Here is a 144,179-nt window from a genome sequence, read left to right on the forward strand (position 1 = left end):
CATACACACACGTGAGTAGATAAGCAAAGCCTACTTCGATCAAATAGCGCCTACGTGCTTTCTACCATGGTAATCAACTTCCGATCTAATGGACGGAGTAAAAACCCTTTGCTAGTGTTAAATCTTGCTTCTCATTATTCATGCAACAATTAATTCATTATTAAGCCCCTCTTTTGTTTTCTTTCTACTTGTTAAAATAACTATTACACAATATTTCATGGGATTCTGGATCTCTATCAATTTAGGTGAAATTATTTTATCCTTATTAATCCGTTTAAGAAACGTGGTTAAAGCTTGTTCTATTAGTGTATTTAATATACTAATATAACATTTATGCAGAGTTATTGTACCAGTTAAAGTGTTACATAATGACGGAGTAGGTATGGTGCGAGGGGGTAAACCAATATGAATGTTGAATTTAGCTCCAGTTCACCTTCCTCTTAGTGAATCGTCTGGAATCTGACGCTGTGACAGACTTCACTGCTGAAATCTGGAGTCATTTCGTCTGAATTCAAACAAATCTCTGATGTCAAACCGATGTAAAGAGTTCATTTTGAGCTCTTCGTCGACGACTCTTTTGGATCTCTTAAGACAAACATGCCGGCAGATTCGAGTCTGCGACAGTGTCGAATCCAGAGTCTGCACTAAGAGGAGACTCAATGGAGCTAAACTCAACATTCACTTTAACACGTATTATTGTTATTATTAGTAAAATTCTTCAACTAAAGAAACGAGCAACAGTAGTGAAAGGAAAACAAAATAGGAAATTCATTTCTTCGGGATAGTTAAAATCTACAGTTGCAACATTTAAAAAAGTGCCACTCCAACACTGCCTGCTATATTATACGTCCTAATTAACTCACATCTGCCTATAGCATATTGAGGCTATCATGAATGAAGACAGTTAACACGATACCGAGTTATCTTATACATGCACCAGTAGGGTGATATGGGTTAAGTTTATACAATTTGCATTCGGTTGGAATGTCTTTCTATTTTAAACAATATGTTTGATCACATCCCTCTAGCAAATGCGTGTACTGGCGACCATCTTGATATTAGCCCCAGTCAAACACACTTTTAAGACCTTATTTTTAATTGCAGAACTAAGGGGGGAAACTCGTTTCAAATATATGATTAATATCTTTCCAAACGATTTTTTCAATGTTTTCTTTGATTATTCAGAACAAATTGCAACACATTTTGTAATTCACGGCTTAGGAACTCAAAAAGTGTACACTGTACAAGAATTTTGTTCCGCTGTTCTTATACAGGACAACTCTCAAGATAATCGGTCTACAGAGTATTAAATACATTTTCTGAAGAAAAGGAAAAGACAAACAAATGTATTATTCCATGAAGAGCACAAGGCCTTTAAAGCATAATTTAGGGCAATATTATCATGTCAGTCCCAAAAATATTTGTGTGTTCGGCCATTTCAAAATAATTTCTTAGTTAATACTTTAAAGTATGTAATTCCTCGTGGAGAAGTCAAAAAAGTTGCTATTCATTTTTTACATTCCAATGTATTATATTGAAGATCATTTACTTTAAAGATTAATTTAAAAATTATTTTAACCAAACATCTATTCAACAACTTCAATGTATTACAACCGACTCTATCGAAAGAAGAATCATACAGACATAAATTTTAATTTAGTTGATATCTAAGTCTAATTTAATAATAATAATTACTATATAAAAATATATACGCAGATAGTAATTTGTATGCTTATATACTAGTGCACACTAGTGTATAAATTATTAAAAAGTTTTTCCAATGCTAATGTCTAAAAGTAAAGCAAAATAAGTGTTTTAATAATCACCCCGTAAAATTGCAACAATAACCTGGCTGTTCCATCGCCGGCTCCAGCAACAAAGAAAGCAGGCTAGAGCGACTTAATAATGTTATGAAGGTGTCCCATGTGCTCTTTTAATTAAATCCTCCAGTTCCTTTGGATTTATTTGCCTTCGGAGCAAAATTGAAGATTTATCAACAATGCAAAATCCAAGAGAACAATATTCCGAGTAAAAGATTTATGGGCGTTGAAATGTGAAACGTCTAGAATCTTCTTAATGGTCTTCTCTTAATTACTTCATCCCTGAAACTCAACTCCCGCCATTTCAGCAAAGCTGGCCCTTTCTCGCTGACAAAACAGTGCTCACTTTCACCTAAAGGCCTTGCTTTCAATGTCAAACATCTCTTTAATGAATATTTGACTTCCTAGATAGTAAGCTTCCAGAGGGTAATAAGTACCTTTTGAACAAATCATAGATCCAATAATAACCAATTCAATAATGTAACAGCTGTTGAATACAACGTTTTGATCTACTTGTATATATTTGTCTAATACTGTATTTACTAGAATAAATGATTTATTATTATTTATTTTCCTCTTGTTATTAATTTCATATTTCCAACTCACGGTACAGTTCGAATTGTATTTATAACTGTCAACCTGAACTACTCTTCAGCATGAAAAATGTTTACTTTTATACAGTTGTATAGTTTGATTTGCTTCTGTAATTTTGAAGAACGTCAGCATTAAAAGACGGTAATTTTACAATTACATTATTTTGCCTACGGTTATTTTGTAATATTTTTATAGGAATTTGCATGCGGTGACAGCAAAATTTATGAAATGACAACACAGCATCTATAAAATACATAGACTCTTAAGTATTTTAAAGCTATACAAAGATGCAAATCAAACTGAATATTTAAGAATACTGGTCCAAATTGAGTTGGAAAGAGGAGTGTTTAGTTCCTTTAGGGAATCTATATAATGTTTTGCCCACCCTTCTGTTAAGCAAATAAAGTATATAACAAAACAGAAAGTTTATTATTGTTTTGTTTCCATAGTTCTTAGGATCTCATTTATTCTGTAACTTTATAAGAAGGAATAGTTAGTCTATATCGACACGGACTGTCATGTAAATACAGTTGAACGTAGAAAAGCGTTTTCACTGAAGATATATTATCTTTATATAATATAAGTAAATATGTATTGTTTTTACGTAATTTTGTACATCATATTAAACAATGTCACACATAAGTTTCAAGTAAATCAGATCCAAGATACCACTACTTTTTCTGTTACTCAAGAACCGCACATTCAAGAACCCTTCGCTAATCTCAGTTGATTTGTAACACATAATACACACGGACACACACACACATACACAAAATGCGTAATTCATTAGTCTCAAGTACGGTATTGTTTTATTTGAAGATCTATTTGCTCGTACGTTACTGTAATTGTTATAATGTATTTTGCTATTTATTATAACTTTATGACATAGCATTACGGGCATTGATATTGTTATGTGTTATAAAAAAAAACGCTACGTTTCGAGAATTTATATCTACTCTCTTCTTCAGGTGAAACAAATAATGTTTACATATTAGGGTTTTACAGTTAGTTTTCTATGTTCCGTAACCTATAACAAGGACCAATTTCAGAAATCGTACTATGCTTTCAAATTACACGTCGTAAATAATCAATTTTAATAAAAATATTATAAAATGTTATTGTACCTTCCTCTTGGTGAATTTTCTTAAGAGGAAGGTGAATTGAAGCTAAACTGAACATTCACATTGTATCAACCCTTCCCATAGTAGCTACGTAATGTATATAAAACTCGGTCGCTCCACCGTGCCTACTAACATCGCAGTGCACCTGATGAGACAATGAGAACACCAATTCACCTGGATTACTCTGTATTTTTATATTTTGTAATTTAGGTGTCTCTGATGTCAAGAAGATGTAATCTGTATATTCGAGCTTTTAGTCGTCGACTTTTTTTACTTTTTACATCTCTTCAGACGAACATGACTCCAGATTCCAGGAGTCAAGTCTGTAACAGCGTCAGATCCCAGACGCTTCACTAAGAGGAAGGTGAACTGGAGCTAAACTCAACATTCACATTATAGTTCAAAATTTCCCTTCCTATTGGAGTCATATTTTTGTTTATTAGTTTTTATATGACATTTTTTTATTATTTTTAATTTTCGTTGTTGAAAGAACACAATAATATTTCATAGCCTTCTCACAAGTATGTAAAAAGTAAATTTCATAATCTCAGGATTGTTTGTTACTATTTTTTTTTTTTCTATAACGTATAGCTGGAATAACTTGCTACTGCTTTGACCCAAGAACAATCAGGTATTGCCTATGTCGTTCAAAGAATAAAGTATAGAGAGATATAGAATATAGAATAAAGATAAAGTATAGAGAGATAGAGAATATAGAATAAAGAACTAGTAAAATATGTAACATTGACCTAGCTATTCCACTGCCTTGTAGTAACAAAGAAAGTTACTACCTAGTATAGAGTCTTCATATTACGGATGCATCCTGGACTCGTGTACGAGCTAATACTGTTTACATAACAATTCATAATATGATGGTTGAGATATTACCTTAGATTATATTCATCCCTCGATCCGTAAAGTATCTGAAACACACATTGATTCAATTAGATATCAAATTATAATTGTTCCAATAAGTTATAATTGGAATTAATACGTTTCCAAGTAAAAGTGTGTTGTAATAGAAAAAGAAATTAAAGGTTAATTCGTTTATTGAATATCTACTATGTAAAAATGTTGTTATTTTCGTATTTTTAATAAACATTTTTCGTGTCATGTTGGGAAACACCTGTTGGAAAAACTTCTGCAATGTGGACAGTCACTTTTTTCATAAGAATAAAATTCGACAAAAAGGCTTCTCTTCTATATATATAAATCAGCCCCGATAGCAATATATGTCGGAATTGCTTAATAAATATACACAACACACTATCGTCAATAACTTTATCACATTGACATTAAATTACACTGTCACATGATAAAATGCATATTAGTGTACTCAATTTGTTTACAAATCTGTATACGTATTATACAAATTTGTCGCTGCGATCATGGTTTTCCTTAAGAGCAGTATTAATTTTTACTTCTAAAAATCTTTTATTTTCTCATTAATCCCCCAAATTGAAAACTTCTTTATTATACCGAGAGAGATCAAGGTGCCAAGTTCAAATTTATCGCACGTATGGACGGTCTGATGAATACACAACAACATGATTTTGAGAATAACATACGACTTCCTTCGTAATTATTACAAGGTAGATGTATGCCACGTGGCGTAACAGGCTTCCCCGAGGTGGCATGCAAAACGTCAAATCTATAGTTTATTTCATTCTCAAGACTTCCTGCGAACAGATATATAATCAGACATCATAAAAAAGGTTGACACGAAAATTACGCATCTTAGAATTCATTCTTGTAGAAGTGATGATTCATGCAAATTTTAAAGTCCACATATGCAATCTTGCCAGGTAATACATTCGTATTTTTATTTATTAGTGTTTGAATAACAAAAGTCTCCACACAAAGCCACTATAACATTATTTTCGTGTTGGGATAGTTAGACTACATGTGTTGATAGTTTTATTTACCCATGGTTATCCTAAGGCCAATGTAAATATATTCGCTAGCGCTCAGCCAAATCCCTTGTGACATATACCAGCATCTCACTCGATATAACCCTTTTCTTGTGGATAAATTGTAATAAAATATCATATTTTTGTAATTATTTATTAATCAATCATCACTTTATCATTTCTACCGTTGTTATCTGGTAGTCATCTTATTGTCTAACACTTGCTTTCTTGAAGCTAGGATGTATTTGTTTTTTCTTATATTACGAGTATATATACGTTACATTAATACATATTTATACTGTAAATTTCATGTTTTCATTACGATATTTTTCCATACAAAGATTTTACAGTACCTAACCAGTTAATTAGTACATATTCATGCTGTTGATCGCGTCTCGGTCTCCACACACAGGCTACGCCCATGTGAAGATTATTTCCTGTTTTTATATATGTTTTATGATCTGTCTTTCTGTGAGGAAATAAATATCAATTCATTCATTCACCTAAACCAGTTTTTCTTATACGTAAATGAAGCTTCATGCACAATTTAATTTTCAAGATATCATCCCGGTCAGACAGAAATAAAATTTTCCTGCCCCGTCAGTGATAGGATAGGCTTCGCTTACGCTCAGCCAATAACGATTTATCATCTTCATGGATGCATGAATAAATAATAAAAATATATCTACTTTAAAATGTGACTAAATAGAAATATTTTACGTATTACTTCATCCCTTATCATTTTCTAATTTTCTATCGTGTTGCTTTTGTTGATGTATCAGCTTTGCTAAAGAAACTAATTAATTGTTTTGAGATTCTGCACTGAAGTTTAAATTTTTTAATGAAACCTGGATGCAATTATTCTTTTGCTTCGATATTTTGTACTGCTGTATCTTAAATTCTTATTATACACAAAAATGTATTAATTTTATTCTAAAATACTTAATTTCTTGGGTTTGTAACAATGTTTTGTTGCTAAGTGTATTTTAGTATTAGTATTCATGTATATGTTATTTTTATTTCGTTGTAAACACTGCAGTGGACAGTCAAATTTTAAGTTTATTTAAACTGTAAGAGACTTTTTTCAATTTGTAGCTAATTTGGTATTGTATACAAAGCTATGTAAAATAATGGAAGGAATAAAATGCATATTCTATTCAATTATAAATATGATACCAATCAGTAGGCACAGATATAAATTAAGCTAAATATTAGGGGCTGGTGTCGTTTCCGTTGAAATAAACCAGTAAGGTCCCGGCGGAGGGAGTAAAAACTATTCGACGTGTGGGTCAGAACATGGGTGAGATAAAAATGCCAGAGATATCGGCGAGTGTGGGTGACTGGGGCAGAGTAATGCGTTATCCCAGTGCCGTCCCGCGCGGCCCATCTGGCTGAAAAACAACAGCGATCACGATCTGGACGGCGCGGCGCGGCGGGCGACAAATTAGTCGATTAGTAGTTAAAACTAACCACTTTATATCTTTCGATGATTGCTACTATCGATATTACTGAATATTTTAACCATTGCGTACACAGTTTCTATTGATTGCAAACGCGGCAGACACGGAATACTGAACACGTACTGCTAAATGTTGCATAGGTTCCAACCATGGGCGTATTTAGGGATGGGCTAAGAGGGCTCGAGCCCCCCCCCCCCCAAAAAACAAATTCAAAAGGCAAACATTAAAATTGCATTTATTAGTTTGTTTTAGGCTATAACACAAATATATGGTCTCGAGCTTAAAGCTCAACAATTTCCCGGGGAAGATTCCCGAGGTCCTATTTTTGGTGAGTATTGCATACATCCTAAACCACCTAGTGTGTTAACCCCCCCCCCCCCCGAAATATAATTGTGTATATGCTACTGTTACCTACAACTGAAATAAACGTTAAATTCTGCTTACACCTTCCCAGATTTAATTTTATATTTATATTGGAATGAATTAATAGTACAATATTCTTCGTCATTTTATAACTCCGAAGTTCATTCCCTTCCTTCTCAATATATTTATTTGATTCTCTTAATCCGCTCTGCAAGACGAACTGCCGTCAGAAAGGCTTTTTTGCAGTAGTCAAAATCTCGAGTACTTTTATTTAGTTCTCCAATTTTCTTACACACAATTATTGTTCACACTATTTACATAATTTAAATATTTTGGAAGATCTTGAATTTTTTTGCCAAATATGGTTTTCTTTTCAGATCGAATCAATCTATAATAAATAGCCAAATTGTGTCTATACCTTGCATTATACGGATATCCATTCTTAACATTATCCAAGTTTTGTAATGTTATATGTACAGCACACATATAGAACACTTGTATCTCGACATAAACATGGCACAGTTGAAGGATTTCTGAAACTAGGGTCGGAAGTGGAAATTAAAGAGTAAACTGAGTGATCTCTTCATCTCCATGATCGATTGAAGTTCTCTTGATCTAGAATTGTATTTTACGTAGGAACCTTATAAGTGGAGGTTTCAATGTACCATGCAAAAATTCTTTTCCATTATTTTATCTGTGGTAAGTATTTTATATATATTGACTATTATAATTTGACTACTAGCTGTTTCCCACGGCTTCGCATGCTTTTCGTAATTTTTGCCCGAGTATCATCACTTCTGGTTCAAGTGAATTATATTTACAACGTAAATATAGAGTTTTAACTGTTGCCACGATCAAGAAAATCTGTCTAAAGTGTATATTTATAGCCATTGTTAAACGTACATGTACTTTATTATAAAGTGGTCTAACACTCAAGCTTTAAGTTCAACTAGGAATTTATTTTTACGACAAATATGCATAAAAAGTTAGCGCCTCCAAACATTGTTTTTTTTTAATCTAATATACGTATCTGTCTCGTCATTACAGTTTATAATGTACAGGCGCTTAAAAACTGTTATATGTTGCAGCGCCGCTTGGTCGTGAGTTACATGAGTGGGAATAGCATATAAACCTACTATGTGGAAAAATACATATACATACACACTTTCATAATGATTGGTCAAATAGTTTCTGAGTTTATAAAGGACATACAGACAAAAATTTATTTTTATATATACAGAGTTGTCTAAAATAGATCTATAGAAATTAAAAGCTTATTTTTTCATGTTGTATTAACCAACTTGATTTCTTCCAGAGTGTGGCCAATATATGATTAAAATTATGTAATATACATCTATCGACTGACCGTTAAATAAAATGCTTTAAGCTACCCAATGAATTACATTATAAATATCTACTCGTCACATGCTTTTTGCGATGTAATCATAAAATATCATTAGGTTAGCACATGCATCAGACCATTAATATTTCTTGGATCGTCTGTTGAAATTAATTCCTCTCTGGAGTTCAACCTTAACGCAATAACTGAGATTGAGTTCAAATTGAAAATTATTTGAACAACGTGTAACTTTATCCACGCCGATGTAATCCAACTTCATTAAATTTAACTTCGTTACTTTTTCATCACATCAAACTTAATTAAATCTTCGTGCGATCCATTTGACTCGCAGCATCTTCGGGTTATTGCCTCATCATCAGTGAAACCGTTTCCCGTAACTTTGTACTTCACCATCCGTGACCTCCTAGTCCATTCATAGTTACACAGTATATAAAAGTTATGTTTTAACAGTTCTTTTATCGTAAAATTAAACTTACTGAATAAACACTCAGTGTCAAAGTAGCACTTGACATTCTGCACTAACCCATTCATTATTATGCATTTTTAGATAGTACATCGTTACAGGAATGTGTAAAATAAATACGGCATCAAAAAGATAATAGGATTTCAGACATTTTTCATCGTTACACGTAACAAATATGTACAATGCTAAGTTTCGAGGGTTGAAATCTACCGTCTTCTTCAGGTAGAAAAATTGTCACATTTTAAAGTTTCTTTATGTTTTAGGGTGTTTTACACCTGATGAAGAGGGTAGATTTTAACCCTCTTAACACAGTGTTATAGTTTTAATAACGATGGCAATTGTCTGAAATCCTATTATTCTTTCAGACCCTCCATCGTCAATAACAACCTTTAAACAAAAAATACGTATTGCTTGGCTTAACACAAAAACCAGTATTCAAAAAAAAATATTGCACCTTTCGCAAACTGCAGAATCTGTATTTTATTTTACTTGGATTCTTTTTACCATTAGTTCAATATTTAACATAATATTTTCGTACGAAATGGTTCAAGGTGGTAGGTTAGCCCAAGTGTAGAGCAACAGGCTACGATAAGGATAGAATGAAGGATATGTTATGGTGGGAAATAATGCACCACCATCAAACGATATTTCCTATTTAGAAATGATTTTCATTTAAAGTCCGTAAATATAAAGTTGTTGCCTATCGAACTGTTTATATTAGAGCGCCAGCATCAATATTATATGTTACTGTGTATAAGTTTGTGTAAAAATGTTGTCTTAGTTTGAATAAAAGTAAGGAACAATTAGAATCTTTCAGTCATGTAAACTAAAGCATACCTATAGTACAAAGTTGAAGAATCTAGGTAAAATGGCGATTGCGTATGTAACAGGTCTCTTATGTTAGTCACAGATTCAGGAATTTCAGCTTTATTTTGCAGTAATATAGTGTTACTTTTTAGAACGCTTACCATTATAAAAACAACAACGAGCTTGAAAAAAATTGAGAGGATAACAGGATTTTGAACATTTGCCTTCGTTATATGTTACAAAAGGTATAACACCTTTGGTGTTATAGGTTATATCGTTATATTTCACAAAAGAATCACGGTGTAAAATTTTCTAAATCCTGTTATCCTTTCAAACCTTCCATCGTCAATAACAAACTTTAAACAAAGAAATTTGAGATTATATTCACGTGAAACTTAATTTTATGCATGCCTATATAATTTCTTTCTTTCAATAAAACTGTATTAATTTTTAATTAACTCCAAATATAGCTTCAATTCTTCTCGGTCAATTTTTCTACAGCAGCCTCGACCTAGAAAAATACCAAACAGATGCTTAGATACATTATATATAATAGAATGTTTAATGATGTTTATTTAATTGGGATACTTTAAAATCTAATGTAATCTAACGTTAAGGAGAAAATACCGATTTATATTAACTTACTCATACTCACTAACAAGGAAAATATGATATCGCCAAAAATAAACGACACATACAGGCCATGTAATTAGTATGTGTGGCGCGAAACAATTATTTTTATCGAGAACTGAAATAACTGAACTGAATATAATGTGAGCCAGGAAGTCCACCCCTAACAAGATACAAACTCTTTTATCTTATTATTACAGCTGTTATTCGATTTTCTGATAAGAGCCTTATCAGTTAGGGCCTACTATAGTTATATTATAATATAACTCATACTTTTAATCCAAACTCTAGATCTTCTCCCACCTGTAGTATAAATATTACATCTATTAGGTATTATTTAAATGAATATATTATCATATTCTTGAACCAATATTTTTAAAGATACACGCGTTGTGGAAATAATATCAGGTCCGATGTATTAATATAAAAAATACAGAACAGTAGAAGATAACTAAGTGCTGATGGCCAAACCTAGTTTATTATATTAGGTCTACTCAAAGGTAACATTACAAGTATTATTATTATTAATCTATCGGCCAAAGTAACACCGAACCTCGTCCTATTATGATTTTTAAACTAATGGCCAAAATGTATTAATATCATACTTACAGAGAGGAACTCTGTTTTGGCCTTTGCAAGATCGCAGGAAAATAATCGCACCTATACAGATCATAACGTTATCCTTTTACTCTCCCTTGCTCCCAAAAAGTAAACAGGACACCCTAAGTCCATTCTCACACCTCTCCCCTCCCTTGACATAGCAGTTGGGACCACGATAATCAGGATATTCATCTTCGTTTACTTGCTTCTTCCTTGCATATTATATTCTGAATCGTTTACCTTTTTCTATCTACTTGAATTATTTTACTCGTGAATTTTGATACCTATAAACCTATATGAGGAGCTTGGTACTCGTACTTACAAATTTAACAACAGCAGACCGTCATCCACATGGGCTCTGACCGAGATCCCATTCTCGATTGGGAAATACAGCTAATTTGTTAATCAAACTGTGCACATCATCATAATACGATTCTTCTTTACTGGCAATCGATTGGCCTTACTTTATATTTCGTTATTCATCCAATTATTTTTCCGTTGTTTCAATCCAATCCATCTCCTTCCAGACGCTCCATTAAGAGATAGTGAACTGGAGCTAAACTGAACATTCACATTGAAACAACCACTCCCACCTTGCCTACGTTACGTGTAGAATCCAAACATGTTCATGTTAAAACCTCAAACTTGATGACCTCCTTTAAATCGGCCAACTATTATTACCACTTAATAAAGTGTGTTCTCTAAATCTCTTTCTGACACAACATTCTCTTACTCTGGACGTTGTTTCTATCCTTATATCAACTCCTTCATACATTTGCTAAGAATGTGATGTGTTACTAACAAAGCATTATGCTCGTGTCACAAGCACACAGAGAATATAAGATCAAGTTGAAAGTATGAAGGTTTCATCCGAAATTTCAACTTCTCCTTCATTGAGAATTACGTAAGTATTCACACACAACTCAGCATGTTGGCAGCTATGAACATTTAAACTTTTAGTTAAATTCTCGATGTCTGATTATTGTATTTATAAAGATATTGCGTATGACCTGTAGAGAGAAATATGATTGCAAAGGCAACACTTGAAATCGTGATGGATATATATAATAGATGTCTTATCGATTTATTATTTTTAATGATTTACAAGCTTTATCATGTTTACATTGCTACGTTTATCTTAATTTTCAATTGCCCGCAGTTGACAGGAATTGCTGCACAATAGGTTAAGGTAGGACTACTTCTCACCTCATGTCGCGTAACAAGGTTTGCTGAGGTTGCATGTAACAGTTCCATCCGTAAAAATTACATATCTCTTTTTATTAGGCTGCACGTGTTACTATGTCACACGTTACATGCCATATGACTGTTATGAGCCTGTTTACAAATGAATATATTCCTCTAACATGCACGAAATGAAGCTCCTTATAAAATTTCAAGTATATACGTTCATGCTCAAGGTATCAAACGGACACAGTCCAAGAGTTTCCACGTCTTGAGTAATATGCTTTGCTAAAGCTCAGCCAATTAGAAATTATACGTCCATATTAAGAATTATAGCACATATATCCTTTCAATGATGATAAAGATGTAAATTATTTCAAAAATGGCTTTAATAAACTACCTACTTTTACTAATTGGACCACTTCCAATTAAACTTAAACGAACTAAAACCATATTAATTTAAAACATTTGCACTTAGACTATAAAATAAACATATGTAAATATGGTAAATTACTAACTTTATACATTTCCATATATTGCACTTATACCAGAACCATTAGTTCACCACAGCCCCCACCAGTTTCAATGTGCGAGCAATATTAAAACACCAGTTTTTTTTGTAATTACTGCTTCAAATTAATGCGGTCGCACTAAAGTAACTAACTTCTAGACAGTTAATTAGAATCCGTTCGGCAATAATAAACATTTGTTTTAATTAGTGAACATCGTGATTACCGAATGCAAATAATTTGCCGCTCTATTGCGCACGGAGCTAATGAACAAATGTTTACCTCTCGATTGTTATTTGTGCACTCGTACACTTTTGGTTTTAACATAAACATTAACGTGGAATATTGTTTGTATTGATGATTTATTTAACCATCAAAATATGTTGGGTTTAACTGTAGTTGACCTTCCTCTTAGTGGACCGCCACGGACAACTCTGGAATCTGAAGTCATGTTCGTCTGAAGATATCCAAATAAAGTAGGCGATGAAGAAGCTCAAGACGAACTCTCTACATCGTTTCGACATCAGCAACACCTAGTGTAATCTAGGTGAAGAAGTATTCTCATTGCCTCACCGGGTCCACGAGTCCACTGTGATGTTTTAGACACGATCTCTAAGCACGGTGAGGCAACCGAGTTTTCTACACATACTCTGAGTCAAGTCTGAATCCAAACATTGTACTATGAGGAAGATGAACTGGGGCTAAACTCAACATTCACATAGAATCAACCCTTCCCACCATAGCCCAAAGTATTTTAAACAAATTAAAATACTTCAAACTTCTAACAAAACTTTTTTTTTCTTTCGAGATGGGGGAAAAACCTTAAATAGGCACCACCTAGCCCGTAGTAGGTGGTAGTGTGAGATTCTTACTCACTAAAAAAACCTCCATTCTCCGCTTCACTCTGGGATCACCTTTTTGGTATTGCTTCAAAATGAAGGGACGTAATCTGTTAAGAAAACCCCTCTATATTTGTTGACTGCTACCCAACTTCGAGGCCGTAGAGAGCTAAGCGTGTTGTAAAGCTGTAAAGTATCCAGATAATAAACCCCGAAAGTGCAATTTTGAACCCAATAAACCGATTCAACGGAGAATCAAAAGACCCAATAAAACGTAACAAACGTCTTTACCGAACTCACTGTACGGACAGCATTGCTACGATCTTCGATATTTTTATACAAAGTCAAACGGTTCTTCTTTGGATCAAGAGGTATCTATGTACCAAGTTCAAGTCTATAGAACCTTCGGGTTCTTTCTTCTTTCTTTTATTTTTTCAAGGACATAGCCATTACAAGGTGCTTAAGAAGACCATCTTCTCGGCACACGCCAGCACTTGGAGTACATCTTGTTATCTGGGAGCATTGTCATCTTGGGTTCAATGTGAGGTCTGTGTTCAGCAGTCCTGATTCTTAGGGAAATCAACATTATTGCTTACTCATAGACTTCCAGACTTCAATATATGATTCAGATGGTGGATTAAATAATCTCCAGAGATGTAAAGTAGTTTTGATGTTATCAGTGTCAACCCTTCCACCCCTATTCTTTCTAATCGAGTGTGTTCTTCCCTTTATTTGGATATATAGAGAAAGTGACATTTAAACTATTTTATACGTCACTATAGAGTATAGCTACTTTCAAAATACGTGCCAGAGATATTATGTGTTTTTGGTAGGGTTTGTATTCATAGAGAAATTTAGCAGCTTACAATTTATTATAGGACTTAAAAATCTCGGATTCTTCACATAAATCAAATGGCCAGCGACAGTATTTTATATGTTCAGAGTCAAACTCATTGTCACCAGTTTGAAACTCACGATAACCCAAGTGGACATAGAACACAAGATAGCTGAATGGAGAATCATAACTATGTAATAATACGGTTACTAAAGCTTGTCTAATACTCATTGTTTTGTACAAGATTATTTTTTATGTATTTGATGAGATTGTGAAATTCTGTGGTTGCATTACATAATTTGTGCCTATGATAATGTGAATTCTTGTGCCGACGGGAAGTCTTCTTGGGTGCAGACCCTTTAATATTAAATTTTAGTCGAGAATTTTGTAAAGAAGGAAATGAAGTCAAAATTCTACACTATTTGTACAATTAATTCCTCATCATTACAGTTCCTCATAATGAGAAACCATTATTTTTACAAAGTAATTATATACTTTCTTAACGAGTAAGACTGAGCCAATTATTCTTAGTTCCTCTTCTAAAAAGTGGTAACTACCACGCGTTTCAGTGCATTGCTTACATCTCTCCTGTAAGAGCGTCCAAACTTGTGTTTGTACACAAATATCCGTTTCGTTATAGACTCATAGACGAAGTTATAACGAAGTATCTTGCTTATATAACGATGGATATTTGAATTAACTTAAACATGGATTGATGAGGGCTTTTATTTATTTTTAAATCCAGAAACTTTGAGTAGCTGATTTTTGTTATATTCTATCTTTGATATTTTCAAGTTGTATATATTATATGTTAAATTCACTTTCAGCCTTGAGAATATCTCTGTAGGATTATCCAGGAATACTTTTGTGGGAAACCTAACGCATGCCTGTTAGCAAAAAATAGTGTAATTTAATTACTTTACATAACAACCAATGACTAATTTCAAACTAAAAATAATGTCAGCTCCTAAATTTCTAAATTGATGTATAAATAAATAAAAATATGATACAAATTCAATAAAGAACACGATTGTGGTATCTGATTACTTTTTATGAGTTTAACCATTTAAATTTACGACTGTTGTTTACACATATTTTAATAATGCAGTTTTGAGCAGCATATCTAAAAAACTTGGCTTTGGAAGGGTGAAAGTATTTTACGTCTACCAAACATTTCCAAAAAATAGAATGCCCTAATACCCTTTATAGTTTAGAAAAGATTTGATCTTGAAGCTGGGTATAGATCGAAGACTAGAAGTGCGGGGAATGAAATATTCACTTAAGCAGACTGTGATATTTTGTAATCTGATCGAACAAAGGTATTCGTGAGCTGAAAGAATTCAACTGTAACTGGATCTTAGTTAAAATTTAGGATGGAAGTTAAATATATATCAAAATTAATATTTCTTCAGATAAAGAAAAATGCTCCGCAATATGAAACGCAAGTATTTAACATATTTAATTTAAATTAAAATATTTGAAATTTCAAATATATATTTAATTACATGTAACATATTATGTGTGATTATTAATTTTTAAAAATATTTAAATTGCGCGAATGTTTCGATATTTAATATCTCAGCACGATTCCTTCTGCCCCTACACCGGCTGCAAGTAAAGTTATTGCTCTGCATTAGAAAATAAAATAAAAAAATCCAGGAGTGTTAAAAGTCTCGCAATTCAGCCTACACACAATGTTGGAGCGCGCTACGCCAAGTGTCGGGTGAAGGCTTCGCCGAGGTTGGATGAGTTTCTAGTGTATAGCTTATTTAAACTTCGTGTATCACTATGTCACACATAAAAATGACACACGAGAGTGCTTTCTTTGTTTGCAAATTTATTCTACGTAGATCTCGTTGCAATCACAGATACTTATAAGACCAATTTTAAAATTGTTATGCCTCGTATGCTTCGTGGAAATCACCAGGTTTTCAAAACCAAAACAAAAACAACAGGAAACCAAGAATTTAATATATAAAATTGACTGCGGATGTAAAAAGACTAATATCGGACGAACATATGGACCTAAACGAGGCCAAAAAAAACTATTTACAACTAAAAAAAAAAAATTGAAAAATCAAAATTAGCTGATCATGCTACAAAGGAAAATCACCATATAAATCGAGTGTAGTTTTTTAAGAATCTTCATGGACTAAACGAAACAAAACTGAAGGTGCAAGAATGACGGTTTTGAAAGATAAATGTATTTCCCAACCTTACGTAAATGTCAGTGACCAGGTGAAAGAAGAAATCCATTCAAAATTTATTAATTGCAAACCATATTTTTCTACATAATACTTTTCTAATTTATTAGTTTTTGGTTTTTTACAATTAGTTTAACCTAATTCTAACTACTTTATCATATTTTTTTCTATTTTATACATATGTTTTTCTGTAGCAATAACAATGGCTCAATAACTGAGAGATCACGGGTTCAAATCCTGGGGAGGTCCAATCATGATAGGAATAATAGCCAGTGACCAAAAAAAGCTAGCATAGCCAAGAGCTGAGGCTTAAAAGAGAATAAAAAAAACAAAACTTAAGATGTCTTAACCGTCAAAAGCGCTTTTTAAATAAATCAAAATTATGAAAGAATAAAAAATGGCTTTTATATCAATTTAAAAATGTTCGCTTACGCTTAGGGAAGTCCCATAGCAGACAGACAGGCAGGTATTAAATGTTTCAGCGCCCCGAATGACGTCAGCAAAACTGACGTCATTGATTACTGTTTGTAAACTACTATAATGTGGTACGATAATAAAAGTTATTGTAATATGCCAGTTTTGTTACTCGAGGAAGACAACAAACACAAGCGTAGCGTAGGCAGGATGTACAAGCGCACTGTGACAAAGTGGTGTACGGCGAGTTCACAGAGGCCGCTAGTCCGGATCAATACTCTATTCTGACCTTCCATAACAGTGTCTTGCTAACAATGGACGTCATACTCACTGCTATCATGTATTATATGACATTTACAGTTACAGTTACTCTCGTGGTGCAATATACAATGTGTTGCGGAACATGCTAATCTATAGCTCATTCCAATCTCTAGATGTGCTTCGGACAGATGTCCACAATAAAATCATAAAGACATTTTATATCAACTCATGCAGGCAAAAGAGAAACTGTATCAGCCTACTTAATCATATAGCCTTCAATGAAGCTCAAAATTCCATGGTTGAAATGTACTAAATAACTCGTTTAGTTATTAATATTTAGTCACGTCTATTTAGTTATTAGTACTGGGAGTGCCGATGGCCGAGCGGTTTAAGACGTTGGACTTGGGTCTGAGTTAGAAATAGCGCAGGTTCGAATCCTGTCTGTGACCGTTGCACTTTTTATCAGTACCATCAACCTTGTACTGTATTGACTCTCCCCCTTATTCTGTTTGATAAGATCCTCGCACAGGCCAGTGGCCCATGAGGACGGGCAGAGTAAGGCTTAAGAGGAGACCGGCTTCTCCTTTACAAAAAAATAGAAGAAGATTCGTGCAAAATTTGTCTGCATTTACATTCGATAAGTAAGGCTTCAAAGTCAAAGTGAAAATCTTTTATTCTCATTTGACTATATACATAGGCCCATTAACAAAGGCCCATTTAATATTATCTATAAAAAAGGTTGGAATTAGAATTTGATTATAAAGAAGCTGCTTACAGTGTAAACGATATTGAATATCAGATATGATAATTTTATATTAGATATTTTTTACAGCATCACTATTTTACAGATTGGACAGTTCGGCATAATACTCTCAGACACTGTAACATTCTGAACGGACTAAAAATGCTCTAAGCCTCCTTAGAAACAAAAACACATCCACACCGACCTAAGCTGTGAAGGAAGGGCATCAAACAATTTAATTGCAGAGTAATAAACATATCTTTCAAAAAATGTAGTGTTGTGCTTTGGTACGACAAAAGAACTGGAGTTTCGAAGATTGTATCTGTTAGTATAAGTAGGTTGAAATATGTTCGTATGTTTCATGTAAAGAGTTAGGGTGTTACGAATGTAGGTACTAAAAAGTGTCAAAATATTATAATTCGAAAAAAACACTCTAAAGGAATCAGATTTTTTCATTCAAAAACTCAGCCTAATTGATATTATGCAAGCAAAATTTAATGCGATAAATTTTTAAATACTCAAGTTCACAAGTGGGAATGGGTAAAATATTGAAAATTTACAAAGGTTTCAGACAAACATACGAAATTATGTAAGGCATGTGTGATTGATTACACTATGCGAGTATACTCAGATTTTTTTTAAATCAATTAAGACTTTCGGCATATCACTTTTTTACAACTTTACGTTTATTGTATAAAGATATTACATATATAACGTCATTATTTCCAAAAATTCTGCCTTTACTATCGTCATAAGTATGATTGCAGTAGGTAGATTTCTACGAACTCGGTCCAAAATAATGTTAATTTGTTTATTTCGTAGTAAGACCAACAATACCTTCTCAGGAAAGATTCCTCGAGGAAGCAGAAGTGTCGACCAATTAGCCGAGTAAGTAAACAGGCTAATGGCAGGAGGGACAGGGACAACTGACGGAGAGGGCTGTCACGTGGCCAATTAAAATAACAGAAGTGACAGCGCTGTGGTAGGAAGCTGGGGCGATAACTCAGCGCTAGCCATTTGTTTACTGGCTCTATTTTTGGGGGCTTCCGGAGATATCCTCCGCAATGAAGACTACAGAATGCCCAGGGAGGGATTTATTTTTTAGTCTTAATTTTCGTGGAATTCACTGAGCAAGTCAGTCAAACCATACTTGAATGTTCATCATAAGCTAAATAATTTTGTACACTACAGTACCTTTATCTATTTGTCAGAAAGTTAATAATTTAACTGCACCGTTATTTTTAACATTTATTAACGAATAGGTGCAGCACATTTGAGCCTATGCGATTTGCTTAGCTTAGACCGAGACGAGGAAAGGTTTGAAATAAATAAATAATAGTACGATAAACCTACCTTATTAAACTCCTTTTTCGTGTAATTGTACATCCTTCAATGAAAGGAAGACATAAACTTGTGCTGAAGAGATCACTTCAATTGCTCTTTCGATTTGATTATAGAATTAGTGATACATCAGATCTGATTCAACTCTTCACATTTCTAGTCACCAGAGGAAAATTAGTGTAAAAATATGTCCATAAAAGAAGAAAACTGGCATCAACCTAATTTATATTGACATAAAAACAATAAGTTTCCAATCGTCCAGTTGCAACGAATCAGAAAACTTGTCCATGTTTTTCAAGGAGAAATTCCTAAAGCATTAGCGCTATCGTCAGTTGATTTGTTGATATATATATCAAACTTGTTGATTTGTTGATTTTGTTGAGATTGTTGATTTTGTTGATTTTGTTGATTTGTTGATATATCAAACTGACTCTCATGATCAGACAATGCTAAGTATTCTACAGGGTATACGTTACGATCTTGTTTAATGTCAATAAAAATATTATCAATGCAGGAACCACAAGACTGACTTGGGTGTGTTACCCCTTACACGTACTTTTGTTTACATCCCAGTAGTCACGTTGCTTGATTCGAGAGAACAATAAATTATGCATTTTACGGTTTTATTTGAACTACATAGTATAGGTCTGAAAATGTAGTAGGTAAGTCTAAATTATACATAAATTGAGTACATAAACGGCTTACTAGAGATGGAAGAAACTTTGAAAACACAGCAACTATTTACTAAAGATATTCCAACAACAGTAAAAAATATTCTTTATATCTGTTTTTAATCGGAATTTAATGCAACATTAAGTTTAAACCAATTTCTTTACTTGTCTTGATGAATATTTTATGAAGCAGATTGTGCTACAGAGATACTGAAACGTTATTTATGTTTATATATTTTATATATGTTTTCTAGTTGCTGCCACGTATATGCAATATGCCATAAGAAAATATCGATTCGGTAAACCTAAATGACTTAATTAAATTAAGTATAACATTGTTTTTCTGTCATTTAAGTTTGGTAAATAAATGGATTTAATCCAAAATTTTTACAACTTGAAAATGAAACCATCAAAATGTATGTACAATTTTAAATCGTGTTTATCAAACTCCTTGTAATATTTCAACAGTCTTATATAGGATTTCATCAAGATCCTAGACTTTGTGCCTTACAAAACATAATCATGAAACATTATTCCATGATGACCCAATACTCCGTCCTGTCATGATCAAGAGAGCTTGCTATTTCGACACGTTATTTTGACTCACTACACGGTCCTAAGCTCCATAAATAGGAGCATCATCTGTCATCGTTAACTTGACGATGATAGGTGGTATAAGCATACGACCCATATACGATGCTCTGAAGCCAATTACGATAGTTGGATGTAATACTCATCGCATCGTCCATCTCGTTCTTTTGCACCCAAAATGCACCCCTTAAGTGATTCCACAAGCCATTATTAAACACCTTTAACAGAACGGCTAGGTTTATACAGTAGTAACTAAGGGTAATGATTGGTTATAAAGAGAAAATTCCACATTCGTATTTCACATTTCAAGCAAATGAGCCAGTCTCAAATACACGATGTTTTCTACAGGGGCATCACCCTTATCCGAACAGAATAGATTGTTTTTATGTTTCATAAATTACATGGATCATGTTGCTTGTTTCATGATTCAAATAGTCTACGTTCTGTATAGGAAGTTTAGATCAGAAGATATTACAAAAGTTTAAATCAATTAATGCCAAAAGCAATTGAATTAAACAATACCAACACCTTTACAACATTTACCAGAAGAAACATTTACAGCTCTCAATAGCCTTCCAGGTGACATATTTTACTGTGAATAAGAAATAAAATATCCTCCTTGAGGAGAACTGTAAAATTACAGAGAAATCCAACCTGAAGCTACTGAGTTACCCTCAAAAAAGCAGCACCTCATAGATAAGATTGGCAGACCAACCATTAAGTCAACTTCAGTTGAGGTTAGGCCACTCTGGGGTACCAATATTAAAAAAGAACTGATTTAGGATATCCAAAAGGATTAAAAAAAAATAAAGCAAACCTCAAAGAACAAAATTCGTACACACATCACGACATTAAGGTCTAGGACCAGGACATAGGGCCGGAGCTGCCTTTATCCCCCCCCTCTCCAGAACATCGCCTTCCTGTGTTATGACGGTCCGCGAGGCCGCAGGAAGTGCCGACATTGATTTTCATGTTAGTGTCCCACTTTCACCTGTGCTGGTGTGCGTGTGGTTGTCCTCTTGACTTCTCGTACTCGGGACTGGCATACTGTACAGTGGGTTTATTTTTTCCTGCCTGAACAGTTTTCGGGTATGATATTTTATTTTTGAATTGGCAGCCATACTTGTAAGTTTTAAGTATTTTTTCATCTATTGAATTTCTTACACCTGACGAAGAGGGTAAATTCAATCCTCGAAACGTTGTACTATGGCAAGTGTCCGAAATCCTATTAATCTTTCAGTCCTTCCATCACCAATAATAAAACATTAAAAACAAAGGACCTAGAAGATTGTCACGGTATCTACTCTAGTGACAAGTATAATTCCCACACGTAAAGTACTCATTGATGTTCATATGTACACTCCCAGATGCGTACAGGGTATTTTATTCTTTTCGCAATTACTTATAGTACTACATTCAAGGTGAATGTTTAGATGAGAATGGAAATTGAGGTTCTGAAAGCAAAAGCAAGGGATGTCAGCTTATAGTAACCTGTATGCCAACGTAGTCAGTCTGAATTCATCAACAATAGTGTCCGAGATAAGCTAAAACTGGAGTGCTTATTCCATTAACCTGAAAGAGCTAGAACTGTGATGTTGTAAAAATTAAAAAAAAAATTAAAAAATTAAAAAAAAAAGACAGAAATATGTTCGTCTATTTGTCATTCAAAAGAAGACACAATTTGATGGAAATAATTTGTCTAAAAATAATAAAGTATCATACTCATAATATTCTTAATTGTAACTGAAAACAGTCTTAATATCATTACCGACTGGAATAAATTTAAATAAAATTTGATAGAATTCATTTATACTTAGATTTCTAGACAATAGAATGTGTCATAATCATACCTTCTTTATTGTAACACAAACACTCGTAAGATCATTACTGATCGTTATTCGGTTCAGTTTCAGCAGTTTTCCCACTCACTTCCCACACTCAATTTGGATCTATCATAATTAGTTGGATTCCTGTCTTTCCCAGAAGTGTGGACGTTATACATCCCCTGAAAAGCACTCCGGGACTTGCAGTTACTAGACGAAATTAATATCTACACAGATTTATGCATTAAAGCTATTATGAAATTCCGTCCTATGCGAATATTACAAATCGCCAAAAATTGTCTTAGTCTTGACAGAAATGTCACATACTGAGTAGGTTAATCATGAAAAATATTTTGCGATAAACCAGAGCTTACAAGCCATAGGTTTAGAGTGTTAAAATTATGTGACAGTTACATATATTATCGCTTAATGTTTACTTAAGCTCTTCAAAAAAGGTAGTACATGTAGTCAAGAGTAATATAAAAAAACACACGTAAAAATAAGTTCTTGAACAATGAGTCAAATGTTACATTGGATTCTTCAAATTGATATTTGGTTAATTCATAAATGCTTCGTAACGATTTCCCGCTTAACTATGTTACCAGTCATAATTATCAAAACACTCTTGCCATCGACACACTCCTACTTATCTACTGATAATATCAAAAGATGTAATTTATTATTAGCAACGTCAATTTAGAAAGTTACAGATGCATATCGATTTTTCTATAGTTCGAAAAGGAGAAAATGTCTTTATATTATAAAGAATTACAGTACTAAACTAACATAATAATAGTTTTTTAATATTTTTTTGTCAGTCTCAGAATAGTTCAATAAAATAATATTTAGTTCACACTGAATATTCTTTATAAATAATACCTTTGATCATCATGCTCAAAGATTAGAGTTCCAGCTATGAATGGAACGTGCGCTATTTCTTGCTGTGTGTATGTGATTTGGAGAAAATATAATTATTGACTCACTATATTATTTTCCGACGAATGGCTCCATGTTAAATTATTATTTCACTGAAGCTGTTTTCTGTGATACAGGCTTTAATACTGAGAAATATAGATTTGACATGAACATTGTCTGACCGATAGGAATATTTAAAATAGTACTGTACGAGCCTGATTTTTTAATAAAAGCCAAACATTCCTTTATTAGATTAAAAAATCACCATCAAAATCAGTTACAAAATCAGGGGGAGTATCCTGAGAATTATTATGAAAGTCCCTTGTGGTAATTTATAGACTCAGCATCTCCTTTCTCGGTCCCATGGGAAGATGCCCCTATCGTGATTCACTAGCGAAGATTCTTTAAGAAGGCGCAATCGATTTTATGTATGAACAATATATTTTATAAAATACCTCCTTCCTGAAGGAAGAATAGATATAAAATATTTTGATGCTCCATATGAAACTATAGGCATTAAAAATTATATTTCGTCAAGATAAAAATATTTAAAATATGTACTTTTTAAGTACGTATAATTAAATAATTCCTAAAATAAAAAATTAACTAAAAATATGTCAGTCCGTGAAGCTCTAACCTATTTATTAACTGTAAAAATGTTAGTTTCATCTTAAACCGTTTCTATTTGGGTCTGATTATATAATTTCCTAAATTTCTCACTTCAAAAACTCATTATTCTGTATTCATGGATGTAAGCTTAAAGGGCAGAAATGTAACATGATAAAATCTACTGTATAGCCTTAATGAGGTGGAACCGGTCTGATTTGCTCTAAAGCCCACACTATCCAGGAGAAAGCTGCATATCTATTTTATATAACGTAATAAGGCCTCTTGACATTGTAGCTTCTAAATGGCAGCACCTTACGTATCTTTTGGCCACCGGACAAAAACCTCTGTACCCTTTTTATCCCAATGGCCACCAGATATCAGGCCCAAAAAATGTTTTGGAGAAATTATATTTGCCAATAATTGAAGAAACCCATTCTGGCATGTTGCAACAGGCCCTGACGTATAGCCTCTACCAGGAAGAATACTACGCGCAGCTAGTCTATGGCGAGATTTTTCGAATAAATCGAAATAACTGAATATCGAAGGACCCGACAGAACCTATGAAAACGACGAATGATCTTGCACAGCCAGACGTAAATCCATTCAACATTTTGACCCCAAAATCCAGAGGGTTCCTCCCTGAACCAAGAAGAAACTTCGCACCTGATTTCCAAGACTCTTGGACCTTTCTATCGAGAATCATCGCACATACATGCAGACTGACTTACATTTGATCTTTTGCCCTAAAATCTATAGTGTTCTATCTTGGACCTATGGGAAGATATATATACCAAGTTTCATGTGTCTAGGATCTCTCTTTGAAGTGTTATTGCACAAATGGCCGGTCGGGCGACTCGATGTACAGTAAACTATTACTATATGGGCGTTAGTAACGTTGAAGTTAATGGGTGTCTGTAGGACATAAATAATACCATTACTTGCCATTTCTGTATTACACTTTTTCTATGCCACTGCACCAAACGCAGAAGCTCGAGTCATCCGCTAATGATTTACAAAATATTTCCCAGCGTAGGCCTACCTAAGAAGGTTAATACCATGGAGAGGGACTCACGTATCCACGAAAACTCATATTTTTTCATAGAGATTTCATCCGGATCTTACTGAGAAAGGGAGAAGTGTTAAGAAATTGTCATCAATTTACAAAAACATGTAAAAGCTTAGAAAATGTATTTTAAAGCCTTAAACATTATTCAGACTCAACGCTAAAACATAACATACCATTTTCAATTACGAAATCAGCCTTCATTATAATTGTGAATCCCAAAATGCTTCATACATGTTTACATAGACCGATGATCATTTAAGGTTTCTCAAATCGATAATGGAAGAACAGATTATCCTAGAACAAAGAATTAAACTGTGTTTCGTTACAAAACAGCTATAGGTAATTAACAATTATTTAATAAACTCTTGTTATTATTCAAGAAAGTTGCACTGATACAATTTTTAAGTTTTATATTTAACAGCTGATTTTAATTTTAAAAGTTTTTCCATAGAAATAATATATATATATAGTCTGATAATAGTCTGTTTATAGTGGTAAAAACTAATTATAAAAATAAAAAGGCAATATACATTTTTATAACTTTACACTGCATTTAATAATGTTTGGAATAATTTATAAAAATGTTAATGTTATTTTTTATATTTAAACGTTCCTATTTTTTTTTAATTGTGGTTAAAACAAAATTAATATTACATTTATAACTTCCAAGGACATACGAAATGATGTACATTGTGTATTACGTTCACATTTCAATGTTTTAAAAACAGGAAACTTTCAAAATGTTTGTGCGTAAGAAGATTTTGTCGGAAAACAGTTGAAAAGTTACATACCAAAATACCTCGATTTTATTGCGAATGTAAAATTGAAAACGTCGATTCGGTTACACGCAACAATACATATACAAGTAAAGTAAATTAAACTAAATGTCACTCTAATCTTTTGGTAATTTTGTATTTATAGTTTGATAATTACTTCTCTAGTCTCTAATTAATATACGCCTTTATTACGAGTAGGGTAGGATGATTAGTCATCTAAGTTACGAACACAAACTAATGAGATCGTGTTTCTTTAAAGTACTAAAATACGTTTCTTTGAAATTTAACATTATAAAACGGGGCGAGACAAGAACAGAAAGGCCCCGCCCGACGTTGAATCTCCAGGGATTAGCAGATAAATACACAGCTGTCTGCTTCGAGAGAAACCAACGAAAGTGGTATAAAAATATACGATCTGCCTCTCAATAGGCCATAATTAATTGGAGACTTTGGTTTAAAAATGCCCCTAAGTCCCTTAATCACTGAGATACGTTTAGAGATACTAATGCGTCCCCATCGATTAAACAGTTCTATTACCGGACCTTCACTATCCTCGATTTAGTGATATTATCTTTCCCTTAAACACTTTAATAAACCTGGACGTGGGCATTCATTAATGTATCACTAACACTGTATTGGATACTTTGAGATATGCTACCTACGTAAAATGTAAACATTCACAGTACAAATGTTAAGAAAAGATTTCATTTATTAGAAATGTCCAATAATCATTATGTATCGAAAAGGAAAAAGCATTTTTCTGTACATTTTCCATCGTTCAGTGATACAAAAAATCAGTAACACTACATTTCGACATCTGCAATCTGATCTCTTCTTCAGGTAAATAACTAACCTAACACATTATTATAAACGCGTGTCACAACGCTCTGGTATGATTTGTTTATTTTAACCTAGCCACATTTTCTGTATTTTATCAATGCATTTTCTAACATAAATGATTGAAAATGGCTATTTAACAAACTCAAAACCTTAGTATGTTACAGTACTTACATAACTGAAATTTTAAAACAAAAAAGCTGCTTGAGGGATTTTGACTCAAATATGATCATACGAATGAAGATCTACTATACATATAGTAGATTCACGTAAACATGAAGTGAGCACTAATTGAATAATTCTATTTGGGTTTTAATTGACATTTTGTGGATGGCAAGACAATCCAGTGTATTTACTAAATGCGTTTGCAGCAAGGAACTTTTGAGGTCTCATAATTAATTTCAAAAATTTCTAAATAATAATATGTTTATACACATATATATATATATATATATATATATATATATATATATATATATATATATATTATTTATAATTTAGAGCAGTTTCAAAAGAAAACTACAATTTTTTATGTACAATATTTCGTTGTAATTAACAATTTTCTCAAGTACGGTACACTTTTAAAATATACACAGAATAAAATAAACAAACAAAAGAAGAAACGCATGATAATAAACACTCTAAATGTAAATACAATTTTGACATGTAAACAAGTTTTGATTAGTTGTAAATTTAACAATAACAACATATTTATATACAATATGTATGTATGTGTGTATATATATATATATATATATATAATATATAATTTTGAATTTAGGTACATTTGTATATAAGAATCTTATTATTCAAGTGGAAAACAATAATTTAGAGAATGTTAAGTCCACATGGTTGTTTCGATTTTAATATCAGTTTGTGTGCTAATTCATTATTCCTTAAAGTTTAATGATTTTGAGAGCTGTTTTCACAAGGTATAATTTATGCTTATAGCTTTGAGTTTATAACAATCCTCAAAGTTTTTGTTATGGTGAATATCGTGTAAGGCTACTGGTCTTTGTGATTGAAGAAAAACGGTGACCGGTCATTCTTACCAGTAAAGAATTTGAGGTTTGCCCAATGTAGTCCTTGGGACAAAACCTACAGGTTAGCTGGTAAATTGAATTGTTGGAGGTACAGTCCAATTTACAAGCTATTGGATAAGTTTTGTTAGTAACGCTACTTTGGAATTGATCGGTCTTATCCATAATTTTGCAAATACCACAACGTGGTTTATTACATGGTTCACAGCCAAAAGATAAATTTTCATAATTTTTTCCAACACATATATATAATATATTTCAGTGATATTTCATCATTTTATTTCCAGTGATATATAGATTGAATACACGTCTTATGCGTTTGGGGGTACCACCATAGTAAAGTGAATATATTTTATTTATGTTACGAGAATCCATTCCTTAAATAAAAAAAATTATGGTTGCCTGTAAAGTCGGTTTTACGGACGAAGATTTTACGTGACAACGTCTTTTTCTCGGTAGAATATTTATTGATATGAATATTATTAAATTGCACAATAGGAACAAGGAATTGAATGAAAATAAGAATTGCACAAATTTTAACTATAGAAATATATTTTGTTTACTAAAACATTGTACATAATTTGAAATTAATTAAAATTTTTTATTGTAAATGGGTAAAGTTGAATAAAACATTTACTAAAATTGGAATTTGAAATTCTTGCTAAACACAGTTAAAGTCTAACTCCGCGCGTGGTGATTGGTCGGTTTAGTTCGTTTGTTTGGTCGCACTGTTATGACAGGTTAGAGGTTATAATTTGTTATTTTAAATGTTTGACTAGCAATACGCGCTGTTTCTTCTCAATCGACTGAATTACGATTGATTGCAGAGTGATTTAAACTAATAATTTACTTAACACTATCAACATTTGTCAATAGTATGACATAACCTATAAACTCAGTTTCTCAACTTTTGTGTCAATCTAACAATTAATCAATCAATCATAGTTTACGATAATGAAATATCAGTGAACAATTATTTACCTTTATTGTTGTAGTTGTTGTAAATGACGAATCTAAGCACTCCACATTTTCACGAATAAACATAGTTATCTGCTTTATCCCGTGCGGCAGACCCACTGGACGGGCATCGTAACGTTACCGGGCGTTACACTTTTTCATGAGTGACTCCGAGCCGCAACCTAATTTAAGACGTTGTCACGTCAAAAACAAGATAACAACATTTCACCATACTATTACGGTTTGGAATGAAAGGGAGAATTTTTTTTACTAGATAAATTTATCCTTAAATTTAAGCGCAGTTGGCATGTTAGCAGAATAATACTCGTAGGCCAGTCACAATACTAAATAAACTGAGGTAATGCTAAAAGATTTTTTATTCGTAATTGTCTGTACAGGATACTTTTTAAACTTCTTTAAACGCGGCTTTAATAAACTTCATCAATTACTTCCTTCCCCGTTATTAGAAATAAGAATATCAAAGTGCACGGTTATAAAATTGGAAACTTTGTTTAGAGTTCTCAACTTGGGTTGTTCGTGTGACGCGATCTTGTTCCGAGGTGCGATAAAACACGCAGAAGAGGGAGACCATTAACCAAATGCGTGACAGCTCCTAACAACTTGCACTGATTTTCTCCATTATCTGGATGGAGATTCTGTTAACCACGTCCGTTTATTACGTGTTGGATTTCATGTTTACCAACTGTAGCGGATTAAAACATTACTAGGTTCGTACAACAATAGTACTACTGTTGTTGTACCCGAGTTTAGCTCCATTTTAACTTCCTCTTAGTGCACGTCCAGATTCTGACGCAGTTACAGACTTGACTCCTGGAATCTGGAGTCATGTTCGTTTGAAAATATCCAAATAAAGTTGATTACGAAGAAAGTCAAAATGAACTCTTTACGTCTTTTCGACACCAGAGACGCCTAGAATACAAAATATAGTGTAATATAGGTGAAGTAATGTTCTCACTGTCTCATCAGGTGCACAATTGAGTGCACTACAATGTTAATGACACGATCCCAAAGCACGGTGGAGCAATCCTGTATTCTACACAAACGTAGCTAAGGTGGGAACGGTTGATTCAATGCGAATGTTGAGTTCAGCTTAAGTTCACCTTACTCTCAGTACAACGTCTGAAATCTGATTCTGTCGCAGACTTAACTCCTGAAATCTGGAGTCATGTTTGTCTGAAAGGTATCCAAAAATAGTTAGTGACGACGACAAACTCTTTGCTGTTTTTCGACATCAGACTCGCCTAGACCACAAAATGTATTGTAATCTAGGTGAAGAGGTATTTCATTATATCATCAGGTGCACAATTGGGTGCAGTAAGGTGCTTTAGTCACTATCCCTATCATCAGGTGCACAATTGGGAGCACTACAATGTTAACTTAAACGACCCCAAAGCACAGTGGAGCAACCGAGTTTTTTCAAAACTATATAAAGATTTCATTTAGAGCCTCTTTGACACCGACATTTTTGGATCTCTTCAGACGAACATGACCCCAGATTCCAGAAGACAAATTGCACTAAGAGGAAGTGAACTGGAGCTAAACTCAACATTCACATTGAATCAACTCTTCCCACCATAGCTGCGTTGTGTGAAGAGTTTATTGTGACTACCAGGGGCACTGTACATGCATTACTGGTAAGTGCGTTATCGTGCATTTCTGTCCAAAACACGGGCTTCGGTTGTCTGACTGCTTGTTGTTATGACTAGGGACGGGAAAGCTTGGAAGCACCTTTCTTGAAACAAAATGTGCCTTCTTTACCTGAATTACCTTATACCTAAAGCAGTTGGGCTCAAACGTTCTTATACTTGGTACTTGGAAAGAAGCCACACGCAATAAAACCTAATGGTTCCCTGAAATAGTTTCAATGTCATTGCAATCTAGTTTCAACATTCCGAACAATTAAGATTGTGAAGATTCAGAAAACATATGCTAATATGTAGTAACGAAACATATTCACGAATTGTATAAGAAATAAGTAAAAAATATTTGTGTAACAAAAGCCTACCAGAGTTGAAGATGTTATCATGACTACCTAAAACTTCGTATTGATCTCTAGAATGAACACCTTTGAGACTAACATATTGTGTAACAAAAGACTACCAGAGTTGAAGATGTTATCATGACTACCTCAAACTTCGTATTGATCTCTACAATGAACACCTTTGAGACTAACCATATTGTGTAACAAAAGCCTACCAGAGTTGAAGATGTTATCATGACTACCTAAAACTTCGCATTGATCTCTACAATGAACACCTTTGAGACTAACCATATTGTGTAACAAAAGACTACCAGAGTTGAAGATGTTATCATGACTACCTAAAACTTCGCATTGATCTCTATAATGAACACCTTTGAGACTAACCATATTGTGTAACAAAAGCCTACCAAGGTTGAAGATGTTATCATGACTACCTAAAACTTCGCATTGATCTCTGCAATGAACACCTTTGAGACTAACAATATTGTGTAACAAAAGACTACCAGAGTTGAAGATGTTATCATGACTACCTAAAACTTCGCATTGATCTCTACAATGAACACTTTTGAGACTAACCATATTGTGTAACAAAAGCCTACCAGAGTTGAAGATGTTATCATGACTACCTAAAACTTCGCATTGATCTCTACAATGAACACCTTTGAGACTAACCATATTGTGTAACAAAAGACTACCAGAGTTGAAGATGTTATCATGACTACCTAAAACTTCGCATTGATCTCTACAATGAACACCTTTGAGACTAACCATATTGTGTAACAAAAGACTACCAGAGTTGAAGGTGTTATCATGACTACCTAAAACTTCGCATTGATCTCTACAATGAACACCTTTGAGACTAACCATATTGTGTAACAAAAGACTACCAGAGTTGAAGATGTTATCATGACTACCTAAAACTTCGCATTGATCTCTACAATGAACACCTTTGAGACTAACCATATTGTGTAACAAAAGACTACCAGAGTTGAAGATGTTATCATGACTACCTAAAACTTCGCATTGATCTCTACAATGAACACCTTTGAGACTAACCATATTGTGTAACAAAAGCCTACCAGAGTTGAAGATGTTATCATGACTACCTAAAACTTCGCATTGATCTCTACAATGAACACCTTTGAGACTAACCATATTGTGTAACAAAAGACTACCAGAGTTGAAGATGTTATCATGACTACCTAAAACTTCGTATTTATCTCTATAATGAACACCTTTTAGACTAACCATATTGTGTAACAAAAGACTACCAGAGTTGAAGATGTTATCATGACTACATAAAACTTCGTATTTATCTCTATAATGAACACCTTTGAGACTAACCATATTGTGTAACAAAAGACTACCAGAGTTGAAGATGTTATCATGACTACCATAAAACTTCGTATTTATCTCTATAATGAACACCTTTGAGACTAACCATATTGTGTAACAAAAGCCTACCAGAGTTGAAGATGTTATCATGACTACCTAAAACTTCGCATTGATCTCTATAATGAACACATTTGAGACTAACCATATTGTGTAACAAAAGCCTACCAGGGTTGAAGATGTTATCATGACTACCTAAAACTTCGCATTGATCTCTATAATGAACACCTTTAAGACTAACATATTGTGTAACAAAAGCCTACCAGAGTTGAAGATGCTATCATAACTACCTAAAACTTCGTATTGATCTCTATAATGAACACCTTTGAGACTAACCATATTGTGTAACAAAAGCCTACCAGAGTTGAAGATGTTATCATGACTACCTAAAACTTCGCATTGATCTCTATAATGAACACCTTTGAGACTAACCATATTGTGTAACAAAAGATACCAGAGTTGAAGATGTTATCATGACTACCTAAAACTTCGCATTGATCTCTATAATGAACACCTTTGAGACTAACCATATTGTGTAACAAAAGCCTACCAGAGTTGAAGATGTTATCATGACTACCTAAAACTTCGTATTGATCTCTATAATGAACACCTTTGAGACTAACCATATTGTGTAACAAAAGCCTACCAGAGTTGAAGATGTTATCATGACTACCTAAAACTTCGTATTGATCTCTATAATGAACACCTTTGAGACTAACCATATTGTGTAACAAAAGCCTACCAGAGTTGAAGATGTTATCATGACTACCTAAAACTTCGTATTTATCTCTATAATGAACACCTTTGAGACTAACCATATTGTGTAACAAAAGACTACCAGAGTTGAAGATGTTATCATGACTACCTAAAACTTCGCATTGATCTCTATAATGAACACCTTTGAGACTAACCATATTGTGTAACAAAAGCCTACCAGAGTTGAAGATGTTATCATGACTACCTAAAACTTCGTATTTGATCTCTATAATGAACACCTTTGAGACTAACCATATTGTGTAACAAAAGCCTACCAGAGTTGAAGATGTTATCATGACTACCTAAAACTTCGTATTTATCTCTATAATGAACACCTTTGAGACTAACCATATTGTGTAACAAAAGCCTACCAGAGTTGAAGATGTTATCATGACTACCTAAAACTTCGTATTGATCTCTATAATGAACACCTTTGAGACTAACCATATTGTGTAACAAAAGCCTACCAGAGTTGAAGATGTTATCATGACTACCTAAAACTTCGCATTGATCTCTATAATGAACACCTTTGAGACTAACCATATTGTGTAACAAAAGCCTACCAGAGTTGAAGATGTTATCATGACTACCTAAAACTTCGTATTGATCTCTATAATGAACACCTTTGAGACTAACCATATTGTGTAACAAAAGCCTACCAGAGTTGAAGATGTTATCATGACTACCTAAAACTTCGTATTGATCTCTATAATGAACACCTTTGAGACTAACATATTGTGTAACAAAAGCCTACCAGAGTTGAAGATGTTATCATGACTACCTAAAAACTTAGTATTGATCTCTTAGTGAACACCTTTGAGACTAAACATATTGTGTAACAAAAAAGCCTACCAGAGTTGTAGATGATATCATGACTTACCTAAAACTTAGTATTTGATCTCTTAGTGAACACCTTTGAGACTAACATATTGTGTAACAAAAGATACCAGAGTTGAAGATGTTATCATGACTACCTAAAACTTCGCATTGATCTCTGGCAATGAACACCTTGTGAGGACTAACCATATTGTGTAACAAAAAGCCTACCAGAGTTGAAGATGTTATCATGACTCACCTAAAACTTCGTATTTATCCCTATAATGAACACCTTTGAGACTAACCATATTGTGTAACAAAAGACTACCAGAGTTGAAGATGTTATCATGACTACCTAAAAACTTCGCATTGATCTCTACAATGAACACCTTTGAGACTAACCATATTGTGTAACAAAAGACTACCAGAGTTGAAGAAGATGTTATCATGACTACCTAAAACTTTCGCATTGATCTCTATAATGAACACCTTTGAGACTAACCATATTGTGTAATCAAAAGCCTACCAGAGTTGAAGATGTTATCATGACTACCTAAAACTTCGCATTGATCTCTACAATGAACACCTTTGAGACTAACCATATTGTGTAACAAAAGACTACCAGAGTTGAAGATGTTATCATGACTAACCTAAAAACTTCGCATTGATATCTGCAATGAACACCTTTGAGGACCTAACCATATTGTGTAACAAAAAGCACTACCAGAGTTGAAGATGTTATCATGACTACCTAAAACTTCGCATTGATCTCTATAATGAACAAACCTTTGAGACTAACCATATTGTGTAACAAAAGATACCAGAGTTGAAGATGTTATCATGACTACCTAAAACTTCGCATTGGATCTCTATAAATTGAACACCTTTGAGACTAACCATATTGTGTAACAAAAGACTACCAGAGTTGAAGATGTTATCATGACTACCTAAAACTTCGCATTGATCTCTATAATGAACACCTTTGAGACTAACCATATTGTGTAACAAAAGCCTACCAGAGTTGAAGATGTTATCATGACTACCTAAAACTTCGCATTGATCTCTATAATGAACACCTTTGAGACTAACCATATTGTGTAACAAAAGCCCTACCAGAGTTGAAGATGTTATCATGACTACCTAAAACTTCGCATTGATCTCTACAATGAACACCTTTGAGACTAACCATATTGTGTAACAAAATGACTACCAGAGTTGAAGATGTTATCATGACTACCTAAAACTTCGCATTGATCTCTATGATAATGAACACCTTTGAGACTAACCATATTGGTGTAACAAAAGCCTACCAAGGTTGAAGATGTTATCATGACTACCCTAAAACTTCGCATTGATCTCTGCAATGAAACACCTTTGAGACTAACCATATTGTGTAACAAAAGACACCAGAGTTGAAGATGTTATCATGACTACCTACAAAACTTCGCATTGATCTCTACAATGAAGACTTTTGAGACTAACCATATTGTGTAACAAAAGCCTACCAGAGTTGAAGATGTTATCATGACTACCTAAAACTTCGCATTGATCTCTACAATGAACACCTTTGAGACTAACCATAATTGTGTAACAAATAACCTACCAGAGTTGAAGATGTTATCATGACTACCTAAAACTTCGCAATTGATCTCTACAATGAACACCTTTGAGGACTAACCATATTGTGTAACAAAAGACTACCAGAGTTGGAAAAAAAAGATGTTATCATGACTACCTAAAACTTCGCATTGATCTCTACAATGAACACCCTTTGAGACTAACCATATTGTGTAACAAAAGAGACTACCAGAGTTGAAGATGTTATCATGACTACCTAAAACTTCGCATTGATCTCTACAATGAACACCTTTGAGACTAACCATATTGTGTAACCAAAAGACTACCAGAGTTTGAAGATGTTATCATGACTACCTAAAACTTACGCATTGATCTCTACAATGAACACCTTTGAGACTAACCATATTGTGTAACAAAAGCTCTACCAGAGTTGAAGATGTTATCATGACTACCTAAAACTTCGCATTGTGATCTCTACAATGAACAGCACCTTTGAGACTAACCATATTGTGTAACAAAAGACTACCAGAGTTGAAGATGTTATCATGACTACCTAAAACTTCGTATTTATCTCTATAATGAACACCTTTTATGACTAACCATATTGTGTAACAAAAAGACTACCAGAGTTGAAGATGTTATCATGACTACATAAAACTTCGTATTTTATCTCTATAATGAACACCTTTGAGACTAACCATATTGTGTAACAAAAGCCTACCAGAGTTGAAGATGTTATCATGACTACCTAAAACTTTCGCATTGATCTCTATAATGATAACAACTTTTGAGACTAACCCATATTGTGTAACAAAAGCCTACCAGAGTTGAAGATGCTATCATAACTACCTAAAACTTCGTATTGATCTCTATAATGAAACACCTTTGAGACTAACCATATTGTGTAACAAAAGCCTACCAGAGTTGAAGATGTTATCATGACTACCTAAAACTTCGCATTGAATCTCTATAATGAACACCTTTAGAGACTAACCATATTGTGTAACAAAAGATACCAGATTGAAGATGGTTATCATGACTACCTAAAACTTCGCATTGATCTCTATAATGAACACCTTTGAGACTAACCATATTGTGTAACAAAAAAAGCCTACCAGAGTTGAAGATGTTATCATGACCTACCTAAAATCTTCGTATTGATCTCTATAATGAACACCTTTGAGACTAACCATATTGTGTAACAAAAGCCTACCAGAGTTGAAGATGTTATCATGACTACCTAAAACTTCGTATTGATCTCTATAATGAACACCTTTGAGACTAAAACCATATTGTGTAACAAAAGACTACCAGAGTTGAAGATGTTATCATGAACTACATAAAACTTCGTATTTATCTCTATACAATGAACATCCTTTGAGACTAACCATATTGTGTAACAAAAGACGAACCAGAGTTGAAGATGTTTATCATGACTACCTAAAACTTCGCATTGATCTCTCAATGAACACTTTTGAGACTAACCATATTGTGTATCAAAAGCCTACCAGAGTTGAAGATGTTATCATGACTACCTAAAACTTCGCATTGATCTCTATAATGAAACACTCCTTTGGAGACTAACCTATTGTGTAACAAAAGACTACCAGAGTTGAAGATGTTATCACATGACTACCTAAAACTTCGCATTGATCTCTATAATGAACACCTTTGAGACTAACCATATTGTGTAACAAAAGCCTACCAAGAGTTGAAAAGATGTTATCATGACTACCTAAAAACTTCGCATTGATCTCTATAATGAACACCTTTTGAGGACTAACCATATTGTGTAACAAAAGCCTACCAGAGTTGAAGATGTTATCATGACTACCTAAAAACTTCGCATTGATCTCTACAATGAAAACACCTTTGAGACTAACCATATTGTGTAACAAAAGACTTACCAGAGTTGAAGATGTTATCATGACTACCTAAAACTTCGCATTGATCTCTATAATGAACACCTTTGAGACTAACCATATTGTGTAACAAAAGCCTACCAGAGTTGAAGATGTTATCATGACTACCTTAAAACTTCGCAATTGATCTCTGCAATGAACACCTTTGAGACTAACCATATTGTGTAACAAAAGACACCAGAGTTGAAGATGTTATCATGACTACCTAAAACTTCGTATTGATCTCTATAATGAACACCTTTGAGACTAACCATATTGTTTTCTGTAACAAAAGCCTACCAGAGTTTGAAGATGTTTATCATGACTACCTAAAACTTCGCATTGATCTCTATTATGAACACCTTTGAGACTAACCATATTGGTGTAACAAAAGCCTACCAGAGTTGAAGATGTTATCATGACTAACCTAAAACTTCGCATTTGATCTCTGCAATGAACACCTTTGAGACTAACCATATTGTGTAACAAAAGCCTACCAGTGTTGAAGATGTTTATCATGACTAACCTAAAACTTCGCATTGATCTCTCTAATAAGAACACCTTTGAGACTAACCATATTGTGTAACAAAAGATACCAGAGTTGAAGATGTTATCATGACTACCTAAAACTTCGCATTGATCTCTATAATGAACATCACCTTTGAGACTAACCATATTGTGTAACAAAAGACTACCAGAGTTGAAGATGTTATCATGACTACCTAAAACTTCGCATTGATCTCTATAATGAACACCATTTGAGACTAACCATATTGTGTAACAAAAAGCCTACCAGAGTTGAAGATGTTATCATGACTAACCTAAAACTTCGCATTGATCTCTTATAATGAACACCTTTGAGACTAACCATATTGTGTAACAAAAGCCTACCAGAGTTTGAAGATGTTTATCATGACTACCTAAAACTTCGCATTGATCTCTACAATGAACACCTTTGAGACTAACCATATTGTGTAACAAAAGACTACCAGTAGTTGAAGATGTTATCATGACTACCTAAAACTTTCGCATTGATCTCTATAATGAACACCTTTGAGACTAACCAAATTGTGTAACAAAAAGCCTACCAAGGTTGAAGATGTTATCATGACTACCTAAAACTTCGCATTGATCTCTGCAATGAAACACCTTTGAGACTAACCATATTGTGTAACAAAAGACCACCAGAGTTGAAGATGTTATCATGACTACCTAAAACTTCGCATTGATCTCTACAATGAAGACTTTTGAGACTAACCATATTGTGTAACAAAAGCCTACCAGAGTTGAAGATGTTATCATGACTACCTAAAACTTCGCATTGATCTCTACAATGAACACCTTTGAGACTAACCATATTGTGTAACAAAAAGACTACCAGAGTTGAAGATGTTATCATGACTACCTAAAACTTCGCATTGATCTCTACAATGAACACCTTTGAGACTAACCATACACACACAAATTGTGTAACAAAAGACTACCAGAGTTGAAGATGTTATCATGACATAACCTAAAACTTCGCATTGATCTCTACAATGAAACACCTTTGAGACTAACCATATTGTGTAACAAAAGACTACCAGAGTTGAAGATGTTATCATGATACCTAAACTTCGCATTGATCTCTAACAAATGAACACCTTTGAGACTAACCATATTGTGTAACAAAAGACTACCAGAGTTTGAAGATGTTTATCATGACTACCTAAAACTTCGCATTGATCTCTACAATGTAACACCTTTGAGACTAACCATATTGTGTAACAAAAGCCTACCAGAGTTGAAGATGGGTATCATGACTCCCTAAAACTTCGCATTGATCTTCTACAATGAACACCTTTGAGGTACTAAACCCCATATTGTGTCAAAAGTACTACCAGAGTGAAGATGGTTATCATGGCCACATACCTAAATCCTTCGTACCTAAAACTTCGTATTTATCTCTATAATGAACACCTTTTAGACTAACCATATTGTGTAACAAAAGACTACCAGAGTTGAAGATGTTATCATGACTACCTAAAACTTCGTATTGATCTCTATAATGAACACCTTTGAGACTAACCATATTGTGTAACAAAAGCCTACCAGAGTTGAAGATGTTATCATGACTACCTAAAACTTCGCATTGATCTCTATAATGAACACCTTTGAGACTAACCATATTGTGTAACAAAAGCCTACCAGAGTTGAAGATGTTATCATGACTACCTAAAACTTCGTATTGATCTCTATAATGAACACCTTTGAGACTAACCATATTGTGTAACAAAAGCCTACCAGAGTTGAAGATGTTATCATGACTACCTAAAACTTCGCATTGATCTCTATAATGAACACCTTTGAGACTAACCATATTGTGTAACAAAAGATACCAGAGTTGAAGATGTTATCATGACTACCTAAAACTTCGCATTGATCTCTATAATGAACACCTTTGAGACTAACCATATTGTGTAACAAAAGCCTACCAGAGTTGAAGATGTTATCATGACTACCTAAAACTTCGTATTGATCTCTATAATGAACACCTTTGAGACTAACCATATTGTGTAACAAAAGCCTACCAGAGTTGAAGATGTTATCATGACTACCTAAAACTTCGTATTGATCTCTATAATGAACACCTTTGAGACTAACCATATTGTGTAACAAAAGACTACCAGAGTTGAAGATGTTATCATGACTACATAAAACTTCGTATTTATCTCTATAATGAACATCTTTGAGACTAACCATATTGTGTAACAAAAGACGACCAGAGTTGAAGATGTTATCATGACTACCTAAAACTTCGCATTGATCTCTACAATGAACACTTTTTGAGACTAACCATATTGTGTATCAAAAGCCTACCAGAGTTGAAGATGTTTATCATGACTACCTAAAACTTCGCATTGATCTCTATAATGAACACCTTTGAGACTAACCATATTGTGTAACAAAAGAGACTACCAGAGTTGAAGATGTTATCATGACTACCTAAAACTTCGCATTGATCTCTATAATGAACACCTTTGAGACTAACCATATTGTGTAACAAAAGCCTACCAAGTTGAAGATGTTATCATGACTACCTAAAACTTCGCATTGATCTCTATAATGAACACCTTTGAGACTAACCATATTGTGTAACAAAAGCCTACCAGAGTTGAAGATGTTATCATGACTACCTAAAACTTCGCATTGATCCTCTACAATGAACACCTTTGAGACTAACCATATTGTGTAACAAAAGACTACCAGAGTTGAAGATGTTATCATGACTACCTAAAACTTCGCATTGATCTCTATAATGAACACCTTTGAGACTAACCATATTGTGTAACAAAAGCCTACCAGAGTTTGAAGATGTTATCATGACTACCTAAAACTTCGCATTGATCTCTGCAATGAACACCTTTGAGACTAACCATATTGTGTAACAAAAGACCACCAGAGTTGAAGATGTTATCATGACTACCTAAAACTTCGCATTGATCTCTACAATGAAGACTTTTGAGACTAACCATATTGTGTAACAAAAGCCTACCAGAGTTGAAGATGTTATCATGACTACCTAAAACTTCGCATTGATCTCTACAATGAACACCTTTGAGACTAACCATATTGTGTAACAAAAGACTACCAGAGTTTGAAGATGTTATCATGACTACCTAAAACTTCGCATTGAATCTCTACAATGAACAACACCTTTGAGACTAACCATATTGTGTAACAAAAGACTACCAGAGTTGAAGATGTTATCATGACTACCTAAAACTTCGCATTGATCTCTACAATGAACACCTTTGAGACTAAACCATATTGTGTAACAAAAGACTACCAGAGTTGAAGATGTTATCATGACTACCTAAAACTTCGCAATGAATCTCTAACAATGAACACCTTTGAGACTAACCATATTGTGTAACAAAAGACTACCAGAGTTGAAGATGTTATCATGACTACCTAAAACTTCGCATTGATCTCTACAATGAACACCTTTGAGACTAACCATATTGTGTAACAAAAGCCTACCAGAGTTGAAGATGTTATCATGACTACCTAAAACTTCGCATTGATCTCTACAATGAACACCTTTGAGACTAACCATATTGTGTAACAAAAGACTACCAGAGTTGAAAGATGTTATCATGACTACCTAAAACTTCGTATTTATCTCTATAATAATGAACACCTTTTAGACTAACCATATTGTGTAACAAAAGACTACCAGAGTTGAAGATGTTATCATGACTACATAAAACTTCGTATTTATCTCTATAATGAACACCTTTGAGACTAACCATATTGTGTAACAAAAGCCTACCAGAGTTTGAAGATGTTATCATGACTACCTAAAACTTCGCATTGATCTCTATAATGAACACATTTGTGAGACTAACCATATTGTGTAACAAAAGCCTACCAGAGTTGAAGATGCTATCATAACTACCTAAAAACTTCGTATTGATCTCTATATAATGAACACCTTTGAGACTAACCATATTGTGTAACAAAAGCCTACCAGAGTTGAAGATGTTATCATGACTACCTAAAACTTCGCATTGATCTCTATAATGAACACCTTTGAGACTAACCATATTGTGTAACAAAAGATACCAGAGTTGAAGATGTTATCATGACTACCTAAAACTTCGCATTGATCTCTATAATGAACACCTTTGAGACTAACCATATTGTGTAACAAAAGCCTACCAGAGTTGAAGATGTTATCATGACTACCTAAAACTTCGTATTGATCTCTATAATGAACACCTTTGAGACTAACCATATTGTGTAACAAAAGCCTACCAGAGTTGAAGATGTTATCATGACTACCTAAAACTTCGTATTGATCTCTATAATGAACACCTTTGAGACTAACCATATTGTGTAACAAAAGACTACCAGAGTTGAAGATGTTATCATGACTACATAAAACTTCGTATTTATCTCTATAATGAACATCTTTGAGACTAACCATATTGTGTAACAAAAGACGACCAGAGTTGAAGATGTTATCATGACTACCTAAAACTTCGCATTGATCTCTATAATGAACACCTTTGAGACTAACCATATTGTGTAACAAAAGCCTACCAAGGTTGAAGATGTTATCATGACTACCTAAAACTTCGCATTGATCTCTGCAATGAACACCTTTGAGACTAACCATATTGTGTAACAAAAGACCACCAGAGTTGAAGATGTTATCATGACTACCTAAAACTTCGCATTGATCTCTACAATGAACACCTTTTGAGACTAACCATATTGTGTAACAAAAGCCTACCAGAGTTGAAGATGTTATCATGACTACTACCTAAAACTTCGCATTGATCTCTACAATGAACACCTTTGAGACTAACCATATTGTGTAACAAAAGACTACCAGAGTTGAAGATGTTATCATGACTACCTAAAACTTCGCATTGATCTCTACAATGAACACCTTTGAGACTAACCATATTGTGTAACAAAAGACTACCAGAGTTGAAGATGTTATCATGACTACCTAAAACTTCGCATTGATCTCTACAATGAACACCTTTGAGACTAACCATATTGTGTAACAAAAGACTACCAGAGTTGAAGATGTTATCATGACTACCTAAAACTTCGCATTGATCTCTACAATGAACACCTTTGAGACTAACCATATTGTGTAACAAAAGACTACCAGAGTTGAAGATGTTATCATGACTACCTAAAACTTCGCATTGATCTCTACAATGAACACCTTTGAGACTAACCATATTGTGTAACAAAAGCCTACCAGAGTTGAAGATGTTATCATGACTACCTAAAACTTCGTATTGATCTCTACAATGAACACCTTTGAGACTAACCATATTGTGTAACAAAAGACTACCAGAGTTGAAGATGTTATCATGACTACCTAAAACTTCGTATTTATCTCTATAATGAACACCTTTTAGACTAACCATATTGTGTAACAAAAGACTACCAGAGTTGAAGATGTTATCATGACTACATAAAACTTCGTATTTGATCTCTATAATGAACACCTTTGAGACTAACCATATTGTGTAACAAAAGCCTACCAGAGTTGAAGATGTTATCATGACTACCTAAAACTTCGCATTGATCTCTATAATGAACACCTTTGAGACTAACCATATTGTGTAACAAAAGCCTACCAGAGTTGAAGATGTTATCATGACTACCTAAAACTTCGCATTGATCTCTACAATGAACACCTTTGAGACTAACCATATTGTGTAACAAAAGACTACCAGAGTTGAAGATGTTATCATGACTACCTAAAACTTCGCATTGATCTCTACAATGAACACCTTTGAGACTAACCATATTGTGTAACAAAAGACTACCAGAGTTGAAGATGTTATCATGACTACCTAAAACTTCGCATTGATCTCTACAATGAACACCTTTGAGACTAACCATATTGTGTAACAAAAGCCTACCAGAGTTGAAGATGTTATCATGACTACCTAAAACTTCGCATTGATCTCTACAATGAACACCTTTGAGACTAACCATATTGTGTAACAAAAGACTACCAGAGTTGAAGATGTTATCATGACTACCTAAAACTTCGTATTTATCTCTATAATGAACACCTTTTAGACTAACCATATTGTGTAACAAAAGACTACCAGAGTTGAAGATGTTATCATGACTACATAAAACTTCGTATTTATCTCTATAATGAACACCTTTGAGACTAACCATATTGTGTAACAAAAGCCTACCAGAGTTGAAGATGTTATCATGACTACCTAAAACTTCGCATTGATCTCTATAATGAACACATTTGAGACTAACCATATTGTGTAACAAAAGCCTACCAGAGTTGAAGATGCTATCATGACTACCTAAAACTTCGTATTGATCTCTATAATGAACACCTTTGAGACTAACCATATTGTGTAACAAAAGCCTACCAGAGTTGAAGATGTTATCATGACTACCTAAAACTTCGTATTGATCTCTATAATGAACACCTTTGAGACTAACCATATTGTGTAACAAAAGATACCAGAGTTGAAGATGTTATCATGACTACCTAAAACTTCGTATTGATCTCTATAATGAACACCTTTGAGACTAACCATATTGTGTAACAAAAGCCTACCAGAGTTGAAGATGTTATCATGACTACCTAAAACTTCGTATTGATCTCTATAATGAACACCTTTGAGACTAACCATATTGTGTAACAAAAGCCTACCAGAGTTGAAGATGTTATCATGACTACCTAAAACTTCGTATTTATCTCTATAATGAACACCTTTGAGACTAACCATATTGTGTAACAAAAGCCTACCAGAGTTGAAGATGTTATCATGACTACCTAAAACTTCGTATTGATCTCTATAATGAACACCTTTGAGACTAACCATATTGTGTAACAAAAGCCTACCAGAGTTGAAGATGTTATCATGACTACCTAAAACTTCGTATTGATCTCTATAATGAACACCTTTGAGACTAACCATATTGTGTAACAAAAGCCTACCAGAGTTGAAGATGCTATCATGACTACCTAAAACTTCGTATTGATCTCTATAATGAACACCTTTGAGACTAACCATATTGTGTAACAAAAGCCTACCAGGGTTGAGATGTTATCATAACTACCTAAAACTTAGTATTGATCTCTTAGTGAACACCTTTGAGACTAACATATTGTGTAACAAAAGCCTACCAGAGTTGAAGATGTTATCATGACTACCTAAAACTTAGTATTGATCTCTTAGTGAACACCTTTGAGACTAACATATTGTGTAACAAAAGCCTACCAGAGTTGTGAAGATGATATCATGACTACCTAAAACTTAGTATTGATCTCTTAGTGAACACCTTTGAGACTAACATATTGTGTAACAAAAGATACCAGAGTTGAAGATGTTATCATGACTACCTAAAACTTCGCATTGATCTCTGCAATGAACACCTTTGAGACTAACCATATTGTGTAACAAAAGCCTACCAGAGTTGAAGATGTTATCATGACTACCTAAAACTTCGTATTTATCTCTATAATGAACACCTTTGAGACTAACCATATTGTGTAACAAAAGACTACCAGAGTTGAAGATGTTATCATGACTATATAAAACTTCGTATTTATCTCTATAATGAACACCTTTGAGACTAACCATATTGTGTAACAAAAGACTACCAGAGTTGAAGATGTTATCATGACTACCTAAAACTTCGCATTGATCTCTATAATGAACACATTTGAGACTAACCATATTGTGTAACAAAAGCCTACCAGGGTTGAGATGTTATCATAACTACCTAAAACTTCGTATTGATCTCTATAATGAACACCTTTGAGACTAGCAATATTGTGTAACAAAAGCCTACCAGAGTTAAAGATGTTATCATGACTACCTAAAACTTAGTATTGATCTCTTAGTGAACACCTTTGAGACTAACATATTGTGTAACAAAAGCCTACCAGAGTTGAAGATGTTATCATGACTACCTAAAACTTAGTATTGATCTCTTAGTGAACACCTTTGAGACTAACATATTGTGTAACAAAAGCCTACCAGAGTTGAAGATGTTATCATGACTACCTAAAACTTAGTATTGATCTCTTAGTGAACACCTTTGAGACTAACATATTGTGTAACAAAAGCCTACCAGAGTTGAAGATGTTATCATGACTACCTAAAACTTAGTATTGATCTCTTAGTGAACACCTTTGAGACTAACATATTGTGTAACAAAAGCCTACCAGAGTTGAAGATGTTATCATGACTACCTAAAACTTAGTATTGATCTCTATAATGAACACCTTTGAGACTAACATATTGTGTAACAAAAGCCTACCAGAGTTGAAGATGTTATCATGACTACCTAAAACTTCGTATTGATCTCTATAATGAACACCTTTGAGACTAACCATATTGTGTACAAGGTTATGATCACGTTTATTGTTTACTTTGTAATTAAAATATATTTCTCCTAAGAAGAATTATAAAGTAATATATGTGTGAAACACCTTATAAGCCTTGTAATATACAATAAATAAAATAGTTATGAACAAATCTCATCACATACAATAATAACTACTTGTTAACTAAACTTGCAGTAGACGAGCTCAGTTCTAGAAACCACATTAAGGTCTGGTATAATATACACAAGTGCAACTTGCCGGAAAGATTCAGTTCAACTCTATTAACCAAGTTTTTCTGACAAACGCAATTTAAAGTTTCTTCTCGAGCTGTAACATCTCACTCATGTCAATGGCGCTTCTTTCACGGCTCTATCTGCGAGATCACGCTCGCGTCAAAGACGATTATCTTCGCAGATCGCGATGATATATTCCGTTCGTACAAAAGACGCTTTTTCCATGGCTCTAGAAGCGATATCACTCTTATGTAAACACAGTTATATCAGTTATAGCACTCTTATGTACACACGACTCTTTCAGTGATATCACGCTAGTGTCAGACACGATTGATTATATTCTCGGCTCTTTCAGTGATATCACGCTAGTGTCAGACACGATTGATTATATTCTCGGCTATTTCAGTGATATCACGCTAGTGTCAGACACGATTGATTATATTCTCGGCTCTTTCAGTGATATCACGCTAGTGTCAAACAATATTGATTATATTCTCGGCTTTTTCAGTGATATCACGCTAGTGTCAGACACGATTGATTATATTCTCGGCTCTTTCAGTGATATTATGCTCATATAAACAAGATTGATCATCTTCACGCCTCTGTTATTGATATCACGCTTGCGTCAAACACGAATTATCAACTATTCGGCTGTTTCAGTATTATTACGGGCGTATCAAACAAGATTGATCATCTTCACTGCCTTTTCAGTGACATCACGCTTGTATAAAAAACTATTGATTATATTCTTGGCTCTTTCAGAGATATCACGCTCGCATCAAACAAGACTGATCATCTATTCAGCTGTTTCAGTGATATTATGCTCGTATAACCAAGATTGATCATATTCACGCCTCTGTTATTGACATCACGCTTGCGTCAAACACGACTGATCAACTATTCGGCTCTTTCAGTGATATCACGCTCGTATCAAACAAGATTGATAATCTTCACGACTCTCATTGATATCACGCTTGTGGCATACAAGACTGATCATCTCACAGCCTTTTCAGTGATATCACTCTCGCGTAAAAACTATTGATTATATTCTCGGCTCTTTCACTGATATAACTCTCGTGTCAACAAGACTGACCATCTCCCCGTCTCTTTCAGTGATATTAAACTCGTGCCAAACAAGATTGATTATCTTCGCGGCTCTGTTGATATATCACACAAGAGGGTCAATGTCGAACGCCTTTCCGACTACAGGTCCATCAATGAATCTTCTCTCCACGGCTATGGTATGTTCATTGTTTACTTCTAACATCATTTTAACCTTTTCCTAGCTCAATTAACTACGAATGGATACCATAAAGCCAAATTTATTATTGGTTATGCTATATTTTTGTTATTATGTGATGGAAAAAATTCATTTCGAATATGCAAACATTATAAATACACGTAATACGACTGAATGAATTGTATGAAACATGGAGAAAATATCATTCGGAAACCATTATTATAATCGCACTTCCTTTGGGACCAATAACGACACGTTATAAAAGTATATCAAATTATATAATTATTACTTAGTGAAGTGCTGACAGGTATTTTAAAAATAAAAATGATCTAGGTAATTGTAAAGAAGATGAGTTATCAATATCGAGCCCACGTAAATAAGTTGGAATCAAAATCCGATTCGAAATAATCCATCAAGGGTAATTTCAGATTATTAAGATCTATTTGAATTTTGCAGTAAAATAATGTGTGTTTTAATTTTTATTCACGTTCAATATGATATTATTTCAGTAAAACCGAAATGTTTTATTTTCTATAATAGCAATCCTACACGGGAATTTCTTGATAACAAATGAGAGGGCATAATCGAAGTAATGGATGATAAATAAAACTAGCACAAATGTCACTGACATAAAGTAAAACATTATCGGCCGGCAAAATCTCGTTCATAACAATGCCGCTTCTTTTCGCGGTTTGAGCTATAAAATCTTGCTTGAGTTATTGGCTTCTTTTCACAGCTCGAGATATGACGTCTAAAGCACTTTCTTTAACAATTCAAACATAATCAGTTCATATAATGACTGTAGGTCAATGTAAAAACACAATAGTATATTCTTTACAAATATACAAATTCAAATAATTTTCTTTCGTTAAAGATTGATTTACAAAAATTACTTCCATTACAAAGTAATTCTGGGACTCGAACCCGGATCTTTCACTTGTCGGGCGAGCATGCTACCGCTACTAGTGTGTTACTGTCGATTTGATTTCTCACCTCAAGGACATTCTGTTAACAGATTATAATTGGCTGAGCGTTAGCAAAGCCTACCACTCGCTGTACCTGAGGAACTCAACGCTTTGTTGGAGTGAGGGGGTGGAATAATTCCATTTCTGTGTGTATATCTGTATGTTTACACGATATCTTGAGAGCAAACTTTCTTAGGCTTGGAATGTCACTTCATGGTATTTGGCTGAGCGTTAGCGGAAAAGTTTTACATTTTTGTATGAATAACTATGAAAGGAATGAGAAAATTGCAGAATAAATAAATGTGTAAAAAGACTGAGTCAATCATGGGACATTTTAACAAGTGGCTTAGTTTCTGCATGATTGCCTTTCGTTGCATCTGTTTAATGAAATTAGCCACAAACATGAATCTTTGCCTTGAACCTCAGCCTGCTATGTGGTACGAGGCTGAGGTTAAAAGCAACTTTTCAAGTCTATAGCTCATTCTAGTACGGATAGAGCGAGAAACTATTTTACAGAAAAGAAATATTTACATCCTTCGGCAAACAAAAGGAAAATTGTGTAAGCCTACTGAATGGTAGGTTTCAACGGCGCAAAGCCAAATGTCATTGTTGAACATGCACCATCATAGAAATCATACGTGTATATGTAGTAATGATGTTTCATACAAAATTTTAAGTCATTTTTTGTTCTATTAGGACAAGAAGTTTATAAGTTTGACTTAGTCTTGCAAGAACGTTTGCGCTACTTCCGGAGTGACAGGATATTCAGGATGGGTATATTGAGTAGGGGCCGTCTCCTATCGAGATCCATGAGGAAGAATTAGGGCACTACATCTCAAAGTCATGTCTTCCCGGAAGAAGGGGACGCCAGCTCTGAAACCAGCCTCTCCAGTCAAAGCAGGCAGGGAGTTACACACCCTTGTTGAGACTAGCAAGAACCTCTGAGGTTAGGGAACGAACCCCACCAACTCCAACAGTCATCTCCCGAAGTAGACTAGACCTATCGAACTACCCTTGCACCCCAAAATCTCGACATTTGCGGTTAGTGATGTGCAGCTCCTGGACATCCATAATGGTTGACCAGATTTAAAGCGACACATCAGTTTTTGCTGGGCCCAGTGGTAGGTTCAACTGGAAGGTATAAACCTGCCCGAAGTGATCCCTGTTGGTTCAAGTCATTAGATGAAATCTTTCTCGAGATATTTTTCCACATGATACATTCACATATTTGTTCATTTAATTGGTTATCATATAAGTATTTCAATAATAAACTTTTACACAGCTAGTTACTATTTATTTATGTATGTATTAGAATAGTAGGCTTCGTGTGTTAAATATGTCACAAGTTAAAATCTCCTATGAGTGTTCTAAGTTTCTTTACAAATTCGTTTCTTCTACTATTTTCTCTTTTCCATCATGGTTACCCGTAAGACCAATGTAATAATATTCGCTAACGCTCGGCCGAATCCCACTACATGCACCACCATCGATCTCAGAGTTCCTCATATAGAAATGAAGGTTCATGCACAGTTTGAAGTCTACAGGTCAGTTTTCGAGATATCGTGCGAAAAGGACTAGCAGATATACAGACAAACATGCCACGTTTTCAGCTCCTCCAGTGATAAAAAATATATGGTAGAGGTTTGTGATTTGTCTTCACTCATAAAAAAAGATTTTCAAACAAAAACAGAGGTTGAGTTGTATTTTCCGTCAAGACAAGCCCTTTCATTGTAGAGAAGCATCGTGATAACCGATAGAAGTGGAGGAGTGAATAGAGTTCCTCTCAATTTCTGTATTTATGCATTCCAGAAAATAAATGACCTCTAAATAATCTTTTGAGGCTTCACTCAAAACTGTTTTCAAGTATTTTATACTTGAATAAGTAAGGAAATAAATTTAACAACCCTCCATAATGTCTAGAACTCTACTTCCTTTTCAAATTGCAACCTTTTTGATCAAACTAGGCATGATCTTATTACGTCCAATATTTCGTTCTAATTCAAGATACATGAGCCAATGGGGCATACTAAATATAGTCGTGTAATGACAATGCATTCTGTTCTTTGTTCTTGCATAAAGTATGTTTTTGACGATGGAAGGTTTAAAAGTAAAATAGTTTTTCGAACAAGTGCCATCTTTATATGTTAGAAAAAGTATAATACTACGTTTCGAGGATTAAACTCTACCTTCTTGAAGTGTAAAAAATACCATAAAGACATTAAAAATCTAAAATATAAAAATCTAATTGATCACCTTGTTAGTTCGAGTGTGACGTGTTTATGTAATGGACTTCTGTGCAGTTACATCGCTTGTACGTCAAATATCACTTAATTATTTTAACTTGACGAGTAGTCCATTAACACATTTTTAAGATTTTTAACGTATTAGGGTATTTTTCACTTGAAGAAAGGGGTAGTTTTCAATCCTCGAAATTTAGTGTTATACATTTTGTAACGTATAATGACGACAAATTTACGAAAACGTATTGCACACTGGATACGACTGAATGACTTTGCAAACTGAAAGAATACTGAGGAATGTCCAAAACGAACTGGTCATGTGTACGGAGATTTAAAATGGCTAATAAAAATCCCATTTATCTTTTCAATTTTAATATTTTATTTATTAGGGGCAAAAACGGAAAAAATAAAATTTTTAAAATTGTATCGGCCATAAGGGTACGAAAATACAACAATAAAATGTCCAATACGTCATAAAGAGTTAAAATTTTGTTTTATATATATATATATATAAACTTTTGTAAATTTTGTTTGCTGTGTTGTTATTATATTTTATTATACCTTTTTGAAAACAGCAAAGTCGAAATATTAAAGGAATATATAGAAGTCTAATAATTATTGTATATAGAGCAATTCTATATATATACACCCGAAGTGAATATATACATATACATATATATATATATAATATATATATATATATATATATATATATATATATATACATCTATTTGAACTTGCGTCGTAACCTTGAGCGGTCTCATGAGTGACCTTCGTCCCAAACATTTTACATATGTAATAAAATATTCTGACAAGTGCATACCTCAAGTAATAACTTTGGTATTAAATTAATTTGTATTTTTCATGAATTTTTAAGTTTAAGACCCCATGCATAGATATAAATATTTATTCATAAATTTGCGTCACCTACTTATAACCAAACCCTAAAATCGGAACAAATCATATAACATAGATCGGTTGAGTGCAGATGCGTTCTAGACACGGCTACTCTATTCAACTAGGATTTACTAACAAATGGAAATCACAGTTAAGGTTTTTTTAAATCTAAACAACCATTGATAGCGATCGTGATCTCATATTAAAAATATCACTGTTGATAGTCTCAATGTTAAATGTACTCATTGTAGTAGTCTGGTCATATTATTCAACAAAACTTGTGATAGTATGATTAAACTTAGCGTAAATTATTAAACTGCCTCCATTTCAATGCCCAATTAACTGTCATTCACTAGTAATGATGTACAGTACCTATAAATAGAACATAAAGAATTAATACTTTTGTTTTAGTTGCAAATACACCGTCCAGTTTCGACAATCGCCTTCCTGCTTTCTTTGTTTCAGATGACGCGCCGCGATATAACAGGAAATGCCTATATTGAGTCATCGTCATCGATTCACCTTCGTTGGTTCGGGTGTAACGTGTTGTGCTCTTCGCTTCTGGGCAGTGACAACTCTTGGGTTCATTCTCTCCAGTCTGCATCGAATGCAGTTGGTCAGATACCACTTTATAAGTAATTCAACTTTAAGTGTCAATCTATTGCCACGTTGTTCAGTTTTTTTTTTATCTTAGAGTCTTTTTCACACCTGAAGAAGACAGTAGACTTCAATCCTCGAAAAGTAGTTTTATAATTTTTGAAACATTTTACGATGGTAAGTGTCCAAAATCCTATTACTGTATCCTCTAAAACCTTCCATCGACTATAAGAAACTTTAATGAAACCTTTATAACTCTCATAGATTCACCTAATCTACGGCACAATATGTAAATGAGGTCGCCTAATTACTGCACCACGTCAATGGCGATTAGACGGCTAATGCCTGCGGGTTGCATGTGTTGGATGAACATCGCCCTGGGCAGCACATCAGTCCGGCTCGCCCTGTAATTGTTGTTAAATCCGCAGTTAATTGGTTCTCAACGGTTTGTACCGCACACTGGAGCCATTCATTGACCGCGCCGTGTCACCTTCATTAGCGCAACTCCAGATCGATTCACCGCTTTTAAATGTGAACTTCTATTAATTAAATCTTTACAAGTGCGCAGCATCTACATCTTAACTGTGAATATATTTGTGACTTATTTTTGTGACCAATTAGTAACATAGCCTCAATATAAACTTTTACTCTTTAAATTTGTTTTATTATTTTCGTATGTTACACAGTATTTTATTATTACTATATAAAACAAACTTGATACAGTGCAACTTGGATACATTGAATAGACCACCAGCCTACAAGTCTACATAAGCACACAATCCTCTGTTTCCCTGGTATCAAAAGGGTTAAAAATATGAAACAATAGTTTTTTTCTTAGATTATATATTTTTCTTGCTTGCTGTACTTAAAACCGTCAGTAGATACCGTAATAATAGATATCTCACCGCCAGACAATCAGACAAACAGACTGAAAGTCAACACCTCTGAAGTTCTGTTATGGTTAGCTGACGCCGATTTAACATTTATTTACGTGTCTGATGGTCGTTAAGTGTTGTTAATCCCATCCCGTTTTTGTCCTAAATTGTTAGTCTTCATCAAATACATAGTCGTATCTTGGGTTTTTTACATCTACGTTCATTCTAATTAGCATCTCTTGTATTATTAATTACCTTCGCCATACTTCGATTATAATTGCAAAATAAGACGGCCTATTATTATGCTTGAACTTAGTACTGCATATAGATTGAAACAAAGCATGTTATTATTAGTTATTTTTACTCATAACGCATATATGGTGGGAAGGGTTGATTCAATGTGAATGTTGAGTTTAGCTCCAGTTCACCTTCCTCTTAGTGCAGCGTCTGGGATCTGAGGAGTCACCGACTTGACTCCTGAAATCTGACTTGGTGAGACAATTTTAATATCTCTTCACCTGGATTGAACTACATTTTGTAGTCTAGGAGTCTCAGTTCGTTTTGAGCTTCTTCGTTATCCGTCGCCCACTATTTTTCCATTCCTTCAGACGAACATGGCTTCATATTTCAGGAGTCATTTCTGCTATAGAATCGTATTTCAAATGCTACACGTAAGAGGAAGGTGAACTGAGAGCTAAACTCAATATTATTTATTTTTAGTTATCTTTAAATCATACTCTTTTAATTTTGTTCTAAAATTTACTTTGTATATTAGTACTATTGTGGTTCCAAACTCGTGTGTACTTGGACTCGGTTCTCACACACAGGTTTCTGCCCATGTGAGAACCTTCTCGTGTAATCTGTTGGTACTATAATTGTATATATGTAAATGAGATCAACAAACAAATATACAAACAACGCTAAGTAATATATCATGAGAGAAAAATTGGTTTCATTTTTTAACCCAGTGATGACTTCCCATTTTTTAACCCTTTTCATGACTTCCCATTACGACCACCACCAAAATTAGCGTGGCTGACGATCAATCCTTTCTATTTATGTATCAATGTCGAGAAAACCCAGTTGTGTGCGCATACATTATAAATTAGTTCTCGACTGCTAGACTGACATGTATATTTGTAATAAATTTTGCATATTCCGAAATCATAGATAATTATTTTTTTATTACTTTATGAGCTTTGAATTACCCAAGTTCCGCTTTATTAATGTAACATTACTTAGTTTTGATAACGATACAATTTCGTTACTGAAGGAACATTAATATTGCTGTGTCAATTATTATTTCAATGTTTACAAGGATAGATTGATTATTGAGGATTGGATTCAGGTTCAAGCTAATGAAAAACTAATCAAGTTAGATGGAAGGGAACAAATTACATCAGCAAGAATAAAGTTAAATTTTGAAGCTTTGGAACAGTTTTCTTCCATCGGAGTTTTGAGTTCCAGTTGACTGTAAGTGATGTTTTGGTTTCCAGTCACGAGTACGGAGCTAGGTAACACATTTACTTGTGCTTTCAGGACTTGTGTTTACGTTTTCAGTAACTCCGTCTGAAAGTTTCCACATCGTATTTTGAAATCATTGAAATAAACAACTGGAGTGATTAAGAAAACAAGAAATCTTTCTAGTTTAGGAATCGAGAACTAATTTGAATTGCTTAACCAAACAACCTGGTTTTTCATCGATAGAGGAATTTTCCCTAAGAAATGAATCGTTCGTAAAACACACTAGTTTTGGTGCAGGTCGAAATAGGGGGTATCAAAAGGGTTAAACATATTAAACAATAATTTCTTCTCACATCATATTTTGTTGGTTCAAACATCGACCATTATGGCAGATAAATAACACATTGTAACAATGGCAGACAACTAGATAAAACAATTAGAGACTCACCAGCGCCAAATGATTGGCCTGGCGTTGATTTAATGTTTATTTTAAATATTAAAATATTATTAAATAACTCAATGTAAATTTCCAAACTGCACGGACTGCTGAGTGCATAAGGGAATTATGACTTTATTATATTAAATATACTATTATTCCAAAACTTCGTACAAATCCTTCCTTATGGTAAATATTAGTTCCTTATAGGGGTAACACAAACATCTTTGCAAACTTTCGTGGTATTTCTGTCAATAATACGTATACAGGGTGTCCAGTAACTCTCTAGACAAAGGTATACCACGTCCTTGCTCAGGTCCAGACAAACATATTTCACCATATGAACATGGGTCTCTCATACTTAGTTTCCCATCTGTCCGTCTGTATGTTTTGTTATATATAAATTATTATCTGTCTGTCTATATGTGGTTTTTTATTTTAAAAATTATTATCTTAAAAACTAATTAATTAAATTATACCAAATTTGGCTGAAATGATTATGATAAGGCCAGTTATTGATAATATATTATGAAATTATCTTTAGTATTTTCAAAATGGCGGCCATAAGAAACTTTGAATATCATAAAAACCTAAAATTTTCTAAAGGATTACAAGAATAACAATGTTTAGATCATTTTATCACACATTTAATGACACCAAAGTTATTTAAATCGAATAATAAATAGCTAATTTAGAGCATATTTACTGTGACAAGACATGGCCCACACTGAGAGCAGCCGTTTATTCAGAGTTTGTATTGTTGGCTATTCATTGAGAACCTCAATGTGGGCCATGTTTGTCACAGTAAATCTGCTCTAAATCAACTATTTATTATTCGATTTAAATAACTCTGGTGTCATTAGATTTGTGATAAAATCTTCTAAAAACTTATATTCCTATAATTCTTGAGAAAATTTGCAGGTTCTTAAGATATTTAGAGTTTTAATGCCCGCTATCTTGAAAATGCTAAAGACAATTTTGTGATATATTTTTCAGTAACTGGCCTTTTTATCATAAAAATTTGAGCCAAATTTGCTATAATTTCATTTATCAGTTTTTAAGATACTAATTTTTTATAAGAAGCACATTCAGACAGACAGTTGGGAAACTAAGCATCGGAGAGCCATGTTCATATGGTGAATTATATTTGTCTTGATATGAGCAATAACGTGGTATTCAAATATCTAAATAGTTATGGCGTGTATTTCTGCCTTTAATGGAGGGACGACAACTGTGACATCGGTGCTCGCTGTTTAGTACTTAATAAAATATATGGTAAAACACGAACCTACGTGCAAAATGTTATAGATTTTTGTTCAATATCGAATCACTGAAATCAGAGATAAAATATGTCTTGCAGCATGTACGACGCGATATATACATTTAGTTCAGTACTTTCCTGAAGAACCCGTAGTGAAACTAAACGATCTGAGAGGCGACCTGCTTCTTTGATTTACACTTCAGAGTTGATATAACATGTTTGAGCAAACAATGGGATATTTTCAGGAATCTCTCTGACATCTATCTCTTCTAACGGTACCGGCAATCCAGTTGAAGTTTTTGTTTATTTTAAGCATTATTTAAAGAGATATACCATTATATAATGTGCTCCTATAAAATTACATATGCGCATGTCGTCCACATATGTGCAATTTAACAGACGTGCATTATCACAACACAAGAAATGACTCTTCACTCTGCCTCCACATAATCTCAGTATCTTTGGGAAGAATCCATCCCACAAAGCAGCTGTCTGCCTCAACGACCTGCCTGACGATCTACGGATATGGGCTCCCACGGCACTTATGGAGGGGTCTTTTTCAATGGCTGGAGTGCAGACCTTTTTATTCCAAAAGGGAATTTCTGAATTTGACAAGAAACTCATAGCCACGAGTAAGCTAAAAAGCTAAACAAGATATTTGGTAACTGAATCTCATACATATTGTATTGTATAATTTACTATACTTATTACTCCAGTACAGTTCATGAACAAAGATAAATAGAAGTAAATAAATATACATTTACAAACAAAATTCTAAATTATTACTTAAAATAGAATTGTATGAACATTAATTCGATACCACTTGCTACCGACTAAGTTTAAAGCATTCTATAGATACTAAGGCGACTTTAATGAGCAGTTGCCGTGCAGAAGCGTATCAGAAAACTTAGCGCTGGGAAGTAGATCAGCACAATAGCCTAAATTATTTATGATAATCAGCATTTTAGATCTAATTTCTGTGCGTGTCAGATTGCTAGAAGTCAATTATGTTTGTTCATGAAGACGATCTGTACTTAGCACCTGAACAGTTTAGCCTAACACATTAGGTGGCGTGAATAAAAGTACGCTTTTCAAACTGGTTTGAATAAGCAGTCTTAAATTGGAGATACCTCTAGCGTTTGCGCACGTACTTACGCTGCCAATTGCTTAGCGTAGCGAGTACGACGGTTATCGCAAGATCGAGCAACGTCGAGCGTGGCTGCTGCTTGGATGGGTGACCGCTGAGCGATCCTGTCCTTGCAAGCAGCCCGCCTGCCCGGCCGTTGGTGGTGATTCTGGTCACCTTTAAACCGCTGGTCCCCAGGTTAAGTGTTAGAGAGACCTTCTTAGCCCTAACTTCGCCTGTAAAATAAGACATCTTTACTTTTTTTACACTCTACCACGTTTCAAAGTAAGCTGACTGAAAACAATTGCTTTCAACATGCTAAGAGATAAACTAGAGTTTCCCTGACCATACTTACACACTTTAGAAAAGGTTTTGTTGAAAACAAATGTACATTTTTTATTCACCCCAATACTTAAGCAATCCTAAGCGTCCGGAAATTCTTAAAATTATCTAGCGCTAGCAAGTTTTAAACTTGTTTAAACTCAAATTATAATTATTATTACAAATTATAAAATAGCTTTTTGTAATATATGTTTAAATTAAACGTTTTAGATTACTTTTATCAACCCTTACAATTCCCTTTGCCCACTCCTGGCTTTTCCACATCTTCCCCTTTTCGCCCATAACACTCCTACTCCCCTTCTCTCACTCTCCGCACTCCTTTCTTTATCCCATTTCCGGGTACGGTCCAATAAGCGGACCCGGTTTTTTATATCGAAATTGGCAAACGATATTACTTAATCATAACCATCGATATAATCAATCGATACTGATGAATTATTTTTAACAACTTAAATAATCTATATGAACAGCTGTAAACACTTTCAAATAATACAAGGTAATATTTTAAATTTCACGTAACATTGTGTATTAAAATGGCCGTCAATCTTAGGAAGCTTCACGAAATTGCTTTAAAAGACGATAAAATATGTTTTTTATGGCTTCAGGATGTTGGGTTAGTACCTAAGAATCCATTATGTGATATTTGTGGAAAGGTAACAAATGTAACTGTTAGAGGAGCTAACATGGTCGTCTTCAGATGCAAAAAAAGAAGGTAATGGTGGACACAACTTTAGTAAAAACGTTTTCGTTCTGTTTCATTTAGTTAAAGTTATGAGTTTCCCTGATTTTGGTTATGTTCATTTATTATTTGTTATCATTAAATTCACATTTTAATTTAAACATATGATTGTTATTACTTTTATATCGATTGATAGTCTGTGATTCGATATGCAAATATTAGGTATCGATGATTATATTCTTCGATATAAAAAACCGGGTCCGCTTATTGGACCCTACCCCCATTTCCCAAATTAAAATTACAAATCTATTAAATATTAAAAGATTGGTGTTAATGAGATACACGATAATAACACAAAAATGGAGAAAATATGTAATATAAAAATGTAAAATAATTAATTAAAAGAATCTATAGTGAAATATTTTTCGTTTTATCACCAAATACATATTGCGCAGATTTAAACTGGCTCTCTGACAGAACTAAAGTCCTATTTTTATAGCAGTAAAGTGGCGCGGCTGTGTGCTAATTTAAAAGAGCAATTAATAGACCTACATTGAGTAATAAGGTGTGTGGGAAACAAAGGCGAGCCATTTGTTGTTGGTTTATTTTTAGCGTTGGTGGGGAGCCCAGTTCATTCATGTCTGCAAATAGCAACACATGCCACCGCACGTCACATATCTTCCTTTTTGTGATTCTTGTGCAGAACTGGGTGGCATTCACTGCAGGATCAGCTAATTGGTTTGTGGCGAAACCATTTTGTAATTGTTTATTTTCTATAAGTAACTTTCTATAATATATCAGGGTGTTCTCAAAGGGGTGTCACAGACTTCTGTGAGTCATATTATTCATCATTTCAAATAAAAAATGTCATATACAAGTAGGTTGATAAATGTCCCATTTAGTCGCCAGTCATTGCTTTGTGTTTTTCATAAAAACTATTATCTTCAAAAATAGTTAAGCTAAAGAAATAAAATTCGGCAAATAGGTTTGAATAAATAAGAGTAAATTTTAAAGCAATAATTTCTTTAATATTAACAAAATGTATGTTGAAAATTTTAAAAATCAAATAATAAAAACATCAGTCTGATTACAAAAAATGTAGGTACTTGATACAAACTATTTTAACGTCTTTATTACAATTCAAACATTACTTGTTTCAACGCACATAAGCGAGGACGATCACTTTAAAAGAAAAGCTTGCACAAGCCTGGAGCAACACAAGTTTTGTATTTTGATAGACATTAGCTGTTTTAAATAGGTTATACAGTCTTTACAACATACAAACTATTTTGCCATTTTTATTAAAATTCCGTCAACGAAATCTATCAACGCATAAGCGAGCACGAGCACTTTAAAGATACGCTTGCACAAGCGGGGAGTGCCAAACATGTCACAGTTGAGAGTTACCAGTTGTTTCTGTGAACACTCTGTATATACATGCATATATGTAATAAATATGTATAATAACCTGAGTACAATGAGTTCTAGATTTATTGTCGGCCATGGTATGAAACATTATTTGGCCGGCATATTATGTAAACTTGATGAATACCTTTAGATTTTAGACCTACTTAAAACTCTGCTTATGTTAACTATATTAAAATAGTAGGCTACGCCGCTAATTTCAGTTAACACCAATGTAAATAGGCATTATAATTTCAGTGAGTTTTTCGCCAAGATAAAGCATTTATCTCTATCACTACCTTGGTGGGGTACATTTCCCATTATCAATCAATATCAGGCAATGAATACCTTGATCGTATTAGCTTTCAAACAATACTTTAGTGTTCTAGTGTTTAAAAATGATTGCTTTGTCTTGTAACGGGTGACGGTCTTTTAATACGGGCCCGCCATGTCGGGCATTCTCTCCACTTTTCGAAAGTTAAGTTGGATTTGGCGAGGAGGAACTTCTCCTACTACGGACCTAAATTTTTTAACCGTTTCCCCAAACCTGTAAAACAACTCCACTATACATGTTTTGAAATTGGAATGAAGGCTTTTATTGCATAATTGGACTTCAGTTAGTACCAAATTAAATTAACGATAATGAGATTAGGTGTAACCATTACTTTTTATTTAGCTTATTGTAATTTTCATTTTATATCTGTGTACATTTTATTTATTGGTCTAATTTATTCTGAAAAGCTGTATAAAGGTGAGAAAAATAAAGGATTTTTTATTTATTTATTAAGACAAAGTTTTATTTTTCCAATACTACTCCAAATCCAAATCCATATGACCTATAAAATATACATTTTTTAATATTTATATGATAAAATCCAAGAACGTAGCCAGGAAAATATTTAAGGGAGGGGATCCAGACAACTGATATTTTCCCGTTGTATACAGAGAATAAGGCCCCATTTTGTTCCTTAAAAAGTTCTTGACTCGTTTCTTTGTTGAGAACGATCTTTCGGCAGTACACGTCAGTAATATTGAATTATTTAATTAATAAAATCAAAATCTTTTTTATTGCAGCGACATTGTATATACATTGTATGGCAAACGTCAATACGGGGTTTCTAAAATTCCAGACATTCATACATACAATTTGACAATCACGCCTCTTTCATTGAAGAAAGCCAAAAACACTTTCAACACTTTTTTTGTGGGTTGCGAAGGCCAATGCAACCCACTTAGTACAGCAGAGTCAGTCTTCTAATTGGGCGGTCTCCCAGTCGAATGCCAAAAACTCACCTGCATTATAGAATGCTTGAGACACCAAGAAGCGTTTGAAGCAAGTCTTTAACGCCTTAGGCGTTGGGGCATGTTTAATTGAATTGGGCAGTCTGTTGAGGAAATGCACACCCGCTTGCGAGGGTAGGCGTTCATAAACTACTGTTCTGTGTCTCCCAGTCCGGTAGTTTGCTCTGCCACGCGTCTTATACATGTGTATGTCTTGGTCTCTGGTTAAGGCACATTTACTCATACAAAACAAAGTTGTTTCCAATATGTAGAGGCACGGCAGAGTCAACAGCTGCAATTTCTTGAAAGCTTCACTGCACGACTCTCTAAATTTGATTTTGGCGATTACTCGAATTGCTTTTTTTGGAGTCTGAATGCTCTTTGAAATTGAGTGTTTGCGCAAGCTCCCCAAAGGACCACTCCGTAGGCCAGATGGGGGTAAATCAAGCCGAAATACGCAGTAATCAGTACCTGACTCGGGACAGTATTTGGCTAAAGATCTCAAAACAAAAATGCCTGAGCAGATTTTTGCGCAAACATGGTCAATGTGCTCATTCCAAGTCAGCCCTCGATCGAGGTGCATTCCTAAGAATTTTGAAGAGCAGACTTCTTCCAGTGTGGAGTCATCTAACAAAATGGCCGGCTCACACTGGTTGCCCGCAGTGCGCAAGGCAAAATTCAAAACGTTGGTTTTTGGTGAGTTTGTTGTTAGATTGAGGCTGTGAAAGTATTGGACACAGTTGTTGATGTCAACAAAAGCCTGTTGTTCCAAAACCTCGCTTGACATCGCATTGAAAAACTGCACCAATTTTCCATGCAGTTTTGAGACAATGAGACATGAGACAATTTTACATAATGATCGTTTACTAAAAAAGTAATTGAAAATTTTGGGCGTGGCTCAGACTCCCTCGCTTGCTACGTCCTTGATAAAATCGTAACAGTGAAATAGAAATTACAAAGTTAGAATATATAATTACTTTATACAATTTTTTTACTCTGTCTATGTCTTTTACTCGTATTTCTATCAATTTCCACACATTCTAGTAAACGTAGATACATTTCACCTTGAACGTAGTAATCCTGTAAATGTATCTGATACTACTGTGTAGTTTATTCCACACCTGACATGCATACAATAGATAATGTTTAGAACCAACTATTCAATGGAGTGTTGTGAAAAGTAATCGCCACGTTATGTATGCTTCACGCACATGTTTGAAATGAATATAAAACATCCAGAAAAATGTTGAGGAATGTTTCAATATGGTTTGTGTTAAGTGTGATCATGTTGTGCTCGTGACGTTTAACGAGTTCCACCATCGATAGTGCTTTATAGTGGATTATCATGTCAAAGTATCGTCCATTAATTCTCTTAAGAAAACAAAAATAATGCAAAATAATTTTAAACAAAACATAATATAAAATAATTTTGTACACGTGATCTGTCCTACATCTCAACTTGTGTAGTTTATAACACTACCACACAGTAAGTTAAATATGGAGAGAGAATTGTATTACTAATAGTGTTATCTACACAATGTTAAGTAGCGTAAATACTAATACAATATACTAATTAATATTGCCCAATAAGATTATATATTTATGTATATATTTATAAATTTCACTATTGAGGTTCTCAGCGAATGGCCAACAATACAAAAACTAAATAAACGGCAGCTCTCAATGTGGGCCATGTCTTGTCACAGTAAAACTGCTCTAAATCTGTTATTTACTACTCGATTTAAATAATTTTGGTGTCATTAGATTTGTGACAGGATCCTCTAAACATTGCTATTCTTGGAATCCTTGAGAAAATTGTAGTTTTTAAGATATTCAAAGTTTAAAAGTTTTAATGGCCACCATTTAGAAAATAATAAAGATAATTTAATTATATATTTTCAGTAACTTGTCTTTTTTTTATAAACGCTTGAGTCAAATTTGGTATAATTTAAATTATTAGTTTTTAAGATATTAGTTTTTTTTTAACACATACAGACATACGGATGAGAAACTAAGCATCGGAGAACCATGTTTATATGGTGAAACACCCTGTATGTCTGTCTTGACCTGAGCAATATAGTGGTTCGTCCAGAGAGTTACGGGATACCCTGTATATCTATAAAATATATTATGATTACAATGAATCATAATAGAATTATCGGCATCAAAAATTCTTAATACAAATATTTTGAAAATGTACAATAAATACTTTTGTAGAATGTTTTGTTAATGGAGTAATATATTAATAGTTCACATTGTCAAATTATATCCAAAAAATCTTTTTTTTTTTTAATTAAAGAAGAAAAAGAAAGAAGAGGAAAGAAAAATTAACAGTTACAAAGAATATAAGCGTACTTGGTTACCAATGTCGTTTTACTAAAAATGCTAAAATTGTTTTAATCCAATTTAAATATTAGGCTTTTTCAAAATATAACAATATAGAAGATTTACTTGTAGTAATTTAAAAAGTAAATATAGGAATTTATGGAATAAACTATGTAAAATAAAATGACGCAATAAATTACCGATTTATAAGCTTATTTCGGTAATCCAAGAATATTTCGATAGTTTCTAATTATTAATATCATTGTATAAAGAGGAACTATGTTGACGCTTATAAAACTACATAACACACAAGTTAAAATGGTTATCAATAACTTGAAACCGATTCAAAATTTACTATTCCGTTAAATAGAATATCTACAGATCATTAGGTTTGATCGATCCAAAAAATACATATTTTATTTTTTTCATTTAAAAAATATTAAGGAAACTGTCCATGGCGAGTAGTAGCCTACCCGTTCTCTGCCACCCAATAGACATAACGTGATGTATATTCTGAGGACGGAAATGTCTGATATTAAATGTCTAATGCAGTCTATTGTTACTGAAAGGTCACACAGTCATCTCCTTCACTAGACACAAAATAACAAGGAAGCAGGAGCGAAGTATGGTTCTAGTAATGTTGTGTTGGAATGAAACTATAAATAGATTGCGTTAGCACAGTTACTTATCGTTAACGCAATTTAAATGTGACTGCTATAAATCGTATTAATTTTATATTTTTGACAAACCTATCTGTGACATGATAAAAACAATGTAAGTGTACGCCACACCACGTGTCATAACATGCTTGGCTGAGATTGCATGCAGCATTACAAGTCTATTGCTCATTTCATTCTCAAGTTGCCCTACGGACGGATATGAAGACGGACAGCAATCCGAGTCATGGGAGTGCCGATAGCCGAGCGGTCCTAAGTCGTTGGACTAAGGACAGCAATCCGAGTCATGAGGAGTGCCGATAGCCGAGCGGTCTAAGTCGTTGGACTAAGGACAGCAATCCGAGTCATGGGAGTGCCGATAGCCGAGCGGTCTAAGTCGTTGGACTAAGGACAGCCAATCCGAGTCATGGGAGTGCCGATAGCCGAGCGGTCTAAGTCGTTGGACTAAGGACAGCAATCCGAGTCATGGGAGTGCCGATAGCCGAGCGGTCTAAGGTCGTTGGACTAAGGACAGCAATCCGAGTCATGGAGTGGATGTCTAAGTCGTTGGACTAAGGACAGCAATCCGAGTCATGGGAGTGCCGATAAGCCGAGCGGTCCTAAGTCGTTTAAGTGTTCTATAGTCTGACTTTAGAGATATGGGCAGGTTCGAATCTTGTCTGTGACCCTTGTACTTTTTATCAGTACCATCGACCTTGTTCTGTTTCGACTCTCCCTCTTATTCTGTTTGATAAGATTCCAGCACAGGTCAGTGGCCCATGAGGACGGGCAAAATAAGGCTTAAAAGGTAATCGGCTTCTTCTTAAAAAAATCATACAAAAGAGAAGTTGAACCAAAAATTATCATAGGATACACTTTTCTAGAAATCAAGATTCATGCAAAGTTGGCACAATCTTCTATGAAGTTTACGATCTTGCTACACGATGCATTCTAACTTGGTTCTATACATTTGTTTTTATATAAATGTTCGAATAATAAAAGTCTACAAACCAACTCACTAAAAATTACGTTTTACGTGTTGGGATAGTTAGGCTACAGTGTTAATGTGTCACCTGTTTAAACCTCTTACGAGTGTCCAGAGTTTGCTTACAAATGAATTTATTCTGCAACTTTCAAGTTGCGTCATGGTTACCCATAAGAACAAAGTAAAAATACTCACTAATGCTCACCCCAAATCCCATGCACCATCATGGAACATATAGATATGAAACCACATACACTATTTCACGTCTATACGTCAGTTATTTGATAGGAATATTTTAGATTGCTGGATCTGAGGTCAATGCGATTGTGTCCTGAAGGATAGTATGAATTGTGAGTATGAGGTTGTGTGAATGTGTAGATGAAATCGTGTAAATTGACAAACTATCGACGATTGCGATACGATGTAAAAATTGTTCAAAGAATGCAATAAGAAGATTATTATTATTATTATTGGTTCGTTTTAGAGATATCGTGCGCAAAGACAGACAGAAATGATGTTTTTCCAGCCCCATGATTGATAGACTTCGTTAAAGATCAGCAAATATATCAAAACTTCAAATTAATAAGTCAACATCTCTCGTCTTCGTTTTTATAATTCATAATGTCAAACGCACGCGAGTGTACAGGAGGCCTCGCGCTCGCAGAGCGCTGACACACCATAATTACGTACACCGGCTACACTTCCGCCTCTCGCTCTGAAACGCACCGTCACCCTCCCCCACCCCTATTTCATCCATAACTTCACCCTTACATAGTCCATTTCGTTGATAAATATCCGGCTTGAAGTTAGGATGTGTGACCATAGCATTTTCATCTACCACTGTCAACTATACGAGGAAGAAATGGAGGAGATAAAAAATTTCAGCATGGGAATCATATGCGGTTTTTTTTATAGAAGAGGCCGATCTCCTTTTAAGCCTCATTTTGTCCTTCCTCGTGGGCCACTAGCCTGTGCGAGGATCTTATCAAACAGAATAAGCGGGAGAGTAGATAAAGTACGAGGTTGATGGTAATGATAAACTATTCAACGGTCACATACAGGATTCGAACCTGCGCTATCTCTAACTCAGACCCAAAGTGCAACGTCTTAGACCGCTCGGCCATCGGCACTCCCGGCACTCCCGATGTTACCTCGATGACATCGCAGTTGAACATTCTGGGGTACGAAGAGGATCTAGGCACCCTGTTCAGAAGTTCAATTGGGTGCCTCTATACAAATGGTGAAGCAACCCATGTCCACATTCTGTCTTCGCAAAGTTACTTTAAATTTTTTAAGTAACATACAGACAAGAAAGTGAAGTAATCGAAACTTTACATACATGAGATCCATACATGTACTAAGAATTTAAATTAAATGAGAACACGCTTTGCCGTTTAGCTTGCTATTAAGGTAACTTTATTAGTTATGTTGAAAATGTCAAATAATGTAAGAACAATTTAAAAAATTAAATCTAAGTTACTTACAAATTTTTTAAATTTATTTTTACAATATCGTTACCTACTAATTTATTTATTCTTTGTTTTAGCCGTCATCAACATGGTCACCTATAAGATCAATAGGTCAGACAGTAATCAAAACTCCTAGTGTAGTAGAGGTTTAGTTTCGCATCAAATTTCTACTCTCTAAGTCAACTCGTTCTGCAATAATTATTGTGCGTACAGACACACACAGAGAAATCAGATGTTGTCGTCGACTGGATGAGAAAGCTTCTTTGAAAGCTGAACCAAAAATAATACTTACATTTAAAATCACCAATGAAGAACAAAATACGTGTTTAAACCAAAGTACATCCTAACTCTTTAACTATATCCTATGTAATTTACAAAATGATAGTGGATGATTATATTGTTGACATTTTAGTTGTCTCAAACTACTCATTTTGCAATAGAATAAGATTATTTAGAAAGCCATAAATCTGTAAATTCTTAACAGATTTCATAAAAACTTTAATCGTCTCTTTAAAAAAAATTTATTTGTTTGTCTTGTATTACTGAAAAAATAATTGGCATTAACAGTGTCATTTCAAAACTGTGCATAGTATATTTTTTACTCGATTAATTTTTTTACTTAATAATACTCACAATACATGTACTAAATTTCCGCACTATCGCTCAAACAGTTTTTGAAATAAGAGTTTTATATAAAAGACGTACAGACAAACAGATTAAAAACCACGTATTTCCGGGCGTATTTATTATTTAGTTAGTTTCTAATGTTTATGCACAGAAATTATTTCCGAAACACTTTTCACCCGTAATGGGACACCTTATATTGCACGACCTACATTTGTCACGGTACTTTATACTGTAATATGTAATAAATTGCAATTGAACATTATCGAAAAGGTAATAAAATTGTATTCTGAAAGACAGGTTTCGCCTGCAAGTGAAGGTTAGTCTAATAATATATAAGTTCGATAAACGGAAATACTCAATTAAACTGTCGCCTTTCATTATATAGTACAGTAATAATAAGTTTGAAGGAAACAGGACTTTTCCGGACATTTGCCATCGTTCAGTGAAACAAGAAAACAGTAACACTACGTTTCGAGATCTGCAATCTGATCTCTTCTTCAGGTAAAGAACTAACCTAATACATAATTACAAACTAGGTTAAAATAAACAAATCTTACTAAAGCGTTGTGGCACGCCTAAGTCAGGAATCACAACGTTGTGATTCCTGACTTAGGCGTGCCACAACGCTTTAGTAAGATTTGTTTATTTTAACCTAGTTTGTAATTATGTATTAGGTTAGTTCTTTACCTGAAGAAGAGATCAGATTGCAGATCTCGAAACGTAGTGTTACTGTTTTCTTGTTTCACTGAACGATGGCAAATGTCCGGAAAAATCCTGTTTCCTTCACAATCCTTCCATCGTCAAAAATAACCTTTAAACAAAGAAAAAATAAGTTTCAAAATCATTTGTTTCCTTTTGAAAATTTCTAGTTACAGTTTACTGCACTGTAATAACAAATGTATTTGATCGTTGTTAATAAAATAATGCTTTCGTTGCGTACACATGTAGCCTATTCTCTGTAGGTTTATACATAAAACACTTTTCATTGAGCTTTTTCACTGTGTAAGTTTTTGGGTGGGATATTTTTTTATTCTTTGAAGGTATTTTTATTCTTAAACATACTATTCATAAAGACAAGGAAATTTTTTTATTCGGTCATTTCCAGGAACTTTTAAGGGCATTTAAGTAGTATTTTGGATTATCTTCTAATCAGAATCAGCTGATAAGAATAAGGATATGAAATGTCTACAATATGTTAGCTATATGAAAAAAGACTGAAAGGAATCTTTTTCGTTTCCTTTAGTAAAATTTTATTTTGAAATATGTAAATTTCACATATTATTATTACATTTAACAAAATTATGTCTTTTCTTAAAGTCACGTTGCATTAACAGTGCTTATAATTTAGATAAATTATTACGAAAATCCTATTTTGTCTCATCATTGGATTCTATATAAAGAAATTTATCACTCTTTAAATTGCAATAATTATTAAAATAAAATAAATAAGCAAACTCATAAATATTCAAATTACCGACCACATTTATTGAAAACTACAAACAATGTTTACACTGAAACATGTCGCGTTTATTTGTATGAATGTCCAATAGAGAATGAGAACAAAATCAGGTACAATATACTCCCGTGGGAACCGTAAATATGACAACAGCGTGCATTAAATAATGAGTACTACAGCACTACATGGCACATCTCGCCCCACTCTGTGCTGGAATAGTCCTCGGGAGCATTGCCCTTATCTGTGTGTGTGTGTGTGTGTGTGTGTGTGTGTGTGTGTGTGTGTGTGTGTGTGTGTGTGTGTGTGTGTGTGTGTGTGTGTGTGTGTGTGTGTGTGTGTTTGGTCACAAGCGAGGTCCTAGCACCAACCTGAAACGCACAAATGAGGTCTCGCACTAAAGTCCTCAGTTGGTATTGGAGCAAGAGTTTTTAACATTGACCCTAATTACTTCAGACCAAAAGTGTACTTTCCAACATTGCAACCGCTACGAAAAACATTTAAAACAAACAGAAATCTGGTCAACTTAAGGGCGAGTCCGCGTCGGTCGAAACGTGAATATCAGCTGGAATTGAGCCAGATCCAAGACTACTGCCTCACAGACGGCTAGTACCGAACACCTGAATATATACACACCAGCATATCCAAGCTGAATATAAGCAATCAGGCTTATTTATTCTATACCCTCCACTTGCATTACAACTATAAATAATATTTCAGACATACAAACTGACTTATTTCTGTAACTGCTTTAACATTAAGACTAACAAATAATTAGGAATATTTGGTTTGTAAATTAGGTACATTAAAACAATTTGTTTGCTTGAATTTTGTGTTTAGCTCCAGTTCACCTTCCTTTTATTGCAGAACCAGTTTCAGAGACACCTATAAAACTAAGAGGAAGTTGAACTGGAGGCAATGAGACTACCACTTCACCTAGGTGTCACTGATGTCGAAACGAGGTAAATGTTTCGTTTTGAGCTTCTACGATGTCGACTTTCTTAAGATTTCTTCAGATGAACATGACTCCAGATTCCAGGAGTCAAGTCAGAGACAGCACCAGATACCAGACGCTGTAATAAAAGCACAATGAACTGGAGATAAACTCAAAATTCAACTGAATCAATCTTTTCTACCATAGCTACGCTGTGTGTGTGTTTATATATATACATACATACATCAATATATATATATATATATATATATATATATATATATATATATATATTCATTGCCTCTGTAGAAAAATAGGTTAATGAAATGTGTGTACTTTTTCAATAATGGAGGAAATGCACCTACGTTAGCACCTAAGTTAGCAACTACTAGTGCTGTATCATCACACTCACTACAAAAGTAACCGTCTTATTTTTCGGCCAGTTTTTCGAATGACTTCAAAGGGGATTCTCCTGGGCCTCAGAGATGTCCTGCTGGGGTTTATTACCTAGGGCTGTTCAACACTAATCCCACATCACCTCCCTTCTGCATTTTTTGGGATTCAGTGCCAAACGTAAACACAGGATACTAATCCTAGAAACCAGAGACCATTTTTCAGAGAACTATCCAATAATGATCTCATTGTTTTCTGCCTTTTATATCCTTCAGCGGTAAAAGAAGTTATGACGTCATCATACCCCGAATCCTGGAGAGGCCAAGTTGAGTTCTAAACTCTTCCACCTGATCAGTTAATTTGGAAGTTGCTCCTGAGGAATTAGGTCGGGCAATACTTCCCCAACCTGGCCCTCTGCCAATCTCTCTAGGTTTGCTAGCATTAGTTAAAATGTGCTAGAAACTCGAAAACATTGCAATAATGAGGTATATTATTAAAGATATGATAATTAGGGTTTGGTTATTCAAATGTTTAGTATAGCTAAATGTTTGAAATTAATGTTTTATTAAATATACGATAAGACAAGTACAACAAAACAAAAAGTGAAATGTTTATTGGAAAACAAATGTTGATCATGTTATTTTAAAGTTGAATGATTTATAGTAAATATATTTTCTTTGTACTTTCTTGGCTTTATTGTAACTATTTTTTAGTTTCATGCCTATTTAAGCATTTTTTAAGATATTCATAAGCGATAGACAATAGTAAGGTCATTTTTGCGAATGTTGAGTTTAGCTTCAGTTCACCTTCCTTTTACCTACAGCATCTTAAATCTGATACTGTCGCAGACTTGACTCTGAAATCTGTAATCATGTTCGTGCATCAAGTGCTCAACTAACAGTTTCGACATAAGAGACACCTAGACTAAACAATACCGTGTAGTCTAAGTGAATAGGTATTATCATTGTCTCATCAAGTGCTCAACTAACAGTTTCGACATAAGAGACACCTAGACTAAACAATACCGTGTAGTCTAAGTGAATAGGTATTATCATTGTCTCATCAAGTGCTCAACTAACAGTTTCGACATAAGAGACACCTAGACTAAACAATACCGTGTAGTCTAAGTGAATAGGTATTATCATTGTCTCATCAAGTGCTCGACTAACAGTTTCGACATAAGAGACACCTAGACTAAACAATACCGTGTAGTCTAAGTGAATAGGTATTATCATTGTCTCATCAAGTGCTCGACTAACAGTTTCGACATAAGAGACACCTAGACTAAACAATACCGTGTAGTCTAAGTGAATAGGTATTATCATTGTCTCATCAAGTGCTCGACTAACAGTTTCGACATAAGAGACACCTAGACTAAACAATACCGTGTAGTCTAAGTGAATAGGTATTATCATTGTCTCATCAAGTGCTCGACTAACAGTTTCGACATAAGAGACACCTAGACTAAACAATACCGTGTAGTCTAAGTGAATAGGTATTATCATTGTCTCATCAAGTGCTCAACTAACAGTTTCGACATAAGAGACACCTAGACTAAACAATACCGTGTAGTCTAAGTGAATAGGTATTATCATTGTCTCATCAAGTGCTCAACTAACAGTTTCGACATAAGAGACACCTAGACTAAACAATACCGTGTAGTCTAAGTGAATAGGTATTATCATTGTCTCATCAAGTGCTCGACTAACAGTTTCGACATAAGAGACACCTAGACTAAACAATACCGTGTAGTCTAAGTGAATAGGTATTATCATTGTCTCATCAAGTGCTCGACTAACAGTTTCGACATAAGAGACACCTAGACTAAACAATACCGTGTAGTCTAAGTGAATAGGTATTATCATTGTCTCATCAAGTGCTCGACTAACAGTTTCGACATAAGAGACACCTAGACTAAACAATACCGTGTAGTCTAAGTGAATAGGTATTATCATTGTCTCATCAAGTGCTCGACTAACAGTTTCGACATAAGAGACACCTAGACTAAACAATACCGTGTAGTCTAAGTGAATAGGTATTATCATTGTCTCATCAAGTGCTCGACTAACAGTTTCGACATAAGAGACACCTAGACTAAACAATACCGTGTAGTCTAAGTGAATAGGTATTATCATTGTCTCATCAAGTGCTCAACTAACAGTTTCGACATAAGAGACACCTAGACTAAAACAATACCGTGTAGTCTAAGTGAATAGGTATTATCATTGTCTCATCAAGTGCTCGACTAACAGTTTCGACATAAGAGACACCTGGACTAAACAATACCGTGTAGTCTAAGTGAATATGTATTATCATTGTCTCATCAAGTGCTCGACTGACAATTCCTCAGGTTTATAAGGAACCTAACACATAATTATTACATTCTAGGATAAAATAAACAACCAATATACAACTACGTTGTTTACAGGTATATATAAGAGTGTTACAAGACAGATCAGAAATAGACATTATACTTATTTATTTAACTCAACGGCAAACGCCAATTTTATACAGTAATAACAAAAAATAATTATGGACAAGATGTAATAATGTTTACTAAGGAGCTAACAAGACAGAGAGCAAATAGTAACATACAACAAGGAGGCATGACCGGCAAACAACACAGGCAACAACCGTACAAGACTGGAAATGGTAAGGCTAGTACTAGGACTAGAACACTTTATAGCAATAGGACATAGAACATAGAGCCTAAGGAGAGCTATTAAAATAAGAAACAACAACAATTAATTAAATACTATGAAGAAAAACCAGTAAGTAAACTATATAAAAAGGAGTAACATCAGTAAAGAATCTAAGATAACAGTAGGATAAACTAGAGTGGGATTGAGTTAACAGTGTATAGGGCTGCAGTACTTTACTGTTTTATTACTAGCATTGAAACATTATTACCTTAATAGTTAAAATTCAGATGTTTTCACCTTATATTGAATAAATACTTGCATAATAGATCAACAAGATGGAAGTTAACTGTAATACTACACGTATGTTTAAACTAATATGAGATAGAGATCGCAGTGCAGCTTTTTAACGACCATTGCATGCGAGCTTTGTATACAAATATTTACTACCAGTGCTACTAAACTGAAGTTATAACGACCCCTGTTATTATACCGATGGTCACTACGGTAAACTGGCACGTTCTGGCACTCCAGTATAGCGCTGCGCACGGCCAGATCTGATAAATTAAGTTTGTCATTACTATAACGGGCTTGGGCTTGAGCCTGCTGTCAGTTCGTTACAGTGCAAAACTGTATAATGCTGTTTTATCATTAGTGAAATACTTGCACTGTATACAGCGTAGAGGACTGCCTAAACATCAAAATATAAGATAACATGAATGTTTAAAATTGTGCATATTATGTTCCAAACATTTTCTGACATCAACACTATTTTTTATATTTATTTTCATATCTACATTCTGATCTCTTTCGGAGGTGTATATCTAAACTAACACAATTAACCCCTGGATGAAAATAAATGCCCGATATAGATCTAGGTATTTCATTTCGAACTAGATAGTAGTTACAATATCGTTTAGTTATTCAACTGAGGAAGGGACCAGAATGTAGATCTCGAAACGTAGTGTGAATTATGTATGTGTCCCGCAACAGAGGCAAATTTCTGAAAATGTAATCATCGATACCTAATATTCGCATCTCAAATCCTAGACTATCAATCGATATAAAAGTATCTGTAGTCAGCAACAACAAACATGTTTTAAATTAAAATGTGAATTTAATATTAACAGTGATCAAACAAATTATTATAACCAAAATTAAGAAAACTGAAGACGACCATATTTGCTCCTCTCACAGTTACATTTGTTTCTTTCCCAGAAATTTCACATAATGGGTTTTTCGGTACGAGTCCTACATGTTGAAGCCACGAAAAACATGTCTTATCATCTTTCAAAGCAATGTTGTGTAGTTTTCTAAAATTGACTGCCATTCTTAATAATCAAATGTTACTTATGTAACATTTAAATATTACCTTACGTGTATTATTTGAAAGTGATTACAACTGTTGATATAGATCATTTAAGTTAATTGTTCAAAATGATTCATTAGTATCGATTGATTATAATATCGATGGTTATGATTGAGTAGTATCGTTTTCCAATTTCGATTTAAAAAACCGGGTCCGCTTATCGTACCCTATCCTTATATTCTAAGTCATTACCACACAATCCATTCATAACCACAGACACTTATTAGGTTTGTTGAAAGGAAACTCCATATTCAATTCAACACATTAATTCTGTAGCAAGAGCTTCAATTGCCCGTTTTATAGCGTCATTAAACTCTCGCCACCTATCCCCAGCAATTAGGTATATAAATGACGTGTATTATAACTACGGGAGCACTCACTCCTCTCATAATAAACTGAGTGATATATCAAGTGAAGTCGGTGGAGGTCTCTATCACGTCGTGAATGTATACAACACTTGGTCTGTGAAAGATATTCTTATTTGTAAAGATAAACATACAGTGTTGAATAAAAAGTATTCCACCTGGTCATGTATTCGTAGAAAGTGGGTGAGTACTGCATTAAATTAAAATATTTAATGACTTTAACTTTTAAAATGTTCAAAAAGACGCTCCTCCCTGGGATGTCCTTCAGCCGTAAATCTTTTATGCGCTTTCCTTGGAGAAATGGCGCTAGCACTGGTAGTTTGCACATCTGTAATTTATTCTGGAAAACGTGACCCCACAAAAAGAGCTCAATTAATAACGTATTGCATTAGTGGGGGAAAATGTCTCTATTGGAGAACAATTCTGTATTATAAACGTTTCAGCTGCACCAAATTAAAAAGATCTTATTAGGAGTTAACGTTTGGCATTATCAGAGAACTAAATATCACTGAGGTCATCGTACATTTCCATCAGTGAACCCTTTTGTCTTGCTGCATCAGGGCGGGCTGTAGACAAAGCCTTCGATATAGACCTAATCAGGCATCCTGAACTAGACTGGTTCCTAGCGTATAATCTCCATCTTCTTAACAGAATCCAATTACAGTATAAGACCTGGCGTGTGTACAATTTGTATTGTCCAGTCAATATAATGTGGAGTTTTTAGAAAGAAAAGATTACATCTTTTGGATAGAATACAAACAATGCTACATTATAAATTTAATGAGTTTTGCCAAAAAAAGTTATACTGCAAAAGCGCATATAAAATGGAAGTTAAAAATGTCAACGTTTTGGTAAATATCTATTCAGTTAAAATGTTGGCAAAATATGTAACAGTGTAGCCTTATTTGTAGAACAGTTGTAAAAACTTTTACAAAAATAGTGACTTGTCAGCACAAAGCATGCACACGCGACTATTAAAGAGTGGAGGGGGAAGCAAAAGCATAGGGCTGGTGACGTTAGGGCACATTTGTGTTCATGATAGTGTTTTATGTGAGAGAAAATAGCTTCAGAATAATGTTTCCCTTATCAGCAGTTTACGAACACATTGATTGGACTATGGAAGGTTATGAATTGCAACACGAAATTCATTGAGAATCTTAATGCGGTTTTTACTACGCGCGTATGATTTGTTTTCAAATTTAAGAATAATCTAAAGAAAATTAACATCATAATGCATGAAACCTATTGTAGTATTTCAAGCAAAGGTATCAGAAGCCACCCTAACCCAGATAGCGAATTGTTTTAAACTATTCTAAACCCATATACTCCCCTGAAAACCTGCACCATACATCCTCAAAAATACTACACTTGTACCGGTACCTATCTTGTACATAAATTTGTTTATAATCTTATCTCAATCTTCTGGGTTATGAATTTTCAAAGTTAAGGTTTGGTTTAAAAGCGAAAAATTGCCACCGTTCCTCGTTATTATACAAACAAAAACTCGTTGCTAATGTTTAAAAATTATCTCTTTTAATGTATATTTAAGACAACCAATTTGGTTTAACTCCCGCTATTGTAAGAGTAGACCTATTGGTGAATTTGTGATTAACATTCAACTGTAGTATCCATACTTTTCAATTCCACATTTGTTCCACCAATGTACGTCCAACAACCTCGAGGATAACGCCAAGTTCCGTAATGCAGTCAGAATTACGTAGCTGACTATCACACTTACGTATTATGATACTAAACACGCATACAAACTTGCAACAGGACTATCACACTTCACAGTTGGTGAAATAAATATTATTGTTTTCTCACGCTTGTGATGTGTTATAACAACGTGATTTTTTATTCAGCATTTATAATTCTCACTGAAATGAAAACTGCAAAATTTACCTCAAACTGAAATGTAACTGAATTGATTGCGTAACGACAAAATATAAACCCACCAATTTATTATATTAAAAGTGATTTTGTATTTGTATTACGTGTGTATGTTAATGGCACTTACAAAATATTGGTTTTTTGTACATTTTTGCTAAATAAAGGCTTTTGAAATTGAGATAAATTTCTTATTTCAAGTCTACAAAAAACTGAATACGTGTACGTTTTCTTGAGTGTCATAGCAACATATTGTTCTACGTATGTAGTTTGAGAGGTTGATATTGGCCCTAAAACGGTGCGTATTCTTATACTACTGAAGGAACCAGGTTAAAATTTTCAACCCTTCAGTATTGCAAGAAACCAGTAACACAACGTTTCCTGATCTCCAATCTGATCTCTTCCTCAGGTGTATAACTAACCTAACACACGGCTAAAATCTAAGTCAAAATAAACAAATCATAAAAGAGCATTACCACGAATAAGTAAAGAATTACTAAACATGTTGTGAATCAACTCCGGGTAGGGTACGATAATCGGACCCTGTTTTTTTATATCGAAGAATGTAATCATCGATACCTAATATTAGCATCTCAAATCCTAGACTATCAATCGATATAAAAGTATCTATAGTCCTCAATAACAATCACATGTTTTTAATTAAAATATGGATTTAATATTTACAGTGATGAAACAAATTATTATAAGTAAAATTAGGAAAACTGAAGACGACCATATTTGCTCCTCTCACAATTACAGTTGTTTCTTTCCCACAAATTTCACATAATAGATTTTTCGGTACGAGTCCAACATGTTAAAGCCACGAAAAACATGTCTTATCATCTTTCAAAGCAATTTCGTGTAGTTTTCTAAAATTGACTGCCATTTTTAATAATTAAATGTTACTTATATAAAATTGAAATATTACATTACGAGTATTATTTGAAAGTGTTTACAGCTGTTGATATAGATTATTTGAGTTAATTGTTCAAAATAATTAATCAGTATCGATTGATTATATCGATGGTTGTAATTAAGTAATATCGTTTGCCAATTTCGATATAAAAAACCGGGTCCGCTTATCATACCCTACCCTCAACTCCATGTACACTATCTTCTATAGCGTGAGTTTAATAAAATCAAAATACTAGTTATTAAAACTGAACCACAGAATACTGGTCCCAATAGGCATGCAATGGCCGATTCTCATAATATGTACGCTCCACTGCCCACTGCTTATCGCCGCTGTATTTAGGCACGTCCAAGCCATACTTTCCCTCGAATCAACTAATTATGCGTAATTAGTGAAGGAATAGTGATAAGGTAGTTGAAAAATTCCTTCGACTGTTCAAATAATTTGACATAATTCACCTCCAATACATTTAGTCCGTATATTTTAACCCATAAAACATAATAATGTTACATATTTATTGCACGTTTGGTGATTGTAAGTAGTGTTATATTTATGTTGACTCTAAAGTAATTTCTAAAGGTAACTTTTAGTACAAGATTTCTGTCTTTAGTATAAATCTCCATTAGTGCCTACACTACAGAGCCCTCACTTTTATACGATTCGATGATTTTTTATTTGGCCGTATCTGTCACATATGCGTTTAAATAACCAACCAAACTAACATATGATCGGAAGAACAAAGTCAAACGACTTTTTTTATTTTAATTCGTGTATATATATATATATATATATATATATATATATATATATATATATATACAACTATACATAGTTTAGCGGGCCAAATCTATGTATACAAAGTATACAACTATTTATAAACTATGTCGCAACGTACTGGTAGGACGTATTTATTTTAACCTAAATTTCTCACGTGTTAGTTTAGTTACCCCAGTAAGGAAGAGATCAAAATCTTGAAACGTAAGTTACAGCTTTCTCATATCACTGAATAATGACAAATGTCCGAAAATATCCTTTCCTACACAATACTTCCATTGTCTAAAGAACATTAATCTAAGAACTTACTGTTACACTGTATACATTACTATTTTCATTACGAACACAGAAACATTACCTTATAAGATACAATTCAAATATGCTTTCACGTTATATTCAATAAATAATTCCGTAATAGCTCAACATGATGGAAGTTTACTGTAATACTACACGTATGTTTGCACTAATGCGAGATAGAGATCGCAGTGCAGCTTTTTAACGACCATTGCATGCGAGCTTTGTATACAAATATTTACTACCAGTGCTACTAAACTGAATTTTAACGGCCCCCCCGGATTTTATTATACCGATGGTTACTACGGTATACTGGCACGTTCTGGCACTCGTTAAAGCACAAAACTGTTAAACATTTTTTTGTAAATTTATAAGTAAATACTATATTTTTAAATCCTTCAACCCAAGATCGGTACATAGGACAGAGAACTTTCCTAACATCAAAGTTAAAAGATATTAATTTTTAAATCGTGCGTATTATGTACGTACTAAAGTTTTATAATTTCAACAGCAAGCTAAATTTAGGATATTCCAAATCCTTGTAACTTTTACCTTTATAATATTTTGGAAATAACTTTTGAAGCCAAATTGAGGGAAACATGTGTACTCGTACAGTGGCGCAACTAACAATTTCTCAAAAGTGGTTCATGCTCTTTAACAAATAAGCCCTTAGAGAAATAACTGAAATAACACAACTCTTTGTACCGGAATCCCATCTTGTAAACAGTTTAAAGTCACCTATTTTATTTACATGTATTATTAATTCAATATATTAACTGCATACTTCACATTTTGAAAACGAACAGTATTCATCGACTACACTTATACTCTATGACTCAGCTCGTTTTCTTTCGGTTCTGCAAATGTCAAAAATATCAATAAAACGAAAAAAGAAAAATCTGCTTAAACAGGGCAGTTGGCCAAATTGAAACTGATGACAAATTAGTGGCCGCGACATTATTAGATCATAAAGGTATGATCTTCTATCATACACCTAGTAAACATGAGGTCTTCTGGTTTTCCTTGCATTCCTTGGTGATTATTGTTACTCTAAGCTCAGATCTTTCTGGCTAGAGATTGAATAGAGGTAAATTAAAACTCAAGAAAATAATACATACATCTACTGAATCTTTGTAAAGAATCATAAGTATGAGAACCATTATTCATTTTTAGTAACTCGTACAGCAAACAGTATAGAAATAGTCAACTTCAGATTATCTCAAAATCGATATCTAGCTATGAAACTATTTCAGTACTATATCAATACTATAATTCTGCATTATCATCATCATTGGCATTATTCTTATACACAACAAACAATTAGGCAATTTAGCTTACACAGAGATGGAAATAGCCAAGAGAACTGAGAAGCTATCGGCGAAAAACCCAGAAAAATCAAGGAAATCCGGTCAAATTGCACATAAAGGGTGGAAATACAAGGCAAGCAGATGAAGAAAACTTATTTTTCACAGCCCAACGATAGAAGGTAAAGATCCCACAACTTACGTAAAGCGGCTATTAAGTTATAAAAAGTACATTACCAGAAGTATATTTGGTTTTGTATGGATGCCACTCGGTCCCTCTCTACTATGTGTTAATAGAGTACATAAATACATAGCTACGCACGTATTATAAACAGAAACGTGTAAAGTTAACATTTACGAGTGCTCAGTGTAATTCGAGCTTCAGTTTAGTCCAGATCGTCCAACTTTTCCGATGAAGGAAAGTGTCGATCGGAAATGCTCCTACGCATCATTGCGGTTTTGGAAAAAAAAAGAAAAACGCCTCGAGATATTCAAATTCAAGCTTAGATCACATGAGAGCTCGTAAAGGTTAACTTTAACTTTGGTACTACTAGTAACATTTATAACGTAATTATATCGCGTAATATCAATTAGTAGACAATGACAGATTGTCCTCCTGATAATACTAAAGTACCGTATAATACAAATTCATAAAATTACAACAACAAAGTATGAAAAAAGCGTCGCCGAGAGGATGTTGACTGAGTGGTGGCGATGAGGATCCTTGATAAACGGGGCCACTAATGAGTATACAGAGTGACGGTGTGGGGATAAATCTGGAGACAGAGATATTAATAGCGGGAGACAGCCACTTGGCGTGGCGTCAAGACAACATAATGGCTTTGCATTGTCGGGGCATTAGTCCTCAAGTACCCATACATCGGTGAATAATCTAAGCCTTTTTATGTACTAATACTTTCGTATATTTCTGCCATCATCATTTTTGCTTGTATGGGTGTGTTAATGAAAGGATTGAAATAGTTGCTATGGTAAAATATCTAGGTTTAATAGCAACTTAATATTTTGAGAAAATTAAGAAAAATTAATTATTCACTGTATCACATGAGGAAATTTCTCACGCCAACAAATGAAAAATATACATAAACTAAAAAAACTGTAGTGTAACTCATATTTTTCAATATATACTTTCAGTATATATATTTTTTAAATATAGTATAGTATATATTTTTAATTATATACTTCCTCTCAAAAATATAAACATATAAAGAGGAGAGAAGAGGAGAGTAGAGGAGAGCAGAGCAGAGCAGAGGAGATGAGAGAAGTGGAGAGGAGAGCAGAGCAGAGGAGAGGAGAGGAGAGGAGTGGAGTGGAGTGGAGTGGAGTGGAGTGGAGTGGAGTGGAGTGGAGTGGAGTGGAAAGGAGAGCAGAGCAGAGGAGAGGAGAGAAGAGGAGAGGAGTGGAGAGGAGAGCAGAGCAGAGGAGAGGAGAGGAGTGGTGAGGAGAGGAGTGGAGAGGAGAGCAGAGCAGCGCAGAGGAGAGGAGATGAGAGAAGTGGACAGGAGAGCAGAGCAGTGGAGAGGAGAGGAGAGGAGTGGAGTGGAGTGGAGTGGAGTGGAGTGGAGTGGAGTGGAGTGGAGTGGAGTGGAGTGGAGTGGAGTGGAGTGGAGTGGAGAGAGAGTGGAGTGGAGTGGAGTGGAGTGGAGTGGAGTGGAGAGCAGTGGAGTGGAGTGGAGCAGAGCAGAGGAGACAGAATTTTTTACTTGAAAGTTTGTTTTATTTTCTCTTATTTTCTAAATACTTGACTAAGTTATTCCCTGTTTTCACCATCAATGATAATCTAGCGCAAACCGATTGACGTGTTGAACAAGATTCGGTAACTACTATTGATCTGAAAGCATTGTATGATGCTTGCTTTTAACTTCGCTTGCGAATTTAATAGTATGAGTCCTCAATTTTCAGTTAAGTTGCAACTAATACGTTCTTATTTATTATTTTCCTGATATTTTCTTTCAAACCAAACGCTTTAAAATAAAATCACGTGCACTCACAAATTTAACAGTTTTGTCAACTTTTTCATGAAAATTAAGTAGTATGTTAATAATTTTTCGAAACAAGGCCGTTAATTGAATGTCATGTCTGTTATACAATTTTTGGTCACTTCTAATAATAATTTGGAACTAAAGCATAGTGCTTTAACCAAAGAAACTGTATCAAAACACTCATCATAAATTAATATATAGGTACCAATAACATTTCTGTTGGAAAATATTAGCACTTACGACATTAATATTTCAGAAATTGTTTCAGGGTATTCAAATAATAACACAATGAATTGGTGGAACATTTGTAAAAACATTTCTTACAGATCATGTATGCACTGTTGGACGAAATACGTGTTTACAACAAAGAAGAGTTATGGATTATATTATTTTCAATGTTAAATCTACTAGTATTCCAGAGCTGTAATAAAGCTATTAAGAAAAACTTCTAATAATTCAGTCAAATCTCAACAGATTTTGATTCGTATAATAAATTGATTTTGTGATTTATAAATTATTATTATTAGATTGTACTAGCTTATTATTTAGTAGTAGAACCTTAAATTTCACGATATTGAAACTTGGAAGGACTCACCATTTTGAAACGTCAACTAAAATAAAATTTGTATTCTTCAAAATTATATCCAAGGATACATTATGCATAATTTCAGTGCAGGAGCTTAGACCGTCCTAAAAATAAAAATATTTTCCATATATTACATAGAGACGGACACCGAACAAATATATATTTTTGACATATATTTTGTTTTATTTTTTATCTCTTTTGATGCCATGAAGAATTTATTAAAATGTTATATTAGTGTAACCGCTATGTGACACTTTGTATGCTATTTTATATTATAGCCGGCCACTATTTTTCACTGAAATAATGTGTATATACTTATTATCTTTATATGGACACACAGCTTCCGAGAAGAACACAGATTTCTTGTAAAATAAATGTATAGAGTAAAAATAACATAAATGTGAATTATTAAACTGTCGGCAACAACTATCATACCATCTCCCAACTTGATATCGGTTTATAATTATGAAGTTTTAAGGAGGAAAATCAAACTGTTTTCATACTTTTAAACACTGACTAACTAATTTATAGTTGGAAACTTGCCAAGTTTTGTAACTTTTAAAGAAGCCAGTTTACTCGATCTGTCATGTTTTATTCAGTTTAATAAACATCACTGTGTTGAAAACTTGAGACACTTTAAAGCAGTTCTTGGTGAATGTCTACTGCAGACATGTACTATCCAGACCAACAATTTCGAAATAACTCCTTTCTTAAACCAATAAAGTTTCAATAAAAAGGGTTGAGTTGAATAAATGTATGTATTCGTTCAATATTGAACCATGGAAGTGGTTACTTCGGGTGTTCCAAGAGTAAGGAGACGTTTTGTAGATTTAATTCATAAATCAAGTTGTCTAACAAATCATAACAATTTTTTTCAATTCAATAACATTTTTTTCGTCCACGCCAAAATCTGCGACCATTACAATCTCCTTGTAGTTTACAACGTAGGAAAGAGTACGCTACACCACGTAACGCGTAACAGGCTACGCTAAGGTTGCATGCAAAATATTACGTACATAGATCAAATTCATTACCAGACATTCATCATACAGAAAGAAAAAAGTTTACGATAGAATGTTCTGAAATCAAATCTTGTCAAAGATTTTTAAACATTGATGTTCCACTCCATTAGTTTTCTTTTTACTCTATGACAAATAAATGCACATGCTCAGGTCACATATGTTAGTACGCAGCTGTGTTAGTATTCCGCTATTTTTGTAGCGATCGTGGTCTTCCTTAATATCAAGGTAAAAATATTCGCTAATGCTCAGCCAAATCCAATGTAGTAACATGCACCTTCACCGAATTCAGTGTTACTCACATAGAAATGAAAATTTGAAGTCAGTTATTAATTTTTTTTTTTGAAATATTGTCCAGATAGACAGAAATGAAACTTCCCCATCCTCTCGATTGATAGGATTCACTAAATTTCACCCTACAACTCATTTATATTCCAGTTATTGATTCTTGAAAAAATCAATTACGCCAACTTGTGTTTTGCATGTAGTGCAATTGTTTCAAAGAAACTTTTTGTCAACTCTTATATTTATAAAAGTACTAATTCAAGAGGCCTCTTGGTAAAAGATGCAAATTGGATTCTTACATCCATTTTAATTTACTGATCCCAAAATTCTACGTGGGATAATCCTGCTGTCAAGAGACTTTCAGGATAAGAAACTCATTTAACATTGTCAATATATTGTATTTTCAGATATATAATTACTGATGAATTAAAATACATCTTTAGAAGGAATCAACTAATATGCTAAACAAATATCGTTTATTTCTTCCAGTTACACATTGTTACCCGAAACTTCAGGATGCGGAAATATCCGTCGACCTTTTTCAAACAGAGGTGATCTATTGGAATCGAATAACTACTTTATACGTGTTTATTAATAAGTATTATTTTTAACAGTATATTGATTTAATATTATGATCGCTATTTACGAATTGTACTATAATTTGTAAATAATTTAAAATAGGTTTTGCAAAAAGTCTATAATGTAAATGACAGAAAAGATCGACATTATTTCTGGAATAGACAGAAACAAGAGATGTAATCATGTTGGGAAATAAACTCGTCTAGTAACCGAAGTTGCATTCCAGCGTACTATTATGAGCGTACTGTTAATAAGTATTATTATATTTTGAACAATATATTGGTTTAATATTATGATAGCTATTTATGAATTGCAATATAATTTGTAACTAATTTAAAATAGGTTTTGCAAACAGTCTAAAACATAAATGACAGTAAAGATCCGCATTGTTTCTGGACATAGACAGCTACAAGAGATGTAATCACGTTGGGATACAAACTTGTCTAGTAACAGAAGATGCATTCCAGTGTACATTCTTTACGTTATAAAACCCAAAGAAAGAATGTATACCGTACGTACCCTCGGAGGTTATCCTCTCTTTATTTTCCCCCTCCCCCTTAAAATAATAGCAATTATTAATATACTTACGTTAGTTATATTTATAATAATGAATCCACTCGTAAAAACCTTCTCAACATAAATGGGAAGAAGACATAGTAATGTGTTTAAGTTGGAATTCAAATAGTGCACAAAGTGAAAAATTAAAATTTCATGGTCTTCATCTTGAGGTAAAGTAAAACCGACAAGTGCTAGAGCTGAGCGAGTCCGCTCTCCACACAAGGCGGGAGGACAGAGCAAACAACGTCGGCCTCCGTCTCCAGGTTACAGTGGATTATACCCGCCGGCTCTGGGGATCAATAAATTAAGTGGATGGAAAAATTCAATTTGCGTCTATTAGCAAGAGTCGGCTGCTCGCATAAATTGTGCTCCTCGCTCTTCTACGCCAAGGCCAACTCGGCGTGTAGCCCCTGAGGTGCCCGTTGGATTAATAATTTCAGCCATTCCACGCCATCAAGTCTGATTGTTTACGTCAACTGTTTCAGAGGTCGGCCTCTGCAGTTCGTTATTAGCCTAATTCCCGAATGGCCACTCCACATGCTACTTAAACGCTTCGTTATTTATCAAAGATGACGCACTGATTTGCCATTCTTTTATTTATTTCCAACGGTAAACCATTATAATTTTACAACATATTTGACACAATAAGATGGCATAGCTGACAATACATGACATAGAAACAACTGACCAGAAAGACTGCAATAATATACTTACTAAACTATAAATATAAATTATAATATTACCAAGTGATACCCACCATAATAAAGCAAGTCAGTTGCAACACAAATAGAATAATAACGCTCACACTAAGCATACACGTTCAAATTTATAATAATTTCAAACATTTTCCTCACGCTAAAAATAAAAATATATATAAAAATATAAAATATATTTAAAAAAACCTGGACATAATTTAAATACCTAACAAAGTAACATAGAATAAACTATTTGTTACAGAAGAAAAGCTATGTAATAGTACGTAACAGGGAGAATGACTATACACACAGAAATAACAAAGAGAATAACTATAGACGGTAGATAACAAGGTAAATAAACTATGAACAGCGGTACAGATAGAAATAAACCATAACAATATTTAACAAGAATAAACTATAAAGTTTCAACAATAAATAAAGCAATAAATCTACAGTTAACGGTAAAAAAATAACATAAACAGAATTTATAACAAGAAGTATAGCCAGATAATTGAATACAATTTAAGCAACCCAACAGGCAAAAACTTTTTCTCAAACAATTTAAACCATGATTAAATCTCGCTCACCTACGGATTAGCACTAGACATGATTTTGAGTAAGCTCCTGCGGAAAGGCTGAAAGGATGAACCAAATAAGTCCACAGAGACTTTTAGTATCAAAGATACAAGTTTAAGTTGTAACTAATTATGACTATAGTGATTATTCTCAACTACTGCTCGCTCAGTGACTACATAAAAGATCAGAATATCATTACAGTGGCCATTCATTGTGTGTAACTGTATTAGCCCTTAAAACGCGACGTGCCGATATATCCGTACCTTCGGAACTGCGCTAATCGTCTCATACGGAAATATCCGTATTGCAATATTTTCACTCAATCGGGTAGATTATAATTCGCGAAAGTGCCGTTAATGCGTAAATGTATTGATTTATGAACGTCGAAAAGTAAATTGGAATTCGTGTCGTGCTAAAATAATCAAGTACCAGTGCTATTACTAGTGTGTCGTTTTGCCTACAGATCTGTGGCGTGGCATGCGGATATAACCGTATGGGTGACAGCACTAATATAGCTTTTAAAACATTTTTTTCAGTTTCCAATAAAATAAAATAAACAAAACTCTCTCAAAGGTCACTTAATAGTTTCTAGGCCAATTTTCCTGCTAGTGCTTTATTGCTTAAATAGTTTAAATAAAATTTTTAGTCTATATTAGGGTTTTTATAGCGTGATATGACATTTTAAAAATCAATAATAGGCATAGGAAATTTAATAATTTAAATATTTAGATTAAACTTCTAGGATTAATCAAAGAATTAGATTATAAGCAAAGTATAATGCACACTGTTTGTAAGAGTACGTTACCACAAAATATTATCACTATAAGTAAGTATCTATAAGTCCCCAATACTGCTTATGATATATTACCTTTAACAGCAACGCAAAATTCCTTTTAAGTGTTAAAATTTCAAAAACACAACATATAATAATGCTCTTAACATATTAAACTTATGTAGGATTATACCCAAGTGTTAAATCATACGTCGGTATGAACACAGGAATCTGCTAATATATGTTAGTGCTAAAATATATTTAGTACGAAATTAGAAATATATTGTTTTAGAATTAAATTTTATTTAAAAGATTACATAATTTGTTTTTGCTATTAAAACGCCCTGAATATATCTCATTCTGTAATGTGGTAACATATCCTTCCCAAATGTATATGTAACAATTTTGAGTGTCATTAACGAGCAACTTCTTTTAAGATCGTTGTATTGTTTTTGCCAAAGTAGTTTATTGGTTATTATGTAATTATATATATATATATACATATATATACACCTACATATATATATAATGTAATAATACACTCAAACCTACCAAAGCACTTATATAAACTATATTATATACTTTATATACACGTGTTTAATATATTTATTAATTATATTGCAAAACTCATGTTTTACACAATGTTATGTCACAAATTTTAATATCAGAGGTTTATGAAAACCATAATGAAAAATGTACGTATGCCACGACCATAATGGTATCGTTCATTTTATTTTCATCTAGTGAAAATTTTGATGTATCTATATGTTTATATACGTAAAAATTGAAAAGGATGCGTAAGCTCCAATCAAGAAAGTCAAAGTATATTGTTTTACATTACTATTTACAAGTATTTTCTCATCCTGAAACGAACAATGAAGTGGAAACTGTCCACTCGAAAATTCGGACTCAATGCATTAATAATCCAATTAAAGCCAGAGACTATGGCCCATTGTCTCCGGCTATAGACCTAACGTACTCGCCGGTAATGATGTTGAGCCCGGGATTTTGATTTCTATTATCAAACTGTTTAGTAAATCTATATTACGTTATAAGTAGCAAGTAGAAATAAAAAAATATATCCCTTTGTTAAATATCAACTTAGAATTCAATTGTGGAGGGGTAAAGTTTTACTTCTCATAATTTAAATTGTTAAGTTATATCGTTTTGAACAGGTTTACAGTAAACTTTTCTGAACAAAATAGCTTTCTTGTTCGTCCATTGATGCTTATATAATGAAGTGTATTAGTTTTAAAGTAATACTAACAGTTCCAATCATGTACTATAGAAGACTATTAATAGTTTCAAATAATCATTTTTACTTCAGATACTTATTAAAATGTTTTATAAATAATACGTTTGTAATATTTCCTACTTATGCTTTTAAAGATTTATTTAACAGTCTATATTATTGTATGATAAAAAGTTCATAAACAGTTATGATTTGTGTTGGTTTATGGATGAGATTTTGTTTATATTATACAGGAGGTTATTTATATTTCATAAAGAAAAATGTGCAAACGTTCAAGGAATGGTTAAATTTTTACCTATGTTTAAAGATATCACCCATTTTGTATGTGTTACTGTCTAGGTGGTTACGTAAACTTTATAACAAGAATTGTTTAAACACTGATAAATTGATTCAATTTACATGTGCTTGTACAATACATAACCGATTTTAGGTTATGTATTAACCTTGTTCAACAGATAACATGTATTAAAATTAAACACTCTCGTTGAAAATGAAGTCATTTACAGATTTTATGTAAGTCTAACCTATGAGATAACATATCCCATATATTTATTCTATTGCCTATATATCACAATAAAAAGTGCAAAAACATTGACTAATTGTTACATTTTTACCTGTGTTTAAAGACACGTTGGATTTTGTTGTAATATGCAAAAAAACTGATGAAATTGAAATTTTAGTTTAAAATTACGTCACCAATATGGCGTCATGGTGACGATGAATGTAATACCAACCATCACGTTATATTGACATCATGTCCCTCCTAGTGCTGTCCCGCTATTAATATCCCTGTCTCCAGATTTATTCTCCACACCGCCGCCCTGTAAATTTTCATTAGTGGGTCCGTTTATCAAGAAGGCTCATCGCTGCCATGAGGACATGGAATGTCAACATCCTCTTAGCAATGTTTTGTCAACAACTCTTGGTTTCCAGTTTTAAACATTTCTAGTCAGTGGTTAAAAACAAATTTTGTTACATGTCTGTGTATTTATAGAGAAGGCGAAAAAACCTCCATTTTAAAAACTTCCACAGTTGCCTAAATCCAGTAAATGTGTTGACAAGGTATTAAGCAAACAAATTTTTTACCATACTGTACAAATAACAGCTGTTTTTGATAAGTCAACTTAGTCCATAACCATGAGTTTTAGTGACTTAGTGTTTAGTGTAGTGACTTCTACACGAAAACATGCGTATGGGATCTGAACAAATCAGCTGGCGGACAATTAAAAAAGTATCTTTGCGCTATCCCCTGATATCTTGTTTCTGTAGAAGTAATTGTAGAAATCACAGCTGTTTCTGATACGTAATCAAACTTGAAGTATGACTATGTTGAGTTATCCTAATCCTAATCATATTAGAAATGCGAAAGCACTTTGTTTGTTTGTTTTGTTTTCATGAGCCATCTTTTCAACTGATTGTACTGAAATTTTACGTAGAGATTCCTAGAGTTCCTAGGATAAAAATAGGCCAATTCTTATTTCATAAATATTTCCGGGCTACGCCCTACTGGTTTTTAAAGGAGCAAAATATGCTATCTTGGTCTCTAAATTATGTAATATTAATTGAATGAGCCTATCAAATTTAATCAACTGTTCTGTGTAAACATTACTTAATATGCTTAATGTATTTCGTCACATTTATAGTGACTAAATTGAGTAGATTTTTATAAAGAATTAAGAATTTAGATTTCAGCGATTAGATAAGTACTAATAAACCTTATAAAATGTCGTAAAGCATAAGAAGATCACAATTTGATTCCTAATTCTTCCTTTAAGGTAGACGACAAGAACTGTGTTATATGAAATTTTGCTGGACAGTTCTTTTGAAGTAATGTACCAATTCCAGCTCTAAATTTTCTAAAATATTAAAAAACTTTTACTATAAATAGAATGATATAAACCCCATCTTAGTTCCCATTTGAAAAGTAGGCTTCTCTGATTTGTGATATATATTTTCTTGATTGGAAAACTAAAAAACAAACAATGGGACAAAACATACTAAGAACTAAGTCAATTACAAAGGCCATAAATACAACTTTTTGAAGCATTTTCTTAATAATGCAGCGGGTAACTGCTATTAACCATTCAACCGATAATACTGAAGTTTTACATAGATATTCTCACAGAGCCTGATATGCACAAAGGCCTATTCTTATTTCGAAAATTCTTCCGGGCTACGCCTCACTGGACTTTGAAGTAGCAAAAATCCCACCTTGGTCTCTAAAGTTGTGAAATATTCATTAAAATATGTCAAATGTAATAGACTGCTCTATGTAAACATTTTTTTATGACATAAAAATATCCACTATTTAAATTTTTTACATTTTATAGTGCGTAAATTATAAGGGACAAGCATTAGTTTTCAGATTTCAGCGATTAGGTAACTAGTAACCTATCTTAGAAAATGTTCCAAAACATAAGATTGTTAGAATTTGACTCTAAATGGTTACCAACTCCAGCTCTAAATGTTGTAAAATATTTGTGAAACATTTTCAATTAATAAAAAAACAAGCACGTGAATTGTGTCATTGTTAATTTACTTTAACTGCACATTTTTGGATATAAAAGACAAAGTATTTAACTTTTACTATAAATTAAAGACTGTTATAAAAGTCATATTGGTTGTCTTTTGACAAAAGTAGGCTTTTCAGATCTGTGTGTGTATGTATATATTTGTCTCACATGATAAAAAGCTATGTATATCACATGCGGCAAAAACGTCGTTTTCTAATTTTTTCTATTCCGATATTTATTTTATCCTAGTTGTTATAGCAAGGGGACATATTCACTGCGTTAGGTTAGGAACAGATATGATTATTTTGGTTTTTAAATATTACTGAAATATAAAGAAAAATGTTTATAAAGCTTTACAGTTGTAGGTAAGTGTTTTGTTATTTTTTACGTGCGTACTTTAATTAATTTTTTATATTTTCTATTTTAATACAGACATATCCGAGTATCGTATAGGGTTTATATATTTTAATACTAAACTTTTTACTTTCTATACTACAAGTGTTTCCTGGGGCAATAAATAGAAATAAAAATATTCTAAAAAGGTGAAGATAAAGAATGTCTCATTTCACTAGAAGATGTTAGGGCTAAAAAGCTCTCTCTGACAATTAACCCTACTCCAAGGAATCTACTAAAAACCATTGTTGCTTATTTAATGGTTATGTCTTAAAAAATAAGCGGTATAGTTAACATTAGAATGCACAAAGTACGAGCTCTGTAGCTGTGAAGAACAGGAACCTCGCAGTGGCACGGCGGTGTCTTGAGGAAATTGCAGATGAATACTAGACAAAAGGCAATGGGCTAAAAGTAAACTGTCCCTTATTCAGCATCAATATCCTAATTTCTCGCAATTGTTTAGTCTCACCGTAATAATGAGCATGTTCAAGCAATAGAATTCACCAAAGCCAATAATAATGTTTAATACTTCTGTTTAAGGCTCAATATAGGTTTGTTATCGTATAGTAAAGATACTAGTACCTCAACTTAAATTAACAAAGTTATTGATAGCTAAGTGTGTCCCTATATTACTTTATGTAACACTAACACCACGCTATATCAACCCCGTCAGACACACAAGAGCTTTCATTGTGCGAACATTTTATTTTTCACACAGCATAAACCCATACCCATTGTGAGAATCTACCATGTTGTAACAACTTACCCATTGTTAGAATCTACCATGTTGTAACTATTTACCCGTTGTGAGGACCTACCATGTTAACCATTGTGAGAATCTACCATGTTGTAACAACTTACCCATTGTTAGAATCTACCATGTTGTAACTATTTACCCGTTGTGAGGACCTACCATGTTAACCATTGTGAGAATCTACCATGTTGTAACAACTTACCCATTGTTAGAATCTACCATGTTGTAACTATTTACCCGTTGTGAGGACCTACCATGTTAACCATTGTGAGAATCTACCATGTTGTAACAACTTACCCATTGTTAGAATCTACCATGTTGTAACTATTTACCCATTGTTAGAATCTACCATGTTGTAACTATTTACCCGTTGTGAGGACCTACCATGTTAACCATTGTGAGAATCTACCATGTTGTAACAACTTACCCATTGTTAGAATCTACCATGTTGTAACTATTTACCCGTTGTGAGGACCTACCATGTTAACCATTGTGAGAATCTACCATGTTGTAACAACTTACCCATTGTTAGAATCTACCATGTTGTAACTATTTACCCGTTGTGAGGACCTACCATGTTAACCATTGTGAGAATGTACTATGTTTGACAATCTACCAATTGTGAGAACCTACCACGTTATGACAATTTACTCATTGTGAGAATGTACTATGTTTGAAAATCTACCCATTGTGACAACCTACCACGTTATGACAATTTACCCATTGTGAGAATCTAACAGGTTGTGACAATCTATCCATTGTGAGAAACTACCACGGTATGACAATTTACCCATTGTGAGAATGTACTATGTTTGAAAATCTACCCATTGTGACAACCTACCACGTTATGACAATTTACCCATTGTGAGAATCTAACAGGTTGTGACAATCTATCCATTGTGAGAAACTACCACGGTATGACAATTTACCCATTGTGAGAATGTACTATGTTTGAAAATCTACCCATTGTGACAACCTACCACGTTATGACAATTTACCCATTGTGAGAATCTAACAGGTTGTGACAATCTATCCATTGTGAGAAACTACCACGGTATGACAATTTACCCATTGTGAGAATGTACTATGTTTGAAAATCTACCCATTGTGACAACCTACCACGTTATGACAATTTACCCATTGTGAGAATCTAACAGGTTGTGACAATCTATCCATTGTGAGAAACTACCACGGTATGACAATTTACCCATTGTGAGAATGTACTATGTTTGAAAATCTACCCATTGTGACAACCTACCACGTTATGACAATTTACCCATTGTGAGAATGTACTATGTTTGAAAATCTACCCATTGTGACAACCTACCACGTTATGACAATTTACCCATTGTGAGAATCTAACAGGTTGTGACAATCTATCCATTGTGAGAAACTACCACGGTATGACAATTTACCCATTGTGAGAATGTACTATGTTTGAAAATCTACCCATTGTGACAACCTACCACGTTATGACAATTTACCCATTGTGAGAATCTAACAGGTTGTGACAATCTATCCATTGTGAGAAACTACCACGGTATGACAATTTACCCATTGTGAGAATGTACTATGTTTGAAAATCTACCCATTGTGACAACCTACCACGTTATGACAATTTACCCATTGTGAGAATCTAACAGGTTGTGACAATCTATCCATTGTGAGAAACTACCACGGTATGACAATTTACCCATTGTGAGAATGTACTATGTTTGAAAATCTACCCATTGTGACAACCTACCACGTTATAACAATTTACCCACAGTGAGAATCTAACAGGTTGTGACAATCTATCCATTGTGAGAGCCTACCATGTTATGACAGTTTACCCATTGTGAGAATCTAACAGGTTGCGACAATATATCCATTTTGAGGACCTACCATGTTGTAACGATATTCCCGTTGTGAGGACCTACCATATAATGCCAATTTAACCATTGAGAAAATCTAACAGGTTGTGACAATCTATCCATTGTGAGAGCCTAGTAGGTACTAAAAAGGTTTAACATTTCAAAATGTGTTCACAAACAGTATTCTGCCTAAAGTGCTCCATTAATTCACCAACTCGTGAAACAGCCACAATAGCGGCTGCCATTAATTTCCAATATCAACGATATCAATATGTTCAGATACCATCGTGATTTGCCTGATATAACCGAAAACAAGTGTACAGCACTTGAACACCAAATAGTTAAGAGTTAAGCACACTTGGAATAAACAATATAAATCGTTTACTGACAACTCTCCAAGATAAACTATGGAAACGTTTTCTCTTGTGGTAATACTCTTTAATTTCAAAGAATATAGTGTTTAGCATATTAATACTTTTTGTATTTTAACAAGAATTAAAACAAAACAAATGTGATATAAAAGAGAAGGCTATAGATTTCTAAATGTATTTCAATATTACGGAAATATGTATTTTTTTTTTTTTTAACAGAGGGCCAGGTTTCCTAGGCCTGGTAGTTGCCTCTCAGCCATCCGGCTTATTGTGCACCCTCTCCCAGGTTTAAGCTGTATCAAATCCCAGGCCTTTACAAAACCATGAGATCTTCTGAACAATGCTTTCCTGTTCCAACCCCTCTTCCGTATGCATAAGAACACCTAGGGATCTTGAGCGTTTGCTCTGTAATGCCGGACATTCAAATATGACGTGCTTGGCTGTTTCGTCAGCCTCGCCACATTTCCTGCACAGTGTTTCCTGAACTGGAATACCTATTCTGTTCAGGTGACTTCGGAATATCCAATGACCTGTAATAAAACCAGTCACCTTTCTGATCTCCGTTCTACTCATTCTAAGGGCATCTGCTGCAATGTTCCTTGATGGTCCCTTGAGCATCCGCTTTGCCTGTACATTCCCCTCAGTGTTTCTCCAATGTTGTAGGTGTTTGTTAGCCATCCACTTGGTAACTGATCTACGTGCTAAGTTATATGAGACCCCGCACGTTGGTTCAGGACCGGTAAGAAGACGGTTGGCTCCCAAGTTAGCGCAACCGTCTGCCCCTTCATTTCCTGTGATTCCTCTATGTCCAGGCACCCAAGTTAGAATAACTTTATTGGTTTTCGCCAGCAATTTCAAGACCTTATGGCATTCCCAGACTGCCTTCGAATTACAGTCATGGTTGGCCAAGGCCTGCAGAGCAGCCCTGCTGTCCGAGTTAATGTAGATGTTTTTGCCTTTGTAGCCCCTTTCCACATTAACTCTTGCACATTCTGCAAGGGCTGTAACTTCAGCCTGAAAGACAGTTGCCAGTTTACCTAGGCTAAAGCTTAAGTTAACCCTCGGTCTGGCTCCCCAGACCCCTGCCCCAGTTGTACCCTTCAGAGTCTTTGACCCGTCCGTGTACCAGGTTAGAGCCTTCTTCATGTAGTCAGGCTCACCTTTTGACCATTCCTTCCTCTCAACAATGTTGACTTGAAATGGTTTTTCCCAGTCCGTAACCTTTGCCATTCTGTCAGACATCATTTCTAGAATATCCAGTTTGAGAATGTCAACGATCTTGGAGTGCTTACTAGCATGGTGATAATGCCAGTTCCCATTGCACTTCAGTCTGTAGGCAGCCATCCTAGCCTCTCCTATGACGAATATGTCTAGGGGTGGGAGATTTAGCACTACTTCCATAGCAGCGGTTGGTGTTCCTCTCATGGCACCCGTTGTCCCCAAGCATGCCAACCGCTGTACCTTTGACAGGTTTTTTGCGGCAGTCACCTGTTGGACTTTTGGCCACCATACCACTGAGCCCTACACCATCATTGGCCTAATGACTCTGGTGTACAGCCAGTGTGACATGTCGGGTCTAAGCCCCCATGTGCATCCTACTGCACGCCTCACCATCATCAATGTAGTCTGAGATCGTCTGATTATGTATTCCAGATGACAATTCCAGGTGAGTTTATCATCCAGTTTGACACCTAGATATTTGAACTCCCTGCTTAACTGTATCTGGCCCCCACATAGGACTGGCTGTGTGATTTCCAGTTTCCTTCTTCTTGTAAATGGTATCATGACGGTCTTCGAAGGATTTACTACAAGTCCTTCTTCGTCACACCATCGCTCCACAATGGCCAGTGCTCTCTGCATCATTTCCAGACACGTTACCATATGCTTACCTCTTATGAGTATAACAACATCATCTGCATAGCCTTGAGCATACATACCCTGTTCATTCAGAGTCCAGAGTAAGTCATCCACAACTATGTTCCACAGGCTTGGTGATAATACACCTCCTTGTGGACATCCTCGCTGCGTTTTGACCTCTCTTGTGATTCCGCACAGAGATGCCTGTGCTCTTCTGCTCTTAAGCATGTTACTTATCCACCTAACAACAGTTTTCTCCGTACCCCTGGATGTAAGCTTAGACACTATAGAGTGAGTACTCGTATTATCAAAAGCTCCTTCTATGTCCAGGAACACTGCTAAAGCTATTTCCTTTTGTTCAATAGCTTGCTCAATCTTGCCAACCAGACAGTGTAGGGCTGTTTCACAAGATTTACCTTTCTGATAGGCATGTTGATTTGGATGTAAGGGACGATTGATGAGGACTGTGTCCCTTAAATGCCTATCCAGAACCTTCTCCATGGTCTTGACAAAGAAGGATGTTAGGCTTATTGGTCTATAAGCCTTTGCAACCTCATAGGAGGGTTTGCCTGGCTTAGGGATAAATATAACCCTAGAGGTCCTCCAAGATGAGGGTATGACTCCTGTCGCTAGACTAGTTCTAAACAGTCGTAGGAGCAGGGGTATCACCAAGTCCCCATACTCCTGCAGTAAAGCGGGAAAAATGCCATCGGTACCTGGTGATTTGAACGGCTGTCAATTACATGATAGAGAATAAAAATCACTTCGGACAATAGTATTAAAATGTTTTATCAATCTTACAATTTAAAAGTAATGGTCAAAGGTAATTACTGAAAATTAATATGAAAAGTGAAGTCTTGTAGTTGAACAAAATTATTTGTTCAACAATAAGTTTATCAAATATTACTTGGGATATAATAAACACATAATGGATACTGCTGAGTACCATCCATCAGTTCAAACTAATATTGACGACGTAAAAAATCAAAAATTTTTCCACCATGCTTTCACCACTGTTTTGGCCAAGCTCTAGATCAAACATGTTGTCACTCTAAAGCTATCAACTAATAAGAGTTCTTCACATACAACTCCTGGTTTATCAACGTGTAACAACCGGGCAAAAATAAAATTATACGTATTCAAGTTTTTTATTTAACAAGGGACAGATACTGGCGAACTCCCAATGTCTTGTCAAACATGTTGTCACTCTAAAGCTATCAACTAATAAGTGTTCTTCACATACAACTCCTGGTTTATCAACGTGTAACAACCGGGAAAAAATAAAATTATACGTATTCAAGTGTTTTATTTAACTATTTAACAAGGGACAGATACTGGCGAACTCCCAATGTCTTGTCAAACATGTTGTCACTCTAAAGCTATCAACTAATAAGAGTTCTTCACATACAACTCCTGGTTTATCAACGTGTAACAACCGGGAAAAAAAATAAAAATTATACGTATTCAAGTGTTTTATTTAACTATTTAACAAGGGACAGATACTGGCGAACTCCCAATGTCTTGTCAAACATGTTGTCACTCTAAAGCTATCAACTAATAAGAGTTCTTCACATACAACTCCTGGTTTATCAACGTGTAACAACCGGGAAAAAAATAAAAATTATACGTATTCAAGTGTTTTATTTAACTATTTAACAAGGGACTGATACTGGCGAACTCCCAATGTCTTGTCAAACATGTTGTCACTCTAAAGCTATCAACTAATAAGAGTTCTTCACATACAACTCCTGGTTTATCAACGTGTAACAACCGGGAAAAAAAATAAAATTATACGTATTCAAGTTTTTTATTTAACAAGGGACAGATACTAGCGAACTCCCAATGTCTTGTCAAACATGTTGTCACTCTAAAGCTATCAACTAATAAGTGTTCTTCACATTTAACTCCTGGTTTATCAACGTGTAACAACCGGGAAAAAAATAAAAATTATACGTATTCAAGTTTTTTTATTTAACTATTTAACAAGGGAAAGATACTGGCGAACTCCCAATGTCTTGTCAAACATGTTGTCACTCTAAAGCTATCAACTAATAAGTGTTCTTCACATACAAATCCTGGTTTATCAACGTGTAACAACCGGGCAAAAATAAAATTATACGTATTCAAGTTTTTTATTTAACTATTTAACAAGGGACAGATACTGGCGAACTCCCAATGTCTTGTCAAACATGTTGCCACTCTAAAGCTATCAACTAATAAGAGTTCTTCACATACAACTCCTGGTTTATCAACGTGTAACAACCGGGAAAAAATAAAATTATACGTATTCAAGTTTTTTATTTAACAAGGGACAGATACTGGCGAACTCCCAATGTCTTGTCAAACATGTTGTCACTCTAAAGCTATCAACTAATAAGTGTTCTTCACATTTAACTCCTGGTTTATCAACGTGTAACAACCGGGAAAAAATAAAATTATAAGTATTCAAGTTTTTTATTTAACAAGGGAACAGATACTGAGGAAATCCCAATGTCTTATCAAACAATGCTACACGAAAATATAGGTTCTTAGGAAAAAGAAGAACCACACAAACTGAGTTTCCTTAAACCGGATAGAAAAGTTTTCCCTCAATTAAGGCTTAAACCGTTCGTCAGTTAGCAAGATTTGGTACAGGTACAATGGGAGAGTAGGCATATCGAAAGACCTAACGATAATGTCAAACGATACTTTTTCTCATATCATAATTTTACTAGCTTGATTCACCTAAACTAAGCGTCAGTCACGTAAATAAATGTATATGATGGTTAAATCCGCGTAGCTAACCACATACAAACCAAATATTTAGCGGAAATGTTCCTATTTCAGTTTTTTTTATCTAATAAACATTTTTAATTCAGTTCCAGTTCACCTTCCACTTAGTGCAGTGTCTGAAGTCTAACGCTGTGATTTGAGTGCACTCAATCGTGTACCTGATGAGACAATGAGAACACTACTCCATCTGGATTACTTTTGTTTGTAGTCTAGGTGTCTCTGTGTCGAAAAAATGCAGAGAGTTCGTTTAGAGCTTCTTCGTCGCCACTGTTTTGGATCTCATGAGATGAATGTAGATTCCAGATTCCAGATTCCAGGAGTTAATTGCTTTACTTTTGTATATAGTTGTCTGACGATACCCTGAGAAAAACAACCGCAAAACAATTTCATATGTTTCATATCACATAGTTACTGACGTACGTATACAAAATGCCTACTAACGTAACTCAGTAGGGAGAAAGTGAGAAGGGAACTAAAAGACGATGAAGGTTACGTCAGCAGCAACGTCTGTTGTCAATGGATGAGTAAATTTTATATCACAAAGTTACTGACGTTCGTACACAAAGTACTTACCAACGTTACTCAGTAAAGATAAAGTGAGAGGTGCACTAAAACACGACGAAGTTTACGTCAGCAGCAATGTCATGATGGATAAGTAAATTTATACCACAAAGTTACTGGCGTACGTACACAAAGTACTTACCAACGTTACTCAGTAAAGATAAAGTGAGAGGTGCACTAAAACACGACGAAGGTTTACGTCAGCAGCAATGTCTGTTGGTGATGGATGTGTCAATTTATATCACAAAGTTACTGCTGTACGTACACAAAGTACCTACTAACGTTACTCAGTACAGAGAAAGTGAGAGGTACACTAAAAGACGATGAAGGTTTACGTCAGCAGCAATGTCAGTTGGTGATGGATGTGTCAATTTATATCACAAAGTTACTGCTGTACGTACACAAAGTACCTACTAACGTTACTCAGTACAGAGAAAGTGAGAGGTGCACTAAAAGACGATGAAGGTTACGTCAGCAGCAATGTCTGTTGGTGATGGATGTGTCAATTTATATCACAAAGTTACTGCTGTACGTACACAAAGTACCTACTAACGTTACTCAGTACAGAGAAAGTGAGAGGTGCACTAAAAGACGATGAAGGTTACGTCAGCAGCAATGTCTGTTGGTGATGGATGTGTCAATTTATATCACAAAGTTACTGCTGTACGTACACAAAGTACCTACTAACGTTACTCAGTACAGAGAAAGTGAGAGGTGCACTAAAAGACGATGAAGGTTACGTCAGCAGCAATGTCTGTTGGTGATGGATGTGTCAATTTATATCACAAAGTTACTGCTGTACGTACACAAAGTACCTACTAACGTTACTCAGTACAGAGAAAGTGAGAGGTACACTAAAAGACGATGAAGGTTTACGTCAGCAGCAATGTCAGTTGGTGATGGATGTGTCAATTTATATCACAAAGTTACTGCTGTACGTACACAAAGTACCTACTAACGTTACTCAGTACAGAGAAAGTGAGAGGTACACTAAAAGACGATGAAGGTTACGTCAGCAGCAATGTCTGTTGGTGATGGATGTGTCAATTTATATCACAAAGTTACTGCTGTACGTACACAAAGTACCTACTAACGTTACTCAGTACAGAGAAAGTGAGAGGTACACTAAAAGACGATGAAGGTTTACGTCAGCAGCAATGTCAGTTGGTGATGGATGTGTCAATTTATATCACAAAGTTACTGCTGTACGTACACAAAGTACCTACTAACGTTACTCAGTACAGAGAAAGTGAGAGGTGTACTAAAAGACGATGAAGGTTACGTCAGCAACAATGTCTGTTGGTGATGGATGTGTGAATTAATGTTGAATACGTTGTTATATCTTAATTGTATTCACAATAACTTTACTTCCTTTCAATCTATATTTTTGATACGCAACTTTAGAGGAAGAGTTTTGGAAATATCATGTTTATCTCAGTGTAGTTTGATATAAATTATAAATTTAAATCTTCCAGTGGTCAAAATCAAGAACTCGCTGGTTACATTTAAACCAAAACTCAGGATTTAAGTTAAATCCTATCGGATTTTCTTAATCATGTTTTATTTTGCTAAATGTAATTTTTCCAATGTATACCTATTTTAATAAAATTTTGCGCGTTTCATTAAATTCGGTATCTGAAATTTTTAACAACTACCATTTTTTTAAATCAGTAAGGTGATATGTTTTGTTTTGTATCATATTATAGAAAGCAAACATGATACCTAATTAAAACGTGTCTAACCGTTGACCTTTAGGAACAAATAGTATTCCTACCACAACGTGTGTCGCGGAATAGGTTTCGCTGAGATCGCATGAAAATATTACCTAGCTCATTTGATTCACGAGATGTTCTACGGATGATAGACACGCAGTCACCATACAGAAAAGAAAGTTTAGCATTATTTTGGCAGACAAAAGTCATTCTAATGAGTGCTTAAAGATGCGCAGCAAAATTTCATAGTTTAACATGCACTTTTAGTGTTGCCTGTGCATATATGAAGCCTCTTGCAAAATTTGAATTTTATGATGTATATGTTAGGATAGTTAGGTTATACGAGTTAATATGTCAAATTTTGTTAAATATAATCGGTGTATTGAGTTTATTTAGATATGTTTCATTCTGCTATTTTCTCGTTGCCAACATTACCTATAACCTCAATGGTTACCTATAAGATCAATGTGAAAATATTTGCTAATACTCAGGCAAATCACATGTAGGGACATGCCAATCATCGAACACAGTGTTGCCAATACAGAAATAAAATTTCATGCACAACTTCAAGTGCACAGGTCAGTTGGATTTCGAGAATTAAATTATTCTAACCCCTCGAGTGAAAGCTTCGCTAACGCTTAGCCAACTGAAAGCAAGAGCGAAAGTAATGAAAGAAATCGCTTTAGAATAGTTAAATTTACCATTTAGAAGTGCACAAATAATGAGTTGACTAACATGGACGTCTGCTAATATGAAAATGCAATTCTTGTTGCCGCAGTGCTCGAGACGATTGGCTCAGGCAAGGGCACGCAGACCCATTATACCCTCATAATGGCAACGTTACTCCGCTAATATTCAATTTGTGGTGGGTGTGATCAAGTGTGAAACAGCTCATTTCACAATCTGGGTCACGTGATCTCAACATTTCCGACAGCCCCGCCACCACACGCACGCTCCGACACACCGCACTCGCGTGTCACTTTTATCTCGTGTGTCAGAATGTGTGATCATAGGACTAACTGTATTGTTCTTATTTTTCAATTATTCACGCAGGTGGATATCTAAAATAAATGTCTGTATTGTACATTATACGTACAACATTACAGACAAAAACAGCTTTTCAGACGACTTGCTACATTTTACGAGCTGAAATGTATCTTGGACCACTTCAGCTTTTTTGTCGTTGTAACTTTTAATAGACTAATGCAATGTTTCCAATAATTTACTCACCTTTACTAAAGAAAAATGTACTAATCATTAATTTATTATGAATAGTTTTGCTATAACTTTTGTAATGTTCATGCAGAAAAGGTTTTGTTTTTGTTTAAAAATTAATTTCTTATAATATTTTTTTTATATCATCCTAACAATTAAAAAATATTAATATTAGTAAGTCTAATAACATTAGGTACTTACTGCGATGTAGGGTTTTCGCAAATCTCAATTATACACTCTTGGCGATAAATCACCTGCAACAAAATATCCCAGATAGAAATACATAAAGATTGAATAATTTGGAAATTTATATTTATAGCACGCCAAATCTGCAACATTTATTAAGTTCAATTAAAAATATAAGGACATCCAATGATCACATTTCTTTGGTTTAATATGGATCAGAAGAGACTATGATAACCGTACTATCGCCCTACAGAAAGGACACGTTTTCAGGTTATTTCTTAGTAATACACTTGTAGAACATAAATAGTAAAAATTAATAGGAACGTTGAATTTTTAATAGCAGACCTTTATATTATCATTTGATTCGCAGCTGTAGCAGTTCGACATTTCGACTCTATTATATCTTAATATCTAAAACTGCTGGAATAAAGCTGTGATACTATGCAGTAAATATGCATTGCAAATAGTATTTATATAAATTGAAATAGTATTTATATAGAAATTGTTTAGGAAAAGCGCGAGCATAAATACGGAAACAATACTGTATTAAACTACAGGTTGTGTCGTTTCTTCTTTATTTCAAACTGATAAATCATCTGATAAAGTTTCATATGGTAATAAATTATTACCCAGTATTTATTTTGCTATTGTAAACCGAGAAGAATATGATTAATTCTAAAATATATGCTGTGAACGGAAATTTTAATAATGTATAAGTTAAATCTGCGACTTTTCAAAACAAAAACCTGCTCAATATGAAACAATAGAATATTTAGTAGGGAGAGTTTACTGAATAAATTATAGTTTTCAAATAACCAATACATCTGCTAATTAAACCTCGTTTATTTTCGTTATTTGTTATTTTTAATCACTGTGATGTTTGTAAAGCATAAATCAACGTAGATGTGTTTTTTTTCTAATATTCAGCTTTCCAGTCAACAGATGGCTTTTGTATGAAACAAAAACCTTTGATACAGTTAAACTGCTGATTTAACACAAATACTCGCTGATGAATGGTAACATGTCATTTATCACAAATTCATCCACAATTCACACATTATAACGCATATTATATTAATATAGTACTGTATCAATGTGTTGTAGAGCCATGAATTTATCCGGGATGAACACAAGTAAAGTAAAGAAGAATGTACTTTCTTTATCATTTTTATTTACGATTTATCAGCCAAATTGGCTGCTGAAATTTAGTGCGAGGAATTTCTATCTCGGATCCATCCTATTTATCTGGATCATCCGTTTTTCCAAGTTTTAGAGCTGCAGCTCCATGAATATTTATCTCTGGAATTAAAGATAACGAATTTACGCATTGAGAATTTATCAGGTGCAAATTGAAACTGCCGGAGTTAAACTCCAGTATGGCGACAAACAAAATATACAAAAGGTCTTCTTGTGTCCATTCCCACAAATTACTCGTGAGCTATTTTAGCTACTAAACAAGTATCGATTGGTTATTAAACAAACTGAAGAAAGTTTGTCAATATGATCAAAAAAACCGTCTTCAACAAGCAATGCAGAATTGACTCAATCACCTCAACTGCCGAAGTAAGATATTTTCCCTCAAAATCGTCGCTAGAAAAAACTGAAAAACTGCATCTATCTATAATCTGAAGAAGTAATAAGAGTAGTTATATTCAAAGCTAAACAATGTAGGGCAACATACACTATAGTGAAACCCCGTTTTCTTCTTTTTCATTTTCCATTTCGACTTCTCGATCATTCTTCATTCTGCACCATGAGCGTTCCTTCGGCACAATAGGAGGATTTGCTCTTAGTCATTAGACTGCGTTTTTCACGAAAAATACAAAAGTCTCGCTGAAAAATAATTCAGAGCGCTATCCTACGGCTAGACCTACAACCTACGATTTACTAGATATAACTTAACACTAGCGTATTCTGTTTACTAGTCATGGTACTAAATTTTGACATGGATCATGGTGTCTAAGTTTGGACTATGTTTTTATTCATTACTGGAATAATATTCCGTTGTTTAGTTTCAAATTTCCACTGTTTGTTGATAATTCAAAATCTATTAATTAAAAAATGGGGAAAAAATTAATTACATAATAATTTTTCTCCCAATGCGCTATTTTCGCGTGGAGAAGCACAATTTATGTAACTGTCCTATAAATAGTACAGCTAGCTCAGTACATTTTTCCCTCAATTAACACATTATTCAATACATTCTAACACACAACCAATGTGTGTTAGAATATATTGCTATTTTATAGCACATGACAAGTTAAGTGCAATACATATACTAGACATACTAACAAAGTAATATTAAACTCAAATTTATTTAATTTTAGTTAATTTTCAACGGCAATTCCCTTATACAAATGAGTATAACAAAATAATAAGATGCGCTGAAGTTGAAGGAGTAATATACTAAACAAATACTTAACAACAATGGATGACTATAAACAATGGCCATAACAATTAAGACCAAAAAGTAATTTGACATATAATAATAATACTTAATAAACAGTAATATACAATCAGTAATACAAAGACAACTAATTTAAATGGACAAAGATAGCAAAACCGACAAGGCATCCGACATAGGGACTTTGTATGGCCAATAGACTGATATATATATATATATATATATATATATATATATATATATATATATATATATGTCCCTGGAAAGCCATGACCTATATCTTAAATACTTGTAATTTGTTTTGGAAAAAGTCCGCTTCACCTGGAACACAATTACCAAGCCTATGTAATCCAGCGATGGCACCAGCCTTCAGGTAATTTTTAATGTGGTGGTTGTGAGCAAATATTTCAGTGGATCTGGTAGATTTATAGATTTGCTACAAATGAAACAACAACGAAATAAATAAACATTCAGGAAGCACTAAGCGAAGCAGACTCTAAGACTTTCCAAAATACTTATTGCTGCAATTACAAATTTATAAATACACTTAATAGGCTTTAACAAACACCAATATAGGCCAGCGATGAGTGAATTATAAAAGCTGTTATCCACGGCTTCGCTGGTAATTTTTAATATTAAACTCCGTAACCTACTGTTAAATCAGTAATGATGGAGTTGTATTATTATATTTTTCAAACGTAAGTAGGCGCATATTATTTCAGTATTCATGATTAAGACGATCAAGATTAAGGAACAGGCATATCAAGTTTTGCGCGTATGTGACCATTTCTGGGTCGAATTAATTATATTTCCGACGCTACAGCTGAGTTTTACTTGTTGTCCTCATCAAGTATAATACGAGTATATACATTGGCCTCAGAAACCTACTTCGGTAAAAAAAGAACAGTAAAAAGTTTACTTACAACCCTTGTAATCCACTTCCGGTTTAAGATATGTCCAATATCATAGTTCAGTTTGACTTATTGTCACGACGAAGAAAATATACATACATACTGCATTAATTAAGACTGAATAAAAATGCCAAAGCAATAGTTTTTTGTTTTTTTTTTTTTTTTTTTTTTTTTTGTTTTTAGGACTGTAGTTCGGGAAAGAATGGCTCGTCTGTTTTTCCTTAAAGCACTGTAAAAATGTCATATCACAACGTCAAGGAAGCCAACCAATTTTGAATACTTTATTTGCTAACATTCACAGCTGTGCTTATTAATGTGGGTTTTATAATAATAGTGTTTTAATAGCGTTTCCAAAAACAAGCTTTAAATAAAGTATTTGAAATGCATTAGATGTTGGTAATTCGTCATTAGCGCAATCTAGAAATATAAGGTAACTTTGTCTTTGTATCTGATTTTCATTACTGATCAAGCACTGGGGCTTAATATTTTATTAAAATAAAATGTAAACAAATGCTTCAGTCTCTTTGACGAACATCACCTGAAACATCAAAGAAAAGTTTTGAAGTGTCAACAGCTGTTTAGTGTCAGTTAAATTCGACTCTTGAAACATAAAAATTATCATTGTTTTTCCCAATTCAAAAGTGTTCTTTTCCTATGCACAAACCTTCCTTGGAATTCAACAAATATTAAAAAAAATTTAATCAAATTGGTCTAGTCGTTCTCGAGATTAGCGTTGAGCAAAATATTTAGCTGTTAATTTTATATAGTATATTAGCATTACACTTATCATTAGGCAACACAGATTTATTAAAATGAATGTTGTTATAAATTAACTGGCATATCTTTCACAACTTCAAGTGCCTTTAAGTTTACTTTTGGTTTCATATCTAAAAAATTTGCTCTGCCAAAATGTATTACATATTTTAGGTCCCAAAGAACAAAACTCATGTCGACTTCATTCTTTGGTTAAAATAGGAATTTAGCACATTAAGTATTGACTAGATCTATTGATTTGCCTAATTTCTCAATTGGTTGATAAACTTTCAACCGATTATTATTACTGAGTTCTGATGTAAGCTGTTGGAATGTTAAATTATTATTTTCGGAAAATATGGAGCGCCTCTCTTCATGCGTTATACAATATATATGGTGTACAGCGCTATTCTACGACCAGACCTAGGAACTACCACTTACTGGGTGTAGGAACACTGGTATATTGTGTGCTTTTTTCTGGTTCCATTACTCTAAGTAGTGCTTCCAGATTTGAATGGGTTTTTTTTTCTTTTTGGTTTTTGTTTTTTGTATAATTTCTTGAGTTATTGACTTATTAATGAGGTGTTTCGCGTTTCATTTTCGGTTCTATTAAAGGTGTCCATCAGTGGATGTGAACGTGCCATTCAATTTTTTCAACGGTCGTTTTTTGTATAATAGTATGCAAACCTACTCCACTTATTTATTAAAAATACTATGTTACAAAATGTTCTTGATTCCTGACACTTACGCGGGTGGGAATACTTGAAGAGGTCGAGGGTTACGGGACATTCCCGACTCTCAGATAAGTAGAAAGCTGCATTACCTCTGGTCCCGAGGGGTTACAGAGTGTATTGGACATCCCCTGCATTCGGTAAGGTGCACTTTATACATCTAGTAGTGAACTACGAATCAAAGGATCTTTTGGAGAAATCCAACTAGTATTTTTCAAATAACGTAAAAATTTAATGTTTCGACATTTTCTCGCCACATCCTAATAATATTATAAATGGGAAAGTTCCTTTGTTTGGTTTGGCAAACACGTAAACTATTCAACCTATACGGGCATTCTTAGGGTCCCTGGGATGAATATGGGCCTATTCTTATTTCGAAAACCCTTCTAGGCTACTCCTCACTGGTCTTTAAAGTAAAAGAAATCTAATCTTGTTCTCTAAAGTTATGCCTAATGTAATCAACTGTTCTGAGTAAACATTATTTATTATTTTCAATGTGTTTACATTTATAGTGAGTACATTCTAATATAATTAATTTCTAATAATGATAAGAATAACTATTATTTTAAAATCCGTTTTGTATTTCAGCGATTAGGTAACTACTCATCTATCTACCTTAGAAAATGTCCTAAAATATAAGATAGTCAGAATTTGACTAAGAAGACTCCTTTTGAGTCAACAGTCGGTAAGAACTATGCTAGATGAAAGTTCACTAGACTGTGCTTTGAACTAAAGTACCAATCCAGCTATAAATGTAGCTTTTACATTTATAGACTGTTATGAAACCTAAATTAATTGTCTTTTGACAAAAGTAGGCTTCTTAGAGCTGTGTATGTATACGTATATATTTTCTTGATCGGGAAAGAGGAAAATTCAGCTATAGAGTAAAAGATAATAACATCAAATAATTACAGTGACCATAAATATACACTTTTTTACATATTTTCTTGATCGTGGAAAGAAGGCAAGCTCGACATTGGCATCGAAAATAAAATTCACTTGAACCATAGGTACTCATTAGGTGCGAAACAGCGGGTAACTGTTAGTACATATTAATACTGGTCTCTGTATAAATATTTTCACCCTTTCAACAATTTATTTACATATTTCCACCTTTACACAAATGGTTTTACATATATCTAATGACAAATACTACAGAAATAAGTATTGTTAATAATTTTAAAGTTATATAAAGAACTTTAATGGTTGCAAGAAAGGCTACGTACCGTAAATCCATTTTCAGTTCTTTTTATTTATTCAGCTAAATGTCTCGGGTTTAAAATCCATCGTCAGGTTATAAAACTGAAACATGTTGAACTCCTCAAAATTCTAAAAATATTACCACTCTCACTATTAACGAGGAATAATTTCCGAAATGTGGGTAGACTTTGAAGACATTGACATTCTGGTTTTATAACCTGGCGATGGTTTTTAACCTCTAACTAGTATTTAGTAGAAAGAACTAAAGACGGATTCAAGGTAGTTGAACAGTTAATACAGTTTTAATTTATAGTGCTATATTTTGTTTATAAAAAAAGGAGAGGCCGATTCCCTCTTAACCCTTAAAGCGCTAATCTAAATTACTGTCAAACGCTAAGACATAAAAAAAATATATTTTTTTAAATTTCCCAATGCTAATTTTTGTTTCATATACCTTGGTATTACCTTAATAAGTAAAAATAATAAACATGTAATATTACATATTTTTGAGAATTTTATACACACGGAAATATTTGAAATTTTGAATAAACTGCATTGCAGGATAATGTACATAGCAACACTATTTGACAAATGACATTACATTTATACAGGTTATTTATAATGAGTAAATTGTAACTGAAGTTCCTGTATAATTAGTACATAAAATAAATAAGTTCAATATAAGATTTTAAAATGTAATAATGTGAAATTCAACACAAACTTATTTATATGATAGCCTACAAGGGAAATGAAACAAATATTGTACTTATAAACCTTATTTATTTAGAATAAATAAACTGGACTTGTATGGTAAAACTGGTATAAAATACAAAACAAATAATTGAAAAAAAATATTACACATTATATACCAAAAATGCGCTCATTTGTCAAAACTTGGATCATCTGGATTAGCCATTATAACAAAAAATTATACTAAATGTTAGTAAAAACAATTTTATAAGAATTACAACGGACTGATTCAAAACACTTTGTTTAACAATATAACCAACATACGACCAACACACACGTAGTTAAACAGCTGAATGAAACGAACGCGTCTGTAGGCGTATGCCGCGTCACAGGCCATACAAAAAAATGGCGGCGATTGCTTTCAACCCGAGTAGATACCGTTACAAAGTCCACCAACGGTGACAAAGCGTTTTGTCTAGTCCCGACAGTCGAAAGGAACATCGATCTGCTCTCTTACGGAAGTTTTAACAACTAATTCTTCGCCATTTCATAAGTAAAGCTTTTGCGTTTGTAGACTTAATCCGCGTTTAAAGCATCGGCAGTTCCGCGTCTTTAGGCGTTAGCCGCGTTGGAAGGGTTAAGCCTTATTCTGTCCGTCCTCGTGGGCACTGGCCTGTGCGAGGATCTTATCAAACAGAATAAGGGGAGAGTCGATACAGTACGAGGTTGATTGTACTGATAAAAAGTGCAACGGTCACAGACAAGAATTAAACCTAACTCAGACTCAAAGTCCAACGACTTAGACCGCTAGGCCATCGGCACTCCCAAAAGGAAACTCTTATTAAGGTTTAAGTCATAATACTTATTTAAAACTATCACAATTTCTAAAATGTATCGTACACTTTTTATTATTTAAGTTATGAGCTTCATAAATTAATATAAAGGTTTTGTAAAAAAATTTATAAGTTTGTTTAATTATGAAACTAATATAACATATTACAATTAGTATCTTAGCTATAATTTTTAATTTGTTTTTCTCCTGTAATATGAAGGGTACTTTTAGTTTATATTCGATTGTGAAAATAGCGCAAACTGTTTTAAAACCGTTTTACTTTCAAAAACTTAGATTTGGTAAACATGGAACTTTTTATACGTTAAACATTTCTCATAAAATAATCCACGATGCATGTAACAGCATGATGTTGAGCTGTGTAAACGTAATATAACTGCGTTAATAAATTTTCTAACCAGACGCGACGTGAAATTACAGCTCAAACACTGTCTCTCGGTAAAGTGAATCTAAACTCCGATAAAATTCGAGAGGAAACCTGAAGTTTAAAATGTAACTTTATCCGCGTTGAGGCAATTTGTTCTCGTCAATGAAACTTTGTTAGTTTTTCATCGACTCAAAACCTTTACACTTCCATCATAAATTTGTGCCCGCTTCAATCACGACTTCTGCTGTACTTCAATGCTTGAGTGGGTGTATTTCATTTTCGTTCCAAACCTATTACACTATTTGAAAAATGTATTCACAGGTTCTACATGTCTCCACTTCTATTAGAATATATACATTTCCACCATTTGTATAGAAGATGGATTATATACAAATTCTTGTAAAGGGAAACATTATACAGGATTAAAACATATTACAACTTCCAAAAACAATTCTGTCGTATCAGCAAATTACTGAAAGACAACAAAATGATATTACGCCGTCTGAATTTAAGGTATGTTTATATAAAACTGATTATATAATATTGTATAAAAATTTAACACGTTCCTCTTAGATACATATTTCTCATTTACTCATATTTCATTTTTTTGTATTATTATCACTATATGAATCTTTATTCCAATTGATTATGCTAATTTTACGATTAAGACATAACAGGTTGACACTCCTCAATTTACTTATTGAAACAAACCTAATCCTACGTAAGTTCCCTTAGAAAGCGTTGCACAATAAAAGTATGATATATGGCCTCAGTGTTATTTATTATAGTCCGGTCATTTAGACTGAAGTGCTATATTTTGTTATGATTTGTGATCCAATTTTTAAAATGTTTACATTGTAGCCTATTTCGTGTTTTAAAAATAACAACAATTTTGGAAGTAATATAACTTTAAACCTATAACAGAAAGGTGTGTTATACTTAATTATACACATTCATGTCAAATTACAAACTCTGCAACTCAACCGATTTTAGAGGTGAATATACCCCAAATTAACACACACAGACAGGTGGTTCACTGAGGAAGATAGGACTGTACAATATGCATTTTATTTACGATTTAACGGACATCATCTGCTGAAGTTTTATACGAGTAATTGGCTGAGCCTTAGCAAAATGTTATATGATTAACAGTGAGTTCAATGACGTGTATGTACTCCATGAGATGCGGCTGAGCATTTGTGAATATTTCGAAAACTAGTCTTATGGGTTACAATGGTTGTAACGAGAAAAATGCAGAATAAATAAATTTGTAAACAAACTCAATACGCCCATAAGAGATTCAAACGTGTGACATATTAACTCATGTAGCCTAACTATCCCGAAACTTACAAAACCAATTTAATGGACTCTTTTTGTGTAAATTTAAATTATTCAAACACTTATATGAACCCCGTTTTAATGAACAAAGAGCTGAATGTATTATTTGGAAATATATGTCGAGAAAGATTTCAAATGTAGACTTTAAATTTTGCATAGAATAACGATTTGTATTATACGTCATTGTTGTGTCACCTTCTTTTTTGGTATGATTGTGAGTCTGACTAATTGTCTGCAAGACATCTCAAGAATTAAATGAGCTTATAGATGTGAAATTTTGCATGCAACCTCAGCGAGACCTGTTAGGACTCCTAACAACCTAAATCTTTCCTATTTACTGTAAATTGATAGTAAATTCGTTTTTTCCTCATATGGGTTACTCTAAACGTATACAAAAAAGTATTGAAACCTTGTTTATGTTCGTTACTTGTTATTCTTAGTCACTGTGTTCTTTGTCAAACATAAATCAACGATCTTACGCATTCTTTCATTACGCAACATTGAAAGCTTTCCAGTCAACAGATGGATTTTGTATGAAGCAGAAACCTTTGATACCGTTAAACTGCTGATTTAACAACAAATACTCGCTGATGAATGGCGACTTGTTATGCAGCACTTATCCATCAACAATCCACGTGTCTGCTGAAGTATGATGCGAGAAATGCGAGCAAGTATGAACTCAATTTCAATTTATTATAATTTGGAAATAATCACTTGTTCTAATATGTTTACTCAAAACTTAATAGTAATCTAGTTACTTATATATTTTTTTAATTAAAAAAAGAATATCCTTAACAAATTTCATTGTGAATTTACAATATAAAAGCAATTGCAAGTTAAGTAAAATATTTTCAAAATTTATTACACCTTTTTATATATACTTGGTTGTTACTATTTGCGCTATTAAATTATAAACGGACGTGGAGAAGTAATTTGTTTCATTTTGCAATATTGAAAGCTCTATAGTCAATGGGTGGCCTTTGTGTACTGCAGAAACCTTTGATGCAATTAAACTGTGGATTCAGCAACAATTACAATGCTGATGCAATGCTGAGGGAAGGACACAAGTTACGTGACGTGAATTCATACACAGATATTCACATAGTAATGTGCATACTTAGCATTTTAAGCCAACCTGTGTCTATTAGTCAAACCAAGCCAACTGTGGATTCAGCAACAATTACAATGCTGATGAATTGCTGAAGGAAGGACACGAGTTACTTAACGCGAATTTAACCATAACTATGAACATAGTAATGTGCATAGGTAGCATTTTAAGCCAACCGGTGTCTATTATTGAAAACAAGCCAACTGTAGATTCAGCAACAATTACAATGAAATGCTGAGGGTAGGACACAAGTTTATGGCGCGAATTCAAACATAACAACTAACATGCAATGTGCATACTTAGCCTTTTAAGCCAACCTGTGTCTAATATTCAAACCAAGTTAACTGTGGGAATAATAGACACAATAATAAAAGAATTGGAGCGCATTGAAAGGTTTAATCACTTCAAATGTTAGTTTTATGTTACATTATATTTGTAAACCATGGAATATAACAGACTTAAAACACACCTTGAGACCGAAAAAACTAAATTAAACTAATTTAAAAATGTAAGTAAATTATTAATCATGACTCCAAATCAATAATTTGACACTTGTATATAGGTACAATATTTTACTTGTGGATAAATAGTACACAATTGGATTAAAACTTCTAGCGTATTTCAAAGAATATCATAATTAAAAGTTCCAATATTGAAACAAGGTTTGGTGTTTTAAAAACAATGTAATTGACACAGAGTACTCGTTTGATTTTATTAATACAAACTAACTTAAACGAATAACAACTTAAACTAACTTAAAATGGTAACACACCCATTTGGCGTTGTTGAAAATACGTACGTCTAAGTAACGCATAAGTAAAACTTCTTAAATTTTATGTTTGAACCAAATTTTAGACCTAAACTAAAAATCTTTCATCTTTTAGAACTTCTTTGTTCATTTTATGTCGAACATTCAACGTTTATATTTTTAAGATTTTTCGATATGAAAAAAAACAAATCACCAAACCAAAATACAACCAATAATGTGTTAGTCTTTTGGTGTTTGAAAACAAAAGAGGCTATAGTAGGGAGGGTTGAACCAATATGAATGTTGAGTTTAGTTCCAGTTCACCTTCCTCTTAGTGCAGCGTCTGGAGCCTGAGGCTACTTATGTGCAGAAAACTCAGTTGCTCCACCCTGCTTAGAGATCGTCTCTAAAACATCGAAGTACACTCAGTTGTGCACCCGATGAGGCAATGAGAACTGCTATTCACCTAGATTACACTACATATTGTAGTCTAAGTGTCTCTGATGTCGAAACAGTGTAAAGAGTTCATTTTGAGCTTCTTCACCACCGACTTTTCCCACATCTCTTCAGATGATGAGTCAAGTCAGGGACAGCATTAGTTTTTGGACACTGCACTAAGAGGAAGGTGAACTGGAGCTAAACTGGACATGATAAATCGCAGTTACGCTTTGTTTATTTTTAGTATTGAACGGGAATCTAGACTCATTCATGGCTTAGAATAGAACTGCACAGTTCTAACTCACGCTCATTCTTTGTTTTATTCTTGTGCTCATTAGAGAAATCGAAGATTGTTTCAATGGATTTTCAAGCACAAAAAAATTTATCCAATTTAATTGATGCAGATTGCACTCTTATCAGTAATTATAACGTCCAACCTATAGAAAACAAGGAAGAAGTAGCCTATCAATATTCAAAAAAATTTTACACTGACTTAGTTTACGAGAGTCACTCAGGTGTAAGGAGAAGTGCAGTAATACACCGCTTGTAAGGAGGCATTAGTATTAAACAAATAAATTAAGGATGACATTTTCTGTCAGTTAACATACTCAAATCAATCCATACTTATAACACAAAGAAGCACATTTAACTCGTTAATCGTTACCTTATATATTTTGTCATTGACTTAATCCTTCCTGAAGTTCAGTTGGTAATGTGTCACAACGCTACAATCACGAAAGATTATGTGTTTCCAGTTATACTTAATTCATTTCATGTAAGAATTTTGATAATTTGACACAAAACGAAAATGAATTAAGCAAGGAACGATACGACAAGCTTCGCCCAGGTTGCATGCACGATTTGAACTCATCTCATTTGCGAATGTTGAGTTCAGCTCCAGTTCACCTTCCGCTTAGCGCATCGTCTGGAATCTGACGCTGTCACAAACTTGACTCCTAAAACGTGGATACACATCCGTCTGAAGGGATCCAGAAACACATCCGTCTGAAGGGATCCAGAAACACATCCGTCTGAAGGGATCCAGAAATTTCAGCACGACTTCAGAGCTACCTAGACTACAAAATTAAGTACAATCTAGATTATAAGTATTCTCATTTTATCAAATGTGCACCTAGAGATTTAATGAGATATTCTAGATTATTCCAGAAAGCGGAAAGTGAAATAGATCTGAACTCAACATAAGCAATGAATGAACCCTTCCGCCATAGCTAAGTTATATGTTATTGACACAATAACTTGACACAAGCTATGTGTCATTTTCATTAGGCCGCAGTGTCACTGTATCTATCACGTGTCAAAATAGCATACGATTGTGCTCAATTTCATTAAAATGTATTTAACCTCCAATGTTCTAGTTGCCATCATTGTTACCTATAAGGTCAATGTAAGACGCTCAGTAAATTTCAGAGAAAGAATTAATTGACAAGAGAGAGAAGATAATTGGAAAAGAGGACCTTTTAGTACTAATTTTCGCCTTTATAAATAAAGCCATTTTAATTTCATTTCATTTCAAAATCCAAGGAGTGACAAGCAACATCAATACGCGGTGTTGCTTATATAGATATGAGGTTCGTGCAAGATTTTACGTCTGGGTTAGTTCGTTTTCGAGATACCATGCAAGCAAACATACAGACATAAATGGAATTTCTCCAAGTCCCTCAAGACTTTGCTAATTCTCAGCCAAATGAATTAACCTAATTCGTTTACACATTAAGGATATTACACCTGAGAGAAAATTCCTTCTCAATCAACTGAAGTTGAAAACAAACTGTTATAACAAAATGTAACGCATTTAGCCTCAAAAACAATATTTATTTGTCTTATTTAATTCAACACTAATTATTAAATATGTGGTGAAGATTAGGAATATAAAATCGGTGATCAACGAGTCCATGTGTTAGCTTCTTAAAGTCGGCGTTATTTCTAAAGTTTTCTACAAAAAGTAAAAATAACGTTTATTTTTCTGATTTATATAACAGTATTTCAGTTAACACTAATGGTTCAAGATCCAGCAAAGAGTAAGAACTTAAATTGGCGATCAACAACGCTTAAGGATCTCAAAATTAAAATTTGACGATTTTTCTAAAAAAGTAAAAATAACTTTTATTTATCTTAAATAATTAACAGTATTTCAGTAAACAATGTAATGACTAATGACTGAAGATCTAGTGGAGATTGAGAACATAAAATCGGCGATCAAGAGTGTCGCGACGGGCCGGAAGTGCTAGAGGCAGATGGTATATTTTTATACCACTTTACTTGTTTTCTCCTGAGACAGGCAGTTGTGTGTTTATCCGGCGTTCCCCTGGGACCCGCACTGCCGCAAGGGAATTCATGTTCCTCGTTCCCGCCACATTACATTTTTACTTGATTATAAACATGTTTACCGTATTACTTGGAAACCGTACGTCGGTAACATTCATGTATTCTCTCTTTGTGTTTGTTGAGCGTACCCAACTATAAATACAGAACTAAAAATCGTTTAATTTATTTCATTTTACTATCAGGTTTATTTATTATAGACAATTTATATCAAAACAATTTCGTATTTTTGTCAAAAATCTTTTATAATTTGTAATTGAATGACTAAAGAACGTGTTTTATGTTTTCACTTGTAGTTTTACCCAACCATGTTTATTAAGTCACTGGTCTCACTTGGCATTAAGGGGAGCGGGGAAGGCAAAAAAATCTATTTTTTTTAGTTTTCTGTTTTTTTTTTTTTTTCATTTTTTGTTACTCAGACTTGTACAGTTTTCAGAAAATATAACACTTTTTGTTGCAAGATTATCCTAAGTACGCAAAAAAAAAATTATTTACAAAGTAACTACCGGCGCTTTTGGCATGAAATTTTACACCACAGTGTGAACAACTTTCATATAGTACAAACCTGTGTTGTTACTGATGCAGTATTTTTACCAAGTGACATAATGGCCACAATTAAACAAATTTATGAGGATTTAGCAAACCCCGAATTTCTAAAAAAGTGCCTTCACCAAAAAACTCAAAATCCTAACGAAAGTTTTAATAACGTAGTGTGGAATAAAGTCCCCAAAAATGTGTTTGTGAGACTGAACACTTTGAAGTTAGGTGTGCTGGATGCAGTGCTAAGTTTCAATGATGGATTTGCCAGTAAGTTGGATATCTACAATGAATTAGGCCTAACTTTGAGTAAAAAACTCAGTGCTCGCGCTTCGTGGTTTTCATGTTTTGCGACTCAAGAAAGCCGACAAAGCTGCACAACTAATGACCAAGGAAGCCAGAACAGCTAGAAAAAAGAGAAGACTGGTTCTAGAGGCGGATCAGGAGCATGCTGATGGCCCTGCCTATGGTGCTGGGATGTTCTAAGCTAGCTAAAGTAAATACAGTACCTAGTTTTAAATATTACCGTCGTTTCCCGAAAACTGTGTTTTAAACAAAGGTACATTTTTTCTCAAAAACCAATGGAGGTATGGCAACCAATTTTTTTCCACTTATAAAACACCTAACTACCTAACCATGGAAGCAGAATAGATAGTGTAGCACAACACACTAGCTTCAAATAAATATTTTTCTAAAAAAACTAGAAATTTTAAATAACTTTAAAAAAATCTAAATTATCTATTAATTTATTTTTAATTTTTACCATTGTGCTTCTGTAGTTTACATAAATATCATAACAATACACACACAAAATTGTAGGCCTATAGATTTTAATGGTTCCTGAGAAAAGTGTACCTAAATTTGTAGAATTTAACATGGTCGGTATAGGGCCTTCCCGCTCCCCTTAAGTGAGACGCGTCATTGTATTTAAGACGCGTATTTTTCAATATTAATGCGCAATAATTATATTTCGTGTACAGCACTCATTCTTTAAATTACAACAAAATGTCTCAGTGAGGGTATATCAGTACTTTACCTAACCATTTTACTGTTTTTCCAGCCATAAGGTTGACGTATAAAATTGATTTGAATTTTTTTCTCTCCACTAAGGACTGTCAAAATCATTTAAGTATCTGCTTATTCTGTATAATGGTTTACGATCGTATATATTTATAAAACAATTTCTTCAGTTTTTCGTACGATGATTTTAGTGTAAAATATTGCACAGCTTACGAAGTTCATACTTTAGTGTTTAGTGCATTTTAGAAAATTTTGGTATATATTAGCTGATTTTAAAATGTACTAACCAACTTAAGATCAACTGATACATTTTTATTTAACATTTTGTCCATAAACTGTTAAAATATATTAAACCTAAAAAATATTACAAATACAATCTTGCAATAAAATTTATCACGTAACTTTATTTATAAATATTAGATCAACATTTGTTTCGGTATTTTGTTTTCAATGATAACGAATATTTAAAGTGACACACAGTAGTGCTCACTCTACTGTAAGTCCAAGGGATTTTCTATTTGAGCCAATTAAAATTGTACTACACCGATAACACATACCGATATTATGGAAATGGGTGCATTACCTACTTTTTAAGTCATCTTAGTACGATGAAAAATTTCTAGAGATATATGGGAAGTTAGGAACCGATAAATTAAATTTTCACACCCTAACTTAAGACCTTGATCACACCTTACGCAAAGGCGTAGTAAGTCACACGTTTTCAATATGATATAAATACGTGATTTAGATTATTAATGTAGGGGCACAAGTATTTACATAATTTAAGTATCGATGATGTATTTGGAACATTCAAATATTTTCGCTAACTCACGGAGTCAGAAATATTCACAAATCCTTTAAAAGGCTGAAAAAGTTATCTTAGAAGAAATGCTTAAAACAACTTAATCTGTGTGTTTCATACAGTAGATAGCATATAGTCCCTTGAACTATGCTGTGCAATATACTGTCACATACACCAGCAATGTGTCAGTGGCTCAGGAGTGTTTCCCTGTTTTAGGTAAGTGGAAAGCTGCATTACCTTCGCTCTCTGAGGGTATGGAGTAGATTGGTCGTATCGTGTACACTAGACTCATACGTAGCACTGTATCAGCATATCACACGCAATATACTGTCACATACACAAGCAATGTGTCAGTGGCTCAGGAGTGTGTCACTATTCAGGGAAGTGGAAAGCTGCATTACCTTCGCTCTCTGGAGGGTAAGGAGTGGATTGGTCGTCTCGTGTACACAAGACTCACACGTAGCACTGTATCAGCATATCACACGCAATATACTGTCACATACACTAGCAATGTGTCAGTGGCTCAGGAGTGTGTCACTATTCAGGTAAGTGGAAAGCTGCATTACCTTCGCTCTCTGGAGGGTAAGGAGTGGATTGGTCGTCTCATGTACACTGGGCTTACACGTAACACTGTAATCAGCATATCACACGCAAATATACTGTCACATACACTAGCAATGTGTCAGTGGCTCAGGAGTGTGTCACTATTCAGGGAAGTGGAAAAGCTGCATTACCTTCGCTCTCTGGAGGGTAAGGAGTGGATTGGTCGTCTCGTGTACACAAGACTCACACGTAGCACTGTAATCAGCATATCACACGCAATATACTGTCACATACACTAGCAATGTGTCAGTGGCTCAGGAGTGTGTCACTATTCAGGTAAGTGGAAAGCTGCATTACCTTCGCTCTCTGGAGGGTAAGGAGTGGATTGGTCGTATCGTGTAGACAAGACTCACACGTAGCACTGTATCAGCATATCACACGCAATATACTGTCACATACACAAGCAATGTGTCAGTGGCTCAGGAGTGTGTCACTATTCAGGTAAGTGGGAAGCTGCATTACCTTCGCTCTCTGGAGGGGTAAGGAGTGGATTGGTCGTATCGTGTAGACAAGACTCACACGTAGCACTGTATCAGCATATCACACACAATATACTGTCACATACACAAGCAATGTGTCAGTGGCTCAGGAGTGTGTCACTATTCAGGTAAGTGGAAAGCTGCATTACCTTCGCTCTCTGGAGGGTAAGGAGTGGATTGGTCGTCTCGTTGTACACAAGACTCACACGTAGCACTGTATCAGCATATCACACGCAATATACTGTCACATACACTAGCAATGTGTCAGTGGCTCAGGAGTGTGTCACTATTCAGGTAAGTGGAAAGCTGCATTACCTTCGCTCTCTGGAGGGTAAGGAGTGGATTGGTCGTATCGTGTACACAAGACTCACACGTAGCACTGTATCAGCATATCACACGCAATATACTGTCACATACACTAGCAATGTGGTCAGTGGCTCAGGAGTGTGTCACTATTCAGGTAAAGTGGAAAGCTGCATTACCTTCGCTCTCTGGAGGCTAAGGAGTGGATTGTTCGTCTCGTGTACACAAGGCTTACACACGCACGTACAAACCTAGTATCCATAGGGAGTCCGACATTAACTACAACATCACATATCAACTGATTTGGGGAATAATGTTTTGTTTCATCAACAATAAACACATGACAATTGGGTGAATTCCGATATATGCCTACAAGTCTTAAAAAAATTGTAGATATACGGCAACCTAACGCTACAATTCCCTACATTATTCTACATTGTTAACGACTACTAATTAGGTATCAGTGATACTAACAGAATCAAAACAACCTTTCTCCATTAAGATAACATGCTTGCATTGAGTCAGCTAGCCTTAGATCTCTGTTTAAACATTTTTTAAATTTGATATAAATCACTTAGAATTTCTGACTGGTCCCTCTAAAACCGGAGTAATCACTATAATTTCTTGAAGAACCTTATTACTTTTTCTTAAATTATTCTGAGGTCCACAATTACATATATTTAGTTCTCATATGATCAAAAACCTAGCATATAACAAGTAAACTAAATATGTTATACACTTATTTATGATAATTGGAAATAAAAATAAAACTTATTTCTAATAAAATTTTGTTTCTAAGTACTGGACATAAATGTAAAATTTTAATACATATGATAACATTGTGTGTGTGTGTGTGTGTGTGTGTTGTGTGTGTGTGTGTGTGTGTGTGTGTGCGTGCGTGCGTGCGTGGCGTGCGTGCGTGCGTGCGTGCGTGCGTGCGTGCGTGCGTGCGTGCGTGCGTGCGTGCGTGCGTGCGTGCGTGCGTGCGTGCGTGCGTGCGTGCGTGCGTGCGTGCGTGCGTGCGTGCGTGCGTGCGTGCGTGCGTGCGTGCGTGCGTGCGTGCGTGCGTGCGAGCGTGCGTGCGTGCGTGTGTGTGTGTCTAGGTTAGTAAAAAAGTTTTACTATAGCTATTTTCATTCATATTCTTATATTGTTGACGGCGAGGGTCTGAATCTGTAGCGTTCCTGAAAGTATTGGGTCGATATTACGAGGGTGTGAGGAATAGAATACAACATTGTTTCATAGACATATTACAATGTTTTACGATTGTTTCTAACTTAGTCTTAAGGTATAATAAATATTATTTATAAACTAGTGTTTAAAAACCCTTAGACAATAGACAATAGACAATAGACAATATACTTTATTGACATGTTCTTTGAGAACAGTACATAGCGTCAGTTATACAGGTATAAGGTAACAATTTTTAGCTGTTTGTAAATTCTTCTTCTGTGTAAAAAGGTCTCTCTTGGAGCCACAGAGTCAGTTGTTTCTTGAAGCGGTGAGGTGGTTGGTTCTTTAAGTGCTCTGGAAGGTGGTTGAAGTAGGCGGCTCCTTTATAGGATGGTTTTCCTTTTGTATAGGCTCAGATGGTGTGGGGGCAATGCGAAGTCCGAGGCATGTCTAGTGTTGTGCTGGTGCAGATCTGAGTGTCTTGGCTGTGATGTTTTTACAGTGTGGAAGATTACTTCTCTTATGTAGAGTGATACGACTGTCAATATTTTAAAATTTTTGAAGTGTTCTCGTCAGCTGTCACGGTAGTTAAGGCCTGCGAGGCATCTAATTGCCCTCTTCTGGTTGATCAGAACTCTCTCAAGGTTGGTTTTGGATGTTCCTCCCCAAGTGGCAATGCCATATCTCAGGTGTGATTCGAAGAGAGCAAAGTAAGCTACCTTGGCCGTGTCTGTGCCACTTATTTGTTTTATTCTAACGTATAACATAGTTTCCTGCAGATAGTTTTTTGCACAGTTGATCTATTTGTGGCTTCCATGACAGTTTATCATCAATTATGATACCAAGGTGTCTGGTGGTGTTTTTAATTTCTAGGTCCTGGGAGCGTCAAGTTAAGGTCTCTGCGTAGATTCCTGAAGGTCATCTGAACTGTTTTTTTATTATTTAAGACAAGGTCATTTCTGGTACAGAATAGTTTTGTTTTATTGAAAGTGGCAGTTGTGTTTCTCTGGAGTATTGCTATTGATTTATTTGCTATTGTTAGTGCTGTGTCGTCTGCATACATGACGGTATGACAGATGTCTCCTAGCCAGTTGGGCATGTCATTTGTAAGTAGGAGGAACAAAGACTGGCCCCAGAACCGATCCTTGTGGTACGCCCCTTTGTGTGTCAGTGGTTTTTGGATTGACATTTATGTTAGTATGTTGTTTTCAGTGTAATTTACTTCCACAAACATCTTTCTATCAGTCAGGTAGCTACGGAACCAGCTTTGAGCTTTTCCTCTTATACCAAGGTTTCCTAGTTTTTGGAGTAGTTGTTCGTGATTTAGGCAATCAAAAGCCTTACTGAAGTCTAGGAAGAGGCTTTTAATTATGAAGAGGCTCTTAAAATTATGAGAGACCATAAAGAAGAGTTAAACACTTTCAGATACATTTTAAACATTCTTTTAACATTCACCATTCATAAGAAAGGTTTCCAGCATGGATTTAAAATTACGAATGTCAAAGGAGTTCTTTATAGTATCAGGCAATAAATTAAATATTTTTTATTTCAAATATAATAATGATTTAAATGAAGAAGTGATGGCTAATCTTAGCAGAGTTTCAACTTCATCTTAGCAAGTTCAGTTGTGAGTCTGGATATGTCCTTATTTTTATAAACTTTAATTTACTAAAGGTAGATTCACAGACATAATTGAATGCGAATGGGCAAAGAATCATTTCCGCACAAGCCGTCAAGCTATAAAACTTATCCTTTCTTACAATGTTTCAGGACTCAGCTTAAAACATTGATTTTGTCTTTTGTTTTTCTTCAAAAACACTTTTGAGCTTTGTATCTCATGAAGATCTATTAACTCGTTTTTCAAGTCTCTGCCTTGATACCCAAACACTGACAGTTGAGACACATTACTGGTTGTTATTTCCCCCGTGTTTAAACCAAACGAAAAGAATCCTAATCTTTTCTGAAATCACTAAATCTGAAAGACATCTCTGCTTTACCATTTCAGAAACGTCTTTTATTTCATCTGCATTTTCGTCAAAAAATGCCTTTAACGCTAGGACAACTGGAGAAATCTTTGTTCAAGAGTTCTTAAATTCACATAGAAAGTTTTTTCTCCTGAGATAAAGCAATACTCAACATTTTGGTGGTAATTTATTTGTTGGTCAAGTTTTATTGCATTTTCCTTAACGCTTAACAAAACTCATGGTACTTGTAATAAATGCTAAATGCAGCCACCAACCAAAATCATGGACTTCTTTAAGACGAAAAAAGAAATCTCTTGACGAATAATGAACAATCGTTCTACATTTCTATCTTTACTAAACGATCTCACCTCTGGATGGTAAAGCACATCTCCATATTGTGATATAAGTTCACTTAAAAACTCTTTGAACATTCTGTAGTTTAATTCCTATGACCTGATAAAATTTATTATGATTACTATTTTAATAACCAATTTAAAGTTTTCGCCGAACTTTGATGCAAGACTTTCTTAATGGATTATGCAGTAAAAACATAGTAAGTTGTGTTTTTTCAACAGCTGAGCAAATCTCTATTTTACCCTATCATTGATGGACAACCATATGTACTAACAGAAAATATTTTCTTCGTGCCAATGCTGTGGTCACGTTAGGTTAGATTGGTTTAGGTTATGTTAGGTTACTTGCGTTTGGTTAGGTTAGTTTTGGTTAGTTTAGTTTAGTTTATGTTAGATTAGATTAGATTAGGTTGGGTAGGCTATGTTAGTTTAGGTAACTTAATTTATTTTAATTACACCTTATTTTATTATGCGAAGTTAGGGTTAAGCAGTCCTTCACCAACTTTAGGGTTAAGAAGCTTGGTGACCAACGGCTTAAAGGTGACTTCCAACCACTCCAACGACCGGGCAGGCGGGCCGCTTGCAAGGACAGGATCGCTCAGTGGTCACCCATCCAAACAGCAGCCACGCTCGACGTTACTTGATCCGGTCATCTTGAGATAACCATTGTACCTGCTACGCTGCGTGATTAGTACAATGTACATCTATGGTCAGATTCCGTTATATGCCCCCAACGCTTAAACTTTTTCCAATGAACTTAGAACGTTATAAAACGATGTAGTTGAGTAACAGAACTAACATTCCATCAATCAACAAGCATTTCCAGGTATTGCGATCGGTATTGTTGTCGATTTTATCTTATCTTTCTCGAGAATCCCGATTACGGCAGGCCGCGCGGCATCACAACGTTTCACTTCAACTTTGTTACCTGTTTAGTTAAGTAGATTCGAAATTGCTGGACAGCCCCTCTAGAATATGATATTGATAGGTGCTGCCCCGCGCTGATGGCCGGAGGTACTCGCATTTTGGGTGGCGGAGTGTGATCAAAAATAAAAACAAGTTTTGTGTGTTTTTTTCAATAAAGAGTTTAGTTTTTGTTTGGTAATGTTTGTTTTTGTTGAATTTTTGTTTTTGGAGAAATGTAGGGGTGTGGTCGATATAATACGTAAGTACCCTTTTTTCTTAGCTAGTAACCAATTGTAATTCATTATAATCATCCGTAAATGAAAAATTAGCGTTGGGGGCATAATGTTAGTTCTGTTACTCAATTACATCGTTTTATAACATTCTAAGTTCATTGAAAAAAGTTTAAGCGTTGGGGGCATATAACGGAATCTGACCGAATGCTCCATTCAACAATCATTAAATTAACCTAGAACACATTTATTGAATAAAAACACAGGGTAGAGATTTTCCTTTGAACATCGTAGGAACTGAAAAACGTGCATAAATAACGAGCATCGTTCAGTACCACCTCCCCCCCCCCAACCTCTCGAGAGTTTGTTCCCAGAGGAAAAGCCCTTATCTGAAATTATCCTCCAAGCCTCGCCGTCCGAGTGTGCACCACACTTGTGGGTTACTCGGGAGTGACATTTAATAAACAGCGTCAGGATCTAAATGATTGTTTGTCGTGTTAAGTAATGTTGCTTATGTAACAATAAATGGACGTTGTATATCAAATGGTAAGAACTACAAGCAAAGCTTGCCGCGACGTGACACCGCACAAACAACAGTACCTACCCAGTTTACAAGTACATTTCCTGCACTACAAGTGGCTGTCTCCCGCTATTATTATCTGTGTGCTAGATTTATTCTTCTCATTGTCCCTCCGTACATATCCATTAGTGTGAACGTTTATAAAGACACAGTACCGCTACCACTTTACCATACGAGGGTAAATGTTTTTTTACTCAGTTTTTTAAATTAATGTACTGTAACGAACTTTTCTATTGAAGAAAATGTTCTGTAAATTGTACCTAAAACCCGACAACTTAGTTTCACACTTTTCTAACTGACTAAAATTTAGCTGTGAATAACTTTCAATATTTTCAAATACCCGTATATTGACTCTAATAGCCTTACGATTTATAAGTGAGATTTTATTCTTCGCTTAAAGTTTGTTTTTAACGATGGAGTTACTGCGAATATAACAGAATTTTCTCGGATATTCCCCATTGTACGATGATAAAGTAGAATCAATAAAACCTGATAAGTGTACGTCGAAATAGTGTGCACTTATCCCTTTTAACTTGGTTGTTACCAGTGGAAATACCCTTATCTGAAATGATAAGTATCGTGTAAGAGTACAACTCATAAGTGTTATTGACTTTTTGTTTTACAGAACGACGAAAAATTCCGAAAAATCTAGAAATTCCATCTCAGTGAGATAAACAACGTACACTTATAAAAAACTTAAATTTTTATAGAGCCTATCCTACTTTTACAAAATTAAAATACGAGTAATTTTAAATTTATTCCCATTGGGTTCTAACAATGTTGAACAATGTTCCGTTACACTACTAATCCCTACGTCTTCAGCCCTGAACTATCATTTCTAAATAAGGTTGGAGTACGCTAAACCTCGTGTCGCGTAGCAGGATCAAATTTCATCAAGTATGCAAGTATATAGCTCTTCTCATTCTCAAGATATTTTTGAACAGATAGACAAGCATTTATACAGAAAATAAAATGTTACATCCCCCAGATAACCAAAATAAAATTCTGTCAGCCTACTGAGTTAGGCTTTAATGAAGTTCATTCAAGTTCAATCGTAAATCTCATTCTTGTCTTTATAAAAGTAAACATTCATGCAAAATGCAACTTCTACAGATGAAATATGTATGTAGACATCGTGCTATACGTTCACATCTTTGTTCATTAAACTGGGTTTTATAGCAGTGTTCCTTAATAAATAATAAAATTCTAAACTTTTTCCTTTTTACTCTGTCACACAAGAAGTCAGCAAAATATGTTGTACGTGTTGATGTAGTTAGACAACATGTAAAAACATGTCACGTGTTAAAATTTAATATGCTTATATTCAGTTTCTTTAAAAAGTTACGTATTATGATATGATTGTTTTGTTGACATCACTGTTATTCATTAAATCAATGTAAAAATATTCACTAACGCTCAGCCAAGTCCCACAGAGTGACATGCACCATCATTGAACTCTGTGTTCCTGTCGTAGAAATGAAGCTTCTCTCACAATTTCACAGGTAAATTATTTTCCAAGGAATCGTGTAGACAGACAAACAGACCGAAAGAATTGAGCTTTTTCGGTCACTCGAGAGATATGATTTGCTAAAGCTCAGCCAATTATTATAGATTTTGTTACAGAAACTGTTTCTTAACACTTCTAATATGCGCCAAGATTACGTTTACCTACAACTTTCATAAACAATTATAATTTAATAACGTATTCCTCTTTTAAGGAACACATTGGCTTCCATTGGCTTGAAAGCTAGAAGAACCAAATTTTCTTTACTACACAACTCTTTTACTTCTAGGTATTTATTCATTTATACTACATTTAAAACACATTTAGGACTTGCGATATTCTTACATTCCGTTGATTAATTCAGTACCAGTGAATGACATTTGAACACGACGAATACGTAAACTGTAATAAAATAACTGAAAACGGACAAAACAGACGCCTATAATATTTTAATAATGTTGCGTTAAGAAAACTAACTATATTTTAAAACTTCAAATTAAAATATGTAGTTTCTTAAGTACGGTAAGTTTTTGTTATTTATCCTGGGGAAGTGGTGTATATTTAACGGTGCACTCACGTTTCTTATCAGCAATCTCCAGCTCCAGCTCCAGCGACCCAGAAATACACAATATTACCTGGAGATTCTCATAAACAAAGAAGCTCAGAGAACCAGAGCAACACGATGACGTCATTTCAACAAAACCACTTTGAGGCAAACAGTGTTCAATCAAACTTTAATCCTAAAATGTTAGTAAATCTTTTACATCAGCCAAGAACAAGTTTTCTATGTTTCTTCATCTTCTGTACACTTAGGCTAAAGTTTCTGACTTTTCGCTATTTACTTGTCGAGTAACTGGTCGATTTTCCTACTTAGATTATCTGGCAGGAAATATGCTCGTAGATGGGTACAATATAGCCACTTAATGAAGGAAAATGGAGTGTAAAAAGGGAAGTGAAGCGTAAAGAAAACGCCTTTAATATAGTATTGAATCTTTTTAGTGATATACAAATTCACAGTTAATGTCTATTGATGAATATGAAAATATATTTTGTCTATTCAAATCAGATCAAAACATTTAAAGTAACATAAATAACGTAATTTTTAATTTTTGTTATAATTAACCAAAACCAAAATCGATTAAGTGGGATCTAAATTACTTTACTTGGATCTATTATCAGAGAATATTTTAATTATAGCTGCCGAGGGTCAACTTAAATTCTTTAAGCACACAATACAGGGTTTTTGAGAAATCTACAGAGAAACTTGTTTTCGCCAAACGAAATTAATCAGTGGCCGAGCCAGTTTTTATGGGAATTCCAATGGAAGAAACAAGATAAAATATTTTTCGTGAAAAATTTCAGTGTACAAAAAACCTAGCTATGGTAGGAACGGTTTGATTCAATTGAATTTTGAGCTTAGCTCCAGTTCACCTTCCTTTTATTGCAGTGCCTGGTATCTGACGCTGTCTCAGACTTGACTCCTGGAATCTAGAGTCATGTTCGTCTGAAGAGATCCAAAGAAAGTCGACGACGAAGAAGCTCAAAACGAAACATCTACATCGTTTCGACATCAGAGACACTTATAAGTTGGTGAAGTGCTAGTGTCATGGTTCCTTATTGTGGTTTTGAGCTTCTTCGTCGTCGACTTTCTCAGGATCTTTTCAGACGTCCATGACTCCAGATTCCAGGAGTAAATCTGAGACAGCGTCAGGTACCAGACGCTACAATAAAAGGAGGGTGAACTGGAGTTAAACTCAAAATTCAAATTCAGTGTATGCCCTAGAAAGAGAAGGAAAAAGTCATGTCTAATACAAGTCAATCTGGTTAGCAATTGTCTAAGCCTAAGATAAATTGTAACAGAAAATTTGTTCCTGATACAAGATTAAAATCTCTTAGAAGCGATTAGTAATAAATATAAATAAGTTATTCCAACTTCCGAACTAAAGTTTAAAACTTGGGTGGAGCTTTATTTGATCCAGTAAAATATACGAGACAGCCAGGTTTCGACACGTTCCAATCACAATACTTCTCTCACATACATTGGGTTTTTGGGTGACAGGGTGTGAGGAGATGAGAGGTTAAATATTTCACAATCTATTTCCTATACGTGCATCTTATTGGCTGAGCCTTAGCGAAGCCTGTAACTTGTGAAGATGGAAACATGTCACATCTATCTGTCTGCAGGATATATCAAAACGAAGTAACCTATAGGTATGAAATTTTTAATAAAGGTTCATTTTTATATTAGCTATTCTGAGTTCGATGATGATGCACCGCTCCATGGCATTTGGCTAAGCTTTAGTGAATATTTTCACTTGATCTTATGGATAGCCATCGTGGCAACGATAAAATAGCAGAATAAATATTTGATGTGATTTTGGTACACAGAGTAAAAAATGATGGAATGGAGAGTCAATTTTAAAACTTGGTGACTAGACTTGAGTTCGCGTACTCTAACGTTGTAGTACCCTACCTAGTTTACCGGAACTTTTATTATCTGTACACTGCTATGACACCATTTAAGGAACAAAATGGGAATCTACTATGTGAAAAGATATCTCGAGAAAGATTTCATCTGTTCGCTTAACATTTGCGTGAAATTTCATTTCTACGTACACAAGAATAAGTTCTATGCTGAAGCTTGTATTTTGGCTAAGCGTCATTGAAGTATTAGGTTGAAACAGATTAGCCTGCCGGAGAGGATGTAAACATTTCTTATAATATAAACTGTCTATAGATTAGAACATTTGCATACAACCTCAGCGAAGCCTGGAACGTGACACGTGGTATAGGGTACTCCTACCTTATTCTATAGGAATGCATTATGTGACAAGATACCTCGAGAAAGATTTCATCTGTTGACTTAATATTTTGCGAGAAACTTCATTCTAGGTACACAAGAATAAGTTCTATGATGGCACATATCTAACCTTGTACAGAGTACAAGAGCCAAAATTCTTTATTGCTTATCTCTTTTGTATAATTACATATATTTAGTGCATACTTATATACTTATGCATATGTAAGTATCTAAATTACTTTCAGATTTTCCTTCGCCAACCTACAAGACTTTAAAATTTTGCAAGCTAAATATAATTATGTTTATTAAAACATTGAACATTTCAATTTTGTGCCATATGTTATTTGCTAAAAACGAAAATTTTCAATACAATTATTTTTTTAGACAAATCTATATATATAATGAATGTTTGTGTGTTTGTCCTTTCCTTTATGGAATCGCAAAATATTAGACAGACCATTATGAAAATTTGTATGTATACGTATTTTTCCACGGAGAAGATGCCCATTGATGTAACTCACCACCCAGCGGCGCTGCAAAAGATAAAAGGTTTAAAAGCGCCTGCACACTATAAACTGCAATTACGAGACAGTTACGTATATTACGTCGCCAAACACTATTTGAAGGCGCTAATTTATTATGTATATTTGTCTTTCTTGTATATATGTATATATGATACATTTCTGATTGAACTTAAAGTTTCAGTGTTAGACCACTTTATAATAAAGTACATGTACGTGCACAATGGCTATGAACATAAACAGAAGTTCTACATCGGCGTTGTAAATATAATTCAATAAAACCAGAAGTTCACATACACGGGCAAAGCTTACGAAAAGCGTGCGAAGCCGCGGGAAACAGCTAGTTACAAATATTTTGAATAATTAAAAATTAGTTTGAATGTAGGTTGAATTCAAGAAGTACTAAACTCAATGTTCTAAAATGACTTTGATTCTCACCAATAGACGCGTATTTAACTGTAGATCTATTAGCTAAGAAAGATTTAACGAAGATGCTGCTGAAAAAAATTTCATTTATGTTTCTGTGTCCACACAATATAGAGAATAAACTGCCCTTAAATTTTGGATCAAATTTTAATTCTACAAGAATGAGTTTTATTATGTTAGTTGTCCACCCGTGGATTGTCCTTTTATTCTGCCGTGGGGAGAGGTGAGGTATAAAGTTTTCTTTTCTATACATTGCCTGTCCGTCACCAGGACATGAAATACAATATAGACTTAAGATTTCGTATGCATCCGCAGCAAAGCTTGGTAAGTAGCAAGTGATGTGGCTCACTCTTACCCCCAATTTGTTTTAAATGCCAATCACTTGTACTTGAGTAGGGTAGTCTATTCAATTAAGATAATATTCTCTGATTCAAAATATCGTGGAATTTGAATCACAACCATCCTCAGGAACTTTATGATGTCCGAGAGAAGAAACCTCATATTTCGTACTGTACCTTAAATTCTATTTATTTCATTTCTATTATACTCGTACTATTTCTTCAACCAGAAATATTATCGTTGGCATTATCCCGTCACAAGGTCATTCGAGAACTTTTTCCGAAACAAATACCTAAACATACAAATTTAGCAGTATCTCTGTAAGAAAAGTTTACATAAAGTTTGAGACAGCAGAAATCCTTAAGATCTTGCTCTACTTTTTAAAGTACAATCAGCTTTTATTAAATCCATATCATCGTACATAATAGGACGTTCCAGCCAGTTAGATTATTTGAAATGTGCGTAGTAGTAGCATGTATTTACTAATATGAATTATTTTAGCAAACACTGAGTAGTTAGTTTTAATAAAATTATTCGTTAAAATGTACTGTAACTTTATCTTGCTGTAAAGTGTTCAAAATAACATAAAACTACTTTAACTTCCCTTGAGTGTTTCTGTCTGGAAAAGGAAAAAGAGATTTTTGTCTGGTAAAACCGTGCATTTTTACAGAATTTTACTTTGAGGATAGTTAAATAACCACCATTTTTAACATTTTCGTTTTGTTTATAAAGTTTACTTTGGTGTAACCCTGGCGCTAAATAATAACCGGAGATCTCATACGAAGGCAACATCTCATCCCTGGAGAGGTACAGGACAATCTCATTACGCAATGTTGGTGACGTCACCCTCACTGTACCCGGCAGAAAATATTCGTTCGTGCTGTACATTTCCAATTTCACAATTACTTAACAATTTTTTACAGTTTAATACATTTTCCAAAGTAAAAGTGGAAAAATTATACTGGCAAAAAAAGTTTTAACAAATTAATATAGCTAGAGTATGGAGATTTCGTTGAAAATTTAGTATACAGTTATGTTTGAAGGCTCATAATCATTTTGTGCCTTATTCTGCCCGTCCTCATGGGCTACTGGCCAGTTTAAGGATCTTATCAAACAGAACAAGAGGGAGAGTCGATAGAGTAGAAGATCACTGGTAGTCATTGAAAGTGTTACGGTCACATACAGATTTGAACCTGCATATGCGCTGTCTCCAACTCACATCCAAAGCCCGACATCTTAGACAAGCCGGCCATCGGCTCTCACAATTCATATCAATAACAGAGTATATTACTTATTGCTACACATACAGATTAGAACCTGCATATGCGCTGTCTCCAACTCACATCCAAAGCCCGACATCTTAGACAAGCCGGCCATCGGCTCTCACAATTCATATCAATAACAGAGTATATTACTTATTGCTACACATACAGATTAGAACCTGCATATGCGCTGTCTCCAACTCACATCCAAAGCCCGACATCTTAGACAAGCCGGCCATCGGCTCTCACAATTCATATCAATAACAGAGTATATTACTTATTGCTACACATACAGATTAGAACCTGCATATGCGCTGTCTCCAACTCACATCCAAAGCCCGACATCTTAGACAAGCCGGCCATCGGCTCTCACAATTCATATCAATAACAGAGTATATTACTTATTGCTACACATACAGATTAGAACCTGCATATGCGCTGTCTCCAACTCACATCCAAAGTCCGACGTCTTAGACAAGCCGGCCATCGGCTCTCACAATTTATATAAATAACAGAGTATATTACTTATTGCTACACATACAGATTAGAACCTGCATATGCGCTGTCTCCAACTCACATCCAAAGTCCGACGTCTTAGACAAGCCGGCCATCGGCTCTCACAATTTATATAAATAACAGAGTATATTACTTATTGCTACACATACAGATTAGAACCTGCATATGCGCTGTCTCCAACTCACATCCAAAGTCCGACGTCTTAGACAAGCCGGCCATCGGCTCTCACAATTCATATCAATAACAGAGTATGTTAGTTATTGCTACAAATAATATGCAATTTCAGTGTGTATATAAATTAGTTATATTTGCATTATCATACAAACTTGTAATGTTTTCTGGCTTATTTAAGTGTTAATAAGACTTGAAAGCCACGCTTCAGGAGCTACTAGTGCCTGTTTTCTTTTTTATGTGTTAAACCTGATGTAATCTGCACAGATATAAGTTGAAAAATAAGTTAATAACAAACATAGTGTAGAATGAACTAAGGTCAAATAAATTATGTCAACCTTTCTGGTCGGCGTTTATATTACATAATTCTGCATTAAAAGGATTAAATCACGTTTTAAAAGTAACCCATTTAATTTTTAAATATAATGTTTTTCTGCAAATATTTACATATATTTAAGATTTTATTAGTAGCTATGTTAATTACTTATTTGATTTTGATGTTAAAAAACAAGTAATCAAAGAATATCATGTTTAACTATTTTTATGCTTGCCTGTCTGCAAAATATTATAAGACGCGTTTCAAATGTACAGTATTATCAAACTCAGTATCCAGTGTTTATTTACATTATGGTAAGACTTGTTTTTAATGCGCAGCACGTCCTTATCTCGAAGAGGCTTTCGAATCGACCCACTAGTACAAATAATACTCTCGATTTGTATTACTTTTCATAGTTATCTTGATCTTCATTACTTTCATCGTTTTTCTGGATTCACATTCAGTAGTACAAATAATGCCTTCGATTTACATTACTTTTCATCGTTATCTTTATCTACATTACGTCATCGATTTTCTGCATTCACATTAGTTTGCATCGTTACCCGATTTACATTACTTTTCATCGTTATCTTGATCTACATTACTTTCATCGTTGTTCAGCATTCACATTAGTTTGTATCGTTAACCGATTTACATTAATTTTCATCGTTATCTTGATCTACATTACTTTTCATCGTTATCTTGATCTACATTACTTTTCATCGTTATCTTGATCTACATTACTTTTCATCGTTATCTTGATCTAAATTACTTTCATCTTTTTTTAGAATTCACATTAGTTTGTATCGTTAACCGATTTACATTACTTTTAATCGTTATCTTGATCTACATTACTTTCATCGTTTTTCAGCATTCACATTAGTTTGTATCGTTAACCGATTTACATTACTTTTCATCATTATCTTGATCTACATTACTTTCATCGTTTTTCAGCATTCACATTAGATTGCATCGTTAACCGATTTACATTACTTTTAATCGTTATCTTGATCTACATTACGTCATCGATTTTCAGCATTCACATTAGTTTGCATCGTTACCCGATTTACATTACTTTTCATCTTTCTTCTCGATTCACATTACTTGTCATTTTTCTCGATTTGCACTACTTTTTTATTGTTTTTTTGGATTACATTACTTTTTATAGTTTTTTTCCGACGTACATTATTACTTTGTATTATTTTATCGATTTACATTAATTTTAATGATTTCTGGATTTACATTACTTTTTGTCGTTTTCTCAATTTATATTACTTTTCATCGTTTTCCTCGAGTTATATTACTTTTTATTATTTTTTCTATTACTTTTCAAACTTTTCTCATTCATTACGTGTTTTGTGAGTTACAACAAACTACATAAATTGCAAACTTTTTGTATATTGTTTTGAATATTTACTCAAATTATAGAATATTTTGTGAATACTAAAACAACAGTAATATTGTCATAACATCCCTGGTCCATAGGAAATTGACTAACCATTCACTACATAATCCTATACATTACGTACTTGTGAGAAATTAAAAATAATAAATTAGTAAAATCCAATGTTTTACTCTACATTTTATAGAATAGAATATTTTATGAAAACTAAAACAATATTAATGATGTAATATTGTTATAACATCCCGGATCTAGCAAATTGAATAACCATGTAATACACACATTCAATACACTACGTACTCGTTAAAAAGTAAAAAAATAATAAATTAGTAAAAATTGTATTTTTTACTTGTTCCAGTTTTTATAAAACGGTGACAACTCTGATGCCACGTAAACGCCTCCAAGTGCTCGTGTATGGTAGAAGCGGTCCTTGTGAACTTAGCCGTGATCTGGCACAGTGCCAGCTGATATTTGTGCCCTGATACAGTCGTCCTGACCCTCTACTTTATCTGGATCATCTTATACCCCATCTTCACACCCTTGAGTATTGACAATATTGAAAAACTTGTGATGGACTAAAATTTATTGCTATGAAACTTAAGAGACTACGTTTCCAAGGTAAATAGTAACTACGGCATGTTCTTAGTTTATTTATTTGTTATTATAATTTGACAGTATTGTTTCATTTCAGGAAATAGTTTATTTGGATGATTTTTATAGTAAAATACAGAATTGTAAGTAATGTACTAAATAATTCATTGTTAATAAAAATAATGTAGAATTATTAAAAAATGGTGGAGATTAATAAAATATTAATAAGAAATTATTACACTGAAATTTTAGGATTGTTATTCTATTACAGTACACAGTGCCCCTAGGTGATGATAATGTAATATTTAAATGTATGCAAATGAACCAATTCTCCCCAGTAACCAATGATAATATTTAGATATTATTTTGTGCACAATTTTTACCTAAACTCTGATCATGTTTGTGTCATCATTGGTATGATTGATTTTGCAAATGCGAACTCACAACTTATTTTTATTACTATTACTTATGTTATTATGAAAGAAAGAAATTTATATCTATCCACAAAAAACATCAATACATTGATTTACGCCTAGGATTAGTCCATTAATAAGTCCATGAGTTTATTGATTTCTTTATTGATTATATTTATATTTATGAGTAACAAGTTTATTGGTTCTTTTGTTGTACAATAGTAGTAAAAGAACCGATATCTCGATCTGTAACATAAAGCTATGAATATGTAGTAAAATTATATACTCCGTTGAAAATATAAGAAGTTTCGTTCTGCGTAAAGCATTCCTAAATAGCAAAAATTCGATGTTGATTTAAAAACAGACAAAATCAAAACGTTACCTAGGACCACCTAATTTACGATATACTCACACTTGATATTCGATATATAACGCATGCAACTAAGATACATAAATGCCCTGTCGCTAAGATACGTATGTTGCCCTATAAGTGGACTTTAAAACAATATCAATCCCTCCTCCTTTGTTTGAAGGTTATTTTTGACGATGGAAGGATTGTGAAGGAAAAATCCTGTTTCCTTCATCAATCCCTGCTCTATCTACTTCTATTAACCAATTATTAACTATTTTATTATATGAATAAAATTTGCATGAACAAGGAGCTTTCACTTGGTGTTAATTTTGAAACAAAAAACAATGTTAGCTATACAAAAAGATTTATTGATTTTAGCCAAGTTAATTTTTGCTCTAGTAACGTACGAATGGTTGGTTTTCTTGAACATAATTTCTTGACTTTTATATGGTACATAAAAATATACAAGATTATTGTTCCTGCATATAACAGCATGTGTTGAATCCCTTGAACTCATCAAATACATGTTCAGATGGGTATCTAGTTGGTTTATGTAGCGCTGGTTTCACAATGAACTTCTGTGAAGTATTTAATGGTAAAATAATACTTTTATATGCTCCAACCAATCGATAATATCAAATTGTTGTAACGATTGTACGTATGTGTGATAAGCCGTTTTAATTATAAAAGGTGTTAATACTTTATGAAGAACAGTAAAAAAAAAGGTTAAAAAAGGGATAACGAACCGGAATTAAAATACAGAAAAGTTCTAATTAAAACTGCACGTAAGATTGAGTCATAAGAATTTCTCTGAAAAATTTGGAGGTACTGCAAAAATATACATAAAACGTTTACTATGGGACTTAATATTTGTGTTGAGAAGTGGGATTATCCGATTTAGCATTTAGTTGTAGGTAATATTATACCCTCTTTAAATGCAATATTAAATGCAGATGATTTAGCATTTAAAGAGAAACACTGCAAGCAAAGGTGTGTTCTATACTGTAGTAAAAAAATAAAATAAACGCAAGGGCCTTTTTTGGTACTTTATGGTACAAAATGAAAGATGATTCTGCCAGTTATAAGATGTCACATATTATCATCACCAACATATAACAACAATGTCTAAATGGTAAATGTTGAGTTGAAACAAAATAGAGAAAAACAAAAATTGATAAAATGCATTTAAATGTTTTACAAGACCACAAAGAAGTGTAAATTCCCCCTGAAACCTTATTACATTAATCTAAAACTGAAGGGATCGACTTTAAACGCAACAGCAGCAATTGTAGACAGTAATTACAAAAACCTGATTTCACAGCAACTCACCAAAATAACTATGTCACACATCTGACATGAAGTTTATAGAGAGACTGTAGTGTTAATTGTGACGACCAAGCTTAGCCAATTAAAACAAAGCTAAACCCAGACACAAAGCTGCAGCAATAATTTATCATTAACCACGTGTTGTCCTTTTTGCTGGAAATGCGGAATCCTCGAGTTATTTGTCACTGCGAGCAATAAATTGAGGAGCATACCCCTGCACACCTTTTCTCATTGTGGCCTTTTTACTTGATGTATCAGGGAACCAATTTATACTAGACGAGCTAATTGTTCAACAAAACCAAACTGTCGTATTTCCCAATTATCGACAAACAATTTTGTACCGACATTAAAACGCAGTGTTGATTAAATATACGATTAAAAATTTGTTCGACTGCGAAAATGATAGATTGACGTAGACTTACTTTTATTGTAAAAAATGCAATGCTGAAAACAAGATATGTGGAATCTCTGCGTCAAAATTAGCATTTAATAAATAATTGCAAGGGAGTTAATAATAAGCTCACGGTCGGCTTGCAAAAAAGCTGGTTTACAAAAAGATACAGACGTACTTAAAATTAAAAAACATGTCTCCACTAATTTAAATTCTAAAATGAGCAACTATGATTAAAACGTCTTAAAGTGTGATCTGAGAATCCCCTGACCTTGAAAGTTGTTAAATTAAAAATGACCTAACTATGAATTAAAACATCTCGACGTGTGATCTGAGAATCCCCTGACCTTGAAAGTTAAAAAGTTGTTCCATAAGTACGTCATGGAACTCTTTCTATTATGCTGGTCTAAGAATGTACAGCACTGAAAACTGTAAGGTGTTTCTGATTCTAGGTGAAGAGGTATTCACACTGTCTCTTCGTGTGTACAACTGAGTGCACTACGATGTTTTAGACACGATCTCTAAGCAATCGGTGGAGCAATCGAGTTTTCTACACATAACGTAGCTTTCGTGGGAAGAGTTGATTAAATGTGAATATTGAGTTTAGCTCCTGTTGTAAGTGATTACTTCTTCACCTAGATTCAAATTATATGTTGTAGTCTTTGAGTCTTTGATGTCGAAGTGATGCCATTTTGAGCTTCTCCAATGCCGACTTTTTTATCTCTTCAGACGAACATGGCTCCAGATACCAGGAGTCAAGTCTCTGACAGCGTCAGATTCCAGACGCTGCACTAAGAGGAAGGTGAACTACGGTGTGTGTGGAATCATCAAGTTGACACTCGAACTGGAAGTGCTGCGGTAATGGCAAAACACACATCAAGACCAGAGTGAGACCAATGAACTTCACTTCCTGCCACTTCCAATTCATCCACCCTTTCTGTGCCTTCATTGAACACTTAATGTTACTATTAAAATCCGTCCTGCTGTCATAGGAATGAATTCTAATTCCCCCTCCTTGGGTGTGATTACATAAAATTATAAGTCAGATCAAATACTTTGTATTCGTCAATTGTACATTAAAACATCAAGCAGTAGAGCGATATTATAAATGTAAAGTATTATAATGACGTTGATTAATACAATAATAAATTTCTAAACGAATTAAAATCTGCATTTTTCCTGAAATATTCCATAGATTATAAATTATACAAAAATATTTATAACGTCCCTTAGCAGATGTTCCACTGATATGCTTTAGTAATATTAAAATCTGGTTATTTCTTGTAGTATGTGAATTATTTGTATTCGGTGCAAAAGATGACAAATTATTCTCCATAAGTATGCAGCACTCGAACCCTATAAAACCCTAAAAGTCGTTATGTTGAGAGGTTTTAAAATATGTTGCATGACCCCAGACTTCTCAGTTTTATAATTGCTTGAAGTCACCATTTCTGCATTCTGCTATTTTAAAACTCTAAGATGTTATTAGTTGAATCATCCCTGTTGGCTGAGCTTTAGTGAAGCTTATCATTTTTGGGCTGGACAAACTTCATTTCTATATCTGTATGTCTGTCTGTCTGTTTGTCTGTCTGTCCACGCGATGTCTCGAAAACTAACCGACCTGTAATGCTGACATTTTGCATGAAGCTAAGTTTATATTTTAGGAACACTGAGTTCGATGATGGTGCATGTCACTCCCTGGGATTTGGCTGAGCGTTAGCGAATACTTTTACATTGATCTTATGGGTAAGTTACACTTTTATTCATAGAGTAAAAAGAAAATATAATAGACTGGAGTCAATGTTAAAAGTCCGTGGCAAGTTTTGGCTTCAGCGCACTCTCACTAGCTTACAGGAACTTTTGTTTGAACACTGCTATAGAACCTTACTTACTGAACAAAAATGTGAATGTATCCTGTGACAATATATCTTGAGAACTCGTATACACTTTGAATGTTGGATGAGACTTCATTTCTACAAGTATTATGCGTCTTTCCAACCATGGAATTTGTCTGAGGCGTCATTGAAGTTTATCTCTTTTGTATCCGCGGGATGTAAAAATTTATTTTCTGTATAGTAGTCTACGTGTTTATCTGTCCATAGGACATCTAGAGTATGAATTGAGCTCTATAGATTTCAAATATTGTATGCAATCTCAGAGAAGTCTGTTACGCGACACAGGTGTGGCGTACTCTTACCGTGTATGTGTTAGTGTCTAGTGGAAACTCTGACTAATAACGCTTGACCTTGACAGAGAGAGTATCTATCTACATGTTGGGTTGCTGTTTTACCAGCACGATTTCCAACACCAATGTAAAGGCCTCGAAGTATAGAGCAAAACCGACTGCTTAACTTACCGAGGAGTCCGACTCATGACGTAATGGCGTCAGGTTGACACTTCATTAAGTTTGAAATAAAATAGCACCACAATATACGCAATACATTTGTCATTGCACCTTAAATTAGTGCTGAGAGCTACAATTATAAAGGTATCTTTCTCTATATCCATCTTCCAGTGCTTTATTAGGTCTTCACAGTATCATTAACTATGTTATTCAAATATTTATTATGACATAATTAGTAAAAGAACAAATAGATCACTCATTCCGTCAAGGTTTCATGAAACATGATGCTTTGTGATTATGTTATCTTATTATTAAATTGTTCTTTGTTGCGTTATTGTTATTTATCATTGCAATAGTTTGGCTTGTGTTTATAGTCCAGGAGTCTAGAGACAATTTGCATTGAGAATGTTAAGTTCTAGAATCTACATCCACCTTAAGAGATCCAAAACAGTCGGCGACGAAGAACCTCAAAACGAATTCTCTACATCGTTTTGACATCAGAGACACCTGGACTAACAAATGTAGTCAAGATGAAGTGGTATTCTCATTGCCTCACCAAATACACAGAGACTGTTCTGGATCTCTTCAGATGGATGATGATTCTAGACGCCAGGAGTCAAATCTGTCACAGCGTTAGACTTCAGACGCTGCACTAAGTGGAAAGTGAACTGGAGCTGAACTTAACATTCTTATTGAATCAACCCTTCCCACCATTACTCTACGTAATTTGCATTGTATAAACACACAGGGTCAGATTCTGTTATATGCCCCCAACGCTTAAACTTTTTTCAATGAACTTAGAACGTTATAAAACGATGTAGTTGAGTAACAGAACTAAAATTATGCCCCCAACGCTATTTTTCATTTACGTATGATTATAATGAATTACGATTGGTTACTAGCTAAGAAAAAAGGGTACTTGCGTATTATATCGACCACACCCCTACATTTGCCAAACACAAAACTTCAACAAAAACAAACATTACCAAACAAAAACTAAACTCTTTATTTAAAAAACATACAAAACTTGTTTTTATTCTTGATCACACTCCGCCACCCAAAATGCCTCCGGCAACGAAAGAAAAGCATCCCTCGAGGTAGTACCTATCAGTAAAATATCAAATTCTACAGGGGTTGATCAGAAATATAAATTGAATTGTAATGGAAAGGCAATTATGTACAGTGCAAAAAACTTAAACAATCACGTGATGCCGCGCGGCCTGCCGTAATCGGGATTCTCGAGAAAGATAAGATAACAGAGTCAACAATATCGATCGCAATACCTAAAAATGCTTGTTGATTGATGGAATGTTAGTTCTGTTACTAAACTACATCGTTTTATAACGTTCTAAGTTCATTGAAAAAAGTTTAAGCGTTGGGGGCATATAACGGAATCTGACCACACACAGACTTCTTTCTCGAAATTGATCAGGAATTTTTCTGAAGAAATCGATCATCAGTCACGCTAGTTCTAACTATTTTTGGTGTGGACAAAATCGCAAGGTATCGAAAGGGTTAAAAATAGTTTAACAACTTTTTTTAGTCAAATTTCTTTTTCTAGGTTTGTACACTTAAACTGACTGTCAGACACATAAATAACTCATATATACATAATCATCATCAGGTAACTACATAAAGACGCAGATTAACCAATTGAAGAGTCCATAATGATTAGCTGACGTCGATTCAACGTTTATTGATGCGTCTAACGGTGGTGTTTAAGTGTGCCAATCAAAGAAACATATAATCAAACAATTATCATAATAGCCTCTTTTAATAGCATCCCACTTCCACCTGCACTAACGTTAGCGTGAACGGCGATCAATTTATTAAAGAGAAAATGTTCTATTAATTTCAATACATACCAGGATGAGTGCTTTTAAAATTCCAATTTGCTTCTGGACTTTTACTGTTGTAGTATATTTAATGTTTGTTACTGGATTACTCTGGTGTATAATATTTCTGTCAACTTTCTTAATACAAAAGCGATCTTCTTCTTCTCTGCTGTATAACTGGAAAATTAGAGGAGGAAGAAATACATGTAGTATGAAAAGTGTACAACCTATGGTTAGACTTATTAACTTATTACTGTTAGGGAGTCTTTTATCACAAGAAAACACAATAAAACCTAGATTAACTTAGACATAATAAATATCTTATTTACTTATTATTTAAAAACTTGACAAACCAAAATATACATTTATTCTACGGATTAAAAAACTGAATCTCCAAATTTAGTGCAAATGTTACCAAACCTTTCAAAAACTACATACAATTAAGATGTCTAGTGTTTATCGCATTGAAATAAGCAGATAAATCGACGTGAGTTAACTCGTCTCCCGAGCTCCGCACACAATTCTGTCAGCTGTTAATTGACATCAATTAGTCTTCAGCAGACAACTTGGGCTCTGTCACTTGCCACTTACACATAACTGATGGTTGATACAAAGAAATGTCTGTAGTGTTTATCGCATTGAAATAAGCAGATAAATCGACGTGAGTTAACTCGTCTCCCGAGCTCCGCACACAATTCTATCGGCGGTTAATTGACATCAATTAGTCTTCAGCAGACAACTTGGGCTCTGTCACTTGCCACTTACACATAACTGATGGTTGATACATAGAAATGTCTGTAGTGTTTATCGCATTGAAATAAGCAGATAAATCGACGTGAGTTAACTCGTCTCCCGAGCTCCGCACACAATTCTATCAGCTGTTAATTGACATCAATTAGTCTTCAGCAGACAACTTGGGCTCTGTCACTTGCCACTTACACATAACTGATGGTTGATACATAGAAATGTCTGTAGTGTTTATCGCATTGAAATAAGCAGATAAATCGACGTGAGTTAACTCGTCTCCCGAGCTCCGCACACAATTCTGTCAGCTGTTAATTGACATCAATTAGTCTTCAGCAGACAACTTGGGCTCTGTCACTTGCCACTTACACATAACTGATGGTTGATACATAGAAATGTCTGTAGTGTTTATCGCATTGAAATAAGCAGATAAATCGACGTGAGTTAACTCGTCTCCCGAGCTCCGCACACAATTCTGTCAGCTGTTAATTGACATCAATTAGTCTCCAGCAGACAACTTGGGCTCTGTCACTTGCCACTTACACATAACTGATGGTTGATACATAGAAATGTCTGTAGTGTTTATCGCATTGAAATAAGCAGATAAATCGACGTGAGTTAACTCGTCTCCCGAGCTCCGCACACAATTCTATCGGCGGTTAATTGACATCAATTAGTCTTCAGCAGACAACTTGGGCTCTGTCACTTGCCACTTACACATAACTGATGGTTGATACATAGAAATGTCTGTAGTGTTTATCGCATTGAAATAAGCAGATAAATCGACGTGAGTTAACTCGTCTCCCGAGCTCCGCACACAATTCTGTCAGCGGTTAATTGACATCAATTAGTCTTCAGCAGACAACTTGGGCTCTGTCACTTGCCACTTACACATAACTGATGGTTGATACATAGAAACTTCTGTAGTGTTTATCGCATTGAAACAAGCCGATAGTCTCGACGTGACTTAACTCGTCTCCCGAGCTCCGCACACAATTGTGTCAGCTGTTAATTGACATCAATTAGTCTTCAGCAGACAACTTGGGCTCTGTCACTTGCCACTTACGCATAACTGATGGTTCATACATAGAAACGTCTGTACTGTTTATGGTACGATAGTAACTCAACGTGACGTAACTCGTCTTCCGTGCTCCGCACACAATTGTGTCAGCTGTTAATTGACATCAATTAGTCTTCAGCAGACAGCTTGGGTTCCGTCATTTGCCACTTACAAATAAGTGATTTTTGGTTTGTCTAGTATTTTCATTTCAAAAATACTTCATTTAAAGGTAGACAAAATGCAAAGAAATATTTCTGTCTCTTCTCAATGATTTATAGCTATTATGAATGGACATTCAGAGCCGTTTTGTAATTATTGAAGAGAAGAATTAGATAAAGACAACAATTTAGTTATTTTGTACGATATGTATACAACTTCAGGTAATAACGTGACTTTCTTATGCTGTATATGTTAAGGGAATTATTTCTTTATGTGATAAGAAAATTGTACGAGGGTATTTTCAACAAAATATTTTTACGAGAAATTAAATTTTTTTATAATTTGAAATATCACTCTCTTCAGGCATATACATAATATAACAATGTCATATTGTTATTATGTTCTTCAATTTATCTGTGAGTCTGATTGATAGTTATCCTTAGTTCATACAATAAATATATTAAATTACCGAAAAGGTTTTCTACATTGCTTGTCTTCATGGAAGATGTTTTAAACAGCTATGTGGTGTTGAAGAATTATTCAAACCAATAACGCCACTTTAAAATAGTTAGTTTCAATCCCCCTAAAAATTAGATGCACGTGATCATACCGGAATTCGGATCTGATACTCTGGGACGCAATGCAAGTACCAAGGACTGTCCGTAACCAATAGACATATTAGGCCTATTGAACTAGTCTAATTAAAGGGTAACTAAATTAGCAAACAATTTTTCACGATATCCTAATAGTCCAAGATTCTAGAGCCTATTTGCACTGCATCAATTGTATAAGAACAAAACCTGGTTTTTATTGAAATCGATCAAAAACCTATCGATTGATCGATCTAGGGAGCTGTTTGGACGTCTTC

This window comes from Homalodisca vitripennis, chromosome 5, assembly GCF_021130785.1.
Source record: "Homalodisca vitripennis isolate AUS2020 chromosome 5, UT_GWSS_2.1, whole genome shotgun sequence".
In the NCBI taxonomy this organism is placed as follows: domain Eukaryota; kingdom Metazoa; phylum Arthropoda; class Insecta; order Hemiptera; family Cicadellidae; genus Homalodisca; species Homalodisca vitripennis.